This window comes from Chiloscyllium plagiosum, unplaced genomic scaffold (genome assembly GCF_037043375.1).
Source record: "Chiloscyllium plagiosum isolate Xiang-an unplaced genomic scaffold, Cpla_swu_hap1 HiC_scaffold_21, whole genome shotgun sequence".
NCBI lineage: Eukaryota > Metazoa > Chordata > Chondrichthyes > Orectolobiformes > Hemiscylliidae > Chiloscyllium > Chiloscyllium plagiosum.
Genome location: NW_028270159.1, coordinates 4753128 through 4894702, shown reverse-complemented (window position 1 = coordinate 4894702; position 141575 = coordinate 4753128). Strand labels below are relative to the sequence as shown.

Sequence of the window (141575 nt, the reverse complement as noted above, 5' to 3'; positions counted from 1 at the left end):
CACACACACACAGGCACTCCTACACACACACACAGGCACTCCTACACACACACTCACTCACACACACACAGGCACTCCTACACACTCACTCACACACACACAGGCACTCCTACACACTCACTCACACACACACAGGCACTCCTACACACACACACAGGCACTCCTACACACACACACAGGCACTCCTACACACACACACAGGCACTCCTACACACACACACAGGCACTCCTACACACACACACAGGCACTCCTACACACACACACAGGCACTCCTACACACACACACAGGCACTCCTACACACACACTCACTCACACACACACAGGCACTCCTACACACTCACTCACACACACACAGGCACTCCTACACACTCACTCACACACACACAGGCACTCCTACACACTCACTCACTCTCTCTCACACACAGGCACTCCTACACACACTCACTCACTCTCACACACAGGCACTCCTACACACACAGGCACTCCTACACACACACACAGGCACTCCTACACACACACACTCACAGGCACTCCTACACACTCACTCACACACACACAGGCACTCCTACACACTCACTCACACACACACAGGCACTCCTACACACACACACAGGCACTCCTACACACACACACAGGCACTCCTACACACACACACAGGCACTCCTACACACACACACAGGCACTCCTACACACACACACAGGCACTCCTACACACACACACAGGCACTCCTACACACACACTCACTCACACACACACAGGCACTCCTACACACTCACTCACACACACACAGGCACTCCTACACACTCACTCACACACACACAGGCACTCCTACACACTCACTCACACACACACAGGCACTCCTACACACTCACTCACTCTCTCTCACACACAGGCACTCCTACACACACTCACTCACTCTCACACACAGGCACTCCTACACACACAGGCACTCCTACACACACACACAGGCACTCCTACACACACACACTCACAGGCACTCCTACACACACTCACAGGCACTCCTACACACACACACACAGGCACTCCTACACACACACACACAGGCACTCCTACACACACACACACAGGCACTCCTACACACACACACACACAGGCACTCCTACACACACACACAGGCACTCCTACACACACACACACTCACTCTGACACACACAGGCACTCCTACACACACACACTCACTCACACACACAGGCACTCCTACACACACACTCACTCACACACACACAGGCACTCCTACACACACTCACTCACTCACACACACAGGCACTCCTATACACACACACACACTCACACACACAGGCACTCCTACACACTCACTCACACACACACAGGCACTCCTACACACTCACTCACTCTCTCTCTCACACACAGGCACTCCTACACACACAGGCACTCCTACACACACTCACTCACTCTCACACACAGGCACTCCTACACACACTCACTCACTCACACACACAGGCACTCCTACACACACAGGCACTCCTACACACACAGGCACTCACACACACACAGGCACTCACACACACACAGGCACTCTCTCTCTCACACACAGGCACTCCTACACACACAGGCACTCCTACACACACTCACTCACTCTCACACACAGGCACTCCTTCACACACAGGCACTCCTACACACACAGGCACTCCTACACACACTCACTCACACACACACACACAGGCACTCCTACACACACACACAGGCACTCCTACACACACACACAGGCACTCCTACACACACACTCACTCTCTCTCACACACAGGCACTCCTACACACTCACTCTCTCTCACACACAGGCACTCCTACACACTCACTCTCTCTCACACACACACAGGCACTCCTACACACACACACTCACTCACACACACACAGGCACTCCTACACACACACACACTCACTCACACACACACAGGCACTCCTACACACACACACTCACTCTCACACACAGGCACTCCTACACACTCACTCACTCACACACACACAGGCACTCCTACACACACACACACACAGGCACTCCTACACACACACACTGGCACTCCTACACACACACACTGGCACTCCTACACACACACACTCACTCACACACTCACAGGCACTCCTACACACACTCACAGGCACTCCTACACACACACACTGGCACTCCTACACACACACACAGGCACTCCTACACACACACACTGGCACTCCTACACACACACACTGGCACTCCTACACACACACACTGGCACTCCTACACACACACACTGGCACTCCTACACACACACACTGGCACTCCTACACACACACACTGGCACTCCTACACACACACACTCACTCACACACTCACAGGCACTCCTACACACACTCACAGGCACTCCTACACACACTCACAGGCACTCCTACACACTCACAGGCACTCCTACACACACACACACTCACTCTGACACACACAGGCACTCCTACACACACACACTCACACACACAGGCACTCCTACACACACTGGCACTCATACACACACTCACTCACACTCACAGGCACTCCTACACACACTCACAGGCACTCCTACACACACTCACAGGCACTCCTACACACACTCACAGGCACTCCTACACACACTCACAGGCACTCCTGCACACACTCACAGGCACTCCTGCACACACACACACTCACTCTGACACACACAGGCACTCCTACACACACTCACTCACACACACAGGCACTCCTACACACACTCACTCACACACACTGGCACTCCTACACACACTGGCACTCATACACACACTCACTCATACACACACTCACTCACACACACAGGCACTCCTACACACACTCACAGGCACTCCTACACACACTCACAGGCACTCCTACACACACTCACAGGCACTCCTACACACACTCACAGGCACTCCTACACACACTCACAGGCACTCCTGCACACACACACACTCACTCTGACACACACAGGCACTCCTACACACACTCACTCACACACACAGGCACTCCTACACACACTCACTCACACACACAGGCACTCCTACACACACTCACTCACACACACAGGCACTCCTACACACACTCACTCACACACACAGGCACTCCTACACACACTCACTCACACACACAGGCACTCCTACACACACTCACTCACACACACAGGCACTCCTACACACACTCACTCACACACACAGGCACTCCTACACACACTCACTCACACACACAGGCACTCCTACACACACTCACTCACACACACAGGCACTCCTACACACACTCACTCACACACACAGGCACTCCTACACACACTCACTCACACACACAGGCACTCCTACACACACTCACTCACACACACAGGCACTCCTACACACACTCACTCACAGGCACTCCTACACACACACACAGGCACTCCTACACACACACAGGCACTCCTACACACACACACTCACTCTCACACACAGGCACTCCTACACACACACTCACTCACACACACACAGGCACTCCTACACACTCACTCACTCTCTCTCACACACAGGCACTCCTACACACACTCACTCACTCTCACACACAGGCACTCCTACACACACTCACTCACTCTCACACACAGGCACTCCTACACACACTCACTCACTCTCACACACAGGCACTCCTACACACACTCACTCACTCTCACACACAGGCACTCCTACACACACTCACTCACTCTCACACACAGGCACTCCTACACACACTCACTCACTCTCACACACAGGCACTCCTACACACACTCACTCACTCTCACAAACAGGCACTCCTACACACACTCACTCACTCTCACACACAGGCACTCCTACACACACACACTCACTCTCACACACAGGCACTCCTACACACACAGGCACTCCTACACACTCACTCACTCTCACACACAGGCACTCCTACACACACTCACTCACACACACAGGCACTCCTACACACACTCACTCACACACACAGGCACTCCTACACACACTCACTCACACACACAGGCACTCCTACACACACTCACTCACACACACAGGCACTCCTACACACACTCACTCACACACACAGGCACTCCTACACACACTCACTCACACACACAGGCACTCCTACACACACTCACTCACACACACAGGCACTCCTACACACACTCACTCACACACACAGGCACTCCTACACACACTCACTCTCACACACAGGCACTCCTACACACACACTCACTCACACACACACAGGCACTCCTACACACTCACTCACTCTCTCTCACACACAGGCACTCCTACACACACTCACTCACTCTCACACACAGGCACTCCTACACACACTCACTCACTCTCACACACAGGCACTCCTACACACACTCACTCTCACACACAGGCACTCCTACACACACTCACTCACTCTCACACACAGGCACTCCTACACACACTCACTCACTCTCACACACAGGCACTCCTACACACACACACTCACTCTCACACACAGGCACTCCTACACACACAGGCACTCCTACACACTCACTCACTCTCACACACAGGCACTCCTACACACACTCACTCACACACACAGGCACTCCTACACACACAGGCACTCCTACACACACACTCACTCACACACACACAGGCACTCCTACACACAGGCACTCCTACACACACACACAGGCACTCCTACACACAGGCACTCCTACACACAGGCACTCCTACACACACGCACAGGCACTCCTACACACACACACAGGCACTCCTACACACACACACAGGCACTCCTACACACACACACAGGCACTCCAACACACACTCACTCCAACACACACACAGGCACTCCTACACACACACACAGGCACTCCTACACACACACACAGGCACTCCTACACACACACACAGGCACTCCTACACACACTCACTCACACACACACACACACACAGGCACTCCTACACACACTCACAGGCACTCCTACACACACTCACAGGCACTCCTACACACACTCACAGGCACTCCTACACACACTCACAGGCACTCCTACACACACTCACACTCACTCTGACACACACAGGCACTCCTACACACACACACACTCACTCTGACACACACAGGCACTCCTACACACACACACTCACTCACACACACAGGCACTCCTGCACACACTCACTCACACACACACTCACAGGCACTCCTACACGCACTCACACACACACTCACAGGCACTCACACACACAATCACAGGCACTCACACACACTCACAGGCACTCCTACACACACTCACAGGCACTCCTACACACACTCACAGGCACTCCTACACACACTCACAGGCACTCCTACACACACTCACAGGCACTCCTACACACACTCACACTCACTCTGACACACACAGGCACTCCTACACACACACACACTCACTCTGACACACACAGGCACTCCTACACACACACACTCACTCACACACACAGGCACTCCTGCACACACTCACTCACACACACAGGCACTCCTGCACACACTCACTCACACACACAGGCACTCCTGCACACACTCACTCACACACACAGGCACTCCTACACACACTCACACACTCACAGGCACTCCTACACACACTCACAGGCACTCCTACACACACTCACAGGCACTCCTACACACACACACAGGCACTCCTACACACACACACAGGCACTCCTACACACACACACAGGCACTCCTACACACACTCACACTCACTCTGACACACACAGGCACTCCTACACACACACACACTCACTCTGACACACACAGGCACTCCTACACACACACACTCACTCACACACACAGGCACTCCTGCACACACTCACTCACACACACACTCACAGGCACTCCTACACGCACTCACACACACACTCACAGGCACTCACACACACAATCACAGGCACTCACACACACTCACAGGCACTCCTACACACACTCACAGGCACTCCTACACACACTCACAGGCACTCCTACACACACTCACAGGCACTCCTACACACACTCACAGGCACTCCTACACACACTCACACTCACTCTGACACACACAGGCACTCCTACACACACACACACTCACTCTGACACACACAGGCACTCCTACACACACACACTCACTCACACACACAGGCACTCCTGCACACACTCACTCACACACACAGGCACTCCTGCACACACTCACTCACACACACAGGCACTCCTACACACACACACAGGCACTCCTACACACACTCACAGGCACTCCTACACACACTCACAGGCACTCCTACACACACTCACAGGCACTCCTACACACACTCACAGGCACTCCTACACACACTCACAGGCACTCCTACACACACACACAGGCACTCCTACACACACACACAGGCACTCCTACACACACACACAGGCACTCCTACACACACTCACAGGCACTCCTACACACACTCACAGGCACTCCTACACACACACACTCACTCACACACACACAGGCACTCCTACACACACTCACTCACACACACACAGGCACTCCTACACACACTCACTCACTCACACACACAGGCACTCCTACACACTCACTCACTCTCTCTCACACACAGGCACTCCTACACACACTCACTCACTCTCACACACAGGCACTCCTACACACACTCACTCACTCTCACACACAGGCACTCCTACACACACACTCACTCACTCTCACACACAGGCACTCCTACACACACTCACTCACTCTCACACACAGGCACTCCTACACACACTCACTCACTCTCACACACAGGCACTCCTACACACACTCACTCACTCTCACACACAGGCACTCCTACACACACTCACTCACTCTCACACACAGGCACTCCTACACACACTCACTCACTCTCACACACAGGCACTCCTACACACACAGGCACTCCTACACACACAGGCACTCCTACACACACAGGCACTCCTACACACACAGGCACTCCTACACACACACTCACTCACACACACACAGGCACTCCTACACACACTCACTCACACACACACTCACAGGCACTCCTACACACACACACAGGCACTCCTACACACAGGCACTCCTACACACAGGTACTCCTACACACTCACTCACTCTCTCTCACACACAGGCACTCCTACACACTCACTCACTCTCTCTCACACACAGGCACTCCTACACACTCACTCACTCTCTCTCACACACAGGCACTCCTACACACACTCACTCACTCTCACACACAGGCACTCCTACACACACTCACTCACTCTCACACACAGGCACTCCTACACACACTCACTCACACACACACTCACAGGCACTCCTACACACACACACAGGCACTCCTACACACAGGCACTCCTACACACAGGTACTCCTACACACTCTCACTCACTCTCACACACAGGCACTCCTACACACACTCACTCACACACACACTCACAGGCACTCCTACACACACACACAGGCACTCCTACACACAGGCACTCCTACACACAGGTACTCCTACACACACTCACTCACTCTCACACACAGGCACTCCTACACACACTCACTCACACACACACTCACAGGCACTCCTACACACACACACAGGCACTCCTACACACAGGCACTCCTACACACAGGTACTCCTACACACACTCACTCACTCACACACACAGGCACTCCTACACACTCACTCACTCTCTCTCACACACAGACACCCTTACACACACACCCCCTCACACACTCACTGGCACTCCAATACACACACACACACACACAGACACCCTTACACACACACACTGCTGTGCTGGCCTATAACCCGGTGGGGTGATGTTTATCTTTGTCCACTCCAGACCATCCCTGACATCGTCTCAAATGTTTTTTTGAAAATCCAAACCCGCTACATCTACTCGTTAACTTCCGATTGCGACTTCAAAGGACTCTAATACATTTTTTAAAACAATTTTCCTCTTATACAAGTTTGTTAACTCTGAGAGTTTGTGTTGCGTTGTTTCTAAATTAAAACCCATTGTGGTCTCCTTCCACTGAGACGTGGCACCCTCCAGTGCACTGCGCATGCGACACCAGCTTGTGACTGACCCCGCCCATTGAGGGCCGCGCCGTGTCACGTGGGTCCACAGTGGTTTCCGCCCATTGAGGTCGCGGCGCGCGCAGGCGCATTTCGGGACTGGGCTCTCGGTGACGATGTTGAGTGAGGAGAGCGGGGGCGCGGAGCCCGGGCCCGAGGATGGGCTTCGGCCCGCTCCCGCCTCCAGTACCGGGGAGCCCATGACCTGGTGGTACCGCTGGCTGTGCCGGATCGCGGGGGTGATCGGCGGAGTGTGTGAGTGCTCGGGGCCCGAGGGGAGGGGAACCGGCGTTATTACCGAGGCCCCGGGGGGCGGGAGGGAGGCCCCACGCCCCACGCCCCACGCCCCACGCCCCACGCCCCACGCCCCACGCCCCAGGCCCCACGCCCCACGCCCCACTCCCCCCTCGGGCCCAGCCCCCTTCCCCCCCCCCCCCCCCCAGTCTAACAGAGTCAGGCAGAGATTCCCCGGGGCCGGGCTTGGGCCTGGGGAGTGTCGGGGGTGCGGGGATGGGGGTGCGGGGATGGGGGTGGGGGTGCGGGGTGCGGGGTGGGGGTGCGGGGTGGGGGTGCGGGGTGCGGGGTGGGGGTGCGGGGATGGGGGTGCGGGGTGGGGGTGGGGGTGCGGGGATGGGGGTGGGGGTGCGGGGTGCGGGGTGGGGGTGCGGGGTGGGGGTGCGGGGTGCGGGGTGGGGGTGCGGGGATGGGGGTGCGGGGTGGGGGTGGGGGTGCGGGGATGGGGGTGCGGGGATGGGGGTGGGGGTGCGGGGTGCGGGGGTGGGGGTGGGGGGATGGGGGTGCGGGGATGGGGGTGGGGGTGGGGGTGCGGGGATGGGGGTGGGGGGATGGGGGTGGGGGTGCGGGGTGGGGGTGCGGGGATGGGGGTGGGGGTGCGGGGTGGGGGTGCGGGGATGGGGGTGCGGGGATGGGGGTGGGGGTGGGGGTGCGGGGATGGGGGTGGGGGTGCGGGGTGGGGGTGCGGGGATGGGGGGTGGGGGTGGGGGTGCGGGGATGGGGGTGGGGGTGCGGGGTGGGGGTGCGGGGATGGGGGTGGGGGTGCGGGGCGGGGATGGGGGTGGGGGTGGGGGTGGGGGCGGCCCAGCTCCGAGTGAGAGTCAGGCAGCAGCTCCTCACTCTCTGAGCGGCCCTGAACATCAGCGAGTGTCTCCCTCAGCAAACCGGATTGAGCTTGGATTAGGGAGGGAAGGGAGCTGGTGGGTGGGAGCTGAGAGATCCATCAGTGATTGAGAGGAGGAACAGGCCTGAGCATCTGCTTTCCTGTTTTTAAATGTCTGCGTCTTTACTGGTGAGCAGGGTTATTGTACAGGATGCTGAAGGTGGGACATGAGTGAGTGAGTAATCTGGTCCTGATGGCTCTTGTCTCCTGTCCACATGCTGCTAACTAGATATCCCAAGATTTATGGTGGGGAGAGACTGAGTAGTGGAATTACATTAGGTTGCTCCAGCCAAGAACTAGCACCCCAAATGATGAGTGGAATCGTCTCCTCCAAGGTGTAACCACCTAAGAGTGTTTACAAATTTTAGACGTCACTGAGGAATAGTGTTGCTCTGACATGATCTGTGTGTTTATTCTGTCGTACTTCACCTGACTTTCAGACTATCGAATGTCCCCAAGCTGCAGTTTTGAGCTGCTTCTACTAATAGTTTGGTGCTATCAATCAGAGTGAGATCCTAGATCAGGGGTTTAGCACTCCACTGTATTCTGAAATGCCCTTTCACAATGGTTTTCACTGTTTCCTGCTCTTTTGCTTTAATCCTGCAGAAATCAGAAAAGATGGAAGAGTCAATGGGTAGGTACCACTCTGGGCTCTGTACACACAGGAATCCCAGTCAAATGCAGGTTCCAATTATACTGAGATGTTATAGGGTAGAATTGTTTAATTCACTGCAAGAGGATGTGGCATTAGACCATAAGATGTAATAGCAGAGGTGTTCATTGCACCCATCTACACCAGAATATTGTGCTAATTGAAAGAACAGCAGTTTGATAAGTTAGTGGTTTGTTGGGTGGGTGTTATGGAAGTCATTGCTCTTTGCCGGCTATCCAAGTTTCTGATACTTGATATGTGGGATAATCTGCTTCCAGCTGGTTGTACATTTTTAACAAGGGTTGTTTGTATAATTCAGCAGGTTAATCTGATCTAAAGGCAGATGCAGTAAGATGAGACGTGTTATAATACCTTAGTCAAAATAAGCCTCCCGCTCTTCCTAACTTTCTCCAATTTTGTGACTTAATGCAGATTAAAGGTGTGGAGTGTTTTAATAAAAGATATTGTGTACACAGGTAATGATGATTTCTGAGCTAGGAGACTTGGGTTAAAGTCCCACCTGCTACAGAAGTGCGCAATAACATCTCTGAGCAGATTGGTTAGAAAATATCTGTTGAGTGTCCAGTATTGCCCTGAATTCCCAGCACAGAAGGAGAATAGTGAGGAAGAGGACCTTGCTGCAGCAGCAAATAGTGGATTGTATATTAACAATACATTTAAGGGGTTGCCTAAGAGGGAAAGGAATCGAAGGATAGAGTGACAGGGTGTGAGGTGGTTTGTGTGGTGCAGAAAGGCCAGCAGAAATGATCTTTTCCTAAATTGTAAATGTTGATCCATTGTTTCAGTTGAATTTTTCTGGGCAATGTTCGAGGATGCAGCTTAATTTGGAGTGTAGAGAGAAATTTCTGTGCCTTCTACCTCACTCCCTAGGTGTAGTGAATTATTCAAGAAGTAGAAACATTAATGCAGAATCCATAATGAGACGGAGGTATTGTGACTCGATCTCAGATGAGTATTGTTCAAACTGAAACTCTATATTCCAGGCCTGGAAGTGAAAGGAGTGGGGGAGACCAATGCAGAAAGGGTCTAACAGTGACCATGAAACTGTTGTCAATTGTTTGGAAAATTCATCAGGTTCACTGATGTCCTTTAGGGAGAGATCTCTGCCGTCCTTACCTCTTATCAACTACATTTGACACCAGACCCACAGCAGTGTGGTTGACTCTTAATTGCTGTTAGGGATGGACAATAAATGCTGGCCTAGCCAGTGACACCCATGTCCTGTGAATGACTTTTTTAAAAAGTGTAAGTGCTGAAAGTAGATTCCAAGGAGGCAGAAAGGAACATTGCCTGGACTGATGGGTATGTTGAGATGTCTGGTGTGTCACTGTTGCCAGTTCTGAAGTAATCGTTCTCTGTGTGGTTTTGCAGCATGTGCAGTCGCTGGCGTTTGGAACTGTGTAACCATCGATCCCCTCAACATTGCAGCCGGGGTCTGGATGGTGTAAGTAATTGAATAGAAGCTGTCGTGTGATTCTCAAAAACACGTTTTCAAGTTCTCCAGTTTCCAATGTTTGAGTCTGTCAGCTTTCCAATACCAACCTCATTTTAGTTAAAAATAATTTTAGATTAGTCCACTGGCTGAATCAGATTGGCTGCTGAGCATGAATGGAAACTTAAGGGTAATTAATTGAATCCTCTGAATTCCTGAACTTCCTTAAAACTCTCCTCCCCGTCACTGTAATTGTTTTTTCTCACTACAACTATTGGTCCGAGTAGCTTAGTCCACCCACTTTATCAACTGCATCCTGCTCAAGTTCTTTCCACCTCTTCCCACAGTGCCAAGCTTTAATCCTGAGCCACTACGTCCTGACTGAAACTCATTTAAAATAGATCTTTTCTTATCCATCTTTCTAAAGATTTGAAGGATCAATTCGAGCAGCAGTTTGATCTTGTATCCTTTCCCAGAGTTTACCTGGTTTAGTTGTTGAGCAGTGAGGTTAATGCCTGGATAATGCAGCAATGGGACATTATCCTGGACACTGACAGGGACCTTCTCTTTACCCCTCAGTTTCAGTGAATCTGGCAGCTGTTCCAACAAGGATCTGCTGTGAGTGTGACAGAGTGGGAAATTGCACTCAGTGACCTGATTCCCAGCTCAACATCTAGCTGCACCTTCAGCATCATAGAGGCACGGTCATAGAGATATGCAGCACAAAAACAGACCCTTCGGACCAACTCATCCATGCTGACCAGATACCCTAACCTAATCTAGTCCCACTTACCAGTACTTGGTCTGTAACCCTCCAAACCATTCCTGTTCATGTACCCATCTAGATGCCTTTTAAATGCTGCAATTGTACCAGCCCCACCACTTTCTCTGGCAGCTCATTTCATGCATGCACCCTCTGCGTGAAAAAAGTTGCCCATTAGATCCTTTTTCTATTTCTTCCCCCCTCACCCTAAACCTATGCCATCTAGTTCTGGACTCCCCCAGCTTGGGGAAAATACCTTTTCTATTTATTTTAGCCATGCCCCTCATGATTTTATAAACCTCAATTTGGTCACATCTCAGCCTTCGACACTCCAGGGAAAACAGCCCGAGCCTATTCAGCCTCCCCCTTTAACTGAAATCCTCCAACCCTGGCAACATCCTTGTAAACCTTTTCTGAAATGTTTTACAGCATCCTTCCTTTAGCAGAGAGACCAGAATTGCAGCAAATTCCAAAAGTGGCCTAACCATTGTCATGTTCATGCAAAGTGAATTATTCGAAACCACCTCAATTTTTGGAGCAGTAAATATTTTCTTCCTGACACCTGTACCCACAGTGCAGGCCTTAAGGCCCACCTGGTCTTTGTTGCTGCTTAAACACACGTGAGTTCCAACCCATCCTCCTCCATCTCACCCTGTCAGAATAACCTCTGCCTCTTTCTAATTTTCCTTTAGATGCTTTCTCATCAACTTGTTCAGAGTTGTTTTTACACACCCCTGGGGCAAGTGAGACCTGACAGAGAAAAACACTACCACAAGAGCCCTCTAATTTTGCCTCAGCTTTTAATTCCAGACTTTATTGAATTCAAATTACACCACCAGCTGTTCTGGGATTTGAGTCCGGGTCACCAGGACATTGCCACTTCACTGACACCTCTACTTCTAATTTTCCCTTAAACATCTTTGAGATATTTAATTCCCTGTAGGGTTTGTGTTCTCCCCACTAAGTCTAATATTGAGTTGTGACCTAAAGCAACCTGTTTTGGTGACCAGTTAGTGTGTTCTCCAACCTTTAATCGCTGTTTTTAATTTTCATATGCAGACTGAATGCATTTGTCCTTTTCCTCTGTGAAGCTCCGTTTTGCTGCCAGTTTATAGAGTTTGCGAATGCTGTGTCAGCGAGGGCTGATAAACTCCGATATTGGCAGAAAGCAGTCTTTTACTGCGGGTAAGCATGGAGTCTGTCTGGCACACATTGGTCACAGTGAGTGTTCAGTCCGTGATGTAACAGAACTGTAATGCCCCTGATTTTGGATGGGAGATATGTTGGTTGAGGACAGCAGCAGGTTTAATGCTGCTCCAGTGTTGACTGACCGATAATCACATGCCTCTCAAATAACTTTGTCAATTTGTTGTAACTTTCTTGTGACAGGTGCACATAATATCTGAGATATCTGTTTTCTCCACAGGATGGCAATTCTCCCAATATTCCTGAGATTTTCAATCACTACATTATTTGGGAATGCAATTGCTTTTGCATCAGGTGTACTTTATGGACTCGCATCACTTGGTAAAAAGTAAGTTTTCATGATATGTCAGTAGTGAACGATTTATTATTTGGTGCTTTTAAAGTTGGACAATTTGGCAGTGTTGGTTGTCACAGAATGTGTAATCCTTAACTGGCTGTGATTTACACGTGCTGAAAATCTGCCGAAAAGCCTGAGGGAGGAAGCCTCAGGTCAGGGTTAGGTACTGATAGGGTCATGTGGAAACTGCATGGATTCAGAGTTTAAACAAAAATGCTACCTTGAGTGGGGAGTAGGTAAAGGAGGAGACCAGGAACCCAGAACAAAGGAGATAATTGTATAATTTCCATTTGTTTATACGAGAGACTGCAGTGCCTTCAGTGCCTAGGATTAATTTTTCTGCAGGTTGTTTTTATTCTGTGACTATCCGTCACTCTCAATATTTCTTTGAAGAAATGGTCTTGTCTTCACCTGGGACTGTGCAGCTTTAGATAATTTTTTCAGTTTGTCGTAGTTTGTACAACTCTGTTTAAATCTGTTTGCTGTGATCGGCTTTTAAGGTTGTGGACTGTGGTGGCTCAAGAAAGCAGCTCACCATCACCACCTCGAGCAGTTGACAGGCAATAAACACCACTTAACCCTACCCGGAAATGAATAATAAAAACTCAGTCTGTTTAGCTCAGTTTTACAACTGTCAGTTGTAAAGCTGTCAGTACTCCCTTCATCAAAATGCTGTTTTGCTTTGTTTTACAAGCTTCTGCCTGTGTTTATGTTCTGAGATAGGACAGGATAGAGTTGGTTACAATGCCTTTCGGCTTTAATAACCTGCTTTTCGCTTTGGATGGGCCACCCAGGTATGGTGTCAGAGAGCGACTCGTTTTTCTGTACTGTAACATGATAATGCAAATCATTCTTGTTGGTAATTTATTTGGGGCCCTCATTGACTTTCCTCTGGTATAAGTTGTCGATGGAATTTATATTAAACCTTTAAAACTCTCTATTCCCAGCTGGAGGATTGAGTCACAATTCTGCCCACTGCAGTTTAAGGGTATTGGAATTTCAGGATTATGTAACTAGTTCTGGAGATGGAAGGGTTTTTCATTACTGGATGTGCATAAACTGAGGTAGCTGTACATGTCACAGCGAGGATTAAGGGGAGGTTTAACAGACATGTCCAGGATTAATAAGGGCTTTCTGGAGTAAATGAGAAATTGTTTCTGGGCAGAAGGATTGATAACTGGAGGGACACTGATTTATAATAATTGGCTAAAGAACCAGAGGTGATGTGGTTGGGCAGTTTTGAATGTTTTGATGTCGTGATCTGGGATGTGCTATCTGAAAGAATGGTGGACGCAGATTCAGTCAGAACTTTCCAAAGGGAGTTGCAGAAATACTGGAAAAGAGAGGTTTGCAGAGTTGTATGGAAAGAGTAGGGCAGAGTACAGTTAATTGAGTGGCTCTCAAAGAGCTAGCACAGACAAAATGGGCTGAACAGCCTGATTGGTGAAAACAACAAAGATCAAGGAAGGAGTTGCCTCAACAAGTGTCACATTTCTTATACCAATTGAATTAATAAACCATTGAAACTGTGGTCTTTATAAACTATGAGAAGCCAGTTGAGTGCTACATGTATCTCAATCCCTCAGTTTGCATGTTAAACTGGATTTGGAGTACTTGTTTTGGACATTTGCTAATGCTGCTCCCTCTATTTCCAAAGGGGCGATGCTGTTTCATACGCCAGGCTCCAGGACAGGAGAGCAGCTGACGAAAAACAGTCTGGAATGCTCCAGGGTGAGACAGCAGAACAATAAAAGGGACTGGGATCTGTACAACTGGGTTAGCAAACTGACGAAGCTTTCTCAATGTGGACATCTGTTTAATCTATGCACTGCAAAGAGGGGTGAGCTCCAGACTGGGTTCCCTCTTTGCTCAATATACAGTTGATTGTTCAATTGGACAGCAGCTGCCAACTCTCTTTAAATCTGGTGTTTTTGTACATTTGTCTTAACCAGGGTCTGTTTCTGTGCTGTATATCTCTATGACTCTATGTGTGTTATGTTTGGAGCTCTGATTAATTCCATTACTGACTAAATCGTCCCAATTTGGTGGATTTGTTTTTTAATATTGAGGGCGACAGATGCAATTGGAGCATACATGACTTGAACAGATTCTGGTCACAGTTGCTGGGAGCCTTGCACTGTCTGGAATATCTATTATATTACAGCATTGATGGGATTCAGGTCAGAGCTGCCATTGTACTGCTGCTATCTAAAGCACGTTTTTAAATAAGTACTGCTCTTTCCAGCTCTCTTAAATCAGGGATTGAGAAGGCAGTCATCAAAAATTGGTCATTACTCTCTCCCACCCTCCCCGGCCAACTCTTCCACTGGGGCCAGTTGTGCAATATTATCTTGCATGGGGAGGGGTGATGTAGTGGCATTGTCATTGAGCTAGACAACCAGATGCACAGGCTAATGATCTGAATCATGGTTCAAATCCACCATGATAGCTGGGGGGGTTTAAATGTGAATGAGTCTGTAATTGTAAGCTAATCTCAGTGACGATGACCATGACACTATCATTGATTGTGTCATAATCGTCTAATGCGTGGTTCATTAGCGTCCCTTCAGGGAAGGAAATCTGCTATCCTCACCTGGTCTGGCCTGCATGGGACTCCAGACTCGCAGCAAGGTGTTAACTCCTGACTGCCTTCTGAAAAGGTCCAGCAAGCCACTCAAATATGAGGCAGTTGGGGAGAAGCAGCAGATGCTGGATTTGCCAGTGATGCCCACATCCTCTGAAAGAGTAAATAAAAAGGTTTTGTTCAGGGACTGCTTTGTTTGTAACCTGTAGCTTCCTCGCTATGAACAGGAGAGGCTGAAGTTGTGTTTTGAGTCTGACTCTAATCTGGAGGGGATTTTAAACATTGGGAGATCAGTGGGAATGATGAAGGAAGAGTTGTGAAATTTTCCTGCAGAGAGTTGCAATCAAGAGTCTGACCCTACCTGCTGAGATAGGGACACCAAATGAATAATTCATCCTTTAACCTGTGCTGGATAATTTGCTCTAGTCCTTCTGAGTATGAGGCCAGCGTCCAGACCACAGAGAGGGTGGGTTTTATTCTGCCTCTTCCTGGATTAATTGTACAACTTGCCGTAGCTGCTCCCAATTCTGAAATTCATTGTGGTACCTGAAATTGTATATCGAAATGTTTTGTTTTTACAAGGTGCTAATGTAGAGAGAGGTGAATCCTTGCTGAATCTAATATGTGATCTGCGGCAGCCTGATGAGACATAATCTGGCTTTTCCAATCAAATACAAGTTTGATCTGTATTGAACTCCCAGAGCAAGTTAGGTATCTCTTCTGTGGGGTGGGCTCGCTGACATTTAGAAACTCCAGGAGATTTTCCTGCTGTTGCACCAGTTTGTTAGTTCTTTAAGCAAAGCACCTGGGATTTGTTTCAAAGGCTCTGTCTGCATACAGACTGCTGTCGTTGCACCACGTCCACCACAGGCCCCACAGCTTTGGCATGAACTAACTGAGGATTCCACCAGTTAATATAGATTTGTAATGAGATTTATGAAGTTAGCTTCCAGTCAGGATATAAGCAAGCATCCATATCTGATGTGGTTTGAGCAACATGTGGATTAATTTCCCTGAGAAGCTTGGTGATGGCCATTGGACACACTCGTAGCGAGTAAATGTAAAAGAGTGTACCTTGTGTAATTTGAAATTGAAAATGACTGGGTTCCAAGCAGTGTTCAACAGTTTATGCCTATGCTGTATTGGTACTCTCTAGAAACAGGATGAGTGGGTTAACTTTGTGGGGTGGTGGGGGCGGCAGGGGAGGTGGCGTGGGTTGCAAAATCATAAAGTCTCACGATGCAGGAGTAAGCATGTGGAAGAGGTCTTTTGGCTCAATCAGTGGAAAAAGGTTTTAATATTCAGTAACTGTGCAGACAGCACATTATTTATGTACAGTATGGACTGAGGCATTCAGCTTCAGTCTGTCGTATTGCTTCTGTACGTAAGGAAGTGGTTCTAAGATCCAGAATCAATGACCGTAGATTTGGGGGTAGGGAGATTCAAGGGGAAATATTTTCAGTAGAGGTGCCTGTCAGGAACTCAATGCTTCACGGGTAGTGAAGGCAGAAACTCTCCTAACGGTTAATACTGTAAATCACAAACAAAAATAGAAATTGCTTGAAAAACTCAGCAGGTCTGGCAGCATATGTGGAGAGAAATCAGGGTTAACGTTTTAGGTCAAGTGACCCTCCCTCAAAAGGGTTTGATTTACAGTTAAAATATAATTAGAAGTACCCTTGAAGTGCTTTAACCAACTGGGGCAATTCAACCACAACAGAATCAGGCTGGATGGATACCCTCTGCACAGTTGGCCAGGGAACCACTCAGCCCCCCAACAAAAAAATAGTGCAGTATGCGTGTGATTCATGCTCCCTGTCTCCTGTCACCTCCCTTTTCCTTCACCCCCACCCTCCAGTCTGATGTTGACCGTTTGTAGGTGAGAGTGTGGGCTCTAGCCCCTGGGAGTGAATACCAGAGCTCAGCAGTACTCTGTTTCTGCTGACTTCTCACCTGATTCTCTTAGAGGCACTGGAGTGAGGTAAAATCTGTTATTGGAACAAACTTGTAAACTCTGCCTGTCCTTTTGAAATGTTAATACTTTCTCCTGTCACTCTGTGACCTCAGGATCAAACAAGAGATCCCAATTTTGTAGACTTTGTATTGAAATTTCTTAAGAACTAATATCCTGATGTCCACTTCTGATGCGCAGTGCTGTCCACTTTTTGAAACATTCATACCTTTCCTGTAAAGTGAAGCTCCATATTGTGAATATTTGTTTAACTTGAGCCTTAGGTTTTATATGAACTCCTCATTACCTCTTGAATTTTATATTCTGTTTATTCACTGGCTGCTAGTCTTGTTTGTAGTGCCTCTGAATTTCAGCAAAACTGCGGATACCCCATAGCTGACCCCTCTGGCATGTGTGAATATTGACTGACGGTAGTTGCAATTGACATTCCTTGGTATGTGGTTTGTAATGTCCTGCCAATGCTCATGATGAACCTTCTTGTGAGAAGTGGACATTAGACTGAGGGAGTGGGATATTTCTGGTGCTTCCCACTGAGAGGCTGTGCTTTCAGGTATTCAGGACCATATTAGCCAAAAGTGGGGGCTCGAAAGAAACAGGATTGAGTCACATCTTGCTAAGTTATACTAGAACACTGCCTGTCTATTGTACTTCTCGCTTATGAGAAGATCAATCTTTGTGGATGGATTTTGAATTATTGATTATTTATAAAGGTTTAATGTCCTTAGCTAGTTATTGCTATTTAAATTAGACTTGTTATAATTCAGTGTGTACTTTATAAAGATGCTGCAACTTTCCAGCGAGTTTGAGAGTCTCTCATTTCTGAGCTGGAGTTGGGCTTGTATATGAGTGTGAATTGTTTTATTAAATGGGAGTGACAGTTGCAGTGTCTGCCTGTTGTACTGGGGTGTAGTGTTGAGTGTAGGAGTGGTAGGGCTTGTTAAAAATGGCTCTTAGTTAGAATACAGTCCAGAGATATTGGCATCATGAGACCAGTAGCTAAGTAACTGAAACATCATGCAGTGAAATTCCCCAATGCTACTGTCATTTCCACAGGAATTATGCTGGAAAACCTTGTGAATAAATGGGTTTGTTCCATATCGCTGGGAAAAATGGGAGCAGTTCTGGGATATTTCCCTGTTGTAGTTATACATTGTGGCCGCTATACAATGACTGAGAGGGAGTTGTATGAGAGAGCTTTCAAACTGTCTCTGTGGTGGGGCTGAGCTTGATTTTTGCACTTTATCCTCAATTATTTAAATGTCTGTTTCTGACAAATTTCTGACCATGTACTGTGAAATAAAAAGTTTTACTCTGTGTCTTGTCTTTTTGGAAGTGGGTTTCCTGTTATTGAAACGTAACTGGGTACAGCAGAGTTATAGTCACTTAGAGTAGATTTAATCCTAGTCTGTAACTCCCTCCCAGGTATCTGTTGTTCTATATATAAACCACCCCATAAGCCCTCATTTAGATTCCAGTCTGTAACTCACTCTTGGGTATCTGTTATTCTTTATATAGAACTTATGGTTTCATTCTGGTGAAGAATATTAAATGGACTCTTCATTGAGAACATGGAGTTTTTCTTCAGATATATTTAATTTTGCATCAGTAATTCATACTCCCATATAAACCAGGAATACCTGCAGAAGAGATTCTGTATGTATTTACAAACATAAATGTGTGCAGATTTAAAAGTGCATGTTTAGTTACAGTTAGTAAATACACTTATGAAGGCAACCTTTTAAACTCCCTCCCTATCAAAAGACTCCTATTCATCAGCAGCACCTTCGAGCTGTATATATACTAACTGTGGTTTGACTATACAAAGCCTTTGTCTAACTTCAGTAATTGTCACTGAGGAAAAAGAACTATTCAAACCAACACATCTGTTCCCTCCCGCATGTTTTGGATGTAGTTGTTGGTTGGTTCGCTGAGTTGGTTGATTTTTTTGCAAACATTTAGTCTCCCTTCTGGGTGACATCTTCAGTGTTGTGTAGCCTCTGAAAGAAGTGATTTTGGAATTGTCTCACTGGAGAATATGAACTGTTCTAGAGGCTTTTCTATAATATTACCCATGCTGGGAATGTTTGAAGACAGTGCAGAGAGGCCTTTACTCCAAATCTAACCATTTGCTGTTCCTGTCCGGGGTGTGTTTGATGGGGGCAGTGTAGAGGGAGCTTTAATCTGTATCTAACCCCATGCTGTCCCTGTGTTGGGAGTGTTTGATGGGGACAATGGAGGGACATAGAAATTGTATCTACATTTACCTGTGAGCCATCTGTGTAAATGTTAAATAAAATCATAGTCCAACAGGATTAGTCTATCCTTGTAGCTTCAGTGAACAATGAGGAGGATTAACGGTGGGACTTCAGTTTTTCAAAGTTTTTTTTTCCTTGTCAGTTGTTAACAACAACTCTGGGTGCTCTCGGGTTCTGGAACAAATCTTGAATTTGTTCCAAGGTCCTCTTCCTTGTTTCAGGAATGCAGAAAGCAGTAAATATTATTCCCAGGATGGATACTGCACAGAAGAACAAGAAGGGGACAGCAAGTCCAAAGGTATGCTGGAAAAGAAAAGACAAGGTTTCAAGTTCTGTCTTTGCTCCTGTTGTGATCAGCAGCTTTCGTACAAGCTGTACAATGTTTAACCCTTAAGAGTTTGATAAGCAGGATAAAAGAGTGAACATTAGAAGGAAAAACTTCCACAACTTCATTTACAGAAAAGAGAAGTAACTGCTGGACTGCAGGAAATAGTGCGAAGTGAGTAATGCTGGAGATTAGAGTGATGCTGGAAAAGCACAGCAGGCAGGTAGCGTCAGAGGAGTGGGAAAATAGATGTTTCGGGCAAAAGTCCTTCATCAGAAACCTACCTCCAGAACTCAACCTGAGCTACAAATCTTCTCAACTTGCTAAGACCTATTGGTACAATACGCTAAAACTGGCCCGAAAATGGGAAACGAATGCCAACCGAGTGTGCCACTTGCGAACAGCTGTACTTCCTGCATGAATGCCTAAGGAAGTAGGTGCTGCCTAAGGAAGTAGGTGCTACCTAAATGTCTTCAATATAAACCTCCCCTTAACACCCCACTGGCCATAAAAATAACAAAACAAAATGGCTGCAGAGTGCTTAGAGAAATGATTAATGATGCCCACAAAAGACTCCGTAAATATAATCAGGACATTTTGCACCAAACCTCTTTACTCACTCATGTCACAGACCATGAATGGGCAGACACAGTACAATAAGCCATAGATATGAAAAAACTAGACCTGCAAATAAAACTAGGCAAACTTACACAAAGTAACAGCACTGACAATACAGAAGCATGGATAAAAAACTTATCTGACCGACCGTTAACAGACACTGAAAAAGCCAACTTAGAGCGTTAAGTTACGACGTCCAGGATGAAGACAAGGAAGATTTCTTCACAGCATTAAAAACAACACCGAAAGACAACCAACTTACAGAAGAAACCCAGCAAACTATCAGACAGGTAGTTGCACCATTAAGCAGAAAAAGGAAGGGAGCACACTCAATTGTTATCCTACCTGCAGGTAAAGGATGCTTGACAGTCATTTTAACCCAAAGAGACTACATTGAAAAAGTGAAAGCACTACTTGCAGATACTAATATTTACCAACAAGTGGCGATAGACCTGACCCCACAACTAGAGAACAGAATCACAGCCCTACTCAAAAAACCTTCAGAAATCTGGAGAAATAAATAAGACAGACTTCCAGAAAATGGATCCAACACACCACGCTTCTACGGATTACCCAAACTTCACAAACCAGGAGCCCCCCTCAGACCCATAGTCTCACTACCTGGAACACCTACTTACAGACTGGCCAAGGAGCTACACCAAACACTAAAACACTTAGTCGAAGACTCACACTACTCCATCCAAGGATTCCTGAAGACCATCAAAGACACTAAGATAGAAGAGGGTGAAATAATGGTCACCTTTGATCTAACAGCCCTGTTCACATCACTTAACATTAACCTGGCCAAGAAAACACTGACTGCACTATTAGGAAACCCAAAGACACAATACCAAACTTCATCAGCAAGGACAGTATCGCCAGGCTAGTGGACCTATGCCTTACCACCCACCACCTTCAAATGCCCATGGGATCTCCGATATCAGGGTACATAGCAGAGGCAGTAATGCAGAGACTCGAATAGCTCTGCCAACCATCCAACCCAAACTTTGGGTCTGCAATGTAGATGTCACCTTTGGTGATGACAAACGAAACAAATTAGAGGAAACCTTCAAGACCATCAATAATACCCTTACTGGCATAAAATTCCCTAAAGAGGAGGAAAACAACAACAAACAGCCATTCCTAGGTGTCATAGTAGCGCAAACAGCCAATGGGGAACTTAAAACCAGCGTCTCCAGGAAATGAACTACAGAAGCAATCACCCCAAAATCATAAATGAAGCTGCATCAGAACGTTATTCCAAAGAGATGGAAATGTGTTGCTGGAGAAGCGCAGCAGGTCAGGCAGCATCTAGGGAACAGGAGAATCGATGTTTCGGGCATTAGCCCTTACTCCAAAGAGCCAACACACACTGCAGCACAGAGGAACACAGCAGAGCAGAAGGAAATCACCTATACCACGTATTCAAAAAGAACGGGTACCCAGTGAACATAGTCCACTGATTTCTCAGCAACAAGCCCAAACAAGCAGACAAAACATGTCCAGAAACCCTAGCCACTCAAGGACATCTCGGAAATGACTGCCAGACTACTCAGACCCCTTGGCATCATGCTCGCCCACAAACCCACCAAGACACTAAAATAGCAGCTAATGAACTTGAAAGACCCTATACAGACAACAAGCAAATCTAATGTCATTAACAAAATACCGTGCAAGGACTGTAACAAACACTACATTGGACAAATGGGCAGAAAACTAGCCACCAGGATACATGAACATCAACTAGCCACAAAACAACATGACCCTCTCTCACTAGTATCCTTACGTACAGATATACTTCGACTGGGACAACACATTCCATCCTAGGACAAGCCAAACAGGCACACATGGGAATTCCTAGAAGTATGGTATTCCAAGTGGAACTCTATTAACAAACACATTGACTTGGACCCGATTTACCACCCCTTGAGAAAAAGAACTGGAAATGACATCACCAACCCAAAGAAACCCGAACATGTAAGTTGAAAGCAGGAATCATCAGCAATGCTTCGTCTGGAGGCTCACTGAAGATGTTACCTAGTATGGTGACAAAACATCTGAAAATGAACCTTCCAGCTCAGTGAGCAAATCTACATCCAGATTGAATAGTCTCTTCCATCCCACATCCTACCACATTGGTCGGCTGGATTAGTTGGGACTGTGTTTGCTGGAATTCAAAAGAATGAAGAGGGATCTTCTAGAAACTTATAACATTCTAACAGGATTAGACAGGATAATCATAGGAAGGATGTTCCTGATGACTGGGAAATCTAGAACCAAAAGTCACAGTCTAAAGTATATGGGGTAGGTATTTAGGACTGAGAAGAGGAGAATGTCTTCCCCCGGAGAGTGGGGAGCGATTCTTTGTGATTCTCTACTGCAGAAAGTGTTTAAGGCCAAAACATTGAACATTTTCAGGAGGGAGTTAGTTCTCAGGGCTAAAGGATATGTAGAGAAAGTGGGAACAGGGAACTGATCATGTTGAATGGTGGAGTAGATTTGATGGGCTGACTGGCCTGCTTCTAGTTTCTATGAATATCATTTCACAAACAGTCATGTCATCTCCCAGGAGACACATCGAAAATGCAGGCTAATTCTGAGCAAGAAAATAAATCAGGCACTGAGGAAAAGTGTACGCAAAGATACTAAAAAAAAACCAACCTTCACTTTTAAGAAGAATTCTGTTAAGATGAAGGCTGTGACCCAACTGACAAACACACACAAGCCTGATGCGAATCCACGGACTTGGAGTGGAAGGATCTCCGACATCATCAGCCAGGTGATTGGTCCCCAGCCCAAGGCATAACCTGTATACACCGGTCAAAAGGGAAAAGTTCAACCACATGGAGGCAATTAACAAACCCAATGCTTAGGCAAAAGGCTCCATACTAAAGATAATAAATCCAAAATTAAAATGCAAGATAAGAGCTCAGATATTGGGGGTGACATATTAACAGATGAAATTGGCTGACGGAGGACTGCACGTTAGCAAGCTGTGGAGGGAAGGGCATGATTGGCAATTAAGTATCCCAGGATATAGATGCTTCAGGCTGGAAAGAGAGGGAGGTAAAAGGGGTGGAGGAGTTGCATAACTGGCCACAGAGGATATCACAGCTGTGCTGAAGGAGGGCCCTACGGAGGACTCCAGCAGTAAATCAAATGGGTAGCGCTCAGAAATAGGAAGGGTGTGGTAACAATGTTAGGGCTGTACTACAGGCCTCCCAACAGCACGTGAGAGATACTGGTCCAAAAAATGTAGGAGCAACAGGGTGGTTGTGATATGACATTTTAATTTTCCCAACATTAACTGGGACTCACTTAGTGTTAGAGGTCTCAATGGTGCAGAATTTGTGAGGAGTATCCGGGAGAGTTTTATGGAGCAGTACGTAAATAGTCCAACTCGGGAAGGGGCCATACTGGACCTGGTGTGGGGAAATGAGCTCAGCCAGGTGGTGGAAGTTTAAGTATGGGATTACTTTGGGAATAGTGATCACAATTCTGTAAGTTTTAGAATACTCGTGGACAAAGATGAGAGCAGTCATAGAATCCCTACAATGTGGAAACAGGCCCTTCAGCCCAACAAGTCCACCTAGACCCACTCTCCTACATCTACCCCTGACAAATCCATCTAACCTACATATCCTTGACCACTATGGGCAATTTAGTGTGACCAATTCACCTAACCTGCTCATCTTCAGACTGCGGGAGGAAACCAGAGCACCTAGAGGAAGCCCAGACACATGGAGAATGTGCAAACTCCACACAGACAGCTGTCTGAGGGTGGAATCGAACCTGGGTTCCTAGTGCTGTGAGGCAGTAGTGCTAACCACTGAGCCACCATGTTGCCTGAAAGGAAGAGTGCGGAAAGTTTCAGAGAACACCTTTGGGACACCCGGACCAACCAACCCAATCACCCCATGGCTCAACACTTCAACTCCCCCTCCCACTCCACCAAGGACATGCAGGTCCTTGGACTCCTCCATCGCCAGACCATAGCAACACGACGGCTGGAGGAAGAGCGCCTCATCTTCCGCCTAGGAACCCTCCAACCACAAGGGATGAACTATCGCATTTCCAATGCCCCTCCCCCAAGTCCCTCCTCCCTACCTTTTATCTTAGCCTGCTTGGCACACTTTCCTCATTCCTGAAGAAGGGCTCATGCCCGAAACGTCGATTCTCCTGCTCCTTGGATGCTGCCTGACCTGCTGCGCTTTTCCAGCAACATATTTTCAGCTCTGATCTCCAGCACCTGCAGTCCTCACTTTCTCCTAGAAGGTTAACTATAGCAAAATTCAGCAGGAGCTGGGGAATGTGGATTGGGAGCTGCTGTTTGAAAGTAAATCCACTTTTGACATGTGGGAGGCTTTTAAATGGCAAGATTAGGGATCCATGGATGACAGTGAAATTGTAAGACTAGCTAAGAGGAAAAAGGAAGCATACATTAAGTATAGGCGATTGAAAACAGACAAAGCTTTGGAAGAATATCCAGAAAGTAGGACCAATCTGAAACAAATTACAAGGGCTAAAAGGGGTCATGAAATATCATTAGCAAATAGGGTTAAGGAAAATCCCAAAGCCTCTTATTTATATATAAGGAGCAAGATTGTAACTAGGGAAAGGGTTGGCCCACTCAAGGACAAAGGAGGAAAGTTATGTGTGGAGTCCAAGAAAATAGGTGAGATTCTTGATAAGTACTTTGCAGTGGTATTCACTGAGGAGAGGGACATGGCGCATGTTGAGGTTAGGGATAGATGTTTGATTATTCTAGATCAAGTTGGCATAAGAAGGGAGTAAGTGTTGGGTATTCTAAAAGGCATTGAGGTGGACAACTCCCCAGGTCCAGATGGGATCTACCCCAGGTTACTGAGGGAAGCAAGAGAGGAAATAGCTGGGGTCTTAACAGATATTTTTCAGTACCCTTCAACATGGGTGAGGTCCCGGAGGACTGGAGAATAGCTAATATTGTCCCCTGTTTATGAAGGGCAGCAAGGATAATCCAGGTAATTATAGACCGGTGAGCCTGATGTCAGTGGGAGGGCAGCTGCTGGAGTAGATTCAGAGGGATAGGATCTATTTACATTTGGAAGAAAATGGGCTTATCAGTGATAGGCAACATGTTCTTGTGCAGGGAAGGTCATGTCTTACCAACTTAATAGACAACGTTGACTGATGAGGGAAGGGCTAAAGAAATCATATACATGGACTTCAGTAAGGCATTTGATAAGGTTTCCCATGGTAGGCTGATGGAGAAGGTGAAGTCACATGGGGTCCAGGGTGTACTAGCTAGATGGACAGTGAACTGGCTGGGCAACAGGAGACAGAGAGTATTAGTGGAAGGGAGTTTCTCAAAATTGAGAACTGTGACCAGTGGTGTTCCACAGGGATCAATGTTGGGACCACTGTTGTGTGTGATATACATAAATGATCTGGAAGAAGGTATAGGTGGTCTGATTAGCAAGTTTGCAAATGACACTAAGATTATTGGATTAGCAGATAGTGAAGGGGACTGTCAAATAATACAACAGAATATAGGTAGATTGGAGAGCTGGGCATAAAAATGGCAGATGGAGTTCAATCCAGGCAAATGCAAGGTGATGCACTTTGAAAGATCCCATTCAAGAACGACTATACAGTAAATGGAAACAACCTGGGGAAAATTGATGTACAGAGCGATCTGGGTGTTCAGGTCTATTGTACCCAGAAGGTGGCAACGCAATAGAGTGGTCACAAAGGCATACGGCATGCTTCCCTTCATTGGACAGGGTATTGAATTGGCGGGTCATGTTACAGCTATATAGGACTTTGGTTTGGCCACATACGGTGTATTGTGTACAGTTCTGGTCACCACATAACGTAAATGATGTGGATGCTTTGGACAGGGCATACAGGAGGTTCACCAGGATGTTGCCTGGTATGAAGGACGCTATCTATGAAGAGAGGTTGAGTAGATTAGGATTATTTTCATTAGAAAGATGGAGGTTGAGGGGGAGACATGATTGAGATCTACAAAATCATGAAAGAAATCATGTAGACAGGGTGGATAGCAAGAAGCTTTTTCCCAGAGTGGGGGGGACTCAATTACTAGGGGTCACAAGTTCAAGGTGAGGGGGAGAAGTGCATGGAAAGTTCTTTACTCAGAGAGTGGTGGGTGCCCGGAACCCGTTGCCGGGGAGCTGGTAGAGGTGGACACGATAGCGTCATTTAAGATGTATCTAGACAAATACATGAATAGCAGAGGGATACAGACACTTAGAAAATAGACAACTCGTTTAGGTATAGATTCTGGATCAGCACAGGCCTGGAGGGCCAAAGGGCCTATTCCTGTGTTGTAATTTTCTTTGTTCTAAATAGTTTACTGCAGGGATCAGTGTTGGGGTCCCAACTATTTATTAATAACTTGAATGAATGGCCATTCTACATTTGCTTGTGAAACCAAGCTAAGTAGGAAATTAAATTGTGTAGAGAATGTAAAGAGTCTAAAGGGAAATAAATAGGTTCAGGAATTGGCTGAAAATTTGCAAGATGGAATACAATGTGGAAACATTGGAAGTTGTTCACCTTGGCAGGAAGAATAAATAGAGCAATAGAGGGAGTCTACACAACTCGAAAGAGCAGAGGCACCAGTGTGTCCTGAGGTTTCATTTAAAAAAGCTAGTTACCCATTTGGCTGTTCAGCAAATATTTAGGAAAGCAAATGGAACGTTGATCCTTATTGAGCGAGAAATGGAGTATAAAACAGGGAATCCCTGGGATAACACTGCAGGCCTTGAGGACACTGCACCTGGAATATTCTCACTTAAGTGGGAAGAGTATACTTGCATTTGGTGCAAGTTGAGAAGGTTCCACTCTATCTGTCCCTATCAAACACTCCCAGGACAGGGTCAACACGGAGTTAGATACAGAGTAAAGCTCCCTCTACCGTCCTCCATCAAATACTTACAGTTGAACTTACCAAAAATGAAAACCATGACACTGATGAGGGGAATGATGGTTAACCAGTCTGTTGTTTTGTGTTGAAGTAAATGCTGAGCTGTTAGGTGGGCCGTATTTTCAAAGGAAGTATTGCTGCTGGTATGATTATATTTAAATTCATCTAGTTTGACATAGACTCCAAGACTCAATGTTGAGATGGACATGATGACACCTGGCAGGGGGAGGAGGAGGAGAGAGGTCAGTTTCTTTGGTGGTTTCACTATCAATGATGGGGATGTGGATTGGGCTAGCTATGGGCAGCTTGCTGGCTACATTTCTGGATTAATGTACCAAGGGATATCATCATGGTATCTGATTAACAAACTGAAATCAGGACCCTGATGTGATCAGGTTTTCATAAAACCCACTGGATCCTGTGTATCCTTCAGGAGAGGAAATGGCCTCCATGTGACTCCAGTCCCATTCCAATTACCCTCCGCAGTGACCATTCCATTTGTACCAAAGCCAATGGTTCAGGACAGTTAGCAATTGTCTTATCAAAAAATGCTCAAACATTGAGAGTTATTTCAAACAATAGAGTCCCAGCATTCACTGATTGTCAGAACAACCTCAGAGTCTTGTGGCTGTGTATTAACCACCTGGTCTTTTCATTAGGAGTTAGGCAGTTTTTGTGACTGATGTGTGGTGCAAATTGTTCAGAATATCAGGACAAACCCTCACCCAGATCTCGGAACAGCAGAATCACAGAGTCGGACAGACAGAGGATGACAGTGCTGTCTCCTGTCTCACTGTCAGACGATTGACAATGGGTCATTGCAGCTGAGCCTTGTCCTGTCTCAGAGTAACATCAGGATAGTGTTCAGGAACAGGAGTCCCAGCTGATTTCCCTTTGGCCTAACTCCAGAGAGGCAAAAAAATAATTTCAGTGCATGCCACCCCTCCCCCAGCAGCACCATGCTGTCCAAGTGGGATCCCTCGTTCCTATTCTCTGCTGGTTGCTGAGTTCCTGATGAACAACAGGCTATTGCATTTTGTTCAGTTGAAGCTCCTGCCTTACTCTACCTGAGACAAAGAGAAGTCTCCGTCTTCCAGCTTTGTCCATCAGCCAGGCAGCTACTGAGACAGAGAGCAATCGAATAACCCCCACAAGGACTGCATCTTGACAGCCTGCCTAATAAAAACAAACCTCCATTAGTACGTGAGGTGAGGGAGCGGGGGAGAGACAGAAGGGGGAGAGAGAAATGTGGGAAGAAGGGGGCAAGGAGATAGAGGGGAGAGAAAAATGGGGAGAGGTGGAGAGAGAGGAGCAGAGAAGAGAGGGGTTAGAGGCAGAGAGAGTGAGACTCGGTGGGAGAGAGAGAGAGACGTGCAGACAGAGAGGATGAGTGTAACAAAGAACAGAAGAGGCAGGGGAAGAGTGAGACAGTATGTCAGGTAGAGAGAGAGTAAGATACCAGAGAGTGAAAAGACAGAGATATCCTCTCATTCTAACTCCCAGGAATATCAAGAGATTACAGCAGAATTGGATAGATTCTTGATTAGGGGGTGTAAGGTCATTTGAGACAAGTGGGAATGTGGCTTTGAAGTTACAAAGAGCCAACTCTGGTTTATTGAATGATGGAGCAGGTTTGAGGGGCGGAATGGCGTTCTCTTGCTCCTAGTTCAGATGGTAGTATGATTTATCATTCCACTGCTCCCAGCTCAGTTGGTATCTTAGAGACAGAGGATGAAAGCCACGACATTCCTATTCTGGGATAGTACTGGCTGTAGGTTTGGATGTGACCAGGGAACTGGGACAATACTGGAGGCAGCAGTCCTCCCAGTGAGTCAGTGATGACAGTACTGTCAGGCACTTTCTGTATGACAGTGTGCAGGTTATATTACTGGGCTGGGAACCATGACTCGTGATTAAACATCCAGGGAAAGAACGAATTCCATCCTGGCCTGTTCCAGAATTTCAAAATTAAAAATTTGGAAAGTGGTAAAAGTCACCACAAAGCTGTCGGACCGTCATAAAAATCCACCTGGATGACAGCGTTCCCTGCAGAAAGGAAAGCTGCTGTCTTTAGCCAATCGGAGCTGGACGGTGAGAGCAGGCCTCAGCTTTAGTACAAAGGACAAGCTTAGATTGCACTTTTTAACACAACAAAACGCCCGAAAGACCTTTGTAGTCACTGGTGTAATATAAGAGAAAGGCCAGCCAAACTGTACTACAGGATCCCAAACAGTGCAGTGGCAATAACCAAGATAATCTGTTTTTATGATGTGGCAGAGGGTCAAATGGCCTGAACAGTGGGATTTATTTGTGCTCTGGGATGATTCCAATATTCTGATCAATGAGACAGGGTCTCATTGCATTATCTTTTCCCTACATTCAGGGGACATGGGGATCAGTGGCTGGGCCAGTATTTATTGCCCAATCCTACAGAAGATGGGGGTGAGCTGCCTTCTTGAACCCCTGCAGTCCACTTGCTGTGGGACAATTCACTTAGGGAGGGAATTCCAGGATTGTGACCCAGTGACACTGAAAGTCAGGATGGGGAGTGGCTTGGAGGGGAACTTGCAGGGGGTGATGTTCCCATGTATCGGCTGCCCTTGTCCTTCTAGATGGAATTGGACACGGGATTGAAAGGTACTGTCTAAGGATCTTTGGTGAATTTCGGCACTGCATCTTATAGATAGCACACACTGCTACTACTTAGAATTGGTGGTGGAGGGAGTGGGTGTTTGTGGATGTGGTGCCAATTAAATGGGTTGCTTTGTCCTGGGTGGTGTCAAGTTTCTTGAGTGTTGTTGGAGCTACACCCATCCAGACAAGTGGGGAGTATTCCCTCACACTCCTGACTTGTGCTTTAAGGATGGTAGACAGGTTTTGGGGAGTCAGGAGGTGAGTTTTTTTTCTGCTGCAGTATTCCTAGCCTCTGACATGCTCTTGTAGCCACTGTGTTTATGAGGTGCGTCCAGTTGAGTGTTTGGTCAATAGTAACCCCCAGGATGTTGATAGTGGGGGATCCAATGATGGTAACACCACTGACTGTCAAAGGGCACTGGTCAGATTGTTTCTTATTGGAGATGGTTATTGCTTGACATTTGTGTGGCATGAATGTTACTTGCCCTCTGTCAGCCCAAACCTGGATATAGTACAGATCTTGTTGCATTTGGACATGGGCTGCTTAGTATCTGAGGAGTGGTGAACATTTTAATCATCAGTGAACATCTCCAATTCTGACCTTATGATGGAGGGAGGGTTGTTGATGAAGCAGCTGAAGATGGTTGGGCCTAGGACACTACCCTGAGGAACTCCTGCAGAGATGTCCTGGAGCTAAGATGACTGACCTCCAACAACCAGAGCCATCTTCTATGTGTCAGGTATGACTCCAACCAGCAGAATGTTTGCCCCTTGAAACTCACTGATTCCAGTTTTGTTTGCAGTCTCACCTGAAAGGTGCCCATCGTTGGTTCATGGTGGTGCCTGGCATTACTTTCACAGTGGGCTTGAGCTGGGCAGTAGCCCTTGGTGCTGCCAGGAGGCTGAAATCTGAAAGATGCCTGGGTGTGGGATTTGGATGAGTGTTAGCTGTTTGGTTGCTACTTACCAGAATGACCGCGGTACTGTCAAAGATAATCTGCATGTTGACCAGTAACACTGTGATTCCACTGAACTGCTGGAAGACCCTCATGAAGACGGCAATTAGCATGGGTTTGTAGATGTGACGTTGACTTAATTCAGAACATGAAAACCGACTGACCTGAGTGGTGAATAGAGTTACATTCTCACTCTACAAACAAAAACCCTGCAATTCTAGAGTCATTTACAGCCAGTGCAGTATGTTCAAGTGCATTATCAAGGATCTTACAACAGAAAACTGGTTGAATCAGACACAATTATAATGGTTTTATGGAAGAGAAATCAAACTCAGCAAAGCTGAAATTCTTTGAGGATGCAACAAATGGAGTTGATGAGGGGGAGCTGGTGGATGTGGTTTATTTAGATTTTCAGAGGCTTTCTGATAAGCTCCCACGTAAGACATTAACATGCAAAATTAAAGCTAATGGAATCAAGGGTAGAGTATAGAGATGGACAGTCAATTAGTTAGGAGACAGGAAACAACAAATTGGAATAAATAGGTCTTTATTGAATGGCAGGCATTGACTAGAGGGATAGTGCAGATTTCAGTGCTTGGACCCCGGCTATTCATGATATATATTCATGATTTAGGTGACAGAACTAAATATAATGTCTACAAGTTTGCAGATGACACAAAGCTGGGTGGGAGGGTGAGCTGTGAGGAGGATGCAGCGATACGTGAGTATGTAAGTGAGTAAATATATGGCTGATATAGTATAATGTGGACCAATGTAAGGTTATCCACTTTGGTAGCAATAGCCGGAGGGCAGATTATTGCCTGTAAATTGAGAGAGGGGAATGTTCAACAGGATCTGGGTGTCCTCATACACCAGATGCTGAAAGTAAGTGAGCAGGCAGTAAAGAAGGCAAATGGTATGTTGACCTTCCCAGTGAGAGGATTTGAGGAAAGGAGCAGGGATGTCTTGCTGCAATTATACAGGCCTCTGGTGAGATCACACCTGGAGTATGGTGTGCAGTTTTGATTCTCTTATATGAGGAAGGATATAGAGGGAGTGCAGTGAGGCTTACCAGACTGACTCCTCAGATGACAACACTGATGTGTGAGGAGAGGTTGAATCAGTTTGGATTGTATTCACTGGAGTTTAGAAGGATGAGGGAGATCTCAGATAAATCTATAACGTTCCAACAGGAATAGGCAGGGTAAATGTAGAAAGGATGCTCCTGATTGTGAGAAAATCCAGACCAGGATCATAGTCTAAGGATAAGGATAAACCTTTTAGGACTGAGATGAGGAGAAATATCTTCAGCCAGGGCGTGGTGAGCTTGTGGAATTAACTCACACAGAAAGTGATTGTGGGGAGGGTAGCATTAGGGTATTGATCTCAATGATCAGCCATGATCAGACTGAATGGTGTGGAGACTTGAGGGGCCAAATGGCCTACTCCTGCACCTATTTTCTATGGTTCTAAGTTGCAAGTCTGGGCACTGGGCACTTCTATAATGATGGAAACACAACAGGTAAGGTAGGTAAGCAAAATCCCACAGACAGCATTTTATTTTAATGATGCAATATGGTCAGGAAAGTTGGTGAAAGGTCTCTGGCTCTGACAGCAGATGTGGCCCTCCCTCAGTACAGACCCCCCGGTGTCCACTCTCCCAGCACTGACCTTCCGACAGTGCGGTGCTCCCTCGGCACTGACCCTCCAACAGTGCCCATTCCCTCGGCACTGACCCTCCGACAGTGCGGTGCTCCCTCAGCACTGACCCTCCAACAGTGCCCATTCCCTCGGCACTGACCCTCCGACAGTGCGGTGCTCCCTCAGCACTGACCCTCCAACAGTGCCCATTCCCTCGGCACTGACCCTCCGACAGTGCCCACTCCCTCAGCACTGACCCTCCGACAGTGCGGTGCTCCCTCAGCACTGACCCTCCAACACTGCCTGCTCTCTCAACACTGATCCTCCAATAATGCAGCGCTCCCTCAGCACTGACCCTCTGACAGTGCCTGCTCCCTCAGCACTGACCCTCCGACAGTGCGGTACTCCCTCAGTAGGACGGGGCTCCCTCAGTAGGATTTGGCTCCCTTAGTAGGGTGGTATGATGTGAGTTTGGATGTTGGCTTCATGTCTCTGGAGTGGGACCTGACCACTGACCCTCTGTCCTGTGAATGCTCATTGGTTTAATGTGACAGGTATTCCCATCATTGGTTCAGGACTGGCCTGTGACCCCTGAGTGAGGGTGAGACTGACCTATCGCTGGGTGAGGGTAAACTGAGTGACAGAATCACATTTGAGCTCAGTACCAGAGGGCACCTGGTTACCGTGGAAACTGTCTCCTATGTGGACCCAATTCCTGAAAGTGGAAAGAGTCAGTGAAGCCTCCCAATGACATTTCAGTGCAAAGTGAAGATAAAACAACTTACATTGCTGCTGAGCGAAGTCTCGATCTCTGTATACTCATGTTGGTAATTGGCCTCAGGACCCCGAAGCCAGGCAAGTGCCTCCATTGCTTCACTGGAGTAGTGTTTGGAGATTAAATAGCGAGGAGATTCCGGCATGAAGCACATGACAATGATCATGAGGGTGGGGATAAAGGCACCAACAATAGCCAGCCATCGCCAGGAGAGGACCAGGGCTGATGGACAATAACAATTCCATGTTAAATTGACTCTTTAATCACCAACGGCTTCCCCCAGTAATCCCCACAAACTCAACCAACTCCGCCCCTCCCTCCCCGTTCCCCCCAATAATCCCCACAAACTCAACCAACTCCACCCCTCCCTCCCCGTTCCCCCCAATAATCTCCACAAACTCAACCAACTCCGCCCCTCCCTCCCTATTCCCCCCAATAATCCCCACAAACTCAACCAACCCCACCCCTCCCTCCCCATTCCCCCCAATAATCCCCACAAACTCAACCAACTCCACCCCCTCCCTATTCCCCCCAATAATCCCCACAAACTCAACCAACCCCACCCCTCCCTCCCCGTTCCCCCCAATAATCCCCACAAACTCAACCAACCCCACCCCTCCATCCCTATTCCCCCCAATAATCCCCACAAACTCAACTAACCCCACCCCTCCCTCCCCGTTCCCCCAATAATCCCCACAAACTTAACCAACCCCACCTCTCCCTCCCCGTTCCCCCCAATAATCCCCACAAACTCAACCAACCCCACCCCTCCCTCCCTATTCCCCCCAATAATCCCCACAAACTCAACCAACCCCACCCCTCCCTCCCCGTTCCCCCAATAATCCCCACAAACTCAACCAAACCCACCCCTCCCTCCCCGTTCCCCCAATAATCCCCACAAACTCAACCAAACCCACCCCTCCCTCCCCGTTCCCCCCAATAATCCCCACAAACTCTACCAACTTGGACCATCAAATCCCTCCCTCCTTATTCCCTCCAATTAGCCCCTTTCCCATTCACTCAGATTGTGCTGTTTGTGACAGTGAGCATCATGTTGCTGTGGTAACATTATCATTTACAAGCATGTTTAAGCCTGGAGCTAGTCCCAAAGAGATTCCAGTGCTCCCCATCCCAGGGTTGACCAGGAATCTTGCCGTCACGCATTGGAAAGGGATGGAACGATTTCACATTGATCCCCGACCTCTTTGGTCATTTGATGATGACCAGTGGTGATGATATTGAGTAGTGGGGGCAGACTCAAAAGGCCGAAGGAGCAGGAGTAGGCCATATAGTCCAACGTTTATGGACAGGCCGAGTTAATAGTCAGTCCTGGAGTAGGCCTCTGAGCGGAGCTCTTGCATTGGAGCAGGGAATGATCCCACTGAGTACAAACATTCCCCTCATTGCCAGTGGACAGAATCCCTCTGCAGCAAGCAGCGTTCCCAATCTGTGGAATTCCTCACCCAATGCATACAGCAGGAGTGTTCCAAGTACAAGCATGATCTGGGGTCCAACTCCCATTCTCCCCCTCAGCTTGGGCACGGAGATCTCCGCAATGTATATCTGCAACACAAGAACAAAATCCTTCAGTACCTGCTGCACAATCACTGGCTCCTGTATCTGAGCAAACCCAGGGCTGATGGTTAGACCTACTGCTCGGATGGACAACAGAGCACACAGGGAGATCACACACATACCCTCACAACTTTCAACTTCCTCAGACTGAGAATTCTGGGGGTTCCCTGTGGTGACATAACACACAAAGTGGAATGAAAATTTCAGTCTATCCCTTTCTCAGCACTGACCCTCCGACAGTGCGGCACTCCCTTAGCGCTGACCCTCCGACAGTGTGGCACTCCCTCAGTGCTGACCCTCCGACAGTGCGGCACTCCCTTAGCGCTGACCCTCCGACAGTGTGGCACTCCCTCAGTGCTGACCCTCCGACAGTGCGGCACTCCCTTAGCGCTGACCCTCCGACAGTGCGGCACTCCCTCAGCACTGACCCTTCGACAGTGCGACACTCCCTCGGCACTGACCCTCTGACAGTGCGACACTCCCTCAGCACTGACCCTCTGACAGTGCGGTGCTCCCTCAGCGCTGACCCTCCGACAGTGCGGCACTCCCTCAGCACTGACCCTTCGACAGTGCGACACTCCCTCAGCACTGACCCTCCGACAGTGCCCACTCCCTCAGCACTGACCCTTCGACAGTGCGACACTCCCTCAGCACTGACCCTCCAACAGTGCGGTGCTCCCTCAGCACTGACCCTCCCACAGGGCGGCACTCCCTCAGCACTGACCCTCCGACAGTGCGGCGCTCCCTCAGCACTGACCCTCTGACAGTGCGGTGCTCCCTCAGCACTGATCCTCCAACAGTGCGGCACTCCCTCAGCACTGACCCCCTGACAGTGCAGCACTCCCTCAGCACTGACCCTCCGCCAGTGCGGCACTCCCTTAGCACTGACCCTCTGACAGTGCGGCACTCCCTCAGCACTGACCCTCCAACAGTGCGGCACTCCCTCAGCACTGACCCTCCGACAGTGCGGCATTCCCTCGGCACTGACCCTGACAGTGCAGCACTCCCTCGGCACTGACCCTCTGACAGTGCGGTGCTCCCTCAGCACTGACCCTCCAACAGTGCGGCACTCCCTCAGCACTGACCCTCCTACAGTGCGGCACTCCCTCAGCACTGACCCTCCCACAGGGCGGCACTCCCTCAGCACTGACCCTCTGACAGTGCAGCACTCCCTCGGCACTGACCCTCTGACAGTGCGGTGCTCCCTCAGCACTGACCCTCCCACAGTTCGGCACTCCCTCAGCACTGACCCTCCAACAGTGCGGCACTCCCTTAGCACTGACCCTCCTACAGTGCGGCACTCCCTCAGCACTGACCCTCCGACAGTGCGGCACTCCCTTAGCACTGACCCTCCGACGGTGCGGCACTCCCTCAGCACTGACCCTCCAACAGTGCGGTGCTCCCTCAGCACTGACCCTCCCACAGGGCAGCACTCCCTCAGCACTGACCCTTCGACAGTGCGACACTCCCTTAGCACTGACACTCCGACAGTGCGGCACTCCCTCAGCACTGACCCTCCGACAGTGCGGCGCTCCCTCAGCACTGACCCTCTGACAGTGCGGTGCTCCCTCAGCACTGATCCTCCAACAGTGCGGCACTCCCTCAGCACTGACCCCCTGACAGTGCAGCACTCCCTCAGCACTGACCCTCCGCCAGTGCGGCACTCCCTTAGCACTGACCCTCTGACAGTGCGGCACTCCCTCAGCACTGACCCTCCAACAGTGCGGCACTCCCTCAGCACTGACCCTCCGACAGTGCGGCATTCCCTCGGCACTGACCCTGACAGTGCAGCACTCCCTCAGCACTGACCCTCTGACAGTGCGGTGCTCCCTCAGCACTGACCCTCCAACAGTGCGGCACTCCCTCAGCACTGACCCTCCTACAGTGCGGCACTCCCTCAGCACTGACCCTCCCACAGGGCGGCACTCCCTCAGCACTGACCCTCTGACAGTGCAGCACTCCCTCGGCACTGACCCTCTGACAGTGCGGTGCTCCCTCAGCACTGACCCTCCCACAGTTCGGCACTCCCTCAGCACTGACCCTCCGACAGTGCGGCACTCCCTTAGCACTGACCCTCCGACGGTGCGGCACTCCCTCAGCACTGACCCTCCAACAGTGCGGTGCTCCCTCAGCACTGACCCTCCCACAGGGCAGCACTCCCTCAGCACTGACCCTTCGACAGTGCGACACTCCCTCAGCACTGACCCTCTGAGAGTGCAGCACTCCCTCGGCACTGACCCTCTGACAGTGCGGTGCTCCCTCAGCACTGACCTCCCACAGTTCGGCACTCCCTCAGCACTGACCCTCCAACAGTGCGGCACTCCCTTAGCACTGACCCTCCTACAGTGCGGCACTCCCTCAGCACTGACCCTCCGACAGTGCGGCACTCCCTTAGCACTGACCCTCCGACAGTGCGGCACTCCCTCAGCACTGACCCTCCAACTGTGCGGTGCTCCCTCAGCACTGACCCTCCCACAGGGCGGCACTCCCTCAGCACTGACCCTCTGACAGTGCGGCATTCCCTCGGCACTGACCCTCTGACAGTGCAGCACTCCCTCGGCACTGACCCTCTGACAGTGCGGTGCTCCCTCAGCACTGACCCTCCAACAGTGCGGCACTCCCTTAGCACTGACCCTCCTACAGTGCGGCACTCCCTCAGCACTGACCCTCCGACAGTGTGGCACTCCCTCAGTGCTGACCCTCCGACAGTGCGGCACTCCCTTAGCGCTGACCCTCCGACAGTGTGGCACTCCCTCAGTGCTGACCCTCCGACAGAGCGGCGCTCCCTCAGCATTGACCCTCCCACAGTGCGGTGCTCCCGTCAGCTCTGCCTCTCCCATAATGTGGCACTGCAAGTGTCAGGCAGATTTAATGCTTCACTCCTTGCTCCCATGAGTGGATTCCGATGGGGTCAGTCTGATTCTTCAAATGTTCCTGATAAAGATCACACTTTGATCCTGCTCCTCCAATGCTCCATCGCATCTTTCATCTCTGTATATTCTTGATGTTTATTTCTTGAGCTCGCTGTACAGTGCAGGGATCCAAGAGCACCCTCCAACCCCACAACCACTTCCACCTCAAGTGTCAATGGCAGTTGGTACATGGCAACACCATCCCCTGCAAATTCCCCTCCAAGTCACTCACCATCCTGACTTGGAAATATATCACCGTTCCTTCACTGTCGCTTGGTCAAAATCCTGGAATTCCCTCCTTTCAGGCATTGTGGGTCTACCTACAGCACACAGACTGCAGTGGTTCAAAAAACATTTCCAACACAACCTTTCTTGTGGTGACTGCATTAGCCTGGTATTTTCAGCACCTGAACAGGCCATTCAGCCCACTGGGTCCATGGTGGGTGGGTTTATGGTACTTAGCCTCAGTGTCACTTTGCTCTGATATTTTCTGCTCCTCACTCTTGGTAATGTGAGGATTCATTCAGTGGTCACGGAGAGCTCCCCCCCCACCATGATGTGGGAAAAAGGTCCCACACACCCCCATATCACCCCACCCCTAATGCCATTCCCTCTCTTCCCCCGCCCCCATGCCCCCAGCCAGCAGTGTGCTATCTCAGTAACTGCCACTCAGTGTCTCAATGCCTGATTTTCTGTTCACATCTTACCGGAACTGTGCCTGACAGCATTCCCCCTGCGATCCCAGTCAATGCCCGACCCAGGTCCAACATCCACACTGCCTGGGCACTGCCCATGATGGCAAATCCCAAAACAGAGGGCACGCTGGACAGCATGATGGTCAGCTTCCGCCCGAGGAGATCATTGAGGAGCATGGTGGTGAGGCCTCCAAACACAACACCCAAGGTGAAGACAGACTGTAAGAGTAGAGAGAAACACACACAGGAATACATTAATAGTGTAACCACTACATCTTATTATTTATCTGTAGTTATGGTCAGGGACTGAATTGGGAAAAGTACTGTTTTATGAACCAAGGAAAAGCAGAGCTGAGGTTACTGTGGGCCAATTGGAGCCAGGGGTCTGTACACAGGGAGATTCCGCCAGCAGCAAGTCACTGATTGGTTGTGGAATGATGACCAGCTTTTTTCCTCTGTTCCGTCATGTGGCTCCACCCCAGAGGGCAGTTCAGAGTCAATGGGGCTTGGGCTGCTTTCCCTGGAGCATCGGAGGCTGAGGGGTGACCTTATCCAGGTTTATAAAATCATGAGGGGCATGGATAGGGTAAATAGACAAGGTATTTTCCCTGGAGTCCATAACTAGAGGGCATAGGTTTAGGGTAAGCGGGGAAAGATATAAAAGGGACCTAAGGTGTAATTTTTTCATGCAGAGGGTGGTACATGTATGGAACAAACTCCCAGTGGAAGTGATAGAGTCTGGTACAATTACAACATTTAAAAGACATTTGGAGAGGTACATAAATAGGAAAGGTTTAGAGGGACATGGGCCAAAAGCAGGCAAATGGGACTAGTTCAGTTTTGGGAAAGTTGGTCAGCATGGAGGAGTTGGGTTGAAGGGCCTGTTGCCATGCTGTATGACTGTAACAGGTCTGAAGTCACATGTAGGCCCGTTCAGGTAAGGTTGGCAGGTTCCCTTCAGGACATTGGCAAAGCAAATGGGTTTTTATGGCAATCAACAATGGTTACATAACTAATTTTAATTCATTCTAATTTCACCATCTGCCTTAACAGGATTTGAACCCACCTCCCTGGAACATTAACTCAGGGTTCAGGATCACTCTGCTACTGACAATATCACTACGCCACTGTCACTCCTACTTGCCAATGTAGATGTGATTGGCTTGAAGCTTCTGGATGTGAGCAATTTAGCCAGAAGCGTTTGGACCTCCAAAAGGGGACGTGCTGTGCTTTTCACTGCAGTGAAAAACAACCACATAATGTCTGAAGGAGGTCTGTTTTTCCCCTCACCAGTTGTTGGAAGCCTATGCGTTTAACCAGTAAGTCAGAGATTGTATAAGTTGTGAACCAGTCAACCAGTCTTCCTGGAGAAGGAAGCTCAAGGAGCAGCAAGTCCTGGACAAACCAAAACAAGCATCTCAGAGCTCCCCCTGTGGTCAGGGGGGATTGAAGTGCCTTCCCAGTCTTTCCCACCAGCCATAGCACCCACTGAGAGAGAGAGAGAGTGCCTGTGTGTGCATGTGCGTGTGTTTTTTAACCACGTTATTCTTAGGTTGGCACATTTTTTTACTTGATTCTGGGAGTGTGTGTGTATCTGAACTTGTATCTGTGTGTGTGCTAGCAGGGGGTGAGAAACAGTAAAGCTGCCTCTACAATGTTCCCCATCAAACACTCCCAGGACAAGAACAGCATGGGGTTAAATAAAGAGTAAAGCTTCCTCTACACAGCCCATTCTAACAAATAACAATTCTCTTCTGAAAACATGAGTTGTTTCCTTTAATTACCTCAAAAAAGGAGGCCTTGTAGTCATCCAGTCGAAGCAGTGGGTCGGGAGACTGCTGCAGTTCTGGGATCACAGGAGAGGTGTAGACGAGAGCATAGCCAAAGCTCAGATTTCCCAAGATTGCAGTGAAGACTGCCAGGTACAACCAACGGTTCTGGAATCTCCTGGAAGGTGAAGGCTATTATCATGTCGACTTCACACAGATAGGCCATTCAAGCCAATGAGTACGTATTAGCATTTCTGATCCACCCCAATCACCTCCCACTCCCTCTTCATATCCCCATCCCCATCGCTATACACTGCTTTTGCTGTCTACTTTGTGCATTGATCTAGCTTCCTCTTTAAATACATCAGTGCGATTCACCTCAACTGCTTCCTTGGAGAGTGAGTCCCACATTCTTCTGATCCCCTGGAAAAAGGTTTTCCTGAATTTCCAAAGGGATATATGAGGATTATTTTAAGTTCTTACCAAATGGGCTGTGTCTTGTTCACATGTAGCCCTAGTCCTCATATGGTTTGGTCTCACAATGATATAGTTAACTTTATGAAATTTGCATTGTCTTTTAGTGCTTGTAATATTAGGTTGGTTTATCGGGGAGTAATAATTTTAATCATTTAAATTATCAATACAGTTCCTTTTCCAGTCTATAGCTTTGCCTGTTACCTGCTGAACTTGTTTGTCTCGTTATTTTTAACTACGCTTAGGTTGGCACAATTTTAACTTGATTCTGCATTCGATTGAGTGGCTGTCTCAATGTAATCTCATGGTATGTATCAGAACTGGAGCTCATGAATCCCAGGGGGAGATTTCCCTGTGCTGTTGGAATGAATTTCAACTAAACTTGTCAGGGAAATTGCAAACTCTAGAGGGAATCCAGATCAAAAGAAACAAAAGCTTTTTATGGGAAGTAACAAAGTTGAGAATGAAAGTGAAAATCCGCAAATCATTTGCAGAATTTGCAGAACAGTGTTAAAAAGGCAAAATTAAAAACTTGCCATTGGAGTTTACAAGGCCAAGAGCTGAATATTAAAGGATATTTGACGTTTAGGAATGACAGATAAAAGGAGAGAGACCTGGATAAACACTGATTATAAGGAATGGGATCAGTTATAGTTAGACAGGACCTCGAATCAAAAGAAGAGGGTGTAGAATCTGTTTGGATGCAGCTAAGAAACAGCAAGAGGCAGCAAACATTGTGAGGAGTGAAACAGCCATGACAGTGTAGCACACTGTATACATTCAGATATGAAAGATGGAAGTAACAAGGGGAATACAGTATTCATGGGGGACTTTAATCTACAGAAAGGCAGGTACATCTAATGGGTACCAATCTTGTGAATGTCAAATTCCTGAAATGTGTTTAACAGCATTTCCTCAAGAAATATGTCGACAAACTAAGACATGGGCTAATATTATGCAATGAGAAAGGGCTACTAAAAATCTTGTTGTAAAAGACCCTTTAGGGAATAGTGATCATAAAGTGATCATAATGTTGAAAAAGGATGTAGGCTCAGTATGAAACTGAGCGTTTCCATTGAAACAAATGTAATTTTGAAACCATGAGGAGAAAGTTGGTTATAGTGGATTGGAAAGTTACATTAACACGTTTGACTATAGATAGACATTGGCAAATATTTAAGCAATAAATGCTTGGTTTTAAAAAGGTATACATTTTTAAGGGTAAAATGGAGAGTGCTTTGACTATCAATTACAGTTAAAGACAGTATTAGGTCAAAGGACTAGGCTGCTAAAAACGAGCTGGAAACCTGTGGATTAGAAGAATTTTAGAATTCAGCACTGGGGGACCAATAAATTGATAAATTCTTCCAACCGACATGTACCACTTCTATTGATTGAAGTAGAGGTTAAGTTGACAATTCCACATTTATTCCATGTTTCTATATATCATGTGTTTAATATATTAGCAGGGCCATATGGATAGGGTAAATAGGCAAAGTCTTTTCCCTGGGATCGGGGAGTCCAGAACTAGAGGGCATAGGTTTAGGTTGAAAGGGGAAAGATATAAAAGAGACCTAAGGGGCAACTTTTTCACACAGAGAGTGGTATGTGTATGGAATGAGCTGCCAGAGGAAGTGGTGTACAATTGCAACATTTAAGAGGTATTTGGATGGATATATGAATAGGAAGGGTTTGGAGGGATATGGGCCGGGTGCTGGCAGGTGGGACTCGATTGGGTTGGGTTGGACTGAAGGGTCTGTTTCCATGCTGTACATCTCTATGACTCTATGACATCTTATATAACATCACGTGGGGAATACCTTAATGTCACCTTGTATCACCCTGTATCATATATGCCAAATATATGCACTATCACCCTATATAAATCGTTTCTCTCACTTATATCCCCCTATATCACTCATATCTATTGCCTGTACACGGTATCATTATGTATCATTTTCAAGTGTGAACAAAGAACAGAAAAAAAGACTTGTTGTTTTGCACAGTCTCAGGGCTTTCCAAAGTGAATTACATTCAATGGGGTTCATTCAGACGTGTAGTCACTGTCACCGTGAAGGTAACACAACGCACCAGGCATGCACAGGAAGATCCCACAAAAGCAGGCGACGGTGACCGGATGCTGTTTTGTGCTGGGACAGACCTGTTTCTCCTCAGGCAATGTTGCCTGACCACTTCAACATTTCCAACATTTTCTGATTTTATTTCAGACTTTGGTGAGGACTCCTCACCAAGTGAAAGCGGCTAGATAAAGGCACCGCATCAAGGAAAAACAAGGCTGGATTGCCACATGCTAAGGCATAACAACTTACTGAAGAAAAATTAGAGGGAGTAAGAAAATTATGATGTTAGCCAACTTAAAATGGGAGAATTGTACAAACTACTGAAGAGAGGCTGTAAACAGTGGCGTTTATATTGCAAAATTTTACTTTTTTTGTGAAATAACTTTTTTTTCTTCAAGATGCACTGCTTTATTCCAAATAAAAGTTCCTGTTACTGGATCCAAGAGGAGCTTTTTATTTCTTACCCCATTTCAGTCGGCTGAAGAATCCTTTGGAAGGTCCTGTACTGGCAACGAGAGTCCATCCTGAAACGAGTATGTGACTCTGCCTGAATAATATCCCGTTTTTATTCTGTCGGGCCGTGCCTTTGACTTCCTCTTCAAAGGGTTCCACGGTCCTGCAGAAATGACTCACTTTAACCCGCGTTCATTTAGCCGGCTGCATGAAATAGTTGCAAAGATCTGATCAGATTCCCTGATGGTTCACTCGGACCAATGTCTTGATTCAATGTCAGAGATACTGAAATCCTCCAATCCGCCAGTGCAATCTGCGGAAAATCTGTTGCTATGAGGTCAAGATTTTACAGAGAAGCGCCAGTTTATTAACGGATGGAATCCGGGATGTGAATATTGCACAGAAAGTCCATTTGGTCTCTTGTGTCTGTGATGCTGCACAGGTCCAGTCCCCTGGATATTTTTAACTGAAAAGAGGAGCGTACTTAAAAAAACACTAGACAAACAACAGGGTTCAAAATCACACAACACCAGATTATAGTCCAACAGGTTTATTTGGAAGCACTAACTTTCAGAGCGCTGCTCCTTCACCAGGTCGCCACGACCACCTGACTAAGGGGCAGCGCTCTGAAAGCCAGTGCTTCCAATTAAACCTGTTGGACTATAACCTGGTGTTGTGTGATTTTTAACTTTGTCCACCCCAGGCCAACACCTGCGTCTCCAAATCAAGTTCAGCAGGTAACAGGCAAAACTGGACTGGAAAAGGAAGTGTATTGATAATTAAAATGATTTTAAAAAAATTATTTCAAAAATATACTTTATTCATAAAATACTTTAATGGTCTGTACAACTGGACATGCCATACATATGTAAACATTCCATTTGTTTGCATACCGAAACAGAGTAATCATTCTAGTAACTATAGGCCGGTGAGTCTCACTTCTGTTGTGGGCAAAGTCTTAGAGAGAATTGTAAGGGATAGGATTTATGTACATCTAGATAGGAATAATGTGATCAAGGATAGTCAGCATGGTTTTGTGAAGGGCAAGTCGTGCCTCACAAACCTTATTGAATTCTTTGAAAAGGTGACGAAGGAGGTTGATGAGGGGAAAGCGGTAGATGTGGTATATATGGATTTTAGTAAGGCGTTTGATAAGGTTCCCCATGGTAGGCTACTGCAGAAAATACGGAGATATGGCATTGAGGGTGAGTTGGAGGTTTGGATTAGGAATTGGCTGGATGGAAGAAGACAGAGGGTAGTAGTTGATGGCAAAGTTTCTTCATGGAGTGCCGTCACTAGCGGTGTTCCGCAAGGATCTGTTTTGGGACCATTGCTGTTTGTCATTTTTATAAATGACCTGGAAGAGGGGTTAGAAGGTTGGGTGAGCAAGTTTGCGGATGACACGAAAGTCGGAGGAGTTGTTGACAGTGAGGAAGCATGTGGCAGGTTACAGCAGGATATAGAGAAGCTGCAGAGCTGGGCAGAAAGGTGGCAGATGGAATTCAATGTAGCTAAGTGCGAGGTGATTCACTTTGGGAAGAATAACAAAAAGATGGGGTACTGGGCTAATGGTCGGATACTTGGTAGTGTGGATGAGCAGAGGGATCTTGGTGTCCATGTACACAGATCTCTGAAAGTTGCCACCCAGGTAAATAGTGCGGTGAGGAAGGCATATGGCGTACTGGCTTTTATTGGTAGAGGAATTGAGTTCCGGAGTCCTGAGGTCATGATGCAGTTGTATAAGACTCTGGTACGGCCGCATCTGGAATATTGTGTGCAGTTTTGGTCGCCATACTATAGGAAGGATGTGGAGGCATTGGAACGGGTGCAGAGGAGGTTTACCAGGATGTTGCCTGGTATGGAAGGAAAATCGTATGAGGAAAGACTGAGGCACTTGGGGCTGTTTTCACTAGAGAAAAGAAGGTTTAGGGGTGACTTGATTGAGGTGTACAAGATGATTAGGGGGTTAGATAGGGTCGACAGTATGAACCTTTTCCCGCGTATTGAGTCGGGTATTACAAGGGGGCATAGCTTTAAATTAAGGGGGGGTAGATATAGGACTGAAGTTAGGGGTAGGTTCTTCACTCAGCGAGTCGTTAGTTCATGGAATGCCCTGCCAGTAACAGTGGTGGACTCTCCCTCTTTATGGGCATTTAAGAGGGCATTGGATAGGTATATGGAGGATAGTGGGTTAGTGTAGTTTAGGTGGGCTTGGATCGGCGCAACATCGAGGGCCCAAGGGCCTGTACTGCGCTGTATTCTTCTATGTTCTATATGTTCTATTCCTATTTACAGGTCTGTACGATTACATCTTTAGCTGAGGCATCAGCAGGGCCCAAATGACTGCGTGGGCCCCCTGTTTTCGATCCAGAAGAACTTTTTTTTTAATTTCAAAAATATACTTTATTCATAAATACTTTGATCTATACAATTGGACATGCCATACATATGTACACATTCCATTTCTTTGCGTGTCAAAACAGGGTAATCATTCCTATTCACAGGTTGGTGCGATTACATTGAGCTCAGACGCCAGCGGAGCCCAAATGACTGCATGGGCTCCCTGTTCTTCTTTAGGCAGGCAGATGTTACACGGTGGTCTTTCCCCACCGTGCCTTGGCGGCAGCTGCCCCAAGCTTCAGCGCATCCCTCAACACGTAGTCCTGGACCTTGGAATGTGCCAGTCTGCAACACTCAGTCGGGATCAACTCCTTCAGCTGGAAGATCAACTGGTTTCGGACCGTCCAGAGAGCGTCCTTCACTGAGTTGATGATCTTCCAGGCACAGTTGATGTTCGTCTCGGTGTGTGTCCCGGGGAACAGGCCGTAGAGCACGGAGTCCCGCGTCACAGCGCTGCTCGGGACGAACCTCGACAAACACCACTGCATTCCTCTCCAGACTTCCTCTGCATAGGCACATTCCAGAAGGAGGTGTGTGACAGTCTCGTCCTCCCCGCAGCCGCTTCGAGGGCAGCGTGCGGTGCGGCTGAGTGTCCGAGCGTGTATAAAGGATCTCACAGGCAGAGCCCTTCTCACCACCAGCCAAGCCATGTCTTGGTGCTTGTTGGAAAGTTCTGGCGATGAGGCATTCTGCCAAATGGCTTTGACAGTCTGCTCAGGGAACCGCTCGATAGGATCCGCCCTCTCCTTTTCCCGAAGAGTCTCAAGGACACTGCGTGCTGACCACTTCCTGATGGACTTGTGGTCAAAGGTATTTTTCTTCATAAACTTCTCCACGAAGGACAGGTGATACGGAACGGTCCAACTACTCGGAGCGTTCCGCGGCAGCGAGGCCAGGCCCATCCTTCGCAACACCGGGGACAGGTAGAACCTCAGTACATAGTGACACTTGGTGTTTGTGTACCGGGGATCCACGCACAGCTTGATGCAGCCACACACAAAGGTGGCCATCAGGGTGAGGGTGGCATTGGGTGTGTTTTTTCCCCCATTGCACCGGTCTTTGTACGTTATGTCTCTTCGGACCCGGTCCATCATTGATCTCCACATGAAGTGGAAGATGGCCCGGGTGACTGCGGCGGCACAGGTTCTGGGGATAGGCCAGACCTGTGCCACGTATAACAGCAATGACAGTGCCTCACACCTGATGACCAGGTTTTTACCCGCGATGGAGAGCGACCGTTGCTCCCATCCGCCCAGTTTCTGCCTCACTTTGCTGATACGCTCCTCCCAAGACTTGGCGCACGCCCCAGCCCCCCCGAACCAAATACCCAGCACCTTCAGATGGTCAGTCCTGACGGTGAAGGGGATCGAGGATTGGTCGGCTCAGTTCCCGAAGAGCATGGCCTCACTTTTGCCTCGGTTTACCTTGGCCCCCGAGGCCCGTTCGAACTGGTCACATATGCACATGAGTCTGCGCACGGACAGCGGATCCGAGCAGAAAACGGCGACGTCATCCATGTACAGGGAGGCCTTAACCTGCAGGCCCCCCCTGCTAGGAATAGTCACCCCTCTCAGGCTCGCATCCTTCCTGATGGACTCGGCAAATGGCTCTATGCAGCACACAAACAAGGCAGGAGAGAGAGGGCAGCCCTGCCTGACTCCAGATCTGACTGGGAAGCTATCTGATTCTCACCCGTTGATTGAGACTGCACTGACAATGTTGGTGTAGAGCAGTCTGATCCAATTGCAGATTCCCTCCCCAAAGCCCATTTTGGAGAGAACATCTCTCATATACCTGTGTGATATCCTGTCAAAGGCTTTCTCCTGATCCAGGCTGATCAGGCAGGTGAACACCCCCCTGTCCTGCACGTAGGCGATCGTTTCCCTGAGGAGTGCGAGACTCTCAGCGATCTTCCTGCCCGGTACAGCACAGGTTTGGTCAGGGTGAATCACCGACCCCAGAGCAGACCTGACCCGGTTGGCGATTACCTTTGACAGAATTTTGTAATCCGCATTCAACAGTGAGATTGGTCTCCAATTTTTGAGTTCCTCCCTCTCTCCCTTCCGCTTGTAGATGAGGGTGATGATGCCTTTCCTCATGGATTCACTCATGGTACCTGCCCGAAGCATACTGACATACACCTCCAGCAGGTCCTGGCCAATCAAGTCCCACAGAGCGGAATAGATCTCGACCGGTAAGCCGTCGCTTCCGAGAGTTTTATTCTTTTCGAAGGACTCGAGGGCCTTGGTCAGCTCATCCAGAGATAGCGGCAGGTCCAGCCTCTCGCGTGTTCTGTCGTCTAAGACCTCCGTGATAGAGGACAGGAACGACTGGGAGGCCGCGCTGTCGGTCGGCTTCGAGTCATACAGACTGGCATAGAAGGATTTGCTGATCCTCATGACGTCAGCCTGAGATGACGTTAGCGAGCCATCTTCTTCCTTCAGGCTGCTGAGCACGGAGCTCTCTTTGTGCACCTTCTGGAAGAAGAAACGTGAGCACGCCTCGTCCTGTTCCACCGAGCGGACCCTGGACCGGAAGATTATCTTGGAGGCCTCCGAAGCAAAGAGCGAGGCTTGCTGGCCCTTCACCTCCTTGAGGTCCTCCGTGACATCGACCCCCAACGTCTGCAGCAGGAGCAGGTTCTGCATACTTTCCTGGAGCTGGGACAGTTTTCCCCACCTCTCTCTCACCTCCTGAACACCTTTGAGGATGAAGAACCTCTTGATGTTCCCTTTTACTGTTTCCCACCAGTCCACTGGGGACTCAAAGAGGGGCTTCACGGTTCTCCAACCTGCGTAGTCCCTCTTGAGCTCCTCAATGTTTCCCTGGGGTCAACAGGGAAGCTTGGTGTTCAGCTTCCACATTCCCTTACCAGCCCGCTGCTCGTCCTGTAGGTGACAGTCGGCCAGCAGGAGGCAGTGGTCAGAGAAGGACACCGGCTTGATGTCGGTGGATCTGACCGAGAGCATTCGGGACACAAACTGGTAATCTATCCTTGAGCGGATAAACCCGTCTGCCCGTGATTAAAATGATTAAAATTATTAATCCCCAATAAACCAAATGCTGGAGATCACAGCGGATCAGGCAGCAGCCATGGAGAGAGACTGTGAGCGAGCTAACATTTAGAGTGTAAGTGACTGATGAAGAGTCAGTCTCTCTCCATGGCTGCTGCCTGACCCGCTGTGATCTCCAGCATTTGGTTGTTTTCAGGACAGATTCCAGCATCTGCAGGCGTTTACTCCTGGAATATCTTATATTCATTCACAAGATGTGGGCATCACTGGCTGGCCCAACATTTATTACCCATCCCTAATTTCCCAGAGGGCAGTTGGGAGCCAACCACATTGCTGTCACATGTAGGTCAGACCAGGTAAGGATGGCAGATTTCCTTCCCTTAAGGATATTAATGAACCCAATGGGTTTTATCGACAATAGATTCATAGTTGTCATTAGTCTCTCAATTCCAGGTTTTTATTTTATTTATGATTTCAAATTTCACCATCTGTCCATGGTGCAATTCAAACCCAGATCCCCAGACTGGCTGTCTGGATAATACCACCATCCTCCCCCATGAGGTTACAGAGGTAAATCACCAGGACAGTATCTGGTTGGCAAAGACCAGTTGGACCGAAGGGTCTGTTTCCATGCTGTACAGCTCTAGGATTTGATGACAGATACACAAACTGTACAATTATTAGGTGATGTGATTGAGCTGTTTGAGATGATTAAGGAGTCATATAGGATCAATAGAGAGATGTTACACAGCATTGACCTTTAGGGAGGGTACTGCCTGTCACTGGCCACTCGGGTGTTTCCTTTCTTCCTGAATATAAATAAAGATTTACACAGGGATGCTGGGGAAGGATAAAAGAAAGAGAAAAGGAAAACAGGAGTTTTCAGACAGCCTGGTCACTCTGAGAGCTGGCTCTGAGGGAGCTGCATCCAAATAAAAGGGGATTTGATGATGGGATACTGGCCTCTGGGGAGTTATTTTCAGTTCAAACCACATACATGTACGTTGTGATCCGGAGCTATGAATGGTAATTAGTGGACTGTCCAATTTTTGTTTTCCACCACGTTGCTGATCAGGATTTTTCTGAGAATTCTCTGGGAGGCTAGGGAGGCAATGGTGGAGCTTTTGGCCTTGATCTTTGAGTTGTCATTGTCTACAGGTTGAGTACCAGAGAACTGGAGGATTGAAAATGTTGTGCCCTTGTTCAAGAAGGGCAGTAGGGATGACCCAGGTAATTATAGACCAGTGAACCTTACGTCTGCTGTAGGAAAGGTTTTGAAAGGATTATAAAAGATAGGATTTATAATCATCTAGCAAGCAACAATTTGATTGGAAATAGTCATGGCCAGGTCGTGTCTCACAAACCTTATTGAGTTTTTGAGAAGGTGACCAAGCATGTAGATGAGGGTAGGGCAGTTGACGTGGTAAAGCCTTTGATAAGGTTCCACATGGTAGGCTATTGGAGAAAATGCGGAGGCATGGGATTGAGGGTGACTTAGCTGTTTGGATTAGAAACTGGCTTTCTGCAAGAAGACAGTGAGTGGTGGTTGATGGAAAATATTCAGCTTGGAGTCTAGTTACTAGTGGTGTGCCACAAGGATCTGTTTTGGGACCACTGCTGTTTGTCATTTTTATAAATGACTTAGACGCAGGCATAGGTGGATGGGTTAGTAAATTTGCAGATGACACTAAAGTCGGTGGAGTGGTGGACAGTTTGGAAGAATGTTACAGGTTGCAGGGGGACTTGGATAAACTGCAGAATTGGGCTGAGAGGTGGGAAATGGAATTCAATGCAGCTAAGTGTGAGGTGATGCACTTTGGGAAGAATAACAGGAAGGCAGAGTATTGGGTCAATGGAAAGATTCTTGGTAGCGTGGATGTGCAGAGAGATCTTGGAGTCCATGTACATAGATCCCTGAAAGTTGCCACCCAGGTTGATAGTGCTGTTAAGAAGGCATACGGTGTGTTAGGTTTCATTCGTAGAGGGATTGAGTTCTAGAGCCGTGATGTCATGCTGCAATTAAACAGTGGCTCAGTGGTTAGCACTGCTGCCTCACAGCACCAGGGTCCCAGGTTCAATTCTAGCCTCGGGCAACTGTCTGTGTGGAGTTTGCACATTCTCCCCGTGTCTGCGTGGGTTTCCTCCGGATGCTCTGGTTTCCTCCCACAGTCCAAAGATGTGCAGGTCAGGTGAATTGGCCATGCTAAATTGCCCATAGTGTTAGGTGCATTAGTCAGAGGGTAATGGATCAGGATGGGTTACTCTTCGGAGGGTCGGTGTGGACTGGCTGGGCCGAAGGGTCTGTTTCTACACTGTAGGGAGTCTAATCTAAACAAAACGCTAATGCGGCCACACTTGGAATATTGTGGACAGTTCTGGTCACCATATTTCGGGAAGGATGTGGAAGCATTGGAAAAGGTGCAGAGGAGATTTTCCAGGATGTTGCCTGGTCAGGAGCGAAGGTCTTATGAGGAAAGGCTGAGAGACTTGGGTCTGTTCTCATTGGAGAGAAGAAGACTAAGAGGGGATTTAATAGAGACATACAAGATGATCAGAGGATTAGATAGGGTAGACAGTGAAAGTCCTAGGATGATGACATCTGCTTCTACGAGGGGGCATAGCTGCAAATTGAGGGGTGATAGATTTCAGACAGATGTCAGAGGCAGGTTCTTTACGCAGAGAGTGGTAAGGGCGTGGAATACCCTGTCTGCCAATGTAGTTAACTCAGCCACATTAGGGAGATTTAAACAATCCTTGGATAAGCACATGGATGATATTGGGATAGCGTAGGCGGATAGGCTTAGATTAGTTCACAAGTCGGCGCAACATTGAGGGCCGAAGGGCCTGTTCAGCGCTGTATTGTTATGTTCCAAACTGGGTCTTTTAAACCAGGATGATGTCAGGAAATGCTTTCTCACACTAAGGTTGGTGGACAGACAGTGGAGAGTGGGGGCAGGTGGGGTGCAAAGCTGAGACTTTCTCACTCCCAAAATGAAGCTGCTGATGTTGCTGGTCAGTCAAAAGATACAACCTGAGATTTCAAAGTTATTCAACAGGTCTGGCAGCCTCTGTGCAGAGAGAACAGAGTTAAAGTTTCAGGTCTGTGATCTGTCTCCAGAACTGGGACAAGTTGGAAATGAAGTAGGTTTAGAGAAAGTAGAGGAGAGCGAGTGGAGTGGTGGGAGCAGGAGACCAGTGTGACAGAGTGAAAGGGAAGATGCCAGGAGAGAATCAGTGATAAAAGATTTAATGATGCAAAGACCAAAGGGAGAGGGAATGGGTAAGTAAAAATTCAGACTTGTCTCTCGAGGAGGTGTGAATGGGAGGATCCTGAATCACTTGCTCTATGAAAACAAAATCAATTAGAGACTTGACAGAATGAAAAAAAACACAAACCAACAAACAAACACAAAGCAAAATGGGGGCTGAGGTGAGGATCTAAAATTGCTGAGCTCAGTGTTGGCTCTGGAGGCTGTGAAGTGCTGAGTCAGACGGTGAGCTGCTGCTGTCATCTTGAGCTTGTGTTGGAAGGCTGCTGCAGGCCAAGGACAGAGAGGGCAGTGAGGGAAGCAAGGGGAAGAAGAACAAGGATAAGCTCAGGGTAATGCTGGTGGACGGACAAAGACCTTCCATAAACCCAATGGAGAGGACAGCACACTGTCAGTACGAACGCAGTGTTACAAACTGAAACAGGTCAGGCAAAGGTGGCATCTCCTGGGCTTGGATGGAAAGGTACCGTGGGGGGTGATTGAGGATTGCTCCAGGGCAGCACAGAAATAATAGCCCCTTTGGAATGTTAATAGGGGAGGGGGTTGGTGTGTTTGATGGTGGCATCATACTGGAGTGGGGTGTGGTCTGATGGACCACAGGCTGGTCAGAGGCGGTGAGGACAAGGGGAACTCTATCGTCGTTCTGGGAGGCAGAGGAAGGGCGGAGAGCGGGCGTGTGTGAAATGGCTCAGACAGACTAGAGGATCCTGTCCACCTCACTCAATAGGAGCAATGGGGGGGGGGGAGTCCTCAGCTGAAGATAAAGGATGACAAATCGGAGGTGCTGGTGTGGACAGTTATATTGTCTGGGCAAGTGCTATGGGGGCAGGGAAATCGGAGAGAATGGAGTCGAGTCCCTGCAGGAAATGGGGCATCTGCAAGAGCAGGCAGGAGGCTCAGGGAGTCTGTCAGCTTGGAGTGAAACTGGATCAATTGTAATATCCCAACCATGGAGACAGAGAAGCTGAAGATGGGAAGAGTTGGAGATTGAACGTATGAAGGGGAGGAAAGACTAGACAATGATGGTTGAATTGATTAATTTTACAGTTCAGGCCGTGAGCAGGAGGGAATATTGATACAGTCATCACTGTCCTGGAGAAAGAGATGAGGCTGAGAATAAGAAATAAGATTGGAACAGCAACAGCCTGACATAGTCATACTCAGGGAATCTTACCTCAGAGACACCACCATCACCATCCCTGGATAGGTCCTGCCTCACATGCAGCAAAGGTGATGGCTCAGTGGGATACAGTCCAGAAGGTGTTGCCCTGCAAGTACTCAATGTTGACTCTGGACCCATAAAATCTCTTGGGTTCAAGTCAAATCTTCTGCTGATTACCATGAAGCATCCTTCCTCAGCCGATGAATCAGTATTCCTCCACGTTGAGGAGGAAGCACTGAGGCTGGCAAGGGCACAGAACATACTCTGGGTGGGGGATTTCAATGTCCAGCACCAAGATTGGTTCAGCAGCAGCAACACTACTGATCGAGCTGGTCAGGTCCTAAAGGAAATAGCTGCCAGATTGGGTCTGCAGCAGGTGGTGAGGGAACCAACAAGAGGGAAATTCATACTTGACCTCATGCTTACCAATCTGCCAGCTGCAGATGGATCTGTCTATGACAGCATCAGTAAGAGCGGCCACCGCCCAGTCCTTGAGGAAACGAAATCCCACCTTCACATTGAGAATACCCTTCATCATGTTGTGTGGCGCCATCACCGTGCTAAATGGGACAGACTTCAAACAGATCTAGCAACTCAAGACTGGACATCCATGAGGTACTGTGGACCATCAACTGCAGCAGAACTGTACTTCAGCACAATCTGTAACCTCATGGCCCGGCATATTCTGAAGATGGACCGGGGTGGACAAAGTCAGAAGTCACACGACACCAGGTTATAGTCCAACAGGTTTATTTGAAATCACAAGCTTTCAGAGCTTGGCTCCTTTGTCAAGTGAAGTGGAAGGAAGCACAGAGACAGAGTTTATAGGCAGAGACCGATTCAGTGCCTGTGCGCTTCCTCCATTTCACCTGATGAAGGGGCCATGCTCTAAAAGTTTGTGATTTCAAATAAACCTGTTGGATTATAACCTGGTGTGATGTGACTTGACTTTGTCCACCCTGGTCCAACACTGGCATCACAACATCACATTCAAATGCATCAAGATCTGGACAGTATCCAGGCTTGGACTGGCAAGTGGCAAGTAACATTCGTGGCAACCAAATGCCAGGAAATGACCATTTCCAATTAGAGACAATCTAACTACTGCCCCTTGACTGTCAATGGTGTTACCATCACTGAATCCCCCACCATTAACATCCTGGGGAATTACCATTTACCAGAAACTCAACTGGACTCACCACATAAACAGGGAGAAAGTGAGGACAGTAGATCAGAGTTGAAGAGTGTGGCGCTGGCAAAGCACAGCCGGTCAGGCAGCCTCCAAGGAGCAGGAGAGTCGACATTTCGGGCATAAACCCTTCATTCTTCGACTCACCACATAAATACAGTGGCTACAAAAGCAGGTCAGAGGCTCAGAATACTGTGGTGAATAACTCACCTCCTGACTCCTCAAAACCTGTCGACTGTCTACAATGCACACGTCAGGAGTGTGATGGAATACTCCCCACTTGTCTGGGCGATAGTGGAGCGAGGTTACTGTGGCCGATGATTTGTTTGCAATTGGGTTCTGTGAGGCCCAGACTTGTTTGCCGTCTACAGTAATGACTTGGAACTAAATGTAGGGAGTTTGATCAAGAAATTTGCAGATGGCATGGGAATCTGAAAGTGGTAATTAGTGGAGGGCAGGGCAGAGCAGTGACGAAATAGAATTCAACCCAGACAAATTCGAGGTAATACACTTGGGGAGGGTTAACAAGGTGAGGGGTTACACTGTGAATGTTAGGAGCCAGGAAAGTGCTGAAGCTCAGAGGGAGCATACCCACAGATCCCTAAAGGTACAGGGCAGGTAGATAACATGGTTAAGAAGACACACAAGATGTTTAAATAAAACAAAGAATTGCGGATGCTGAAGATCTGAAATAAAAATAGAAATTGCTGGTGAAACTCAGCAGATCTGGCAGCATCTACGGGGAGATTTAGAGTTCATGTTTCAGGTCCAGGCACTCTTCATGTTCTGAAGAAAGGTTACTGGACTCAAAACATTAACTTGGCTTTTTCCTCTTAAGTGCTGCCAGACCTGCTGAGTTTCACCATCAATATCTGTCTTTATTTCATATGGGCCTTTTTTAGCTGAGGTGTAGAACACAAGAACAAGGAGAGCTATATTGGAACTGTACGCAACACTGGCTAGGACATAAAGGAGGAATGTGTGCAGTTCTAAAAGGACAGAATGTTGTGGAGGAGATTTACCAGAACACTATCTGGGGCTGGAGGGTCTGAGCTCTGAGGAAAGATCAGATAGACTGGGAGTGTTTTCCTTGGAGCAGTGAAGGTTGAGAGGGACCTGATAGAGGGGGATACAAATCTGAGGGGGATGGATAGGGTAGATAGGAAGGCAGTTTTCCATTAGTGGAGGAATCAATAACCAGGGGCACAGATTTAAGGTTGGAGGTCAAAGGCTAAGAAGTGAACTGAAAAGAAATGTTTTCACTCAGAGGATGTTGGGAATCTGGAACTCTCTGCCTGAATGGATAGTTGAATAAGAAACTCTGGAATTTCGATATTCACTTGCATTGCCATAGCCTTCAGGCCTCTGAACCAAAGGTTGGAAAATGGGTTTTGCATTGTCAGATCTTTGCACAGACATGATGGGCCAATTGCCTTCTTTTGTGCTGTAAATGTTTTAGAGTGTGTGAGTCTATAAGTACAGCTCAAACAATGTGCACCAAGCTCGGCACCATTCACGCTGGATCAAATTCCTGGAACTCTGTCCCGAACAACACAATCAATTCATCTACAACACATGGACTGCAGCAGTTCAAGAAGGCAGCTAACCACCACCACCTTCTCAAGGGCAACTAGGGACGGGGTAATTAATGTTGGCTCCTCCAGGGACTTCCACATCCTGTAAAAGAATTTTAAAAAGCCTGGTCATTGGCTGATGGTTTGCTGCTGGTAATTTGTCCTGAGCCAATCACTTGGGAACTGGTGCTTTGCCATTTCCTTTCCAGCCTTTTGGGGAGGCAGAGGGCTGGCCAGAGGTCAATCTCAGCGCAGTGCGAATCAAATCCACCACATTGGCATTTCTGTGAACTGCTCAATGGCTATCCTGCTAATATGCCCCCATACATCAACAAAGAGACCGAAGGGACAACTTTTTCACACAGAGGGTGGTGCATGTATGGAATGAGCTGCCAGAGGATGTGGTGGAGGCTGGTACAATTGCAACATTTAAAAGACATTTGGATGGGTATATGAATAGGAAGGGTTTGGAGGGATATGGGCCGTGTGGGACTAGATTGGGTTGGGATATCTGGTCAGCGTGGATGAGTTGGACCGAAGGGTCTGTTTCCATGCTGGACATCTCTATGACTCTATAATAGTGCTTGAAATTATAAGATGACAAATTACTGAAAAGTAGTGTATTGTGAAATGTTGGGATATTTAAAGAATTTGTGCAACTTTGAGTTGTGCAAATGATTTCTCGGCAAGCTTAGGGCTGATCGCTGACTTTGCAACTCTTGGAATGAGTGAATGGAACCGCAAAAGAATATCAAATTCAACTCAAACAGCCTTTCCCTGATGCTCAGAAATAGTCAGGTGAGGAAATGGGAAATTCTGGAAATTTGAAGAATTCAAAGAAAGGGAAGCCCCCAGTTTTCAATGATCTGACCACAGCTATTTATATTAAACCAAGGTCAATCCATTGCAGGATGGTATAGAGGTCCTCAGCCTACATTTGCTGAGGTTTCAAATATTGCTGGGAAACTCAGTTATAAGAGGATGTAACAGATTGAAAAGTGCTCTACTCAGCACCAAACAGACAGTATGAATGCAGAAGCTGGGGTGCAATCAGCAACATGGAAAACTATCATGAATAAAACAGAAGGTGGGAGATTCGGAAAGATTAGGCTGTAGAGGAACCGGGTTTCAGAAATCACACAAATATAATATTTAATCAGAGCATGCAGTGAACATGGTTATGTAGAACGACATGTTACTATAACTAGTTTGCAGCAATCTGGACAGAAGACCAGGTCCGGTTCCATGACGGACCACCAGGTCACCTTCCTGAAGCAAATCCATGTTGCTGGGGAGAGAGAGAGAGCAAAGGACCTTTACAAAACTGATTTGTTGGACAAGGGGATTGACTCATGGGAGTCTTACCCCAGTGAGAGTCAGTGTGTGTGGGAGCTGTACCCCAGTGAGAGTCAGTGTGTGTGGGACTGTACCCCAGTGAGAGTCAGTGTGTGTGGGACTGTACCCCAGTGAGAGTCAGTGTGTGTGGGAGCTGTACCCCAGTGAGTGTCAGTGTGTGTGGGAGCTGTACCCCAGTGAGAGTCAGTGTGTGGGGGACTGTACCCCAGTGAGAGTCAGTGTGTGTGGGAGCTGTACCCCAGTGAGAGTCAGTGTGTGGGGGACTGTACCCCAGTGAGAGTCAGTGTGTGTGGGAGCTGTACCCCAGTGAGAGTCAGTGTGTGTGGGAGCTGTACCCAAGTGAGTGTCAGTGTGTGTGGGACTGTACCCCGGTGAGAGTCAGTGTGTGGGGGACTGTACCCCAGTGAGAGTCAGTGTGTGTGGGAGCTGTACCCCAGTGAGAGTCAGTGTGTGTGGGAGCTGTACCCCAGTGAGAGTCAGTGTGTGTGGGAGCTGTACCCCAGTGAGAGTCAGTGTGTGTGGGAGCTGTACCCCAGTGAGTGTCAGTGTGTGTGGGACTGTACCCCGGTGAGAGTCAGTGTGTGTGGGAGCTGTACCCCAGTGAGAGTCAGTGTGTGTGGGAGTGTACCCCAGTGAGAGTCAGTGTGTGTGGGAGTGTACCCCAGTGAGAGTCAGTGTGTGTGGGAGCTGTATCCCAGTGAGAGTCAGTGTGTGTGGGAGTGTACCCCAGTGAGGGTCAGTGTGTGTGGGACTGTACCCCAGTGAGTGTCAGTGTGTGTGGGAGCTGTACCCCAGTGAGTGTCAGTGTGTGTGGGACTGTACCCCAGTGAGAGTCAGTGTGTGTGGGACTGTACCCCAGTGAGTGTCAGTGTGTGTGGGACTGTACCCCAGTGAGAGTCAGTGTGTGTGGGAGCTGTACCCCAGTGAGCATCTTTCAGAGCCTCCCATTGGCGACTTCCGGTCTGGAATGTATCGGTTTGTTGCCCGGTAACGGTCTTGTTGCAGTTTCTCGCCATGTCTCTGTGCGGAGTGAAGGAACCAACCGTGAAATACCTGAAAACCAGCCCAGAGCCTGAAGGCACGGCCCCGGGCCGGACCAGCCAGTATTACCGGGTGAAACCTGGCGTTCCCGAGAGATTCGAGCATCCGAGCTGTTTCCAGGGATACGGGTACGGGCTTGGGATTTCACACCGGGAAGGGGCCCGGAACGTGAATCAGAGCGTGTCAGTGTTTACAGGGGTGTCCCCGGGGGGAGTGTGTCAGTGTTTACAGGGGTGTCCCCGGGGGGAGTGTGTCAGTATTACAGGGGGTCCCCGGGGGGGGGGGGGGAGTGTGTCAGTATTTACAGGGGGTCCCCGGGGGGGGGGGGGAGTGTGTCAGTATTTACAGGGGGGTCCCCGGGGGGAGTGTGTCAGTGTTTACAGGGGTGTCCCCGGGGGGAGTGTGTCAGTGTTTACAGGGGGTCCCCGGGGGGAGTGTGTCAGTATTTACAGGGGGGTCCCCGGGGGGAGTGTGTCAGTGTTTACAGGGGGGTCCCCGGGGGGAGTGTGTCAGTATTTACAGGGGATTCCCCGGGGGGAGTGTGTCAGTGTTTACAGGGGGTCCCCGGGGGGAGTGTGTCAGTGTTTACAGGGGGGTCCCCGGGGGGAGTGTGTCAGTGTTTACAGGGGGGTCCCCGGGGTGAGTGTGTCAGTGTTTACAGGGGTGTCCCCGGGGGGAGTGTGTCAGTATTTACAGGGGGGTCCCCGGGGGGAGTGTGTCAGTGTTTACAGGGGTGTCCCTGGGGGGAGTGTGTCAGTATTTACAGGGAGGTCCCTGGGGGAGTGTGTCAGTATTTACAGGGGGGTCCCCGGGGGGAGTGTGTCAGTGTTTACAGGGGGGTCCCTGGGGGGAGTGTGTCAGTATTTACAGGGGGGTCCCTGGGGGAGTGTGTCAGTATTTACAGGGGGGTCCCCGGGGGGAGTGTGTCAGTATTTACAGGGGGTCCCCGGGGGGAGTGTGTCAGTATTTACAGGGGGGTCCCCGGGGGGAGTGTGTCAGTGTTTACAGGGGATTCCCCGGGGGGAGTGTGTCAGTGTTTACAGGGGATTCCCCGGGGGAGTGTGTCAGTATTTACAGGGGGGTCCCTTGGGGGAGTGTGTCAGTATTTACAGGGGGGTCCCCGGGGGGAGTGTGTCAGTATTTACAGGGGGGTCCCCGGGGGAAGTGTGTCAGTATTTACAGGGGGGTCCCCGGGGGGAGTGTGTCAGTATTTACAGGGGGGTCCCCGGGGGGAGCGCGTCAGTATTTACAGGGGAGTCCCTGGGGGGAGTGTGTCAGTATTTACAGGGGAGTCCCTGGGGGGAGTGTGTCAGTATTTACAGGGGAGTCCCTGGGGGGAGTGTGTCAGTATTTACAGGGGAGTCCCTGGGGGGAGTGTGTCAGTATTTACAGGGGTGTCCCTGGGGGGAGTGTGTCAGTATTTACAGGGGTGTCCCTGGGGGAGAGTGTGTCAGTATTTACAGGGGGATCCCCGGGGGGAGTGTGTCAGTATTTACAGGGGGGTCCCTGGGGGGAGTGTGTCAGTATTTACAGGGGAGTCCCTGGGGGGAGTGTGTCAGTATTTACAGGGGTGTCCCTGGGGGGAGTGTGTCAGTATTTACAGGGGTGTCCCTGGGGGAGTGTGTCAGTGTTTACAGGGGGACCCCGGGGGGAGTGTGTCAGTATTTACAGGGGGACCCCGGGGGGAGTGTGTCAGTGTTTACAGGGGGACCCCGGGGGGAGTGTGTCAGTGTTTACAGGGGGGTCCCAGGGGGGGATTGTGTCAGTGTTTACAGGGGGGTCCCTGGGGGGAGTGTGTCAGTATTTACAGGGGGGTCCCTGGGGGGAGTGTGTCAGTATTTACAGGGAGTCCCCGGGGGGAGTGTGTCAGTATTTACAGGGGATTCCCCGGGGGGAGTGTGTCAGTGTTTACAGGGGGACCCTGGGGGGAGTGTGTCAGTGTTTACAGGAGGGTCCCCGGGGGGAGTGTGTCAGTGTTTACAGGGGGGTCCCCGGGGGGAGTGTGTCAGTATTTACAGGGGGGTCCCCGGGGGAGAGTGTGTCAGTAATTACAGGGGGGTCCCTGGGGGGAGTGTGTCAGTATTTACAGGGGGATCCCTGGGGGCAGTGTGTCAGTATTTACAGGGGGGTCCCTGGGGGGAGTGTGTCAGTATTTACAGGGTGTTCCCCGGGGGGAGTGTGTCAGTATTTACAGGGGGGTCCCCGGGGGCAGTGTGTCAGTATTTACAGGGGTCCCCGGAGGGAGTGTGTCAGTATTTACAGGGGGGTCCCCGGGAGGAGTGTGTCAGTGTTTACAGGTGGGTCCCGGGGGGAGTGTGTCAGTATTTACAGGGGGGTCCCCGGGGGAGAGTGTGTCAATATTTACAGGGAGGTCCCCGGGGGGAGTGTGTCAGTATTTACAGGGGTCCCCGGGAGGAGTGTGTCAGTATTTGCAGGGGGGTCCCGGGGGGGAGTGTGTCAGTATTTACAGGGGGGTCCCCGGGGGGAGTGTGTCAGTATTTACAGTGGGGTCCCTGGGGGAGTGTGTCCGTATTTACAGGGGGGTCCCTGGGGGGAGTGTGTCAGTATTTACAGGGGTGTCCCCGGGGGGAGTGTGTCAGTATTTACAGGGGGGTCTCCGGGGGGAGTGTGTCAGTATTTACAGGGAGGTCCCCGGGGGGAGTGTGTCAGTATTTACAGGGGGGTCCCTGGGGGGAGTGTGTCAGTATTTACAGGGGTGTCCCCGGGGGGAGTGTGTCAGTATTTACAGGGGGGTCTCCGGGGGGAGTGTGTCAGTATTTACAGGGGGGGTCCCCGGGGGGAGTGTGTCAGTATTTACAGGGGGGTCCCCGGGGGGAGTGTGTCAGTATTGACAGGGGGCCCCTGGGGGGAGTGTGTCAGTATTTACAGGGGTGTCCCCGGGGGGAGTGTGTCAGTATTTACAGGGGGGTCCCTGGGGGGAGTGTGTCAGTATTTACAGGGGTGTCCCCGGGGGGAGTGTGTCAGTATTTACAGGGGGGTCTCCGGGGGGAGTGTGTCAGTATTACAGGGGGGTCTCCGGGGAGAGTGTGTCAGTATTTACAGGGGTGTCCCCGGGGGGAGTGTGTCAGTATTTACAGGGGGGTCCCTGGGGGGAGTGTGTCAGTATTTACAGGGGGGTCCCCGGGGGGAGTGTGTCAGTATTTACAGGAGGGTCTCCGGGGGGAGTGTGTCAGTATTTACAGGGGTGTCCCCGGGGGGAGTGTGTCAGTATTTACAGGGGGGTCCCTGTGGGGAGTGTGTCAGTATTTACAGGGGGGTCCCCGGGGGGAGTGTGTCAGTATTTACAGGGGTGTCCCCGGGGGGAGTGTATCAGTATTTACAGGAGGGTCCCCGGGGGGAGTGTGTCAGTATTTACAGGGGGGTCCCCGGGGGGAGTGTGTCAGTATTTACAGGGGTCCCCGGGGGGAGTGTGTCAGTATTTACAGGGGGGTCCCCGGGGGGAGTGTGTCAGTATTTACAGGGGGGTCTCCGGGGGGAGTGTGTCAGTGTTTACAGGTGGGTCCCGGGGGGAGTGTGTCAGTATTTACAGGGGGGTCTCCGGGGGGAGTGTGTCAGTGTTTACAGGTGGGTCCCGGGGGGAGTGTGTCAGTATTTACAGGGGGGTCTCCGGGGGGAGTGTGTCAGTGTTTACAGGTGGGTCCCGGGGGGAGTGTGTCAACATTTGCAGGGGGGGGGTCCCTGAGGGGGAGTGTGTCAGTATTTACAGGGGAGTCCCGGGGGGGGGGGGGGGGGGGAGTGTGTGTCAGTATTTGCAGGGGGGTCCCGAGGGGAAGTGTGTCAGTATTTACAGGGGGGTCCCTGGGGGGAGTGTGTCAGTATTTACAGGGTGGTCCCCGGGGGAGAGTGTGTCAGTATTTACAGGGGGGTCCCCGGGGGGAGTGTGTCAGTATTTACAGGTGGGTCCCCGGGGGGAGTGTGTCAGTATTTACAGGGTGGTCCCCGGGGGAGAGTGTGTCAGTATTTACGGGGGGGTGCCCGGGGGTAGTGTGTCAGTATTTACAGGGGGGTCCCCGGGGGAGAGTGTGTCAATATTTACAGGGAGGTCCCCGGGGGGAGTGTGTCAGTATTTACAGGGATGTCCCCGGGAGGAGTGTGTCAGTATTTGCAGGGGGGTCCCAGGGGGAGTGTGTCAGTATTTGCAGGGGGGTCCCCGGGGGGAGTGTGTCAGTATTTACAGGGGGGTCCCTGGGGGAGTGTGTCCGTATTTACAGGGGGGTCCCTGGGGGGAGTGTGTCAGCATTTACAGGGGTGTCCCTGGGGGGAGTGTGTCAGTATTTACAGGGAGGTCCCCGGGGGGAGTGTGTCAGTATTTACAGGGGGGTCCCTGGGGGGAGTGTGTCAGTATTTACAGGGGTGTCCCTGGGGGGAGTGTGTCAGTATTTACAGGGGGGTCTCCGGGGGGAGTGTGTCAGTATTTACAGGGGGGTCTCCGGGGGGAGTGTGTCAGTATTTACAGGGGGGGTCCCCGGGGGGGAGTGTGTCAGTATTTACAGGGGTGTCCCCGGGGGGAGTGTGTCAGTATTTACAGGGGGGTCCCTGGGGGGAGTGTGTCAGTATTTACAGGGGTGTCCCCGGGGGGAGTGTGTCAGTATTTACAGGGGGGTCTCCGGGGGGAGTGTGTCAGTATTTACAGAGGGGTCTCCGGGGAGAGTGTGTCAGTATTTACAGGGGTGTCCCCGGGGGGAGTGTGTCAGTATTTACAGGGGTGTCCCCGGGGGGAGTGTGTCAGTATTTACAGCGGGGTCCCCGGGGGGAGTGTGTCAGTATTTACAGCGGGGTCCCCGAGGGGAGTGTGTCAGTATTTACAGGGGGGTCCCCGGGGGGAGTGTGTCAGTATTTACAGGGGGGTCCCCGGGGGGAGTGTGTCAGTATTTACAGGGGGGTCCCTGGGGGGAGTGTGTCAGTATTTACAGGGGTGTCCCCGGGGGGAGTGTGTCAGTATTTACAGGGGGGTCCCTGGGGGGAGTGTGTGAGTATTTACAGGGGTGTCCCCGGGGGGAGTGTGTCAGTATTTACAGGGGGGTCTCCGGGGGGAGTGTGTCAGTATTTACAGGGGGGGTCCCCGGGGGGAGTGTGTCAGTATTTACAGGGGTGTCCCCGGGGGGAGTGTGTCAGTATTTACAGGGGGGTCTCCGGGGGGAGTGTGTCAGTATTTACAGGGGGGTCTCCGGGGAGAGTGTGTCAGTATTTACAGGGGTGTCCCCGGGGGGAGTGTGTCAGTATTTACAGCGGGGTCCCCGGGGGGAGTGTGTCAGTATTTACAGGGGGGTCCCCGGGGGGAGTGTGTCAGTATTTACAGGGGGGTCCCCGGGGGGAGTGTGTCAGTATTGACAGGGGGGTCCCTGGGGGGAGTGTGTCAGTATTTACAGGGGGGTCCCCGGGGGGAGTGTGTCAGTATTTACAGGGGGGTCCCTGGGGGGAGTGTGTCAGTATTTACAGGGGTGTCCCCGGGGGGAGTGTGTCAGTATTTACAGGGGGGTCCCTGGGGGGAGTGTGTCAGTATTTACAGGGGGGTCTCCGGGGGGAGTGTGTCAGTATTTACAGGAGGGTCTCCGGGGGGAGTGTGTCAGTATTTACAGGGGTGTCCCCGGGGGGAGTGTGTCAGTATTTACAGGGGGGTCCCTGTGGGGAGTGTGTCAGTATTTACAGGGGGGTCCCCGGGGGGAGTGTGTCAGTATTTACAGGGGGGTCCCCGGGGGGAGTGTGTCAGTATTTACAGGGGGGTCCCCGGGGGGAGTGTGTCAGTATTTACAGGGGGGTCCCCGGGGGGAGTGTGTCAGTATTTACAGGAGTCCCCGGGAGGAGTGTGTCAGTATCTGCAGGGGGGTCCCTGGGGGGAGAGTGTGTCAGTGTTAACAGGGGGGTCACTGGGGGGAAGAGTGTCAGTATTTACAGGGGGGATCCTGGGGAGAGTGTGTCAGTATTTCTAGGGGGGTCCCCGGGGGGAGTGTGTCAGTATTTACAGGGGGGTCCCTGCGAGGCGTTTGTCAGTATTTACAGGGGGATCCCTGGGGGGAGTGTCTCAGTATTTGCAGGGGTGGTCCCCGGGAGGAGTGTGTCAGTATTTACAGGGGGGTTCCCGGGGGAGAGTGTCAGTATTTACAGGGGGGTGCCTGGGGGGAGTGTGTCAGTATTTACAGGGGGGTTCCCGGGGGAGAGTGTCAGTATTTACAGGGGGGTCCCTGGGGGGAGTGTGTCAGTATTTACAGGGGGGTCCCCGGGGGGAGTGTGTCAGTATTTACAGGGTGGTCCCCGGGGGGAGTGTGTCAGTATTTACAGGGGGGTCCCCGGGGGGGGGGGGGGGGGGGAGTGTGTCAGTATTTACAGGGGGGTCCCCGGGGGGATTGTGTCAGTGTTTACAGGTGGGTCACGGTGGGGGGGGGAGTGTGTCAGCATTTGCAGGGGGGGTCCCTGAGGGGGAGCGTGACAGTATTTACAGGGGGGGTCCCCGGGGGGAGTGTGTCAGTGTTTACAGGGGGGTCCGCGGGGGGATTGTGTCAGTATTTACAGGTGGGTCCCGGGGGGAGTGTGTCAACATTTGCAGGGGGGGATCCCTGAGGGGGAGTGTGTCAGTATTTACAGGGGAGTCCCCGGGGGGGGGAGTGTGTCAGTATTTACAGGGGGGTCCGCGGGGGGATTGTGTCAGTATTTACAGGTGGGTCCCAGGGGGGGGGGAGTGTGTCAGCATTTGCAGGGGGGGGGGTCCCTGAGGGGGAGTGTGTCAGTATTTACAGGGGAGTCCCCGGGCGGGGGGGAAGTGTGTCAGTATTTGCAGGGGGGTCCCCGGGGCGAGTGTGTCAGTATTTACAGGGGGGTCCCCGGGGGGAGTGTGTCAGTATTTACAGGGGGGGGTCCCCGGGGGCAGTGTGTCAGTATTTACAGGGGGGTCCCCGGGGGGAGTGGGTCAGTATTTACAGGGGGGTCCCCGGGGGGCAGTGTGTCAGTATTTACAGGGGGGTCCCCGGGGGGAGTGGGTCAGTATTTACAGGGGGGGGTCCCCGGGGGCAGTGTGTCAGTATTTACAGGGGGGTCCCCGGGGGGAGTGTGTCAGTATTTACAGGGGGGTGCCCGGGGGGAGTGTGTCAGTATTTACAGGGGGGTCCCCGGGGGAATGTGTGTCAGTATTTACAGGGGGGTCCCCGGGGGGCAGTGTGTCAGTATTTACAGGGGGGTCCCCGGGGGGCAGTGTGTCAGTATTTACAGGGGGGCCCTGGGTGGAGTGTGTCAGTATTTGCAGGGGCGTCCCTGGGTGGAGTGTGTCAGTATTTACAGGGGGGTCCCCGGGGGGAGTGTGTCAGTATTTACAGGGGGGTCCCCGGGGGAGAGTGTGTCAGTATTTACGGGGGGGTGCCCGGGGGTAGTGTGTCAGTATTTACAGGGGGGTCCCCGGGGGAGAGTGTGTCAATATTTACAGGGAGGTCCCCGGGAGGAGTGTGTCAGTATTTGCAGGGGGGGTCCCCGGGGGGAGTGTGTCAGTATTTACAGGGGGGTCCCCGGGGGGAGTGTGTCAGTATTTACAGGGGGGTCCCCGGGGGAGATTGTCAGTATTTACAGGAGGGTCCCCGGGGGGAGAGTGTCAGTATTTACAGGGGGGTCCCTGGGGGAGTGTGTCCGTATTTACAGGGGGGTCCCTGGGGCAGTGTGTCCGTATTTACAGGGGGGTCCCTGGGGGGAGTGTGTCAGTATTTACAGGGGGGTCCCTGCGGTGAATGTGTCAGTATTTACAGGGGGGTCCCTGCGAGGAGTTTGTCAGTATTTACAGGGGGATCCCTGGGGGGAGTGTGTCAGTATTTACAGGGGGGGTCCGCGGGGGGATTGTGTCAGTATTTACAGGGGGGGTCCCTGGGGGCAGTGTGTCAGTATTTACAGGGGGTTCCCGGGGGGGGGGTGTCTCAGTATTTACAGGGGGGTCCCCGGGGGGAGTGTGTCAGTATTTACAGGGGGGTCCCCGGGGGGAGTGTGTCAGTATTTACAGGGGGGTCCCTGCGAGGGGTTTGTCAGTATTTACAGGGGGATCTCTGGGGGGAGTGTGTCAGTATTTACAGGGGGGGTCCCTGGGGGCAGTGTGTCAGTATTTACAGGGGGTTCCCGGGGGGTGGGGGGTGTCTCAGTATGTACAGGGGGGTCCCCGGGAGGAGTGTGTCAGTATTTACAGGGGGGTCCCCAGGGGGAGAGTGTCAGTATTTACAGGGGGGTCCCCGGGGGGAGTGTGTCAGTATTTACAGGGGGGTCCCCGGGGGGAGTGTGTCAGTATTTACAGGGGGGTCCCCGGGGGAGAGTGTGTCAGTATTTACAGGGGGGTCCCCGGGGGAGAGTGTGTCAGTATTTACAGGGGGGTCCCCGGGGGGAGTGTGTCAGTATTTACAGGGGGGTCCCCGGGGGGAGTGTGTCAGTATTTACAGGGGGTCCCCGGGGGGAGTGTGTCAGTATTTACAGGAGGGTCCCTGGGGGGAGAGTGTCAGTATTTACAGGGGGGATCCTGGGAGAGTGTGTCAGTATTTCTAGGGGGGTCCCCGGGGGGAGTGTGTCAGTATTTACAGGGGGTCCCCGGGGGGAGTGTGTCAGTATTTACAGGAGGGTCCCTGGGGGGAGAGTGTCAGTATTTACAGGGGGGATCCTGGGGAGAGTGTGTCAGTATTTACAGGGGGGTCCCCGGGGGGAGTGTGTCAGTATTTACAGGGGGGTTCCCGGGAGGAGTGTGTCAGTATTTACAGGGGAGTCCGCGGGGGGATTGTGTCAGTATTTACAGGTGGGTCCCGGGGAGTGTGTCAGTATTTACAGGGGGGTCCCTGAGGGGGAGTGTGTCAGTATTTACAGGGGGGTCCGCGGGGGGATTGTGTCAGTATTTACAGGTGGGTCCCCGGGGGGAGTGTGTCAGTATTTACAGGGGGGTCCCCGGGGGGAGTGTGTCAGTATTTACAGGGGGGTCCCCGGGGGAGAGTGTGTCAGTATTTACAGGGGTGGTCCCCGGGGGGAGTGTGTCTGTATTTACAGGGGTGTCCCCGGGGTGGGGGGGGAGTGTGTCAGCATTTGCAGAGGGGGGCCCTGAGGGGAGTGTGTCAGTATTTACAGGGGGGTCCCCGGGGTGTGGGGGGGAATGTGTCAGTATTTGTAGGGGGGTCCCCGGGGGTGGGGTGGAGTGTGTCAACATTTGCAGGGTGGGGTCCCTGAGGGGGAGTGTGTCAGTATTTACAGGGGAGTCCCCGGGGGGGGGGGGGGGGGGGGAGTGTGTCAGTATTTGCAGGGGGGTCCCCGGGGGAAGTGTGTCAGTATTTACAGGGGGGTCCTCGGGGCGAGTGTGTCAGTATTTACAGGGGGGTCCCCGGGGGTAGTGTGTCAGTATTTACAGGGGGGGGTCCCCGGGGGGAGTGTGTCAGTATTCCCAGGGGGGGTCTCCGGGGAGAGTGTGTTAGTATTTACAGCGGGGTCCCCGGGGGGAGTGTTTTAAAAAATTCTCAAGGTCAGGTTCGTAGGAGAGTAGTCTGACACAGAACAAACGACCAAGAGGCGAGTCTGCTAGAATATGGGCATTTTATTCCCCGCATCGTCGCCACAACCAGGTCCAAACAACGGGTCTGGCTTATACTCACTCTACATGTTACCAAAACTGGGAGCCGTCAGTTCTCGTAGAGCGGTTGCCAACAACCCACGCTCGGCGGTTAAACGTAACCCCGGAGCAGACTCACCGAACTGGAGACTTTTCCAGCTGATATACTCCCTTCCAGATATAAACATTCATGTGAACAGCAGAGCAAGGCTAAAAAACACATTCCATTCTGGTTACATACAGATAAGAAGATTCACACGGGACTAAGCAACACCTCCATTCCGGTTAGATTCACACATGTATTGGGACATAATTTTTAACCGTTTCACCACATTCCACTGCTTGGAATTTTACACCACAGGGAGTGTGTCAGTATTTACAGGGAGGTCCCCGGGGGGAGTGTGTCAGTATTTACAGGGGGGTCCCCGGGGGAGAGTGTGTCAATATTTACAGGGGTGGTCCCCGGGGGGAGTGTGTCTGTATTTACAGGGGGGTCCCCGGGGGGGGGAGTGTGTCAGCATTTGCAGAGGGGGGCCCTGAGGGGAGTGTGTCAGTATTTACAGGGGGGTCCCCGGGGGGTGGGGGGGAATGTGTCAGTATTTGCAGGGGGGTCCCCGGGGGGAGTGGGTCAGTATTTACAGGGGGGTCCCTGGGGGGCAGTGTGTCAGTATTTACAGGGGTTTCCCGGGGGGAGTGTGTCAGTATTTACAGGGGGGTTCCCGGGGGGAGTGTGTCAGTATTTACAGGGGGGTCCCCGGGGGCAGTGTGTCACTATTTACAGGGGCGTCCCTGAGGGGGACTGTGTCAGTATTTACAGGGGGGTCCCCGGGGGGAGTGTGTCAGTATTTACAGGGGGGTCCCTGAGGGGGACTGTGTCAGTATTTACAGGGGGGTCCCCGGGGGAGAGTGTCAGTATTTACAGTGGGGTCCCTGGGGGAGTGTGTCCGTATTTACAGGGGGGTCCCCAGGAGGAGTGTGTCAGTATTTACAGGGGGGTCCCTGGGGCAGTGTGTCCGTATTTACAGGGGGGTCCCTGGGGCAGTGTGTCCGTATTTACAGGGGGGTCCCTGGGGGTAGTGTGTCAGTATTTACAGGGGGGTCCCTGGGGGGAGTGTGTCAGTATTTACAGGGGGGTCCCTGGGGGCAGTGTGTCAGTATTTACAGGGGGGTCCCCGGGGGGAGTGTGTCAGTATTTACAGGGGGGTCCCTGCGAGGAGTTTGTCAGTATTTACAGGGGGATCCCTGGGGGGAGTGTGTCAGTATTTACAGGGGGGGTCCCTGGGGGCAGTGTGTCAGTATTTACAGGGGGTTCCCGGGGGGGGGGGGGTGTCTCAGTATGTACAGGGGGGTCCCCGGGAGGAGTGTGTCAGTATTTACAGGGGGGTCCCCAGGGGGAGAGTGTCAGTATTTACGGGGGGGTCCCCGGGGGGAGTGTGTCAGTATTTACAGGGTGGTCCCCGGGGGGAGTGTGTCAGGATTTACAGGGGGGTCCCCGGGGGAGAGTGTGTCAGTATTTGCAGGGGGGTCCCCGGGGGGAGTGTGTCAGTATTTACAGGGGGTCCCCGGGGGGAGTGTGTCAGTATTTACACGGGGGGTCCGCGGGGGGATTGTGTCAGTATTTACAGGTGGGTCCCGGGGGGAGTGTGTCAACATTTGCAGGGGGGGGGTCCCTGAGGGGGAGTGTGTCAGTATTTACAGGGGGATCCTGGGGAGAGTGTGTCAGTATTTACAGGGGGGGTCCGCGGGGGGATTGTGTCAGTATTTACAGGTGGGTCCCGGGGGGAGTGTGTCAACATTTGCAGGGGGGGGGTCCCTGAGGGGGAGTGTGTCAGTATTTACAGGGGAGTCCCCGGGGGGGGGGGGGGGGGGGGGGGAGTGTGTCAGTATTTACAGGGGGGTCCTCGGGGCGAGTGTGTCAGTATTTACAGGGGGGTCCCCGGGGGGAGTGTGTCAGTATTTACAGGGGGGGGTCCCCGGGGGGAGTGTGTCAGTATTCCCAGGGGGGTCTCCGGGGAGAGTGTGTCAGCATTTGCAGAGGGGGGCCCTGAGGGGAGTGTGTCAGTATTTACAGGGGGGTCCCCGGGGGGTGGGGGGGAATGTGTCAGTATTTACAGGGGGGTCCCTGGGGGGCAGTGTGTCAGTATTTACAGGGGGGTCCCCGGGGGGAGTGTGTCAGTATTTACAGGGGTGTTCCCGGGGGGAGTGTGTCAGTATTTACAGGGGGGTTCCCGGGGGAGAGTGTGTCAGTATTTACGGGGGGGTCCCTGAGGGGAGTGTGTCAGTATTTACAGGGGGGTCCCCGGGGGAGAGTGTGTCAGTATTTACAGGGGGGTCCCCGGGGGAGAGTGTGTCAGTATTTACAGGGGGGTCCCCGGGGGCAGTGTATCAGTATTTACAGCGGGGTCCCTGAGGGGGACTGTGTCAGTATTTACAGGGGGGTCCCCGGGGGGAGTGTGTCAGTATTTACAGGGGGGTCCCCGGGGGAGAGTGTGTCAGTATTTACGGGGGGGTGCCCGGGGGTGTGTGTCAGTATTTACAGGGGGGTCCCCGGGGGAGAGTGTGTCAGTATTTACAGGGGGGTCCCCGGGGGCAGTGTGTCAGTATTTACAGGGGGGTCCCCGGGGGCAGTGTGTCAGTATTTACAGGGGGGTCCCTGAGGGGAGTGTGTCAGTAATTACAGGGGTGTCCCCGGGGGGAGTGTGTCAGTATTTACAGGGGGATCCCCGGGGGAGAGTGTGTCAGTATTTACGGGGGGGTGCCCGGGGGTAGTGTGTCAGTATTTACAGGGGGGTCCCCGGGGGTAGTGTGTCAGTATTTATAGGGAGGTCCCTGGGGGGAGTGTGTCAGTATTTACAGGGGGGTCCCTGGGGGCAGTGTGTCAGTATTTACAGGGGGGTCCCTGCGGTGAGTGTGTCAGTATTTACAGGGAGGTCCCCGGGGGGAGTGTGTCAGTATTTACAGGGGGTCCCCGGGAGGAGTGTGTCAGTATTTACAGGGAGGTCCCCGGGGGGAGTGTGTCAGTATTTACAGGGGGGTACCCGGGGGGAGTGTGTCAGTATTTACAGGGGGGTCCCCGGGGGAGATTGTCAGTATTTACAGGAGGGTCCCCGGGGGGAGAGTGTCAGTATTTACAGTGGGGTCCCTGGGGGAGTGTGTCCGTATTTACAGGGGGGTCCCCAGGATGAGTGTGTCAGTATTTACAGGGGGGTCCCTGGGCGGAGTGTGTCAGTGTTTACAGGGGGGTCCCTGGGGGCAGTGTGTCAGTATTTACAGGGGGATCCCTGGGGGGAGTGTGTCAGTATTTACAGGGGGGTCCCCGGGGGGAGTGTGTCAGTATTTACAGGGGGGTCCCCGGGGGGAGTGTGTCAGTATTTACAGGGTGGTCCCTGGGGGGAGTGTTTCAGTATTTACAGGGTGGTCCCCGGGGGGAGTGTGTCAGTATTTACAGGGGGGTCTCCGGGGGGACTGTGTCAGTATTTACAGGAGGGTCCCTGGGGGGGGGGGGGAGTGTGTCAGTATTTACAGGGGGGTCCCCGGGGGGATTGTGTCAGTATTTACAGGTGGGTCCCGGGGGGGGGAGTGTGTCAGCATTTGCTGGGGGGGTCCCTGAGGGGGAGCGTGTCAGTATTTACAGGGGGGGTCCCCGGGGGGAGTGTGTCAGTAGTTACAGGGGGGTCTGCGGGGGATTTGTGTCAGTATTTACAGGGGGGGGGGTCCCTGAGGGGGAGTGTGTCAGTATTTACAGGGGAGTCCCCGGGGGGGGGGGAGTGTGTCAGTATTTACAGGGGGGTCCCCGGGGGGATTGTGTCAGTATTTACAGGTGGGTCCCAGGGGGGGGGAGTGTGTCAGCATTTGCAGGGGGGGGGTCCCTGAGGGAGAGTGTGTCAGTATTTACAGGGGAGTCCCCGGCGGGGGGGGGGGGGGAGTGTGTCAGTATTTGCAGGGGGGTCCCCGGGGGAAGTGTGTCAGTATTTACAGGGGGGTCCCCGGGGGGAGTGTGTCAGTATTTACAGGGGGGGGTCCCCGGGGGGAGTGTGTCAGTATTTACAGGGAGGGTCCCCGGGGGGAGTGTGTCAGTATTTACAGGGGGGGGTCCCCGGGGGGAGTGTGTCAGTATTTACAGGGAGGGTCCCCGGGGGGAGTGTGTCAGTATTTACAGGGGGGTGCCCGGGGGGAGTGTGTCAGTATTTACAGGGAGGGTCCCCGGGGGGAGTGTGTCAGTATTTACAGGGGGGTCCCCGGGGGGAGTGTGTCAGTATTTACAGGGGGGTCCCTGAGGGGGACTGTGTCAGTATTTACAGGGGAGTCCCCGGGGGGGGGGGGGGAGTGTGTCAGTATTTACAGGGGGGTCCCCGGGGGCAGTGTGTCAGTATTTACAGGGGGGTCCCCGGGGGCAGTGTGTCAGTATTTACAGGGGGGTCCCTGAGGGGAGTGTGTCAGTAATTACAGGGGTGTCCCCGGGGGGAGTGTGTCAGTATTTACAGGGGGATCCCCGGGGGAGAGTGTGTCAGTATTTACGGGGGGGTGCCCGGGGGTAGTGTGTCAGTATTTACAGGGGGGTCCCCGGGGGTAGTGTGTCAGTATTTATAGGGAGGTCCCTGGGGGGAGTGTGTCAGTATTTACAGGGGGGTCCCTGGGGGCAGTGTGTCAGTATTTACAGGGGGGTCCCTGCGGTGAGTGTGTCAGTATTTACAGGGAGGTCCCCGGGGGGAGTGTGTCAGTATTTACAGGGGGTCCCCGGGAGGAGTGTGTCAGTATTTACAGGGAGGTCCCCGGGGGGAGTGTGTCAGTATTTACAGGGGGGTACCCGGGGGGAGTGTGTCAGTATTTACAGGGGGGTCCCCGGGGGAGATTGTCAGTATTTACAGGAGGGTCCCCGGGGGGAGAGTGTCAGTATTTACAGTGGGGTCCCTGGGGGAGTGTGTCCGTATTTACAGGGGGGTCCCCAGGATGAGTGTGTCAGTATTTACAGGGGGGTCCCTGGGCGGAGTGTGTCAGTGTTTACAGGGGGGTCCCTGGGGGCAGTGTGTCAGTATTTACAGGGGGATCCCTGGGGGGAGTGTGTCAGTATTTACAGGGGGGTCCCCGGGGGGAGTGTGTCAGTATTTACAGGGGGGTCCCCGGGGGGAGTGTGTCAGTATTTACAGGGTGGTCCCTGGGGGGAGTGTTTCAGTATTTACAGGGTGGTCCCCGGGGGGAGTGTGTCAGTATTTACAGGGGGGTCTCCGGGGGGACTGTGTCAGTATTTACAGGAGGGTCCCTGGGGGGGGGGGGGAGTGTGTCAGTATTTACAGGGGGGTCCCCGGGGGGATTGTGTCAGTATTTACAGGTGGGTCCCGGGGGGGGGAGTGTGTCAGCATTTGCTGGGGGGGTCCCTGAGGGGGAGCGTGTCAGTATTTACAGGGGGGGTCCCCGGGGGGAGTGTGTCAGTAGTTACAGGGGGGTCTGCGGGGGATTTGTGTCAGTATTTACAGGGGGGGGGGTCCCTGAGGGGGAGTGTGTCAGTATTTACAGGGGAGTCCCCGGGGGGGGGGGAGTGTGTCAGTATTTACAGGGGGGTCCCCGGGGGGATTGTGTCAGTATTTACAGGTGGGTCCCGGGGGGGGGAGTGTGTCAGCATTTGCAGGGGGGGGGTCCCTGAGGGAGAGTGTGTCAGTATTTACAGGGGAGTCCCCGGCGGGGGGGGGGGGGGAGTGTGTCAGTATTTGCAGGGGGGTCCCCGGGGGAAGTGTGTCAGTATTTACAGGGGGGTCCCCGGGGGGAGTGTGTCAGTATTTACAGGGGGGGGTCCCCGGGGGGAGTGTGTCAGTATTTACAGGGAGGGTCCCCGGGGGGAGTGTGTCAGTATTTACAGGGGGGGGTCCCCGGGGGGAGTGTGTCAGTATTTACAGGGAGGGTCCCCGGGGGGAGTGTGTCAGTATTTACAGGGGGGTGCCCGGGGGGAGTGTGTCAGTATTTACAGGGAGGGTCCCCGGGGGGAGTGTGTCAGTATTTACAGGGGGGTCCCCGGGGGGAGTGTGTCAGTATTTACAGGGGGGTCCCTGAGGGGGACTGTGTCAGTATTTACAGGGGGGTCCCCAGGGCGAGTGTGTCAGTATTTACAGGGGGGTCCCCGGGGGAGTGTGTGTCAGTATTTACAGGGGGGTGCCCGGGGGGAGTGTGTCAGTATTTACAGGGGGGGCCCCGGGGGAGAGTGTGTCAATATTTACAGGAGGGTCCCCGGGGGTAGTGTGTCAGTATTTGCAAGGGGGTCCCCGGGGGGGGGGTGGGGGCTGGAGTGTGTCAGTATTTACAGGGGGGTCCCCGGGGGGAGTGTGTCAGTATTTGCAAGGGGGTCCCCGGGGGGGGGTGGGGGCTGGAGTGTGTCAGTATTTGCAGGGGCGTCCCTGGGGGGAGTGTGTCAGTATTTACAGGGGGGTCCCTGAGGGGGACTGTGTCAGTATTTACAGGGGGGTCCCCGGGGGGAGTGTGTCAGTATTTACAGGAGGGTCCCCGGGGGAGAGTGTGTCAGTATTTACGGGGGGGTGCCCGGGGGTAGTGTGTCAGTATTTACAGGGGGCTCCCCGGGGGAGAGTGTGTCAATATTTACAGGGAGGTCCCCGGGAGGAGTGTGTCAGTATTTACAGGGGGGTCCCCGGGGGAGATTGTCAGTATTTACAGGGGGGTCCCCGGGGGGAGAGTGTCAGTATTTACAGGGGGGTCCCTGGGGGAGTGTGTCCGTATTTACAGGGGGGTCCCCAGGAGGAGTGTGTCAGTATTTACAGGGGGGTCCCTGGGGCAGTGTGTCCGTATTTACAGGGGGGTCCCTGGGGGCAGTGTGTCAGTATTTACAGGGGGGTCCCCGGGGGAGAGTGTGTCAGTATTTACAGGGGGGTCCCTGCGGTGAGTGTGTCAGTATTTAGAGGGGGGTCCCCGGGGGAGAGTGTGTCAGTATTTACAGGGAGGTCCCCGGGGGGAGTGTGTCAGTATTTACAGGGGGGTCCCTGGGGGCAGTGTGTCAGTATTTACAGGAGGGTCCCCGGGGGGAGTGTGTCAGTATTTACAGGGGGGTCCCTGCGGTGAGTGTGTCAGTATTTACAGGGGGGTCCCTGCGAGGCGTTTGTCAGTATTTACAGGGGGATCCCTGGGGGGAGTGTGTCAGTATTTACAGGGGGGTCCCCGGGGGGAGTGTGTCAGTATTTACAGGGTGGTCCCTGGGGGGAGTGTGTCAGTATTTACAGGGGGGTCCCCGTGGGGAGTGTTTCAGTATTTACAGGGTGGTCCCCGGGGGGAGTGTGTCAGTATTTACAGGGGGGTCTCCGGGGGGACTGTGTCAGTATTTACAGGAGGGTCCCTGGGGGGGGGGGGGAGTGTGTCAGTATTTACAGGGGGGTCCCCGGGGGGATTGTGTCAGTATTTACAGGTGGGTCCCGGGGGGGGGAGTGTGTCAGCATTTGCTGGGGGGGTCCCTGAGGGGGAGCGTGTCAGTATTTACAGGGGGGGTCCCCGGGGGGAGTGTGTCAGTAGTTACAGGGGGGTCTGCGGGGGAATTGTGTCAGTATTTACAGGGGGGGGGGTCCCTGAGGGGGAGTGTGTCAGTATTTACAGGGGAGTCCCCGGGGGGGGGGGAGTGTGTCAGTATTTACAGGGGGGTCCCCGGGGGGATTGTGTCAGTATTTACAGGTGGGTCCCAGGGGGGGGGAGTGTGTCAGCATTTGCAGGGGGGGGGTCCCTGAGGGAGAGTGTGTCAGTATTTACAGGGGAGTCCCCGGCGGGGGGGGGGGGGGAGTGTGTCAGTATTTGCAGGGGGGGTCCCCGGGGGGAGTGTGTCAGTATTTACAGGGGGGTGCCCGGGGGGAGTGTGTCAGTAGTTACAGGGGGGTCTGCGGGGGAATTGTGTCAGTATTTACAGGGGGGGGGGTCCCTGAGGGGGAGTGTGTCAGTATTTACAGGGGAGTCCCCGGGGGGGGGGGAGTGTGTCAGTATTTACAGGGGGGTCCCCGGGGGAAGTGTGTCAGTATTTACAGGGGGGTCCCCGGGGCGAGTGTGTCAGTATTTACAGGGGGGGGTCCCCGGGGGGAGTGTGTCAGTATTTGCAGGGAAGGTCCCCGGGGGGAGTGTGTCAGTATTTACAGGGAGGGTGCCCGGGGGGAGTGTGTCAGTATTTACAGGGAGGGTCCCCGGGGGGAGTGTGTCAGTATTTACAGGGGGGGGTCCCCGGGGGGAGTGTGTCAGTATTTACAGGGAGGGTCCCCGGGGGGAGTGTGTCAGTATTTACAGGGGGGTCCCCAGGGGAGTGTGTGTCAGTATTTACAGGGGGGTGCCCGGGGGGAGTGTGTCAGTATTTACAGGGGGGGCCCCGGGGGAGAGTGTGTCAATATTTACAGGAGGGTCCCCGGGGGTAGTGTGTCAGTATTTGCAAGGGGGTCCCCGGGGGGGGGGGTGGGGGCTGGAGTGTGTCAGTATTTACAGGGGGGTCCCCGGGGGGAGTGTGTCAGTATTTGCAAGGGGGTCCCCGGGGGGGGGTGGGGGCTGGAGTGTGTCAGTATTTGCAGGGGCGTCCCTGGGGGGAGTGTGTCAGTATTTACAGGGGGGTCCCTGAGGGGGACTGTGTCAGTATTTACAGGGGGGTCCCCGGGGGGAGTGTGTCAGTATTTACAGGAGGGTCCCCGGGGGAGAGTGTGTCAGTATTTACGGGGGGGTGCCCGGGGGTAGTGTGTCAGTATTTACAGGGGGCTCCCCGGGGGAGAGTGTGTCAATATTTACAGGGAGGTCCCCGGGAGGAGTGTGTCAGTATTTACAGGGGGGTCCCCGGGGGAGATTGTCAGTATTTACAGGAGGGTCCCCGGGGGGAGAGTGTCAGTATTTACAGGGGGGTCCCTGGGGGAGTGTGTCCGTATTTACAGGGGGGTCCCCAGGAGGAGTGTGTCAGTATTTACAGGGGGGTCCCTGGGGCAGTGTGTCCGTATTTACAGGGGGGTCCCTGGGGGCAGTGTGTCAGTATTTACAGGGGGGTCCCTGGGGGGAGTGTGTCAGTATTTACAGGGGGGTCCCCAGGAGGAGTGTGTCAGTATTTACAGGGGGGTCCCTGGGGGAGTGTGTCCGTATTTACAGGGGGGTCCCCAGGAGGAGTGTGTCAGTATTTACAGGGGGGTCCCCAGGAGGAGTGTGTCAGTATTTACAGGGGGGTCCCTGGGGCAGTGTGTCCGTATTTACAGGGGGGTCCCTGGGGGCAGTGTGTCAGTATTTACAGGGGGGTCCCTGCGGTGAGTGTGTCAGTATTTACAGGGGGGTCCCTGCGAGGAGTTTGTCAGTATTTACAGGGGGATCCCTGGGGGGAGTGTGTCAGTATTTACAGGGGGGGTCCGCGGGGGGATTGTGTCAGTATTTACAGGGGGGTCCCCGGGGGAGATTGTCAGTATTTACAGGAGGGTCCCCGGGGGGAGAGTGTCAGTATTTACAGGGGGGTCCCTGGGGGAGTGTGTCCGTATTTACAGGGGGGTCCCCAGGAGGAGTGTGTCAGTATTTACAGGGGGGTCCCTGGGGCAGTGTGTCCGTATTTACAGGGGGGTCCCTGGGGGCAGTGTGTCAGTATTTACAGGGGGGTCCCCGGGGGAGAGTGTGTCAGTATTTACAGGGGGGTCCCTGCGGTGAGTGTGTCAGTATTTACAGGGGGGTCCCTGAGGGGGACTGTGTCAGTATTTACAGGGGGGTCCCCGGGGTAGAGTGTGTCAGTATTTACGGGGGGGTGCCCGGGGGTAGTGTCTGTATTTACAGGGGGGTCCCCGGGGGAGAGTGTGTCAGTATTTACAGGGGGGTCCCCGGGGGGAGTGTGTCAGTATTTACAGGGAGGTCCCCGGGGGGCAGTGTGTCAGTATTTACAGGGGGGTCCCCGGGGGCAGTGTGTCAGTATTTACAGGGGGGTCCCCGGGGGCAGTGTGTCAGTATTTACAGGGGGGTCCCTGAGGGGAGTGTGTCAGTATTTACAGGGGTGTCCCCGGGGGGAGTGTGTCAGTATTTACAGGGGGGTCCCCGGGGGAGAGTGTGTCAGTATTTACGGGGGGGTGCCCGGGGGTAGTGTGTCAGTATTTACAGGGTGGTCCCCGGGGGTAGTGTGTCAGTATTTACAGGGAGGTCCCCGGGGGGAGTGTGTCAGTATTTACAGGGGGGTCCCTGGGGGTAGTGTGTCAGTATTTACAGGGGGATCCCTGGGGGGAGTGTGTCAGTATTTACAGGGGGGTCCCCGGGGGGAGTGTGTCAGTATTTACAGGGGGTCCCCGGGGGGAGTGTGTCAGTATTTACAGGGGGGTCCCCGGGGGGAGTGTGTCAGTATTTACAGGGGGGTCCCCGGGGGAGATTGTCAGTATTTACAGGAGGGTCCCCGGGGGGAGAGTGTCAGTATTTACAGGGGGGTCCCTGAGGGGGACTGTGTCAGTATTTACAGGGGGGTCCCCGGGGGGAGTGTGTCAGTATTTACAGGAGGGTCCCCGGGGGAGAGTGTGTCAGTATTTACGGGGGGGTGCCCGGGCGTAGTGTGTCAGTATTTACAGGGGGCTCCCCGGGGGGAGTGTGTCAGTATTTACAGGGTGGTCCCCGGGGGGAGTGTGTCAGTATTTACAGGGGGGTCCCTGGGGGGAGAGTGTCAGTATTTACAGGGGGGATCCTGGGGAGAGTGTGTCAGTATTTACAGGGGGGTCCCTGGGGGGAAGAGTGTCAGTATTTACAGGGGGGATCCTGGGGAGAGTGTGTCAGTATTTCTAGGGGGGTCCCCGGGGGGAGTGTGTCAGTATTTACAGGGGATCCCCGGGGGGAGTGTGTCAGTATTTACAGGAGGGTCCCTGGGGGGAGAGTGTCAGTATTTACAGGGGGGATCCTGGGGAGAGTGTGTCAGTATTTACAGGGGGGTCCCCGGGGGGAGTGTGTCAGTATTTACAGGGGGGTCCCCGGGAGGAGTGTGTCAGTATTTACAGGGGGGTCCGCGGGGGGGATTGTGTCAGTATTTACAGGTGGGTCCCGGGGAGTGTGTCAGTATTTACAGGGGGGTCCCTGAGGGGGAGTGTGTCAGTATTTACAGGGGGGGTCCGCGGGGGGATTGTGTCAGTATTTACAGGTGGGTCCCCGGGGGGAGTGTGTCAGTATTTACAGGGGGGTCCCCGGGGGGAGTGTGTCAGTATTTACAGGGGGGTCCCCGGGGGAGAGTGTGTCAGTATTTACAGGTGTGGTCCCCGGGGGGAGTGTGTCAGTATTTACAGGGGGGTCCCTGCGAGGAGTTTGTCAGTATTTACAGGGGGATCCCTGGGGGGAGTGTGTCAGTATTTACAGGGGGGGTCCCTGGGGGCAGTGTGTCAGTATTTACAGGGGGTTCCCGGGGGGGGGGGGTGTCTCAGTATGTACAGGGGGGTCCCCGGGAGGAGTGTGTCAGTATTTACAAGGGGGTCCCCAGGGGGAGAGTGTCAGTATTTACGGGGGGGTCCCCGGGGGGAGTGTGTCAGTATTTACAGGGGGGTCCCCGGGGGGAGTGTGTCAGTATTTACAGGGGGGTCCGTGGGGGGGATTGTGTCAGTATTTACAGGTGGGTCCCGGGGAGTGTGTCAGTATTTACAGGGGGGTCCCCGGGGAGAGTGTGTCAGTATTTACAGGGGGATCCTGGGGAGAGTGTGTCAGTATTTACAGGGGGGGTCCGCGGGGGGATTGTGTCAGTATTTACAGGTGGGTCCCGGGGGGAGTGTGTCAACATTTGCAGGGGGGGGGGTCCCTGAGGGGGAGTGTGTCAGTATTTACAGGGGAGTCCCCGGGGGGGGGGGAGTGTGTCAGTATTTGCAGGGGGGTCCCCGGGGGAAGTGTGTCAGTATTTACAGGGGGGTCCTCGGGGCGAGTGTGTCAGTATTTACAGGGGGGTCCCCAGGGGGAGGGTGTCAGTATTTACAGGGGGGGGTCCCCGGGGGGAGTGTGTCAGTATTCCCAGGGGGGTCTCCGGGGAGAGTGTGTCAGCATTTGCAGAGGGGGGCCCTGAGGGGAGTGTGTCAGTATTTACAGGGGGGTCCCCGGGGGGTGGGGGTTAATGTGTCAGTATTTACAGGGGTGTCCCCGGGGGGAGTGTGTCAGTATTTACAGGGTGGTCCCCGGGGGGAGTGTGTCAGTATTTACAGGGGGGTCTCCAGGGGGACTGTGTCAGTATTTACAGGGGGGTCCCCGGGGGGAGTGTGTCAGTATTTACAGGTGGGTCCCGGGGGGGGGGAGTGTGTCAGCATTTGCAGGGGGGGTCCCTGAGGGGGAGCGTGTCAGTATTTACAGGGGGGTCCCCGGGGGGAGTGTGTCAGTAGTTACAGGGGGGTCCGCGGGGGAATTGTGTCAGTATTTACAGGTGGGTCCCGGGGGGAGTGTGTCAACATTTGCAGGGGGGGGGTCCCTGAGGGGGAGTGTGTCAGTATTTACAGGGGAGTCCCCAGGGGGGGGGGGAGTGTGTCAGTATTTACAGGGGGGTCCCCGGGGGGATTGTGTCAGTATTTACAGGTGGGTCCCAGGGGGGGGGAGTGTGTCAGCATTTGCAGGGGGGGGGTCCCTGAGGGAGAGTGTGTCAGTATTTACAGGGGAGTCCCCGGGGGGGGGGGGGGAGTGTGTCAGTATTTGCAGGGGGGTCCCCGGGGGAAGTGTGTCAGTATTTACAGGGGGGTCCCCGGGGCGAGTGTGTCAGTATTTACAGGGGGGTCCCCGGGGGGAGTGTGTCAGTATTTACAGTGGGGGGTCCCCGGGGGGAGTGTGTCAGTATTTACAGGGAGGGTCCCCGGGGGGAGTGTGTCAGTATTTACAGGGGGGTCCCCGGGGCGAGTGTGTCAGTATTTACAGGGGGGTCCCTGAGGGGGACTGTGTCAGTATTTACAGGGGGGTCCCCAGGGCGAGTGTGTCAGTATTTACAGGGGGGTCCCCGGGGGAGTGTGTGTCAGTATTTACAGGGGGGTCCCCGGGGGAGAGTGTGTCAATATTTACAGGAGGGTCCCCGGGGGTAGTGTGTCAGTATTTGCAAGGGGGTCCCCGGGGGGGGGGTGGGGGCTGGAGTGTGTCAGTATTTACAGGGGGGTCCCCGGGGGGAGTGTGTCAGTATTTGCAAGGGGGTCCCCGGGGGGGGGTGGGGGCTGCAGTGTGTCAGTATTTGCAGGGGCGTCCCTGGGGGGAGTGTGTCAGTATTTACAGGGGGGTCCCTGAGGGGGACTGTGTCAGTATTTACAGGGGGGTCCCCGGGGGGAGTGTGTCAGTATTTACAGGAGGGTCCCCGGGGGAGAGTGTGTCAGTATTTACGGGGGGGTGCCCGGGGGTAGTGTGTCAGTATTTACAGGGGGCTCCCCGGGGGAGAGTGTGTCAATATTTACAGGGAGGACCCCGGGAGGAGTGTGTCAGTATTTACAGGGGGGTCCCCGGGGGAGATTGTCAGTATTTACAGGAGGGTCCCCGGGGGGAGAGTGTCAGTATTTACAGGGGGTTCCCGGGGGGGGGGGGGTGTCTCAGTATTTACAGGGAGGTCCCCGGGGGGAGTGTGTCAGTATTTACAGGGGGGTCCCCGGGGGGAGTGTGTCAGTATTTACAGGGGGGTCCCCGGGGGAGATTGTCAGTATTTACAGGAGGGTCCCCGGGGGGAGAGTGTCAGTATTTACAGTGGGGTCCCTGGGGGAGTGTGTCCGTATTTACAGGGGGGTCCCCAGGAGGAGTGTGTCAGTATTTACAGGGGGGTCCCTGGGGCAGTGTGTCCGTATTTACAGGGGGGTCCCTGGGGGCAGTGTGTCAGTATTTACAGGGGGGTCCCTGGGGGGAGTGTGTCAGTATTTACAGGGGGGTCCCTGCGGTGAGTGTGTCAGTATTTACAGGGGGGGTCCGCGGTGGGATTGTGTCAGTATTTACAGGGGGGTCCCCGGGGGAAGAGTGTCAGTATTTACAGGGGGGTCCCCGGGGGAGATTGTCAGTATTTACAGGAGGGTCCCCGGGGGGTGAGTGTCAGTATATACAGGGGGGTCCCTGGGGGAGTGTGTCCGTATTTACAGGGGGGTCCCCAGGAGGAGTGTGTCAGTATTTACAGGGGGGTCCCTGGGGCAGTGTGTCCGTATTTACAGGGGGGTCCCTGGGGGCAGTGTGTCAGTATTTACAGGGGGGTCCCCGGGGGGAGTGTGTCAGTATTTACAGGGGGATCCCTGGGGGGAGTGTGTCAGTATTTACAGGGGGGGTCCGCGGGGGGATTGTGTCAGTATTTACAGGGGGGGTCCCTGGGGGCAGTGTGTCAGTATTTACAGGGGGTTCCCGGGGGGGGGGGGGGTGTCTCAGTATTTACAGGGAGGTCCCCGGGGGGAGTGTGTCAGTATTTACAGGGGGGTCCCCGGGGGGAGTGTGTCAGTATTTACAGGGGGGTCCCCGGGGGAGATTGTCAGTATTTACAGGAGGGTCCCCGGGGGGAGAGTGTCAGTATTTACAGTGGGGTCCCTGGGGGAGTGTGTCCGTATTTACAGGGGGGTCCCCAGGAGGAGTGTGTCAGTATTTACAGGGGTGTCCCTGGGGCAGTGTGTCCGTATTTACAGGGGGGTCCCTGGGGGTAGTGTGTCAGTATTTACAGGGGGGTCTCTGGGGGGAGTGTGTCAGTATTTACAGGGGGGTCCCTGGGGGCAGTGTGTCAGTATTTACAGGGGGGTCCCCGGGGGGAGTGTGTCAGTATTTACAGGGGGGTCCCTGCGAGGAGTTTGTCAGTATTTACAGGGGGATCCCTGGGGGGAGTGTGTCAGTATTTACAGGGGGGGTCCCTGGGGGCAGTGTGTCAGTATTTACAGGGGGTTCCCGGTGGGGGGGGGGGGGGGGGGGGGATGTCTCAGTATGTACAGGGGGGTCCCCGGGAGGAGTGTGTCAGTATTTACAGGGGGGTCCCCAGGGGGAGAGTGTCAGTATTTACGGGGGGGTCCCCGGGGGGAGTGTGTCAGTATTTACAGGGGTTCCCCGGGGGGAGTGTGTCAGTATTTACAGGGGGGTCCCCGGGGGAGAGTGTGTCAGTATTTACAGGGGGGTCCCCGGGGGGAGTGTGTCAGTATTTACAGGGGGTCCCCGGGGGGAGTGTGTCAGTATTTACAGGAGGGTCCCTGGGGGGAGAGTGTCAGTATTTACAGGGGGGATCCTGGGTAGAGTGTGTCAGTATTTACAGGGGGGTCCCTGGGGGGAAGAGTGTCAGTATTTACAGGGGGGATCCTGGGGAGAGTGTGTCAGTATTTCTAGGGGGGTCCCCGGGGGGAGTGTGTCAGTATTTACAGGGGGTCCCCGGGGGGAGTGTGTCAGTATTTACAGGAGGGTCCCTGGGGGGAGAGTGTCAGTATTTACAGGGGGGATCCTGGGGAGAGTGTGTCAGTATTTACAGGGGGGTCCCCGGGGGGAGTGTGTCAGTATTTACAGGGGGGTCCCCGGGAGGAGTGTGTCAGTATTTACAGGGGGGTCCGCGGGGGGGATTGTGTCAGTATTTACAGGTGGGTCCCGGGGGGAGTGTGTCAGTATTTACAGGGGGGGTCCGCGGGGGGATTGTGTCAGTATTTACAGGGGGGATCCTGGGGAGAGTGTGTCAGTATTTACAGGGGGGTCCCCGGGGGGAGTGTGTCAGTATTTACAGGGGGGTCCCCGGGGGAGAGTGTGTCAGTATTTACAGGGGTGGTCCCCGGGGGGAGTGTGTCAGTATTTACAGGGGGGTCCCTGCGAGGAGTTTGTCAGTATTTACAGGGGGGTCCCTGCGAGGAGTTTGTCAGTATTTACAGGGGGGTCCCTGGGGGCAGTGTGTCAGTATTTACAGGGGGTTCCCGGGGGGGGGGGGGGTGTCTCAGTATGTACAGGGGGGTCCCCGGGAGGAGTGTGTCAGTATTTACAAGGGGGTCCCCAGGGGGAGAGTGTCAGTATTTACGGGGGGGTCCCCGGGGGGAGTGTGTCAGTATTTACAGGGGGGTCCCCGGGGGGAGTGTGTCAGGATTTACAGGGGGGTCCCCGGGGGAGAGTGTGTTAGTATTTACAGGGGGGTCCCCGGGGGGAGTGTGTCAGTATTTACAGGGGGTCCCCGGGGGGAGTGTGTCAGTATTTACAGGAGGGTTCCTGGGGGGAGAGTGTCAGTATTTACAGGGGGGATCCTGGGGAGAGTGTGTCAGTATTTACAGTGGGGTCCCTGGGGGAGTGTGTCCGTATTTACAGGGGGGTCCCCAGGAGGAGTGTGTCAGTATTTACAGGGGGGTCCCTGGGGCAGTGTGTCCGTATTTACAGGGGGGTCCCTGGGGGTAGTGTGTCAGTATTTACAGGGGGGTCCCTGGGGGGAGTGTGTCAGTATTTACAGGGGGGTCCCTGGGGGCAGTGTGTCAGTATTTACAGGGGGGTCCCCGGGGGGAGTGTGTCAGTATTTACGGGGGGGTCCCCGGGGGGAGTGTGTCAGTATTTACAGGGGGGTCCCTGCGAGGAGTTTGTCAGTATTTACAGGGGGATCCCTGGGGGGAGTGTGTCAGTATTTACAGGGGGGGTCCCTGGGGGCAGTGTGTCAGTATTTACAGGGGGTTCCCGGTGGGGGGGGGGGGGGGGGGGTGTCTCAGTATGTACAGGGGGGTCCCCGGGAGGAGTGTGTCAGTATTTACAGGGGGGTCCCCAGGGGGAGAGTGTCAGTATTTACGGGGGGGTCCCCGGGGGGAGTGTGTCAGTATTTACAGGGGTTCCCCGGGGGGAGTGTGTCAGTATTTACAGGGGGGTCCCCGGGGGAGAGTGTGTCAGTATTTGCAGGGGGGTCCCCGGGGGGAGTGTGTCAGTATTTACAGGGGGTCCCCGGGGGGAGTGTGTCAGTATTTACAGGAGGGTCCCTGGGGGGAGAGTGTCAGTATTTACAGGGGGGATCCTGGGGAGAGTGTGTCAGTATTTACAGGGGGGTCCCTGGGGGGAAGAGTGTCAGTATTTACAGGGGGGATCCTGGGGAGAGTGTGTCAGTATTTACAGGGGGGTCCCCGGGGGGAGTGTGTCAGTATTTACAGGGGGGTCCCCGGGGGAGATTGTCAGTATTTACAGGAGGGTCCCCGGGGGGAGAGTGTCAGTATTTACAGTGGGGTCCCTGGGGGAGTGTGTCCGTATTTACAGGGGGTTCCCCAGAAGGAGTGTGTCAGTATTTACAGGGGGGTCCCTGGGGCAGTGTGTCCGTATTTACAGGGGGGTCCCTGGGGGTAGTGTGTCAGTATTTACAGGGGGGTCCCTGGGGGGAGTGTGTCAGTATTTACAGGGGGGTCCCTGGGGGCAGTGTGTCAGTATTTACAGGGGGGTCCCCGGGGGGAGTGTGTCAGTATTTACGGGGGGGTCCCCGGGGGGAGTGTGTCAGTATTTACAGGGGGGTCCCTGCGAGGAGTTTGTCAGTATTTACAGGGGGATCCCTGGGGGGAGTGTGTCAGTATTTACAGGGGGGGTCCCTGGGGGCAGTGTGTCAGTATTTACAGGGGGTTCCCGGTGGGGGGGGGGGGGGGGGGTGTCTCAGTATGTACAGGGGGGTCCCCGGGAGGAGTGTGTCAGTATTTACAGGGGGGTCCCCAGGGGGAGACTGTCAGTATTTACGGGGGGGTCCCCGGGGGGAGTGTGTCAGTATTTACAGGGGTTCCCCGGGGGGAGTGTGTCAGTATTTACAGGGGGGTCCCCGGGGGAGAGTGTGTCAGTATTTGCAGGGGGGTCCCCGGGGGGAGTGTGTCAGTATTTACAGGGGGTCCCCGGGGGGAGTGTGTCAGTATTTACAGGAGGGTCCCTGGGGGGAGAGTGTCAGTATTTACAGGGGGGTCCCTGGGGGGAAGAGTGTCAGTATTTACAGGGGGGATCCTGGGGAGAGTGTGTCAGTATTTCTAGGGGGGTCCCCGGGGGGAGTGTGTCAGTATTTACAGGGGATCCCCGGGGGGAGTGTGTCAGTATTTACAGGAGGGTCCCTGGGGGGAGAGTGTCAGTATTTACAGGGGGGATCCTGGGGAGAGTGTGTCAGTATTTACAGGGGGGTCCCCGGGGGGAGTGTGTCAGTATTTACAGGGGGGTCCCCGGGAGGAGTGTGTCAGTATTTACAGGGGGGTCCGCGGGGGGGATTGTGTCAGTATTTACAGGTGTGGTCCCCGGGGGGAGTGTGTCAGTATTTACAGGGGGGTCCCTGCGAGGAGTTTGTCAGTATTTACAGGGGGATCCCTGGGGGGAGTGTGTCAGTATTTACAGGGGGGGTCCCTGGGGGCAGTGTGTCAGTATTTACAGGGGGTTCCCGGGGGGGGGGGGTGTCTCAGTATGTACAGGGGGGTCCCCGGGAGGAGTGTGTCAGTATTTACAAGGGGGTCCCCAGGGGGAGAGTGTCAGTATTTACGGGGGGGTCCCCGGGGGGAGTGTGTCAGTATTTACAGGGGGGTCCCCGGGGGGAGTGTGTCAGTATTTACAGGGGGGTCCGTGGGGGGGATTGTGTCAGTATTTACAGGTGGGTCCCGGGGAGTGTGTCAGTATTTACAGGGGGGTCCCCGGGGAGAGTGTGTCAGTATTTACAGGGGGATCCTGGGGAGAGTGTGTCAGTATTTACAGGGGGGGTCCGCGGGGGGATTGTGTCAGTATTTACAGGTGGGTCCCGGGGGGAGTGTGTCAACATTTGCAGGGGGGGGGGTCCCTGAGGGGGAGTGTGTCAGTATTTACAGGGGAGTCCCCGGGGGGGGGGGAGTGTGTCAGTATTTGCAGGGGGGTCCCCGGGGGAAGTGTGTCAGTATTTACAGGGGGGTCCTCGGGGCGAGTGTGTCAGTATTTACAGGGGGGTCCCCAGGGGGAGGGTGTCAGTATTTACAGGGGGGGGTCCCCGGGGGGAGTGTGTCAGTATTCCCAGGGGGGTCTCCGGGGAGAGTGTGTCAGCATTTGCAGAGGGGGGCCCTGAGGGGAGTGTGTCAGTATTTACAGGGGGGTCCCCGGGGGGTGGGGGTTAATGTGTCAGTATTTACAGGGGTGTCCCCGGGGGGAGTGTGTCAGTATTTACAGGGTGGTCCCCGGGGGGAGTGTGTCAGTATTTACAGGGGGGTCTCCAGGGGGACTGTGTCAGTATTTACAGGGGGTCTCCGGGGGGACTGTGTCAGTATTTACAGGAGGGTCTCCGGGGGGGGGGGGAGTGTGTCAGTATTTACAGGGGGGTCCCCGGGGGGATTGTGTCAGTATTTACAGGTGGGTCCCGGGGGGGGGAGTGTGTCAGCATTTGCAGGGGGGGTCCCTGAGGGGGAGCGTGTCAGTATTTACAGGGGGGTCCCCGGGGGGAGTGTGTCAGTAGTTACAGGGGGGTCCGCGGGGGAATTGTGTCAGTATTTACAGGTGGGTCCCGGGGGGAGTGTGTCAACATTTGCAGGGGGGGGGTCCCTGAGGGGGAGTGTGTCAGTATTTACAGGGGAGTCCCCAGGGGGGGGGGGGAGTGTGTCAGTATTTACAGGGGGGTCCCCGGGGGGATTGTGTCAGTATTTACAGGTGGGTCCCAGGGGGGGGGAGTGTGTCAGCATTTGCAGGGGGGGGGTCCCTGAGGGAGAGTGTGTCAGTATTTACAGGGGAGTCCCCGGGGGGGGGGGGGGGGGGGGGAGTGTGTCAGTATTTGCAGGGGGGTCCCCGGGGGAAGTGTGTCAGTATTTACAGGGGGGTCCCCGGGGCGAGTGTGTCAGTATTTACAGGGGGGTCCCCGGGGGGAGTGTGTCAGTATTTACAGTGGGGGGTCCCCGGGGGGAGTGTGTCAGTATTTACAGGGAGGGTCCCCGGGGGGAGTGTGTCAGTATTTACAGGGGGGTCCCCGGGGCGAGTGTGTCAGTATTTACAGGGGGGTCCCTGAGGGGGACTGTGTCAGTATTTACAGGGGGGTCCCCAGGGCGAGTGTGTCAGTATTTACAGGGGGGTCCCCGGGGGAGTGTGTGTCAGTATTTACAGGGGGGTCCCCGGGGGAGAGTGTGTCAATATTTACAGGAGGGTCCCCGGGGGTAGTGTGTCAGTATTTGCAAGGGGGTCCCCGGGGGGGGGGTGGGGGCTGGAGTGTGTCAGTATTTACAGGGGGGTCCCCGGGGGGAGTGTGTCAGTATTTGCAAGGGGGTCCCCGGGGGGGGGGTGGGGGCTGGAGTGTGTCAGTATTTGCAGGGGCGTCCCTGGGGGGAGTGTGTCAGTATTTACAGGGGGGTCCCTGAGGGGGACTGTGTCAGTATTTACAGGGGGGTCCCCGGGGGGAGTGTGTCAGTATTTACAGGAGGGTCCCCGGGGGAGAGTGTGTCAGTATTTACGGGGGGGTGCCCGGGGGTAGTGTGTCAGTATTTACAGGGGGCTCCCCGGGGGAGAGTGTGTCAATATTTACAGGGAGGACCCCGGGAGGAGTGTGTCAGTATTTACAGGGGGGTCCCCGGGGGAGATTGTCAGTATTTACAGGAGGGTCCCCGGGGGGAGAGTGTCAGTATTTACAGGGGGTTCCCGGGGGGGGGGGGGTGTCTCAGTATTTACAGGGAGGTCCCCGGGGGGAGTGTGTCAGTATTTACAGGGGGGTCCCCGGGGGGAGTGTGTCAGTATTTACAGGGGGGTCCCCGGGGGAGATTGTCAGTATTTACAGGAGGGTCCCCGGGGGGAGAGTGTCAGTATTTACAGTGGGGTCCCTGGGGGAGTGTGTCCGTATTTACAGGGGGGTCCCCAGGAGGAGTGTGTCAGTATTTACAGGGGGGTCCCTGGGGCAGTGTGTCCGTATTTACAGGGGGGTCCCTGGGGGCAGTGTGTCAGTATTTACAGGGGGGTCCCTGGGGGGAGTGTGTCAGTATTTACAGGGGGGTCCCTGCGGTGAGTGTGTCAGTATTTACAGGGGGGGTCCGCGGTGGGATTGTGTCAGTATTTACAGGGGGGTCCCCGGGGGAAGAGTGTCAGTATTTACAGGGGGGTCCCCGGGGGAGATTGTCAGTATTTACAGGAGGGTCCCCGGGGGGAGAGTGTCAGTATTTACAGGGGGGTCCCTGGGGGAGTGTGTCCGTATTTACAGGGGGGTCCCCAGGAGGAGTGTGTCAGTATTTACAGGGGGGTCCCTGGGGCAGTGTGTCCGTATTTACAGGGGGGTCCCTGGGGGCAGTGTGTCAGTATTTACAGGGGGGTCCCCGGGGGGAGTGTGTCAGTATTTACAGGGGGATCCCTGGGGGGAGTGTGTCAGTATTTACAGGGGGGGTCCGCGGGGGGATTGTGTCAGTATTTACAGGGGGGGTCCCTGGGGGCAGTGTGTCAGTATTTACAGGGGGTTCCCGGGGGGGGGGGGGGGTGTCTCAGTATTTACAGGGAGGTCCCCGGGGGGAGTGTGTCAGTATTTACAGGGGGGTCCCCGGGGGGAGTGTGTCAGTATTTACAGGGGGGTCCCCGGGGGAGATTGTCAGTATTTACAGGAGGGTCCCCGGGGGGAGAGTGTCAGTATTTACAGTGGGGTCCCTGGGGGAGTGTGTCCGTATTTACAGGGGGGTCCCCAGGAGGAGTGTGTCAGTATTTACAGGGGTGTCCCTGGGGCAGTGTGTCCGTATTTACAGGGGGGTCCCTGGGGGTAGTGTGTCAGTATTTACAGGGGGGTCTCTGGGGGGAGTGTGTCAGTATTTACAGGGGGGTCCCTGGGGGCAGTGTGTCAGTATTTACAGGGGGGTCCCCGGGGGGAGTGTGTCAGTATTTACAGGGGGGTCCCTGCGAGGAGTTTGTCAGTATTTACAGGGGGATCCCTGGGGGGAGTGTGTCAGTATTTACAGGGGGGGTCCCTGGGGGCAGTGTGTCAGTATTTACAGGGGGTTCCCGGTGGGGGGGGGGGGGGGATGTCTCAGTATGTACAGGGGGGTCCCCGGGAGGAGTGTGTCAGTATTTACAGGGGGGTCCCCGGGGGGAGTGTGTCAGTATTTACAGGGGTTCCCCGGGGGGAGTGTGTCAGTATTTACAGGGGGGTCCCCGGGGGAGAGTGTGTCAGTATTTACAGGGGGGTCCCCGGGGGGAGTGTGTCAGTATTTACAGGGGGTCCCCGGGGGGAGTGTGTCAGTATTTACAGGAGGGTCCCTGGGGGGAGAGTGTCAGTATTTACAGGGGGGATCCTGGGTAGAGTGTGTCAGTATTTACAGGGGGGTCCCTGGGGGGAAGAGTGTCAGTATTTACAGGGGGGATCCTGGGGAGAGTGTGTCAGTATTTCTAGGGGGGTCCCCGGGGGGAGTGTGTCAGTATTTACAGGGGGTCCCCGGGGGGAGTGTGTCAGTATTTACAGGAGGGTCCCTGGGGGGAGAGTGTCAGTATTTACAGGGGGGATCCTGGGGAGAGTGTGTCAGTATTTACAGGGGGGTCCCCGGGGGGAGTGTGTCAGTATTTACAGGGGGGTCCCCGGGAGGAGTGTGTCAGTATTTACAGGGGGGTCCGCGGGGGGGATTGTGTCAGTATTTACAGGTGGGTCCCGGGGGGAGTGTGTCAGTATTTACAGGGGGGGTCCGCGGGGGGATTGTGTCAGTATTTACAGGGGGGATCCTGGGGAGAGTGTGTCAGTATTTACAGGGGGGTCCCCGGGGGGAGTGTGTCAGTATTTACAGGGGGGTCCCCGGGGGAGAGTGTGTCAGTATTTACAGGGGTGGTCCCCGGGGGGAGTGTGTCAGTATTTACAGGGGGGTCCCTGCGAGGAGTTTGTCAGTATTTACAGGGGGGTCCCTGCGAGGAGTTTGTCAGTATTTACAGGGGGGTCCCTGGGGGCAGTGTGTCAGTATTTACAGGGGGTTCCCGGGGGGGGGGGGGGTGTCTCAGTATGTACAGGGGGGTCCCCGGGAGGAGTGTGTCAGTATTTACAAGGGGGTCCCCAGGGGGAGAGTGTCAGTATTTACGGGGGGGTCCCCGGGGGGAGTGTGTCAGTATTTACAGGGGGGTCCCCGGGGGGAGTGTGTCAGGATTTACAGGGGGGTCCCCGGGGGAGAGTGTGTTAGTATTTACAGGGGGGTCCCCGGGGGGAGTGTGTCAGTATTTACAGGGGGTCCCCGGGGGGAGTGTGTCAGTATTTACAGGAGGGTTCCTGGGGGGAGAGTGTCAGTATTTACAGGGGGGATCCTGGGGAGAGTGTGTCAGTATTTACAGGGGGGATCCTGGGGAGAGTGTGTCAGTATTTACAGGGGGGTCCCCGGGGAGAGTGTGTCAGTATTTACAGGGGGGTCCCCGGGGGGAGTGTGTCAGTATTTACAGGGGGGTCCGTGGGGGGGATTGTGTCAGTATTTACAGGTGGGTCCCGGGGAGTGTGTCAGCATTTGCAGGGGGTCCCCGGGGAGAGTGTGTCAGTATTTACAGGGGGATCCTGGGGAGAGTGTGTCAGTATTTACAGGGGGGTCCCCGGGGAGAGTGTGTCAGTATTTACAGGGGGGGTCCGCGGGGGGATTGTGTCAGTATTTACAGGTGGGTCCCGGGGGGAGTGTGTCAACATTTGCAGGGGGGGGGGTCCCTGAGGGGGAGTGTGTCAGTATTTACAGCGGAGTCCCCGGGGGGGGGGGAGTGTGTCAGTATTTGCAGGGGGGTCCCCGGGGGAAGTGTGTCAGTATTTACAGGGGGGTCCTCGGGGCGAGTGTGTCAGTATTTACAGGGGGGTCCCCAGGGGGAGTGTGTCAGTATTTACAGGGGGGGGTCCCCGGGGGGAGTGTGTCAGTATTCCCAGGGGGGTCTCCGGGGAGAGTGTGTCAGCATTTGCAGAGGGGGGCCCTGAGGGGAGTGTGTCAGTATTTACAGGGGGGTCCCCGGGGGGTGGGGGGGAATGTGTCAGTATTTACAGGGGGGTCCCTGGGGGGCAGTGTGTCAGTATTTACAGGGGGGTCCCCGGGGGGAGTGTGTCAGTATTTACAGGGGGGTCCCCAGGGGGTGGGGGGGAATGTGTCAGTATTTACAGGGGGGTCCCTGGGGGGCAGTGTGACAGTATTTACAGGGGGGTCCCCGGGGGAGCGAGTGTCAGTATTTACAGGGGGGTCCCCGGGGGAGAGTGTGTCAGTATTTACAAGGGGGTCCCCGGGGGGAGTGTGTCAGTATTTACAGGGGGGATCCTGGGGGCAGTGTGTCAGTATTTACAGGGGGGTCCCCGGGGAGAGAGTGTCAGTATTTACAGGGGGGTCCCCGGGGGGAGTGTGTCAGTATTTACAGGGGGGTCCCCGGGGGGAGTGTGTCAGTATTTACAGGGAGGTCCCCGGGAGGAGTGTGTCAGTATTTACAGGGGGGTCCCCGGGGGCAGTGTGTCAGTATTTACAGGGGGATCCCTGGGGGGAGTGTGTCAGTATTTACAGGGGGGTCCCTGGGGGGAGTGTGTCAGTATTTACAGGGAGGTCCCCGGGAGGAGTGTGTCAGTATTTACAGGGGGGGTCCCTGGGGGCAGTGTGTCAGTATTTACAGGGAGGTCCCCGGGAGGAGTGTGTCAGTATTTACAGCGGGGTCCCCGGGGGGAGTGTGTCAGTATTTACAGGGGGGTCCCCGGGGGGAGTGTGTCAGTATTTACAGGGGGGTCCCCGGGGGAGATTGTCAGTATTTACAGGAGGGTCCCCGGGGGGAGTGTGTCCGTATTTACAGGGGGGTCCCCAGGATGAGTGTGTCAGTATTTACAGGGGGGTCCCTGGGGGGAGTGTGTCAGTATTTACAGGGGGGTCCCTGGGGGGAGTGTGTCAGTATTTACCGGGGGGTCCCTGGGGGGAGTGTGTCAGTATTTACAGGGGGATCCCTGGGGGCAGTGTGTCAGTATTTGCAGGGTGGTCCCCGGGGGGATTGTGTCAGTATTTACAGGGGGGGTCCCTGGGGGGAGTGTGTCAGTATTTACAGGGGGTTCCCGGGGGGGGCGGTGTCTCAGTATTTACAGGGGGGTCCCCGGGGGGAGTGTGTCAGTATTTACAGGGGGGTCCCCAGGGGGAGAGTGTCACTATTTACGGGGGGGTCCCCGGGGGGAGTGTGACAGTATTTACAGGGGGGTCCCCGGGGGGAGTGTGTCAGTATTTACAGGGGGGTCCCCAGGGGGAGAGTGTCAGTATTTACAGGGGGGTCCCCGGGGGGAGTGTGTCAGTATTTACAGGGGGGTCCCCAGGGGGAGAGTGTCAGTATTTACGGGGGGGTCCCCGGGGGAGAGTGTGTCAGTATTTACGGGGGGGTGCCCGGGGGGAGTGTGTCAGTATTTACCGGGGGGTGCCCGGGGGGCAGTGTGTCAGTATTTACAGGAAGGTCCCCGGGGGAGAGTGTGTCAGTATTTACGGGGGGGTGCCCGGGGGGAGTGTGTCAGTATTTACGGGGGGGTGCCCGGGGGGCAGTGTGTCAGTATTTACAGGAAGGTCCCCGGGGGAGAGTGTGTCAGTATTTACGGGGGGGTGCCCGGGGGTAGTGTGTCAGTATTTACAGGGGGGGTCCCTGGGGGAGAGTGTGTCCGTATTTACAGTGGGGTCCCCGGGGGAGAGTGTGTCAATATTTACAGGGGGGTCCCCGGGGGGAGTGTGTCAGTATTTACAGGGGGGGTGCCCGGGGGGAGTGTGTCAGTATTTACAGGGGGGTCCCCGGGGGAGAGTGTGTCAATATTTACAGGGGGGTCCCCGAGCCGAGTGTGTCAGTATTTACAGGGGGGTCCCTGAGGGGGACTGTGTCAGTATTTACAGGGGTGTCCCTTGGGGGAGTGTGTCAGTATTTAGAGGGGGGTCCCCGGGGGGAGTGTGTCAGTATTTACAGGAGGGTCCCCGGGGGGAGTGTGTCAGTATTTACAGGGGGTCCCCGGGGGGAGTGTGTCAGTATTTACAGGGGGGTCCCTGGGGGGAGAGTGTCAGTATTTACAGGGGGGATCCTGGGGAGAGTGTGTCAGTATTTCGGGGGGGTCCCCGGGGGGAATGTGTCAGTATTTACAGGGGGTCCCCGGGGGGAGTGTGTCAGTATTTACAGGGGGGGTCCCCAGGGGTGTGTGTCAGTATTTACAGGTGGTCCCCCGAGGGGGAGTGTGTCACTATTTAAGGGGGGGTCCCCAGGGAGAGTGTGTCAATATTTACTGGAGGGTCCCGGGGGGGAGTGTGTCAGTATTTACAGGGGGGTCCCCGGGGGGAGTGTGTCAGTATTTACAGCGGGGTCCCCGGGAGGAGTGTGTCAGTATTTACAGGGGGGTCCGCGGGGGGATTGTGTCAGTATTTACAGGTGGGTCCCGGGGGGATTGTGTCAGTATTTACAGGGGGGTCCGCGGGGGGATTGTGTCAGTATTTACAGGTGGGTCCCGGGGAGTGTGTCAGCATTTGCAGGGGGGGTCCCTGAGGGGGAGTGTGTCAGTATTTACAGGGGGGGTCCGCGGGGGGATTGTGTCAGTATTTACAGGGGGGTCCCCAGGGGGAGTGTGTCAGTATTTACAGCGGGTTCCCGGGGGGAGTGTGTCAGTATTTACAGGGAGGTCTCCGGGAGGAGTGTGTCAGTATTTACAGGGGGGGTCCCTGGGGGCAGTGTGTCAGTATTTACAGGGGGTTCCCGGGGGTCTCAGTATTTACAGGGGGGTCCCCGGGGGGAGTGTGTCAGTATTTACAGGGGGGTCCCCAGGGGGAGAGTGTCAGTATTTACGGGGGGGTCCCCGGGGGGAGTGTGTCAGTATTTACAAGGGGGTCCCTGGGGGGAGTGTGTCAGTATTTCCTGGGGTGTCCCTTGGGGGAGTGTGTCAGTATTTAGAGGGGGGTCCCCGGGGGGAGTATGTCAGTATTTACAGGGGGGTCCCTGGGGGGAGTGTGTCAGTATTTACGGGGTGTCCCCGGGGGGAGTGTGTCAGTATTTACAGGGGGGTCCCCGGGGGGAGTGTGTCAGTATTTACAGGGGGGTCCCCGGGGGAGAGTGTGTCAGTATTTACAGGGGGGTCCCCGGGGGGTGTGTGTCAGTATTTCTAGGGGGGTCCCCGGGGGGAGTGTGTCAGTATTTACAGGGGGTCCCCGGGGGGAGTGTGTCAGTATTTACAGGAGGGTCCCTGGGGGGAGGGTGTCAGTATTTACAGGGGGGATCCTGGGGAGAGTGTGTCAGTATTTACAGGGGGGTCCCTGGGGGGAAGAGTGTCAGTATTTACAGGGGGTCCCCGGGGGGAGTGTGTCAGTATTTACAGGGGGGGTCCCCAGGGTAAGTGTCTCAGTATTTACGGGGGGTCCCCGCGGGGAGTGTGTCAGTATTTACAGGGGGGGTCACCCGGGAGAGTGTGTCAGTATTTACAGGGGGTCCCCGAGGGGGGTGTGTGTCACTATTTAAAGGGGGGTCCCAGGGAGGGTGTGTCAGTATTTACACGGGGGTGCCCAGGGGGAAGTGTGTCAGTATTTACAGGCGGGGGTCCCCCGGGGGGGGAGTGTGTCAGTATTTACGGGGGTGGGGTCCCCGGGGGGAGTGTGTCAGTATTTACAAGGGGGTCGCCGGGGGTGTGTGTCAGTATTTACAGGGGGTGCCCCTAGGGGGAGTGTGTCACTATTTAAGGGGGGGTCCCCAGGGAGAGTGTGTCAATATTTACTGGAGGGTCCCGGGGGGGATGTGTCAGTATTTACAGGAGGGTCCCTGGGGGAGTGTGTCAGTATTTACAGGAGGGTCCCCAGGGGGAGTGTGTCAGTATTTACAGGAGGGTCGCTTGGGGGAGTGTGTCAGTATTTAGAGGGGGGTCCCCGGGGGGAGTATGTCAGTATTTACAGGGGGGTCCCTGGGGGGAGTGTGTCAGTATTTACGGGGTGTCCCCGGGGGGAGTGTGTCAGTATTTACAGGGGGGTCCCTGGGGAGAGTGTGTCAGTATTTACAGGGAGGTCCCCGGGAGGAGTGTGTCAGTATTTACAGGGGGGTCCCCGGGGGGAGTGTGTCAGTATTTACAGGGGGTCCCCGGGGGGAGTGTGTCAGTATTTACAGGGGGTCCCCGGGGGGAGTGTGTCAGTATTTACAGGAGGGTCCCTGGGGGGAGAGTGTCAGTATTTACAGGGGGGATCCTGGGAGAGTGTGTCAGTATTTACAGGGGGGTTCCTGGGGGGTGTGTGTCAGTATTTACAGGGGGGTCCCTGGGAGGAGTCTGTCAGTAATTACAGGGGTCTCCCTGGGGGGAGTGTGTCAGTATTTACAGGGAGGTCCCCGGGGGTGAGTGTGTCAGTATTTACAGGGGGGTCCGTGGGGGCAGTGTGTCAGTGTTAACAGGGGGGTCACTGGGGGGAGTGTGTCAGTATTTACAGGGGGGTCCCTGGGGGCAGTGTGTCAGTGTTAACAGGGGGGTCACTGGGGGGAGTGTGTCAGTATTTACAGGGGGAGAGTGTCAGTATTTACAGGGGGAGAGTGTCAGTATTTACAAGGGGAGGTCCCCAGTGGGAGAGTGTTAGTATTTACCGGGGGGTCCCCGGGGGGAGTGTGTCACTATTTAAAGGGGGGTCCCCAGGGAGGGTGTGTCAGTATTTACATGGGGTTCCCCAGGGTAAGTGTCTCAGTATTTACGGGGGGTCCCCGCGGGGAGTGTGTCAGTATTTACAGGGGGGTCACCCGGGAGAGTGTGTCAGTATTTACAGTGGGTCCCCGAGGGGGGGTGTGTCACTATTTAAAGGGGGGTCCCAGGGAGGGTGTGTTAGTATTTACAGGGGGGGTGCCCAGGGGGAAGTGTGTCAGTATTTACAGGCGGGGGTCCCCCGGGGGAAGAGTGTCAGTATTTACAGGGGGGATCCTGGGGAGAGTGTGTCAGTATTTCTAGGGGGGTCCCCGGGGGGAGTGTGTCAGTATTTACAGGGGGTCCCCGGGGGGAGTGTGTCAGTATTTACAGGGGGGGTCCCAGGGTAAGTGTCTCAGTATTTACGGGGGGTCCCCGCGGGGAGTGTGTCAGTATTTACAGGGGGGGTCACCCGGGAGAGTGTGTCAGTATTTACAGGGGGTCCCCGAGGAGGAGTGTGTCACTATTTAAAGGGGGGTCCCAGGGAGGGTGTGTCAGTATTTACAGGGGGGTGCCCAGGGGGAAGTGTGTCAGTATTTACAGGCGGGGGTCCCCCGGGGGGGGAGTGTGTCAGTATTTACGGGGGTGGGGTCCCCGGGGGGTGTGTGTCAGTATTTACAAGGGGGTAGCCGGGGGTGTGTGTCAGTATTTATAGGGGTCCCCCGAGGGGGAGTGTGTTACTATTTAAGAGGGGGTCCCCAGGGAGAGAGTGTCAATATTTATTGGAGGGTCCCGGGGGGGATGTGTCAGTATTTACAGGAGGGTCCATGGGGGAGTGTGTCAGTATTTACGGGGGGGTCCCCGGGGGGAGTGTGTCAGTATTTACGGGGGGGTCCCCGGGGGGAGTGTGTCAGTATTTACAGGAGGGTCCCCGGGGGGAGTGTGTCAGTATTTACAGGAGGGTCACTGTGGGAGTGTGTCAGTATTTACAGGAGGGTCGTTTGGGGGAGTGTGTCAGTATTTAGAGGGGTGTCCCCGGCTGGGGAGTGTGTCAGTATTTACGAGAGGGGGGGTCCCTGGGGGGAGAATGTTAGTATTTACAGGGGGTTCCGGGGTGGGGACAGTGCTGGAATTTACAGAGGGTCCCGGGGGGAACAGTGTTATTATTTACAGGGCGTCCCTGGAGGGAGTGTGTCAGTATTTACAGGAGAGTCCCTGGGGAGATTGTGTCAGTATTTACAGGAGGGTCTCTGGGGGGGTGTGTGTCAGTATTTACAGGGGGGTCCCAGGGGGAGTGTGTGAGTATTTACAGTGGGGTCCCTGGGGGGGGATATGTCAGTATTTACAGGAGGATCCCTGGGGGGGACTGTGTCAGTATTTACAGGAGGGTCCCAGGGGAGAGTGTGTCAGTATTTACAGGGAGGTGCCTGGGGTGGGGGGGGGTTGTCAGTATTTACAGGATGTCGCGGGGGTAGATTGTATCAGTATTTACAGGGGGGTCCCGGGAAGAGTGTGTCAGTATTTACAGTGGGATCCCCAGCGGGAGTGTGTCAGTATTTACAGGGGGGTTGTGGGGGTGGAGTGTGTCAGTATTTACAGAGGGGTCCCCGGGGGGAGTGTGTCAGTATTTACAGGGGGTCACCTAAGAAGTGTGTCAGTGTTTACAGGGGGGTCCCCGGGGGAGAGGGTGGTGGGTGGGGGAGTGTGTCAGTATTTACAGGGGGGTCTCTGGGGAGAGTGTGTCAGTATTTACAGGAGGGTCGCTGGGGGGGAGTGTGTCACTATTTAAAGGGGGGTCCCCAGGGAGGGTGTGTCAGTATTTACAGGGGGGGTCCCCAGGGTAAGTGTCTCAATATTTACGGGGGGCGCCCCGGTGGGGGGGAGTGTGCCAGTATTTACAGGGGGTCCCCGGGGGAAGAGTGTGTCAGTATTTACAGGGGGGTCCCGGGGGGGGAGTGAGTCACTTTATAGAGGGAATCCCTGGGGGTGAATGTGTCAGTATTTACAGGGATCGCTGGGATGAGGTGAGTGTATCAGTTTTTACACAAATCTATAACTTGTGTGTGTACCAATTTATGTGACAATTTATCTAATTTATGGGACCAATGTCAAATGGAAAGTGTACAGTTCAGGATAAACATTTAAGGACACCTACATAAAGACGTATTTGCTTTAAAGTGAGTGTAATATTGAAGCATCAAAATTACACTGGGACTTTGAAGGTTTGATTTTATGTTTGAACTTTTTAATTTTAATTACATAGATCCAACTTGTCCTTGAATTTCTGAGATTATTTGATTTTAAAGAATGTAATTAACAGGGTAAAGGGGAATCAGGAAATGTAGTAATGTGGATTTCCAATATCCATGGATTGGGATCAATCGGTCAAAGAAGGGTCCTGGAGTTTGGGTAATGTGTTCATGTGGACAGAAGATTGGTTAATGAACAGGAACCAGAGATTAGGGATGAATAGAGCATATACAAGTGACAGGATGTTCTCATTGGACTGCTGCAAGGACTGGCACTCCAATTGTTTACAATTAATATCAATGACTTTGATGAAAAGGCAGAGTGATGTATCTGAGTTTGAGGATTATACAAAGCTAGGTGCGGAGACCACAGTATCTGCAAAGAGCTATCGAATGGAGAGTAAAGTCAGGAAGTGTGAGGTTATTGTTTGAGAACACGAATAGAAAAGCAGAATATGTTTGAAAGGGATGAAACTTCTTCATGTTGATGTTCGGAGCGAGTTAGCATGGAGGTAGAACATGGCATTAGGAAGGCCAATGGCATGTGCCCTTTATTTGCAATGCAAGAATGCAGAAAGCATTTTACAGTACCACAGAGTGTTGGTGGGACCATCCCAACAATGTGCAATTTCCATATTGAAGAAAGGCTAATCCTGCATTGGGAGCTGTTACAGTAAAGGTTCAGGAAATTAGTCACTGGGATAAAGGGCTCTCCTCCGATCAGTGAATTGGGCCTGTACTCGCTGGTGTTCAGCTCAATGTGAGGTGACCTCATTGAAACATTGAAGATGATGAGGGGCTTGACAGGGTCGACACTGAGAGGAGGGGGGTTTCTTCTTGGGTGGGACCATAGAACAAGGGGCACAGTCTCAGGATAAGGGGGGATCACTGAGGGCTGGGATATGGAGACATTTCTTCACTCAGAGAGTTGTGAATCTTTGGAACCCTCCAGAAGGTGTTTCCTGAGTGAATTTACAGTTGGGATAGACAGATAACTTGTCTCCCAGGAAATAAAGAGATATGGTGAAATGGAGTATCAGCACAAGGGGCCAATTGGTCTACTCTTAGATTTTTAGTAAAAGACAAAAGGGCACTGATTTCTCACCCAGTGAGTACATGTGGTGTGGAAGGCACTGCCTGGAAATGTGGTTCAATGGTTCAACTGAGCCATTCAAGAGAGAATTTGGAAAGAAACAATGTGCAGAGAAATGGCACAAAATCAGATTGCTCTTTGGAGGGCCAGTACAGACATAATAGGCAAGTTTCCTTCTGCATTATAAAAATGCTGTGATTCTTTCTGATCTAGATCAGAAGTCACATGACACCAGGTTATAGTCCAATAGGTTTATTTGAAATCACAAGCTTTTGAAGTGCTGCTCCTTCATCAGGTAAAGTGACGGGAAACACACAGGCACAGAATTTGTTGGCAGAGAGATCAAAAGATTGTACAAATGGTGTGAGTGGAGTGTGACAGGCTGAATAATAAGTCTTTGCGGGTGATCAAAAGTGTCAGGCGGCGAGAGTAAAGTGTCACCAGCTGAATAGCAAGTGAAGGGATGACCTATAATCCGATTAATTGAGGGTCAGAGATAATTACAAAAAATAATGGTGGTGCTGGAGACAAATCAAATGGCTGGAATAACATGATAGGTATCAGAGTCACATGCTGAGGGTCCAACCAAAGTAACAAGTAATCCAAAACTGCACAAACTAATTAAGGTGGAGAGATCATAACAAATTATCAAGGTGATGGTGTCAAAACAGGACAGTAAGGAAGATTTTACAAGTAGAGAACAGTGTGGTGGGGTTACATGTAGCGCGTCATGAACCCAAGATCATGATTGAAGCCATCTTCATGGATATGGAACTTGGCTAGTAGTTTCTGCTTGGCAATTCTGTGTTGTTGTGTATCTCGAAGGCTGCCTTGGGGGATGCTTACCCAAAGATCAGAGGCTGCATGCCCTTTACCACTGGAGTGTTCTCCGTCTGAGGAGGAACATTTCTGTCTGGCCATTCATCCATTGCTGTAGAGTCTGCATAGTCTCACCAAATATACCAGGCCTTGGGGCATCCTTGCCTGTAGCATATGAGGTAAAGAATATTGGCCGAGTCACATGAGTATCTGCCATGTATGTGGTGGGTGGTGTTCCCAGGTGTAGTATCAGTGTTGATGATCTCACATGTCTTGCAGAGGTCCCGTGGCAGGGCTGTTTTATATGGTAAATGTTGTTCTCTTGAAGGCTGGGTAGCTTGCTGTGAACAATGGACTGTTTAAGGTTTAGCGATTGTTTAAAGGTGAGAAGTGGAGGTGTAGGGATGATGTTGACAAGATATTGGTGACGTGTTGAAGGCTGTGAAGAACATGGCATACTGAACGACAAGGGGCACTCTATCAGTCATATCCTGTGTCTGTCTTCTGAGGAGGTCAAAGTTAGAAAGCACACTACACCAGATTATAGTCCAACAGGTTTATTTAGAGTCTCTAGCTTTCAAAGTGCTGCTTCTTCATCAGGTAGATGAAGGAGCAGCGCTTCAAAAGCTAGAGCCTTTAAATAAACCTGTTGGACTATAAACTTGTGTTGTGTGATTTTTAACTTTGACACCTCAGTCTAACACCGGCTCCTCCAAATGCTGAGGAGGTCATTGCAGTTTTTCACTGTGGCATATTGGAACTGCCAATTGATGGGTTGAGCATCATATCCCATTCTTATGAGGGCATCCTTCAAAATCTTTTGGTGTCTATTGCATTCCTCCTAGTCTGAGCAGATCCTGTGTATGCGTCAGGCTTGTCCACAGACCCTCAGCCTGTGACTCTGATATGTCATGTTATTTCAGACATTTGATTTGTCTCCAGAATCATTTTATTTTTGTAATTATCTGTCTCAATTAATCATACTATAGGTCATCCCTTCACTTGTTATTCATGTGTTGACACTTTACTCTTGCTGTCTGACACTTTTGATCACCTGCAGAGACTTGTCATTTCAGCGGGTGGACACTCCACTCACACCATTTGTTCAACCTTTACATCTCTCTGCCTATAAATTCTGTGCCTGTGTGCTTCACTTCACCTGACAAAGGAGCAGCGCTCTGAAAGCTCGTGATTTCAAATAGAGAACAGCTTTGGGGAGTATTTTGTTTGGATAATCAAATGTTCGGATAACTGATCTGCTGGCCGCACCCACGGGGAGCGAGTGTGAGACCAGGTTGCAGCTCCCCTGGTGATTGGCCAGTGGTGTCACATGTTCCTGTTGCTAGAGGAACGCTGTTGTCCCAGATCCAGCTTCTCTCACTCTCTTATTTCAGCTTTAATTTAATATGTAGCTATTATGCTATGACACAGGATCTTTGTTTCAAATAGAGTATCACACTTCAAGTGATACAGGATGGAGCAGAAGATTTTTAAGCTCTCAGGTCTCAGGTTTTGTCATTGTTACAGTTTACCCAAACACCAGGACCTTGAGATCTTGTTTGGATAATCCGAAATTTGGATAATCGAGGTTCGAATAACCAAGGTTGCTCTGTAAACCTGTTGGATAATAACAGGTCCACCCCAGTCCAACACCGACACCTCCACATCTGTCTGGTTTAGTTAGGGCATTAAAGGGAATTATAGTACCTGATAAGATTTGCAAAGATAAGCTAATTCCTCTGGGTTGGGGAGGGGGGACACGGAGTGACTCGAGAACAAGGTTTGTGGGGTGGGTGGGTCTAGTGCAGAACCTGAACATTGGGGCCTGGGGCTGTTCAGGGTTAGCATCGAGTGGTAATTTCTCACAAAAGGGAACGGAAATTGGAACTCTTCACCTTCCCCCAAAACTCAAAACAAAAACCAAGTGATTGAACTGTGTCTGAGTGAGCATGAATCCTGAGTGTTTGCAGCAAACCACTATCAGGAGAAAAAAATCAAACCAGAGATTCATACATTGTTGTTCAACAACAATTTTCAAGATCCTGGAGATTAAAACATCTGTCAACCTTCAACAATAGAATGAAAGAATAGGAAGAGAGGCTGAATGGCCTCCTCCAGGACACAGGGCAAACACGAGGACTGCAGGTGCTGGAGGTTAGAGTCAAGATTAGAGTGGTGCTGGAAAAGTACAGCAGGTCAGGCAGCATCCGGGGAGCAGGAAAATCCTCCAGGACACAGTTTGATCAACAGCCAGCGTGAGAAACATGGGAGCTCCAATCACATGGTTAGGATTGCACATGTACTGGATGCATGCAGTTGGCAAACAATGGGAACGTGATTGGCTGATTGGCATTGCTCAGTGGTAGCCCAAGAGACAGTGGTTAGAGAACTACATGTGTTTGATATCTGATCTTCACCACAATTACCTTTCATTGACTGACAATTGACAGATCTCAGCCAACAAACCCGCTCTACAGAACGACGAACCAGACTTACGGCAACCAGCAGCCAACTGTTCATGAAATGCCGGTAAGAAATGTCACTTCCTGAAATCAGCTGGTTTCAGTCATTTCAGAGAAATGTAAAACCCAATGGAGTGGAATAGACTATTTATAGTTTCTGTCCAGTTTAACACATTCAACATAAGTGGGAGCTGTAACCCCAGTGAGGGTCAGTGTGTGTGGGACTGTACACTAGTGAGAGTCAGTGTGTGTGGGAGCCGTACCCCAGTGAGAGTCAGTGTGTGTGGGACTGTACCCCAGTGAGAGTCAGTGTGTGTGGGACTGTATCCCAGTGAGAGTCAGTGTATGTGGGAGCTGTGCCCCAGTGAGAGTCAGCGTGTGTGGGACTGTACCCCAGTGAGAGTCAGTGTGTGTGGGAGCTGTACCCCAGTGAGTGTCAGTGTGTGTGGGAGCTGTACCCCAGTGAGAGTCAGTGTATGTGGGACTGTACCCCAGTGAGAGTCAGTGTGTGTGGGAGCTGTACCCCAGTGAGAGTCAGTGTGTGTGGGAGCTGTACCCTAGTGAGAGTCAGTGTGTGTGGGAGCCGTACCCCAGTGAGAGTCAGTGTGTGTGGGACTGTACCCCAGTGAGAATCAGTGTGTGTGGGACTGTACCCCAGTGAGAATCAGTGTGTGTGGGACTGTACCCCAGTGAGAGTCAGTATGTGTGGGAGCTGTACCCCAGTGAGAGTCAGTGTGTGTGGGAGCTGTACCCCAGTGAGAGTCAGTGTGTGTGGGAGCTGTACCCCAGTGAGAGTCAGTGTGTGTGGGAGCTGTACCCCAGTGAGAGTCAGTGTGTGTGGGAGCTGTACCCCAGTGAGAGTCAGTGTGTGTGGGAGCTGTACCCCAGTGAGAGTCAGTGTGTGTGGGAGCTGTACCCCAGGGAGAGTCAGTGTGTGTGGGAGCCGTACCCCAGTGAGAGTCAGTGTATGTGGGACTGTACCCCAGTGAGAATCAGTGTGTGTGGGAGCCGTACCCCAGTGAGAGTCAGTGTGTGTGGGACTGGACCCCAGTGAGAGTCAGTATGTGTGGGAGCCGTACCCCAGTGAGAATCAGTCTGTGAGGGAGCCGTATCCCAGTGAGGGTCAGTATGTGTGGGAGCCGTACCCCAGTGAGAGTCAGTGTGTGTGGGAGCTGTACCCCAGTGAGAGTCAGTGTGTGTAGGAGCTGTACCCCAGTGAGAGTCAGTGTGTGTGGGAGCCGTACCCCAGTGAGAGTCAGTGTGTGTGGGAGCCGTACCACAGTGAGAGTCAGTGTGTGTGGGACTGGACCCCAGTGAGAGTCAGTGTGTGTGGGAGCCGTACCCCAGTGAGAGTCAGTGTGTGTGGGACTGTACCCCAGTGAGAGTCAGTGTGTGTGGGAGCCGTACCCCAGTGAGAGTCAGTGTGTGTGGGACTGTACCCCAGTGAGAGTCAGTGTGTGTGGGTCTGTACTCCAGGGAGAGTCAGTGTGTGTGGGACTGTACCCCAGTGAGAGTCAGTGTATGTGGGAGCCGTACCCCAGTGAGAGTCAGTGTATGTGGGAGCTGTACCCCAGTGAGAGTCAGTGTGTGTGGGTCTGTACTCCAGTGAGAGTCAGTGTGTGTGGGACTGTACCCCAGTGAGAGTCAGTGTATGTGGGAGCCGTACCCCAGGGAGAGTCAGTGTGTGTTGAATCTATTCCTTCCTTGGAGTAAGTCATTTTAAGAGATTTTAAAGTGAGTCTCCAGCACACATTTGTTTATTTTGTGAGGGTGGGGAAGATTGGGTTGAGGGTGGGTATGGGGGGACTGGGTTGAGGGTGTGGGAGGAGAGTGGGTTGAGGGTGAGGATGGGTTGAGGGTGTGGGAGTAGAGTGAGTTGTGGGTGGGGATGGGTTGAGGGTGTGGGAGGAGAGTGGGTTGAGGGTGGGGATGGGTTGAGGGTGTGGGAGGAGAGTGGGTTGAGGATGGGGATGGGTTGAGGGTGTGGGCGGAGAGTGGGTTGAGGGTGGGGACTGGGTTGAGGGTGTGGGAGGAGAGTGGGTTGAGGGTGGGGACTGGGTTGAGGGTGTGGGAGGAGAGTGGGTTGAGTATAGGAGATTTGTAGCAGATTGCAGTGGGTGTAATTTGCCCCCATCCTCATCGTTGCTGACCACTTGTCTTTCCAGACCAGTTACTTTACAGTATCTCAGAAACTTTCTGAACATTTAAGTAAATGTGGGATGTACAAGGACCACGGATTTAATGTGGGCACGGAGAAATCGCTGGTCACTGGACCAGAAAACCTGATCACATTCCAGGATCGGCTGAACTTTCATCGCTCCTATTTCTCTGCCGGTCCTTCCTACACAGATTAGGCAAGGCCCTGTGTCCACGCAAACTCCAAACTCAAACATATTGCTGCAGTGTCCAAAACACTGCCAACCCTCTGTGGAACATGTCATTCATTGTATTAAAAAGATTTATTCAAATACAAACTCAAAACTATTTGTCTTTTGATTTAAAACAAAATCACATTGTTTCAACCGTTACAACTGGTGTTCAATCAGAGATAGAAATTCAAATCACAGAGATTAAGTTCCTAATTTAGACACAGTCAGTACTGACAGAGTGCCGCACTGTCTGAGGGTCAGTGCTGAGGGAGTGCCACACTGTTAGAGGGTCAGTGCTGAGGGAGTGCCGCACTGTCAGCGGGTCAGTGCTGAGGGAGTGCCACACTGTCAGAGGGTCAGCGCTGAGGGAGTGCCACGCTTTCAGAGGGTCAGCGCTGAGGGAGTGCCACGCTTTCAGAGGGTCAGCGCTGAGGGAGTGCCACACTGTCAGAGGGTCAGCGTTTAGGGAGTGCCGCACTGTCGGAGGGTCAGTGCTGAGGGAGTGGGCACTCTCACAGGGTCAGTGCTGAGGGAGTGCCGCACTGTCTGAGGGTCAGTGCTGAGGGAGTGCCGGACTGTCGGAGGATCAGTGCTGAGGGAGTGCCGCACTGTCAGAGGGTCAGTGCTGAGGGAGTGCCACACTGTCAGAGGGTCAGTGCTGAGGGAGTGCCACACTGTCAGAGGGTCAGTGCTGAGGGAGTGCCACGCTTTCAGAGGGTCAGCGCTGAGGGAGTGCCACACTGTCAGAGGGTCAGCGTTTAGGGAGTGCCGCACTGTCGGAGGGTCAGTGCTGAGGGAGTGGGCACTCTCACAGGGTCAGTGCTGAGGGAGTGCCGCACTGTCTGAGGGTCAGTGCTGAGGGAGTGCCGCACTGTCGGAGGGTCAGTGCTGAGGGAGCGCCGGACTGTCGGAGGATCAGTGCTGAGGGAGTGCTGCACTGTCGGAGGGTCAGTGCTGAGGGAGTGCTGCACTGTCATTGGATCAGTGCTGAGGGAATACCACAGTCATATGGTCAGTGCTGAGGGAATACCACACTGTCATATGGTCAGTGCTGAGGGAGTGCCACACTGTCAGAGGGTCAGTGCTGAGGGAGTGCCGCACTGTCGGAGGGTCAGTGCTGAGGGAGTGCTGCACTGTCTGAAGGTCAGTGCTGAGGGAGTGCCGCACTGTCGGAGGGTCAGTGCTGAGGGAGTGCCGCACTGTCTGAAGGTCAGTGCTGAGGGAGTGTTGCACTGTCGGAGGGTCAGTGCTGAGGGAGTGTCATGCTGTCGGACAGTCAGTGCTGAGGCAGTGCCGCACTGTCGGAGGATCAGTGCTGAGGGAGTGTCATGCTGTCGGACAGTCAGTGCTGAGGCAGTGCCGCACTGTCGGAGGATCAGTGCTGAGGAAGTGCGGCACTGTCATTGGATCAGTGCTGAGGGAGTACCACAGTCATATGGTCAGTGCTGAGGGAGTGCCACACTGTCATATGGTCAGTGCTGAGGGAGTGCCACACAGTCATAGGGTCAGTGCTGAGAGAGTGCCACACTGTCGGAGGGTCATTGCTGACGGAGTGCTGCGCTGTCAGAGGGTAAGTGCTGAGGGAATGCTGTACTGTTGGAGGGTCATTGCTGAGAGAGTGTTTCTCAGTTAAAGACATCATATATTTTAGATAAAACATTAATCCAAGAACTGATTTTTTTTTGTGTTTTTCTATTTGTGTTCCGATCCCAATTGTTTCCCTCATTGCGAATGTCCATTGACCTGTTACTAGTGTTTCTGGGGACTCACTGCTGGAGTGTTACAGTTACTGGCTATCATTCCCTTCCGGCAGTTTCTCAAAATAATGAGTGAGCATACTATAGACTGTTCCATGTGTAGGATGACAATATCTGAATACTTTTGAAAGTGCTGGAATGTTGCTGAATGCAAGATATTAAACCAGTCTGTGGTGAGTGTTGGAAAGCAGGGCTGTGCTGGCCAGAGATGAACCTTACGTAATTCCAGTCTCACAAGCTGAAGCTGTGATCACTCTCAATGGATTGAGCAATGTGCACCCATTGCTAAAGAGCTACAGGAATGTTGGCAAGCTTAAATATAATTACCAGAAATCAAACACAGTAAGATGAAGCATTTCCAGTTTCAGACTCCAGACTGTAGAATGCTGATGCTAAAGCTGGCTCCTGGCTTTTAAAAAATAAATGCTTCTGTTTTCTCCCCCTCTTGTACATTTGTGAACCGTATTCTTCTCCTTTATTAGGTCAGGTTAGATTTTATCAAACCTGTTTGGTCTCTTGTTACTCCTACTCAGAGATCCTTTATAACATTTTCAATGCACATATCCAACCTCCATAAGTTTCCTGTTGGCATTTTGCAGAAAAAGACCAAAGTTCACCAGAAGTTTTGGCAATTGGGCACCATCACATATTTATCATTGTGCTTCTATGCCTTACTTGCTTATGTCTTCAGTAACACAGCGATTGGCATAAAATGTATCTTCAAGCTCCCATGGTCAAAGCGAAACTTTCCTTCACACAGCCTTTGCAGCTGTTTACTATTTCACAGTTGACATTTTTCTGATTTGGAGACGCTGGTGTTGTCAACCACCTGATGAAGGAGCAGTGCTCCAAAAGCTAGTGCTTCTAATTAAACCTGTTGGACTATAACCTGGTGTTGTGTGATTTTTGACATTTTTCTGAACTGTTCTAAAGTGTGCATTCCCTCAGACCTTATTCTGAATATCGTGAGGAGTCTCGCTGATACATGTTTACATTTCTTGGCCAGGGTGTACAATGCAATTAAAATTTCAATTGCAAAATTTTAATGAGCCCAGTATTTTAACAAAGGGATTGAACACCTTGTCCCCTGGGCCTTTCATTCAAACATTTGCCCTTTTGTGCCTGTTATTGTTTTATAATTCGTTTGCAGGATGAAGGCATTGCTGGCTGGGCCAGCATTTATTGCCCATCTTTGGTTGTTTAGAGGACAGTTAAGAGTCAGCCATGTTGCTGTCACATGTAGGCCAGACCAGATGAACCAGATGGGTTTTTCCAACAATAACAATGGTTTTCACGGTCATCATCAGACCTTGAAATCTAGATTTCTATTGCATTCCACTTCCACTGTCTGTCATGGGTCCCTCAGACATGTCCTGGGCCTCTGGATTCTCAGTCCAGTAATAATACCCCTAGACCATTACCCATAGCAACATCTTTGGCAACGCATATATTTATGGAATATGAGAATGGGAATTAGACATTACTGATTGCAAAGGATTTATCAGTGATTACTTGGAGCTGAGCAGTTAAAAGACTAAAGGAGACTACAAAGTTTGTGAGAAGAACTCCATCAACAAACACATTGACCTGGACCCAATATACCGGCCACTACAGCGGACAGCTGAAACTGACAACCGGAAGCGGCAGGGACAGGCCACTATAAATGCCGGAGGAAACACCACAGAAGCGCTTCACAGGATGTCACCTAGACAGGGGACGAAACGTTTGCAACAAAAACTTCCAGCTCGGCGAACAGAACCACAACAAGGAGACTACAGTCTATTTACTGAGTAAAATAAGTGAATTTGGAAAGTAGTGCCTACAGAAGTTTACAGAGGAGGCAAATGTGGAGTTTTATTGCTTTAGTTGTTGAGCAAACAGACCTGAAAAAACCCTAATGGGTCTATGCTGCCATAGCCTATCAACAGCCTCTTGCCGACCATCATGAGACTTGACAGGGTAAATGTAGTTCCCCATGAGAGAGTCTAGGTCCAGAGGGCATAGTCTCAGAATAAAGCAGCACCAATTTAAGACTGAGATGAGGAGCAATTCTGCTCTCAGTGGGTTAAGCATCTTTGGAACTCCTTGCCACAGAGAGCTGTGGGGACAGAATCTGTGTATATTTAAAGCAAGGATCGATGGATTCTTGAATCAGTGAATCAAGTGTTACAGGGAAAAGGCAGGAAAATGAATGAAAGCAACATCAGATCAGCCACAATTCTATTGAATGGCACAACAGTTTTGAGGGGATGAATGGCCTACTCCTGTTCCTAGAAACTGTAGACAGTTGTGAGAGAAGTTTAGTCGAAGGTTGAATTATTGTCTCAGCTTGTCTGAGTCAGAGCTTAGAGCTAAACGCAGCATTGTCTATATTTCTCTCAGTGAAACAATTTAGGGGATTACAAACTGATAAAAATGTCAAATACCAGGACTCTGGTTTTTTAGCTGAACTTAAAATTGGGTCTGCATGTTCCCATCATTCAGTGACTGAAAATAAAGTGAACTATTTGACAAGAAACTAAAAGAACCACGATAAAGTCACCTCATTCTTACTATCTCGTCAGACTTCATGGTTGACAGCGGTTTCCTTTGTCGTTTCTGTGTAAGAATGTGTGTATGTTTGGAATCAGGGCAGGCCTATCATTTCATTCACATAGCTTAGTCAAGAAGCAGCTTTCCACTTGTTTAACAAAGTGGTCTGTTTGTAATAAATGCGTTATTTTTGGGTTTATTGAAATGACCAGTGAAAACATCTTGCTTTCGTTAACAATAACAACCAGAAAGAAAACTGACCATTTTTGATGCTTAAGGCATTTTCAGTACAGCTTGCAGACATAGAGCTTCACTTCCCAAACCCTCCTCCTGCCAGTGGGAACAGCAGGAAAGGGATCGATCCTCTTCTCTCATTCGTTTAGACCACGGCCAATCTGTGTCTCAGCTCCAAAGTATTGTCTGACTTTCTCACATATCACAAATCACTTCATCGCTCAGATTCTGTAGTCACATCAACAAGTCAATCAATTCAAGTTTAGAAATTTCAGTAGCCCTCCAGCATTCACAGCCTTTGTGAGGAAGAGAGTTTCAGATTTTCCTGAAACTAATTGACAAATGTTTCCTCACATCAATAGCCTGGCTTTAGTTTAAAGGTCTGGACTGGAGAACAACAGCAATATTTCTTTGAGTCTGTTCTAGCTAAACCAGCATCAAATTTTAAAACACTTGGAAAAAATATTCATTAAAAAGACATTTGCCCCACAGTCTCAAATTCACTTTCTCTTAAAGTCCAAGGTTAGGGACTTGGATTTGAAAATGCCCAATACAAGTTTGTCTACATTTTTTTTGAACAGCACGAAAGGATGGCTGTTCACTTGTGGCATCTTGCAACGGTGAAAAAATGACATTGTAGCTCCCTCTTGTGTACTGTTAAGCAGGGCTGATGCCTAGGTAGAAATGTCAGATACCAGTCTCCCAGTGCAGAACTGATATGAGTGCCATGCTGTCAGACGGTCAGTCTCTGCTGAGGGAGAGCTGCATTGAAGGGTGGTACTGAAGATGCACTGTAGTCTTACAGAGTCAATGCTGTGGAAGTGCAGCATTGTCAGAGAGTCAGTGTTGAAACATTGCAACATTATCAGAGGGTCAGTACGGAGGGAGCTTTACACTATTGCAGGGTCAGTGGTACACTAGGAGAGGTGGAGTCTTTTGGATGAGATGAGGAAGAAACCCTTCATCCATTCCTGCTCCTCGGATGCTGCCTGACCTGCTGTGCCTTTACAGCACCACTCTGATTTCCAGCATCTGCAGTCCTCACTTTTGCCTAGGATTTCTTCAGCCAGAGGGTGGTGAATCTGTGGAACCGATTGCTACAGAGGGCTGTGGAGGCCAAATCAATTAGTGCCTTTTAGACAGAGATAGGCTCTCGATTGGTAAGGGGATCAAAAGTTACTGGGGAAGGCAGGAGAGCAGGACTAAGAAACTTATCAACCAAATTTGAATGGCAGAGCAGACTTGAAAGGCCGAATGGCCTCTCTCTGCTCCTAGCCCCATATCTTCTGACATCCCAGGTCTCTCTCTGATAGTTCTAAACGACCCCAAACTCCTTGTCAATGTTTATGCCTTAACCAATAGCTTAAATCATATGATTTGGCAATTATTTTTATTCATTTTAAAAATGTGCTGCTGGGCTTTATTGCTGATGTTCCATTGCCCTTAATGGGTAATTTTGGAACTTTCCCTTCAATCAATGCAGGAAGCAACTGATTTGCCATTTTATTGAGCTATCAATCATACCCTGGGACTGGAGTTACATATAGACTGGGTCAGGCTGGCAGGTGGCTACCTGTGAAAGGACTTCAGTGGGATTTTTATGATAATTCAGTATCATTCTCACAAGCATATACATTAGGAACAGTAGGCCACTTGGCCCATCTAGTCTTCTTCCCCATTCAACAACAACATGGCTGATGAGAATACAGTTTCAAATCCATTCTCCTGTCAACCCCCAATGACCTTTGACCCTTTCATTAGCAAGGAATCCACCTACCTCAGTCTTGAAAATACTCAAAGATGCCATCACTCCCATGGGGAATGATCCTCACAGCAGGAAATTCTCACTTGTCTTTAACGGGAGACACCTTGATGTTAATCTGTGTCCCTGTCTCACTCAGGACACTATACTTTCAATATCCATTTTTAAGTCCCCTCAGGATCTTATCGGTCTTAATAAGTTCACTTCTTGTTCTTCTAATCTACAATACTGTAGTTTCAGACCCAATCTATCCAACCTTTCCTCATTACCTATCTCCTCCATCACACACATCATCAATACAGTCCTCTCGAGTTGGTCTCAACAATGCTCTAAACAACACCAGTAAAAACTTCCTACATATTTCCCCCATTCCTCTTGCAATAAATGACAACACTCCATTTTGTCTTCCTAATCACTTGCTGTTCCTCCATATTAACTTTGTGATTTGTGGACCAGGGAACCAGGCTCCCCTATACTCAAAATTGTGCAACCCATCTCTATTTAAATAGTCATTATCACTTCTTCCTGCAAATGTGGACACATTCACATTTTCCCACATTATATTCCATCTGTGATTTTTTTACATACTCACATCTTTATCTGTTTGCAGCCTCATATGACCTTCTCACAACTTCATTTCCTACTTACCTTTGTCTCTTTGGGAAATTAAGTAACTATACCTTCCACCCCTTCGTCCAGGTTTACTGATGCCAGATTTATATTTCCAGGCCTTTTCAAAACTGAACTAAAATTCTCAAGCTGCCCTTATTTGCTAGATTCCAAGGTTCACACTGCCCAGAAACAGGACATTCCTGTGGAATTGGCAGCGGACCGTTTAGAACATGATGTGATGCTTTATTGTGTGATTTTTTTTAAAAACACCAAGTCAGAAGGTCAGATTTTTTGCTCTTATTTGGAAAGGCGGGTAACGTTGGAAGAAAGAATCTGTTAAAGGCTTTTAAGAGATTAAGAGGTGGATTTTACGACTTAATAGCAATTGTTGCTGCTCATCGTCTAGCAACAGCCTCTGGCCTGAAGTGTTGCTTTTTTCTGACGGTGGCACCTTTGTTACATCTTCGACTGGGTTGCATAAATTAAACCCACTCAAAACTCTCAATCATCAACATTGCAATACCACTCCAACAACTGACAGAAAAACAAACAGACAAACGTGTCAGATTTAAGTTTACTAACAAATTCAAGCCTTACAGAATGCGACTTAGTATGTACAATTCCTGTTACCGTGTAAAACTAAAACTTCCTGTTGTTTTAAAAAAATGTTCTGCTTATCTGACAAGGTCAGGCCATGTCATTTAATACTGTTCTGGTTTACAATGAGGTTGGTTAGTGCTACACGGTTCATTTTAATGTCCATCTATTTCTAGAACTTACTACTTGCCTTGCATTCTCTCATTTGAATAGTTCACCTCCAAGAGAGACCCTCTTTCACCTTTACCCCTTGTCTATATTAGACAGACCCCTCCCATTCATACAACACATGCTCAGTCAACGAGAGAAATTGATGTCGAACTAGATTGCAAGCTAAAAAATACTTTTCAAAAACAAAGTTGAAAATGTGTGGTGGATGGCTGAATGGGGGTCTCCCAGTCCCAGGAGAAGCAGAGATGGGTCGACGGGTTCATTTCACCACTTCCTGCCACCTCACTCACACAACCATATATGGAGACAACAGGCTTCATCAGATACTGGTGGGTCAGTCTAGTTTGGGCACTGCACACCTGTAAGATGCCATTTCCTTTAAATTTTCCACAATTTCTGTCAAACACATCTAGTATAGATCGGGTCAGGCAGTGTGTGAAGTTTCATTGTTGTGGTGTCTGATTATTCCAGTGTATCTGAAGTCCTGAGCTGACCCATCATGAAGGGAGGAGATACAGTTAGGACTGGACAGTGTGCTGTTCATTTCCTGACCAGCCTCAGTCTGCTGTTACTCCCCTCCCCACCCACACTATCCTCAAACGGGATCAGTGCTCCCTGAGCTGTGTCCGTTCACCTGTGGTTGGGTGGTGGCATTGCTCAGAGCCACTCTGCCATTAGACTCTCCTGCAACCGTTGACGCAGACCCGGCCATCTCCGTCACCATCTCTTCTTCGGGTGTGACCACCCCCTCCTCCTCCTCTTCCTCTTCCTCCTCCTCCTCCCCTCTCCGGTAAGCTTCACAAAGTGGGAGGTCAGCACCATCCCACAGGCTGTAGCTTGGCCAGGAAAAAAAATGGTATTAAGAAAGAAGGGGAAAGGATGCAAGAACAAGTCAAGAGTACAACAAAACATCAAGGCTGTTAGTGACAAAGAAAGATGTGCTGGCATTTTTATGGTGCCTTTAATAAAATGCTTCACAGCCAATGAGTGCACAGCAAGATCCCACAATGAGCAACGTGATAATGACCAGATCAGCAGTCTAAGTGATAACAGTTAATGGCTAACTATCATCCCAGGAACACTGGAGAGATTGCTTGAGTTCCACTTCTCTGTAAAACCTTTAGATTTTTTACACCAACCTTACAGGTCAGATGTGGCCTCAACTTAATTGCTCTAGTCCATGTGGACCCTCTGACAGCACGGCCCTCCCTTAGCACTCACCCTCCACTGTCTTGCCCTTTCTCCATAACCCTCAATTCCCTAAATGATCAAAAATCTATCTTAGAGTTAAATATCCACAAGTAATCTGTCCCTACAGCTCTCTGTGGTAAGGAGTTCCACAGACACACAACCATCAGAGAAAAAAATTCCTCCTCATCTCAATCTTAAATTGATGTCCCTTTATTCTGAGACCGTACCCTCTGGTCCAGACTCGCCCATGAAGGGAAACATCCTTTTAGCATTGACCCTGGATAACCCCCTAAGAAACCTATTTGTTTCAATGAGAACAACGCTCATTCTTCTAAACTCCAGTCAGTAGAGTCTCAATCTGTTCAACCATTGTTTTTAAGGTACTCTCTCTCTGTTAGTGAGTTTTGAGAAGATTTGTAGCTCAGGTTGAGGTTCTGGATGTAGGTTTGCTCATTGAGCTGAAAGGTTCATTTTCAGACATTTCTTCACCATACTAAGTAACATCTTCAGTGAGCCTCCGAACGAAGCACTGGTGGTGTAGCCCACTTTCTAGTTATATGTAGGAGCTTCTGTGGGTTGGTGATGTCATTTCCTGTGAACATTTCCTATGGTGATGTCATTTCTTGTTCTTTTGATAAGAGTTCCAGTTGGGACAACTCCTAGGACAAGCCAAACAGAGACATGCACGAGAATTCCTAGAAGCATGGCATTCCAACTGGAACTCTACCAACAAACACATTGACTTGGCTCCCATTTACCACCCCCTGAGAAAAAGAAGAAATGACATCACCATAGGAAATGTTGTCACCACAGGAAATTACATCACTAACCCAAGGAAACTCAAACATATAACTAGAAAGCAGGCTATACCACCAGTGCTTCATTTGGAATCAGACTGAAGATGTTACCTAGTATGGTGATGAAACATCTGAAAACGAATCTTCCAGCTTAGCGAGAAAACCTACATCCAGATTCTCTCTCATCCAAGTGAATTGTCTCTGCCCCCTCCAATGAAATGACATCTTTTCTTAAATAAGGGACCAGAACTGCTGACAGTACTCCAGATGTGGTCTTCCCAGAGCCTTGTACAGTTGTAGTGAGACTTCCCTACTCTTATACTCCAACCCCCAACATTCCATGATCCTTCCTGATTACCTGCTGCCCGTGTGTTCGCTTGCTGTGTTTTGTGCACAATTCCCTGCCCCAAATCCCTGTGTGTTGCAGCTTTCTACAGTTTTTCCCCATTTAAATAATAACTTGTTCTTTTGTCTCCCAAAATAAACAACTTCACATCTGCCCGAATTAATCTCCATTTGTCAACATTTTGCCCAATTACTTGTCAATATATCTCTGTCAACAGTTTGTAATATTCTTGTAATTCACTTGCCCCCCTTCTTAAAAAAAAAACTTGTTTGCAAACTTGGCTACAGTAGATTCCCATCCTTCCCAAAGTCATTAATATATATTGTAAACAGCTGTAGCCCCAGCACTGATCCCTGTGGAATCCACTAGTCACAGGTTGCCAACCTGAAGATCCCCTTATTCCCACTCACTTCTTCCTGCCCATGAGCCAATTCCCTATCCATACCAATATACTACCCAGAACACCACAGACTCAATAAAAGCCTTATCAAATGCCACCTGGAAATCCAAGTATTTATTATTGGATCCCCTTTACCTATCCTGTATTGTTACCTCTCAAAACAACTAATAAGTAATGCCTCTATTCAAATACTCACACTTGGGTTTTCAAATCTCTCCATGGTCTCACTCAAACTCATCCCAAATACCCCATATAGACCCAGAACCCCTCCAATAATTCTCAAGTCCTCAGTTCAATCAGCTGGGCTTTCAGACACTCAGTTCTAGAATTCTCTGCATGAACTGCTCTGTACCTCCTGCTCCTACATGTCACTCCTGAAATTTCTCTCTTTGACTGGGCTTTTTATGAACAGTCGTAATATTGCTGTGAAAGACCAGGAGATGTAGAAGCATGTAGCTCACTGTCAAACTTGATTTGGAACAATCCTGCAAAACACCTTTGGCTGTTTTATTACATAAAAGGCACAATATAAATGCAATTTGTTGTTGAATGTGGATTTGCTTTAGAAAATGAGCCATACAACAATACAGGCCATATGAAAATTCCCAGTACAGGTACAGCATTGCTTCATATGATTCCCTAAGTTCCCTATACACTGCACTGAAATACTCTCAGCACAAGGCCAGCACAGGGTTAGATACAGAGTAAAACTCCCTCTATTCTTTTCAACAGAAAGTAAAGCTCCCTCCACACTGTCCCTATCAAACACTCCCAGGATAAGGACAGTTTGTGGTTAGATAAAGAGTAATGCTCCCTATTGACTGTCCCTGACAGGACAGGGACAGCACAGCATTATATACAGCTCCCTCTACTCTTAACAGTAAGTTAAGCTCTCTCTAAATTGTCCCCAAACACTCCCATATCAGGGACAATAGCGTTAGATATAGAATAAAGTTCCCTCTACTCTTTTAATCTAAAAATAAAGCTTCCTCGACACTGTCCCCAAACACTCCCAGGGTAGGTACAGTGGTGATAACTAAGAGGGATCACACATCTGACTGACAACCACCAGAAATTGGTCAGTATTTGTAACCCTAACCCTGAAATCAACAAGTGTCAATACTCATGACCCTCTTCCTCTCCCCAGTAACGACCCCCCAACCCAGCACAGCCGGAGGACAGGAGCTGACCTGCTCAGCTTGGTTACACACCAGGCAGTGTTTTCACTGACTGAAATCTTCCAAGGATTTGGTCTGTGATTAAAAGGATATTTTAATTTAATTGATAAATGGCTAGTGTTTGAAAGGCAGCAGAAGCAAATAGCAGGTGCAAAGCTGAGGAAATGCCAATGAGTTGATGTGAAACAGAAAGACAGAGATTGGTGATTATATGTTTTGACTTTTATTTAGGAAGTATTTAAAATGCTGACTCGTTAAAGTGAGAGACTGGAATGTTTAATCGAATGAAGGATACGGTTTTTAAATTTATATATAAATCTTAAAGCAAAAATAAACATAAAATACAGATATAAAAACAAATTTCATCTTGAAAATGTTGGGAACAGTGAACAAGGCACAATGACAATTATTAAATGAAACACTCACTATTGCAAGGCTCAATAAGTAAAAACAGATCGCAGTTTTAGTCCACACTCAATCATTGTAGCTCTGGGTGGGAGATTGAGTGACAACACCTTTTTAGATTAAAGCATGCATTTAACAGAAATGGATTCAATTACACATGAAGGAGGAGGTCATATTGATTTGAAATGGCTCATTTGGCTGAAAGGGGTTAGAGGTGTGGGATGGATACAGTTTGGGATTCTCTGAGGATGATGCATCAGAGAAAGTCAGTGGCAGTTCTGCATTCTCACCTCTCCATGTCAATGTGCGTGTTTCTGTCATAACTATTTGACTGTGTGGTATCACAGCAAAACCCAACCTGATTGTTGCTAAATTGTGGACATGCGTGCACGTGGGAGGATTCACTAAAACTGGAGCAGCACGATGGCTCAGTGGTTAGCACTGCTGCTTCACAGCGCCAGGGACCTGGGTTCGATTCCCACCTCGGGTGACTGTGCAAACTCCACGCAGACATTCCCCCCAGTGTCTGCGTGGGTTTCTTCTGGGTGCTCCAGTTTCCTCCCACAATCCAAAGGTCTGCAGGTTACGTGATTTGGTTATGTTAAATTGTCCACAGTCAGGGTTAAATATAGGGTGGGGGAATGGGTCTGGGTGGGTTGCTCTTCAGAGCATCAGGACTTGTTGGGCCAAATGGCTTGTTTCCACACTGTAGGGAATCTAATCTAATCTAAAAGCTGATCAGGAATGGGAGCTCTGGCTGGGCTCCTCTCCTCCTATCCCATTTCCCTCACTAGCTCAGGCACACGGCGTAGCTTTTAGTTTTTGATGCAGCCATAGTGGAACCCGTGAACCCAACTCAGGTTGGAGACGGAACCTGGCCTCTCCATAATCTGGTGGTTGCAAACTGATCCTGAACCCAGTGGCCCAGAACAGAGGCTTCAGCAGAGGCCCACAGTTACTCTTTGATTCCCAATGATGAAGCAAAGTTACTCACTGAACAGCTGGGACTGTGATAAGATCTTAAACTGTACAGAATGATATTACAAGCTACATACGGACAATTGCAGAAATGTACAGTCAACATACTAAAGGGGAATATTATGAAATGTACATATAACACAACAGCTTATTACAGGATGTGTGGAGAATATCCTGGCATGTACAGTTAATTGATATATTTATGAAAGGTAACACTGAAACATTACATGATGTGTATATAAACAAGGAACGGGTAGGCCATTCAGCCCTTCAAGCCTGTGCAGCCATTAAGCTCATGGTTGATCTGATTTTAACCTCGACTCTGCATCCCTCCTGATTATCTTTCATTCCCTTGATAATCCAGAATCTACTCTGTCTTAAAGATTCTGCATTCGTTGCCCTTCAGGGAATTCCAAATATTCTCAATCTCAGAAAAAAAAGTTTCCTCCGCTGTTTTAAATGGGCAACTCCTTGTCTTTAAGCTCTCAGCTCACTTCTAGATTCTCCCACAAGAGGAAACATCCTTTCCACATCTACCCAGTCAAGTCCCCTCAGGATCTTATAAAATCCAAATAAGTCACCTTTGACTCTTCCAAACTCTAAGGGATACAGGCTGAGCCTATCTAATTTTTTCTTGGAAGGCAAGCTGCTCATTCCAGGCATAAGCCTAGCAAAGATTAGAGTGGTGCTGGAAAGGCACAGCAGGTCAGGCAGCATCTGACGAGCAGGAAAATCGACGTTTCAGGCAGGAGCCCTTCATCAGGAAATACCTAGAAAGCCTAGTAAACCTTAACTCTGAAATGCTTCCAACACATTTACATCAGTTCTTAAGGGCAGTGACCATTACCACACACAATACTCCTGATATTGTCTAACCTTTGTCCTGACAACTGAAGCATAAGCTCCCTACTCTTGTTTTCAGTTCCCCTCGCTGTATTTGATTAGCTTTCCAGATTACTTGCTGTGCCTGCACACTAACCTGCTGTGATTCTGCACTTGGACACCCACATCCCTCTGCATCTTGTGACTCTGTAACCTTTCTTAGATGATATGTTCCATTTTATTATTTCTACCAAAATGTATAATCTCACACTTTCCCATATTGCACTCTATCTGCCAGATCTTTACCCACTCACTTAACCTATTTATATCCCCTTGTAGGCTCCTTATCTCCTCTTCACAACTCACTTTCCTATCTTTGCATCGTCAGTAAATTTAACTACCAAACCTTCCGTCTCTTCATCCAAATCGTTTATATAAACGAAAGAGGCCAGTCAGTCAAGCTTCAACCTTCCTTTCCATTTTATTACCGTCCACAACATGAGCTTCTATTTTCTGGAACAGTCTTTGATGTGGCACCTTATCAAATGCTTTCAGTAAACCTAAGCACAACATATCCATTGGTTTCACTTTACCCACTGTATAGGTTAATTGTTAAAGAATTCCATTAATTAAACATGATTTTCCTTTGACCCACCCTGTGTGTGAAAAACCTCCCTCACACTTCTCTTTTAAACTTCCTGCCCTGCACCTTGACCTTTACCCCCTAGTAATTCACCCCTCCACCGTGGAGTGTCATGTGGTGACCAGAATTGTACACAATTTCCAAGCATGGCCTACTTGGAAATTGTGTACAATTCTAAAGTTAGGCCGTAAGACTTTAAGACATAGGAGCAGAAATTAGGCCATTCAGCCCATTGAGTCTGTTCCACCGTGAATCATGGCTGACAAATTTCTCAACCCCATTTGTCTGCTTTCTCCCCATAGCCCTTGATACTCAAGAATCTATCTATCTCAGTCTTTACTATAATCAATGACTTGGTTTCCACAGCCTTCTGTGGCAGTGAATTCCATAGATTCACCACTCTCTGGCTGAAGAATTTCCTCCTTATCTCCATTCTATATCTTGCTGTATCCTCTGACAATTCTCCTCACTACCTGACCATCAATCTGTGAGACATCTGTAAACTTACTAATTAGACCAGCTACATTTTCCTCCAAATCATTTCTGTTGACTACTAGCAGCAGAGGCCCCAGCACTGATCCTTGTGGAACACCACCAGTCACAACCCTCCACTGTGATAAGAATCCTTCCATCACTACCCTCTGTCTCCTATGACTAAGCCATCTTACTTCACGATCCCTGTATTAATATGTGGTAGTCAGAAGGAGTTGGATCATTACAAATAATGAGATACTTGGCAGTGAGAAGGGAAGGAAGGGATTCTGAATTAGCCAATTCTGGGCCATCCTCCAGCCTCAAAGAACTATAGCGCAGAGACTCAATGCATATTGGAGAAAATGTTGATGGTTGTTGAAGTGATTATCATATAAATAATAACACAGTCAGTCACAATACATCATTTAACTGATTATCCTCATGTGAAGGAACTGTGCATCATTAAGGCCAGTGTTATATTACTTCAAACAAATCAAAAAATGTTTCCTTGTCAAATCTGACACAGAAGATTAGACTTGAGAAGTTTAAAGTCTGATAAACAGGGTGCTTGTACATTCGTAATGTGCATGAATATCACGTTGTAGAAAAGCTAATATAAAATTTGAGATAAATAGAATCTCTTTACTAAATTGGGTAATGATTCTTTACAATAAAATTCCAGTTTATGGAGTAAAAATTCTCAGATTCTTCCTGCAGTAAAAGCTGAGCAGACACTATCGCCCAATTATAAACGCCTTATTTGGTTCAACATTAAAGGAGCACCTTTATAGTCCCTGATACACACAAGATGGCAGTAAGGGCAAATTCCAACAGGAGATGCTGCAGCACAGGGGGCTGCTTCACAAATTGCACTTAAGGATGTTTTAGTGAAATATGTAGTGCCTGGGAATGTTTCATGTTTTGCTAATTGGTGAGCATTATTGTGCAGATTGCATTTAAAAAAAAACAATTGCTTTGAGACATTTTTGGATGTTAGGGTTTGACCTCTGAGGAATGAATTAAATCAACGGCAATAAACACATGGTGGGGAGACTCCATCGGTTCCCCTAAATGATTTACTGTCAGGAATCGGGAATTTGTTCTGTAAAGAAGGGAAGAGGTGCAAATAAATGGAACCACCATCTGCCCAGCCCCACCCTTCCCAACACCTGATGTAATATTTGGGTTCTGGTAGATCAGGATCGATCTCAACAGAAGATGAGCTGGAAACAGTATTTATTAAACAGCCTCAACTCGAACCCAAAGTCAACCCATGTCACAATGAAAAGAGAAAGACTCGCATTTCTAATGAGTAAAAAGAAGCAGCTTAAAAACAGAGGTACAGCCTCACCTACCCAAAGCAGTATATATCATGGAATTGAAGAGTATTATAGTGTGGGATTAGAATTGTTATTGTTTGAGGAGGTTAGTGAGAGATTAGGAGTGTGTTACAGTGTAAGTGAATGAGGCTGGCTCACATTGTGGTTATGTCAGTGGTAAAAGGCACTCTGTTGTGCTTGCTCAGGGAACATTCTGGAGGCTGTGCCGAGGACAGTTGTGTGTTATTTGTACCTGGAGGAGTAATATTCTTCTTCCAGCTCATACAGATCGACTGCAATCTCGTCTCTCAAGGTAATCAATTTCTTGTCACATTCTTCCTGCAGATTTCGTAGTTGTTGCTTCCGCTGATTAATGGCTTCATTCACCGAGGGAAAGTCATTCAGGATCAAGAATTGTTTCAGGTCTGACACCAGCTTCATCAAAGACTCACCAGCTCGCACCTAACACCAGGGCAGCAGATAAACATGAGCCAAAATCATGGACTGTGCCATGAGAGAAGGTGTGATAAAGATTACTACACAAAATAAACAGCATATAATGTACAGAGTAACATATTACCACAAACATGATGGGAACCTGGAGGTAATGGAGTGCCACAGGGATTACACTGCTTATGCAATGTTTTATAGCAATAACTTGGGTGGAGGGTGATCATCTGTGTGGAGTTACCTCCGGGTGCTCCGGTTTCCTCCCACAGTCCAAAACTGTGCAGACTAGGTGGATTAGCCATGGGAAATGCAGGATTACAGGAATAGATAAGGCCGGGGCTGGGTGGGATGCTCTTTGGAGGGTCGGTGTGAACTCGATGGGCCAAATGGCTTCTTTCTACACTGTAGGGATTCTATGAATATGATAGCTATGTTTGCTGATGTTACCAAAGTAGGCAGGAAAGTAAATTGTAAAGAGGTCATAGAGTCTGCAAAGGGATATAAATACGTTCGGAGATCGGGCAAAATTTTACAGGAATTTGGAAAATGCAAATTTCTGCTTTATATGACAGCATAGAAAGCAGTTACCATTTAAATGGAGAGAGATTGTGGAACGCTGGAACATTAATCAAACACAGTCGTTACGCAGGTACAGAAAGTGATTAGGAAGACAAATAGAATATTGAGGTTTATTTCAAGATAAGTGAAATATAAATATTGGGATGTTTATTGCAGCTTACAGGTACAAATCTGGAGTCCTGTGTATTGTTGTGGTCTCTATTTGAAAGGAAAACTGCATTAGAAGATCAGAGAAGATTCACTCCACTCATCACAGAACTACCACAGTGCAGAATGAGGACACTCGTCCACTATGTTTGTGTAAACTCTACAACTCAGTATTTGACTTGGTTCCAGTTTTGTGCTTTCTCTCCAGATCCTTGCTCAATCTAATTCCAACTTGAAAGCATCGATTGATCTTGTCTCCAAAACACTCCCAAGCAGTGCATTCCAGATCCTAAACACATGCTGTGTGGAAAATATTTTCCTTATGCCACTTTTACTTCTTTTGTTAACGGCTTTAAAACTCTGCCCTTTTGTTCTTGATCCTTTCACAAATGGTCCTTTCTCCCTTTTTAATCTGTCAAAAATCAATCAGAGCTCAACTCAGCCTTCTTCAAGGAAAACACTCCTAACCTCCCCAAACTAAATTAAAGAACTGCAGACATTTGAGATCTGAATCAAAAGCAGAAACTCAGCCGGAATCACAATATCTGTAAGAGAAAGCAGTTAATTGCATGGTGTTCTGATGAAGAGTCACTGGACTTGCAAAGTTAACTCTTTTTTTTTTCCCCCCACAGATGCTGCCAGACCTGCTGAATTTCTCCAGCAATTTCTAACTTCTTCAATCTCTTCATAATCAAAATTTCTCTTTGGTGGGCCTACCTGCAGTTTCTCCATTATCCTCCCAATGTTCCGAAGGTGCAGCACCCAGAACAGAAACAATACTCCAGCTTAGGCTGAATGAATGTCTTATACAAGTTTAACAGGACCTCAGTGCTCCAGTATTCTATGCTGCTGTTAATGAAAACGAGGTGACTGTATGCTTTATTAACTGCTCTCTCAACCTGTCCTGTTAACTTTCGCTTTTTTATGCACACGTAAACCCAGTTCTCACCTCCTTCATAATTGTACACTGCTTTCCCCCCCCCTCTCTCTCTCCCCATTAGCTTCCTATCAGAATGTATCACCTAATATTTTTCTGCATTGAACATCATCTATCACTGACCATTCCCTTCCAGGTCAGACTATGTTCTTTTGAGATTCTACTGTCTTCCTCAAACAACCAGCCAATTCCCTTTTGAATGCCTTGATCAGACCTGTCCCTATCACACTCAGGCAGTACATTTCAAACTGTAATTACTCACTGCACGAAAACATTTTCCTTCATAACATTTATGCTTCCTTTGTCAATTACTTATTACTTTCTGTTTCCTGCCACTCAGCCAATGTTGTATTGATGTTACTACTGCCCCTTTTACTCCATGAGCCCTAACTGTGTTCACGTGAGGTACTGCTTCAAACACCTTCTGAAAGTCCACATACACCACATCCACAGCATTACCTTCAACCACCCTCTGTCACTTCATCAAAAATCATTAGTGAGTTAGTTCAACTTTGTTTTCCCTTCAGAAATCAAATCTCCTTTTGTCTATGTGATTATTCATATCTCCCAAGTTATTGTTTCTAGAAGTTTCCCAAATTGAACTGACTGGTCTGTAGCTGCTTGGCTTATCTTGACACTATTTTTTTTCCTGAGTTTGTAATGTTTTCAATTCTCCAGTTCCACGTTACTATCGCCAAGATGAAGGAAGATTGAAAAATCGTTGGTGGCTCTGCAATGTCCATTCTCATTTCCCGCAATAAAATTGGTTGTATCTCACCGGGTCCTGATACATAGAACAGTACAACATAGCACAGGCCCTTGTTATTGTACCAGCATTTCAGCCTACTCTAAGGTCAAACTAACCTATCTTCCATGTGTCTATCCAAGAGTCACTTAAATGTCCCTAATTAATCCGACTCTACCACCACCACCACCAGTGCATTCCACACACCCACCACCCTCTGTGTAAAGAATCTCCCTTTGGCATCTCCCCTAAACCCTCCTCCAATCACCTTAAAATTATCTTATTAACTTTTATCAGCAATCTATCACCTCCTTATCAAATTTAAGCCTTTCTAGTGACTAAATTTCCTTCACTTTCATAATGTCCTGGGTTGCATCTCCTTCTTCCATAAAGATAAAATATGAATTTAATACCTCAGCCATGCCCTTGACTCAATGTAAAATTTACCACCTGACTACTTCTGTGCATAGTAAAGACTTTGGGATTGCCTCGATATTAACTGCCTCTCTCATTTGATGCTCACTATCCATCTGAGCCTTCTACATTCAGCCTGGTCCTCATCTGTATTTTCTATATGACATGTCACAAGCACACTTTTCCTTTTTAATCTTAAGTTTTATTCCTTTTGTCATCCAGGAAGCTTTGGATTTGAAAGAATAAGTGTTGACTGTAACCACCTACTTTGTGGCCCATTGTTCAGCTACCGTTTTTCCTGTCCAACATTTGACAACTTTATTTGACCTAGACACCCTGAAGAGGATGAAGTAATAGTGTCCTTTTACGTAACAGCCCTGTTCACATCCAAATACATCAACCTGACCCAAAAAAACCCTGATCACACTACTGGAAGAACTAAAGACACAAACACTAGACAGTGCCAACTTCATCAGCAAAATTATCATCAAGCTAATGGACCTGTGCCTTACCACCCACTTCATATTCATTAACAAGACCTATAAACAAATCAACGGAACACCCACAGGATCACCAATATCAGGACTCCTAACAAAAGCAGTAATGCAGAGACTGGAAAAAACAGCTCTACCAACTATCCAACCCAAACTTTAGGTCCACCACGTGGATGACACCTTTGTCTTCATCAAATGAAACAAATTAGAGGAAATTTACAACACCATCAATAATATCCTCACTGGCATAAAATTCACTAAAGGGGAGGAGAACAACGGCCATTCCTAGAGTCACAGTAGAGCGAACAATCAATGGGAAACATCAAACCTACTCCTGATGAAAGGCTTTTGCCCAAAATGTCGATTCTCCTACTCCTCAGATGGTTCCTGACCTGATGTGCTTTTTCAACACCACACCCTCAACTCCAAACTTGTATCTACAGGAAAGCACCACACACGGACCAAATACTGAACTACAGAAGCAGTCATTTCCCCAACACTCAATTATTTCAATGAGCCACCACACGCTGCAGGATCGAGGAACTACAGACAGCAGAAGAGAAATACCTATACCGTGTATTCAAGAAGAATGGGTACCCAACACATTCCACCCCGACCTTAAATTCACCAGGACCATCTCTGACACCTCCCTCCCCTTCCTGGACCTCTCCATCTCCATTAATGACGACCAACTTGGCACTGGCATTTTTTTCTTTACAAACCCACCGTCTCCCACAGCTGCCTGAATTACATGTCTTCCCACCCTACCTCCTGCAAAAATGCCATCCCGTATTCCCAATTTCTCCGCTGTAACTGCTCCCAGGAGGACCAGGTCCCCCACAGAACACACCAGATGGCCTCCTTCTTTAGAGACAGCAATTTCCCTTCACACGTGATTAAAGATGCCCTCCAATGCATCACATCCACATCCTGCACCTCTGCCCTCAAATCCCACCCCTCCAACCGTAACAAGGACAGAACCCCCAGGTGCTCACCTTCCACCCTACCAACCTTCGCATAAACCACATCATCCGCCGACATTTCCGCCACCTCCAAACAGACCCCACCACCAGGGATATATTTCCCTCCCCACCCCTCTCTGCCTTCCACAAAGACCGTTCCCTCCGTGACTACCTGGTCAGGTCCACGCCCCCTACAACCCACCCTCCCATCCTGGCACCTTCCCCTGCCACCGCAGGAATTACAAAACCTGCGCCCACACCACCTCCCTCACCTCCATCCAAGGCCCTAAAGGAGCCTTCCACATCCATCAAAGTTTTACCTGCACATCCACCAATGATCATTTATTGTATCCGTTGCTCCCGATGCGGTCTCCTCTACATTGGGGAGACTGGACACCTCCTAGCAGAGCGCTTTAGGGAACATCTCCGGGACACCCGCACCAATCAACCCCACCGCCCTGTGGCCCAACATTTTAACTCCCCCTCCCACTCAGCCGAGGACATGGAGGTCCTGGGCCTCCTCCACCGCCACTCCCTCATCACCAGATGCCTGGAGGAGGAACACCTCATCTTCAGCGAAACACTTCAACCCCAGGGTAACAATGTGGACTTCAACAGTTTCCTCATTTCCCCTTCCCCCATCTCACCCCAACCTTCCAACTCAGCACCGCCCTCATGACCTGTCCTACCTATTTTCCTTTCCACCTATCCACTCCACCCTCCTCTCTGACCTATCATCTCCATCCCCACCCCCATTCACCTATTGTACTTTATGCTATTTTCTCCCCACCCCCACTCCTCTCTCATTTATCTCTCCACTCTGCAGGCACCCTGCCTCTATTCCTGATGAAGGGCTTTTGGCTGAAACGTCGATTTTCCTACTCCTCGGATGCTGCCTGACCTGTTGTGCTTTTCCAGCACCACTCTAATCTAGACTCTGGTTTCCAGCATCTGCAGTCCTTGTTTTTACCCAATACACCCTCTGCCGATTCCTCAGCAACAAACCCAAACAAGCATACGCACCCAGAAACCCTAGCCACTTTACTCTACATCAAAGACTTGTCTGAAATGACTTCCAGACTACTCAAACCTCTTGGCATCATGGTAGCCTACCAACACACTAAAACAGTAGCTAATGAACTTGAAAGACCCTGTACAGACAACAAGCAAAACTAATGTAATTTACAAAATACCTTGCAAGGACTGTAACAAACACTACATTAGACAAACAGGCAGAAAACTAGCCATCAGAATACACTAACATCAACTAGCCACAAAACGACATGATCCTCTCTCGCTAGTATCCTTATACATAGATGAGGAAGGACACCACTTGGGACTGGGACAACACATCCATTCTAGGACAAGCCAAACAGAGACACACACGAGAATTCCTAGAAGCATGGCATTCCAATCAGAACCCTACCAACAAACACATCAATTTGGACCCCGTTTACTATTGTTAAGGTGTTGTAGGTGTGTACTGTACTTTTAAGAGAGATTGGAAGCTGGCATGGACTTAGAGAGGCACAAAGTGTGCTGAAAGAATTTAAAATGTAACATTTGACTGTGAAACCAATGGTGCAGATGAGGTGCCATGATATAACAACAAAATCAAATTAAGTATTTTGACAACATCAAACCAGCGAAATAATCCGATGTTTTGGGGCATAAAGCCTGGCATTTTGAATAGTTAGGGGGAGAATTGCCAAGAAAACCAATAAGTATAGATGCTAGCAGAACAGCTCTCTGACAGGTACCTGCCTGTATGAAAGACCGGTGAAGCAGAATCCTGAAGAAAAGATGACAGAGGCAATCTACGGAGGAAGATACAAACAGAAGATTTGACAGCTGGCTGATTTTGAAATTAGAATTTTTTTTGTCAATCTTAATTGGGGTTTTTAAAATCGGACCAGTGTTGTAGAGTGGAGAAGTATAAGATAGGTCTAAGAGAAAGGAGTTGTAAATAGTTGTTGGTTTTAATATTCTCTATTGGACTTAAAGAATAAAGTTGTTAATTTTTACTTTAAATAATGATCTCTGGGATAGTTCTTTACCTCTCAAAACTTAACCAATTATGGCGCGAGGTGAGCTTCTCTGTGTGTTGGGTTTAAATTAGACAGGTTTACCCATGTCATAATAACTAACTTCTGAGAAAAAGAACCAGAAACGACATCACCCACCCAAAGAAACCTAAACACAAGTAGAAAGCAGGACATATCGCCAATGCTTCACCAGAAGCTGAATGATAATGTGACCTATTATGGTGACAAAATGTCTGAAAACAAACCTTCCAGCTCAGTGAACAAACTTACACCCAATACCTTGAAAATGTCTTTCTCCCAATTAAATATTCTGACTCTAAATAGTTCATTATCAGTGTCCATGATCACCCTAAACTTTGTAACCAGCATTCTCTCTAACTTTATGGCTGGCTGGGCCAGGAGACCTATTTGTGACTTTCAGAATTGCATGTCAATGCCACAATCAGTATGCTGACTGATTGTCATGCGTGGAATATCACAGCAACTGCTCATGTACATAGCTTAGAGGGAACCCTGCTAATGACACAGTGTCCCGTTCCTAAAAATCAGGTCTATTACAACTTCCTTTCTCATTGAACTGGAAATACACCACTGGAGTGAATTTTTCCAAACACACTCCAAGAATCCTTGCCTTTCTTTGCCCTTTATAATATTATCCTCGTCTGTACTCTGACAATTACAGCTCTCCATAACAACTCTTCAAAAATTTCACTACAATTTCCTTGCAAATCTATTCCATTAGATGGAAAGACTATATCTTTGTATTTCTGTATAGTCAGTCAATCAGCATGGAAATAGACCCTTTAGTCTAGTTCCATCTGCATCAACTAGACATCCCAATCTGACCAAGTCCCATTTACCAGCATTTGGCCCATATCTCTCCAAACCCTTCCTATTTGGGTAACCCATCCAGGTGCCTTTCAAATGTGGGAATTGTACCAGCCTTCACCGCTTCCTCTGCCAACTCATTCCATACACACACCACCCCCTACATGGAGAAGTTGCCCCTTAGGTCTCTTTTAAATCTTTCCCCTTTCACTTTAAACCTCTAGTTTTGAACTCCCTCACTCTGATTATTCATGCTATCCTTGCCCCCAAGATTTTATAAAGTTCTATAAGGTTGCCCGTCAGCCTCCAAACCTCCAAGGGAAAAAAGCCCCAGCCTAATCAGCCTCCCCCTGTAGCTCAAACCCTCCTGTTCCAGCAACATCCTTGTAAATCTTTTTCATACTCTCTCAACATCCTTCCTACAAGGCAAACAGAATGGAATGCAGTATTGTAAAAGTGGCCTCACCAACGTCCTATATAGCCGCAACAAGACCTCCCAACTCCTATACTCGATGCTCTGACCAATTGAAAGCAAGCATACCAAACACCTTCTTCACCACCCTGTCTATCTGTGACTCCACTGTCAAGGAATTATTCACCTGCACTCCAAGGTCTCTTTGTTCCACAACATTCCCCAGGGCCCTACCATTAACTGTATAAGTCCTACCCTGATTCGCCTTATCAAAACATAACATCTCACACATTTACCTAAATTAAACTTCATCTGCCACTCCTCAGCCTATTGGCCCATCTGATCAAGATCCTGCTGTACTCTGAGATAATCTTCTTTGCTGTCCATTACACCACCTATTTTGGTGTCATCTGCACATTTACTAACCATACCTCCTATATTCACATGCAAATCATTTATATAAATGAGAAATAACTTGTGACTATGGACAGAAATGGATTCACACACACTAGCCTGTCACCCCTTTGAGTCACCAATCACTAATGTTCTTGAAAACTTTTTTATATGTCCTATACATCAGAGCCACCAGTGGTACCAGTGACTTGGCTCTGGCTAACCTGGTCACCCATTCAAATCTCCCTGCAGGTTAAGTTGTAGGATGACCAATTCATAAACCTGCTATTGACATCACTGTCAGCCTCATGGACAGACTGCAGAGACTCCAAGCTGCTGTACAAGTTCCAAAACTTGGACCTTGAGCTGCTGCAGCTGGCAATACTTTCTGCACAGATAGTTAGTCATAACATGAGAAGCATCATGGAGTTCCCACAAAGCTCACAAGATTCAAAATCATTTTATGTATTCACTAAAATCCTAGTTATCTCTGACAAAGCTTATTAATGCTAATAAACCTCATCAATATTACTTAAGCATAATCTTAAACAATAAACCACTATCAGTAAGTGATATGGATAATGATAAATGCTATGACACAATACTCCTTCCTGATAAATACATGATAAAACTTACCAGCTGCTCACTTGCTTTTAATAGTTTTAATATTTTCATAACTTCTGGTTATTTACACACAGTTACTAAGCAACAATACTCACCAGACATTCACTTACCTGCTTCCCTTTGGTGTCACACCTCTGTTTTCTCTTCAAATGTCATCTCTGTTTGAGTCCTAGATGCAGAGGCTCCTGTATCTCCTCAAGCAATTCCAGCCACTCCAAACTGTTGGTAATACCATACCGATACCTCCACCAGAGTCTGTGCCAATTGGGACCCATATCCCAGTCAGAGTGTGTGCATATTGAATGTGCATGTATGCACGTATGAACGAGTGAACAAGCGAATGAATGAGTTATCTGTAATCCAGCCAGAGTCTGTGCATGTGGAATCCCTACCCCAGCCAGAGTCTGTGCATGTGGAATCCCTACCCCAGCCAGAGTCTGTGCATGTGGAATCCCTACCCCAGCCAGAGTCTGTGCATGTGGAATCCCTACCCCAGCCAGAGTCTGTGCATGTGGAATCCCTACCCCAGCCAGAGTCTGTGCATGTGGAATCCCTACCCCAGCCAGAGTCTGTGCATGTGGAATCCCTACCCCAGCCAGAGTCTGTGCATGTGGAATCCCTACCCCAGCCAGAGTCTGTGCATGTGGAATCCCTACCCCAGCCAGAGTCTGTGCATGTGGAATCCCTACCCCAGCCAGAGTCTGTGCATGTGGAATCCCTACCCCAGCCAGAGTCTGTGCATGTGGAATCCCTACCCCAGCCAGAGTCTGTGCATGTGGAATCCCTACCCCAGCCAGAGTCTGTGCATGTGGAATCCCTACCCCAGCCAGAGTCTGTGCATGTGGAATCCCTACCCCAGCCAGAGTCTGTGCATGTGGAATCCCTACCCCAGCCAGAGTCTGTGCATGTGGAATCCCTACCCCAGCCAGAGTCTGTGCATGTGGAATCCCTACCCCAGCCAGAGTCTGTGCATGTGGAATCCCTACCCCAGCCAGAGTCTGTGCATGTGGAATCCCTACCCCAGCCAGAGTCTGTGCATGTGGAATCCCTACCCCAGCCAGAGTCTGTGCATGTGGAATCCCTACCCCAGCCAGAGTCTGTGCATGTGGAATCCCTACCCCAGCCAGAGTCTGTGCATGTGGAATCCCTACCCCAGCCAGAGTCTGTGCATGTGGAATCCCTACCCCAGCCAGAGTCTGTGCATGTGGAATCCCTACCCCAGCCAGAGTCTGTGCATGTGGAATCCCTACCCCAGCCAGAGTCTGTGCATGTGGAATCCCTACCCCAGCCAGAGTCTGTGCATGTGGAATCCCTACCCCAGCCAGAGTCTGTGCATGTGGAATCCCTACCCCAGCCAGAGTCTGTGCATGTGGAATCCCTACCCCAGCCAGAGTCTGTGCATGTGGAATCCCTACCCCAGCCAGAGTCTGTGCATGTGGAATCCCTACCCCAGCCAGAGTCTGTGCATGTGGAATGCAAACTCCAGGGACAGTCAGTATGTGAGTGAGACCTGTACCCCAGCCAGAGTTTACATGTATGAAACAGAACACAGCAAGGTAGCTTGATTAAAAAAAAGCCACACAGAGACAGAACGGCATGCATTTGATCCATGCAATACTTACAATGTTTGCTGCTCTCACATGCATCTCATAGTGATCTTGTTCACACTGTGTCGCCCGGGATACCTGCGTCTCATCTTCAACCTGTGATGAAAGGTTCAGCTTACGGTGAACACTTATCACCAGTGTCTTAGGAACATTATATTAAGCCTCTGACCATTGCTTCAGAAGTGGGCGGCACGGTGGCACAGTGGTTAGCACTGCTGCCTCACAGCGCCAGAGACCCGGGTTCAATTCCCGCCTCAGGCGACTGACTGTGTGGAGTTTGCACGTTCTCCCCGTGTCTGCGTGGGTTTCCTCCGGGTGCTCCGGTTTCCTCCCACAGTCCAAAGATGTGCAGGTCAGGTGAATTGGCCATGCTAAATTGCCCGTAGCCTTAGGTAAGGGGTACATGTAAGGTATGGGTGGGTTGCGCTTCGGTGGGGCGGTGTGGACTTGTTGGGCCGAAGGGCCTGTTTCCACACTGTAAGTAATCTAATCTAATCATTGCCTTAATACACAGTTCCAAGCTGGGTGCTGGACTCCCAGTTTGATCATTGTGTGGATTATGGAACTAAGCGGAGTAAGTACAGCAATAGCAAAGGCCATTCATCTCTTAAAAATCTGATACCCTATTCAATCAGATGAGGAGTGATTGGCATCTCAAACAGGGCAAGGGACTAATAAACTGCAGAGGAATCCAGGGTTTAATGTAACAAGGCTTCAATTCCTGATTGTCACAAGGAGAACAGAAGAAATTAAAATGATAAGACATTTGAATATTTGCTGTGGTCCCAATAATTTGAGACCTGTGTGTGTAAGACTTAAAACATTGTTCTATCCAAAGCTCAGGACTCACTCAGAGAAACACTTTTCTCTGGGAAAGGATGGGACGTACAGGTTGAAATGTTTAAGCTAATTAATGTGGAGGTTTGAGATATTAGATCTAAATGGCTGCAGGGAATCTGGATTGGGAACTAAATATCCAAGGGATATACACCTTATCAAAAAGGGTAGAATTGAGGAACCGCAAAGGTAAAGAGAGCCCATAATGGGAGTTTGTACAGGCCTCCAAACTGTAGTTAGGATGTGGGACAAAAGATACACCAGGAAATAGAAAAGGTGTGTAAGAAAGGCAAGGTTACAGTGATCATGGGGGATTTCAATATGCTGGTGGACTGGGAAAATCAGGTTGGACGGGATTGGAGGCAGGCTTGAGGGCAGGGTGGGAGGGGGTGGGCAGGGTTGAGCAGACCGGGGGGTGGTGCTGGACGGGGGGAGGAGGAGTATTTCACGCAGTGCTGCTACTGCCTAGTCTCCTGAACGGGGAGCAGACTTCACAGATCAGAGGAAATCAATTAACCGAATAATCAATTATCCAAATGAAATAGTGCCCGCCCATCTCGTTCGGATAATCAAGGTTCCTCTGTAAAGCGGCGAAGGGCAATGGAAGCCAGGGGATTGGGATGCTTACACAGACCAACCGAGGACAACTGAAACAGAAATAAAGGAGGGAGAAGATTAAATATGAGGGCAAGCTAAGAAAAAAGATTGCAAGAGTTCCTTTAGATACACAAAGGTACAAGAGAGGCAAAAGTTGACAGTCAGCTGCTGGAAAATGTCACTGTAGGAGTAGTAACGGCGAACAAGAAATGGGGGAGGACCTGAACCAATACTTGGTGTCAGTCTTCATGGGGGAAAACATGAGTAATATCCCAAACATTCAAGAGAGTTGGAGGGCAGAGGTGAGTTTGGTCGCCTTCATCAAGGAGAAGGTGCTTGAGAAACAGAAAGGTCTGAAAGTGGATAAATCACCTGGACCAGATGGACTACACCCCAGAGTTCTGAAGGACATAGCTGAAGAGATAGTGAGGGCTTTAGTAGTGATCTTTCAGGAATCACTGGAGTCAGGGAGGGTTCCAGAGGACTGGAAAATTGCTAATGTAGTCCCCCTGTTTAAGAAAGGAGTGAGACAAAAGACAGAAAATTATAGACCGATTATTCTGACCACGGTCATTGGTAAGAGTTTGGAGTTCATTGTGAAGGATGAGGTTTCTGAATATTTGAAAGTGCATGGTAAAATAGAGCCAAGTCAGCATGGTTTCATCAAGGGGAGATCATGCCTGACAAGTCTGTAGGAATTCTTTGAGGAGGTAATGAGTAGGTTAGGCCAAGGAGAGCCAACGGATGTTATCTACTTGGACTTCTAGAAGGCCTTTGACAAGGTGCTGCACAGGAGGTGGCTGAGTAAGTTAAGAGCCCATGGTGTTAGGGGCAAGGTGCTAGCATGGATAGAAGTCTGGCCGTCTGGCAGAATGCGGTGAGTGGGATAAAAGAGTCCTTTTCAGGAAGGCAGCCACAAGTGGTGTTCCTCAAGGGTCGGCATTGGGACCACAACTTTTCACTTTATACATTATTGATCTAGATGAAGGAAATGAGGCATTCTGGCTAAGGTTGCAGATGATACAAAGATAGGTGGAAGGAAGTAGGAGGCTGCAGAAGGTTTTAGACAGGTTAGGAGAGTGGGTAAAGAAGTGGCAGATGGAATATAACATGGGCAAAGTGTGAGGTCATGCACTTTGGTAGGAAGAATAGGGGCACAGACTATTTTCTAACTATTTTCTGAAGTGCATAGGGTCTTAGTCCGGGATTCTCTGTAGGTTAACTTGCAGGTTGAGTCAGTAGTTAGGAAGGCAAATACAAGGTTGGCCTCTATTTTGAGACAACTGAAATATAAAAGCAGGGATGTACTTCTGAGGCTTTATAAAGTTCTGGTCAGACTACCTTTAGAGCATTGTGGCAATTTTGGGCTCTGTATCTCAGAAAGGATGTACTGGCCCTGGAGCGGGTCCACAGGAGGTTCACAGGAATGAAAGGCTTAGCCATGAGGAATGCTTGAGGACTCTGGGTTTATATTTGATGGGTTTAGAATAATCGGGGGGATCCAATTTAATCTTACAGAATACTGAAAGGTCTGGATAGACTGGACATTGGGAATATGTTTCCATTAGCAGGAGCGACTAGGACCCAAGAGCACAGCCTTGGTGTAAAAGGGAAGACCTTTTAGAACAGAGATGAGGAAAAACTTCTTCAGCCAGAGAGTAGGGAATCTATTGAGTTCACAGCCACAGAAGGCTGTGGGGGTCAGGTCATTGAGTATATTTAAGACAGAGCTAGATAGGTTCTTGATTGTTAAGGGGATCAAAGATTACTGGGAGATGGTGGAAGAATGTAGTTAAGAAACTTACCAGTCATGATTAAATGGCGGAGTGGACTCAATGGGCCAAATCCTCTAATTTCTCCTCCTATGTCTTATGGTCTATTATCCCGCGGAAAGACAAGGTTAGAAGTGAGCCTGTTTTAAGGGTTTGGAATGACAGAAGTTTACAATGGGGCTAAATGGTCAGAGATTGGTCTGAAAGGTCAGGGAAATGGAAGGGGAAGCAAATTTTTAAAATAATCACAAAAAATTAGTTTTATAGATAGTGCCAGTCTGATATTCTGAGCCAATGTCAAATGCTCAGAGCCAATGCAGACAATAGGCTAAGTGATCTCTTCCTGCATCACAACAATGCTGTGATTCTGTGTTGCACTCTCAGTCACAACTGTTGTTGAAACAAATCTCTGTATTCACTTCAAAGGAAATTGCAGAAAGAGAAACATTAAAAAAAACGTGTATAGGGGGTGGGTGGGAAAGTTGGGGATGAGCTAATGGGCTGAATGGCCTGCTTCTGTACTAGATATTCTATACTTAGAATGTCACCGAAATACAAAGATTTTTGATTTAGTACTTAACACTACTCGGCATGAGAAATTTGATCTTCTCAAGGTAAACTGTAGGACATTAAGAGCATTTGCTCAGACCAGTGCTGCAAGCCTGACTGGCCCATCTTGATACTACTTACCCGAGCACTTTTAACAATTTCTGTGAAGTTATCCAGAATAGATTTGATGTCGTCTTTCAGTCTCTTGTTGTAGGACTGGAGCAGAAGCTCTTTACTCTGAGGTAGTGTTCGTTGCTGTGACATCCTGCATTGATATATAAAAATTCACAAAGCAATGTTATCACAATTTTCTCAAAATCTTCTGTCGTCATTTGAAATATTTCCTAAGTGCAGGTGCACAAATGTAGGTCGCCTGCTAGTACCGGAACTAAACTGCCAAGGTTCAAGGCCTGGGTCTCAGGTGCTGACAAGGAGAACATTAAGAACACATGACTAACAGAAAACTGTTTAGCTCTTCAAGCTTGCTCTTTCATGCAATAAGATCATGGCATCAAACCCCATATCCTTCCTGGACATCCCATAAACTTCGACTTGCTTTGTAGATCAAAAATCACTAAGACAAAGCTTCAGGTGAAATCGCTGACCACTGATTGATGGGGAGATAATCAATGTTTCCTCTAAAGTGTGTGGCCAAGCAGACACTGCTAGGATCCATAAATTGGTAGAGAAATTAGAGGGAATGTAGGAGAGAACTTAAATACTAAATGATCCTCGGAAGAAAGGTTCTCATCTCTATCTTAAATGAGAGGTCATTCATTTTGAATCGTGCCCCTTTGTTCTAAATTCCCTGAAGGCAAACATACTCTCAGCATCCACTTAGTCAAGTCACTTTACCATGTTATTTCTGAAAAATTGAAGAGTCACCAAACTTGAAACATTAACCTTGTTTTCTCTCCATGGATGCTGCCAAACCTGCTAAGTTTCTCTAACAATTTCTGTTTTTGTTTACATAACTCCACTATTGTAACGAACCCACTTGTAAATCTTCCCCAACACACAGACACAGTAAAGTTGCCATAATCCCAGAGGACCATAGGGTTGCTCTCTCATTAGAAAGAATGAAATCACAGTGAGTTTAACATGAGGGTCACCACACCTCAGCAGGGGAATGAGTTTGAGAAGGACAGTCTTTCATTGTAATCCCAGCCAATGCAGGAATTGAACCCGTGCTGTTGATGTCACTCTGCATTGCAAACCAGCCATTCAGCCAAGTGAGCTGCAGACAGAAAAAAACTTGGTATCATGGGTACAAGGAAATCTGGGAAGGTAGTTCAATGATCACTGTTTACAGGCCAAATAAACTGATACTGCTTGCCAGGATTCGCTGTTTACCCATAAATCCTGCTCTAAACACTTTCGACTTTCTAGCAGGAGGCACTGAGCAACTCATTCACAATTTGCAAAGTCTCTTAGCTGCTGGTTAAAGGCAACAGCCAATCACATAGCTGTTGGTAGGAAGAAGGCTTTGTCATTGACAAGTGGTCATCTCACCATTGACAAGTGGTCATCTCACCATTGACCAGCAACTTGGTGCTGGCAGAATCTCACTGTGTTCACACCCCCTGATGCCAGCCCATCTGTAGTACTTCCATTTTTGCATGAACACAGCAGTATCATCAGAGTTTACAATGAGGAGGAGGAGTAAACTACTGCAGATGCTGACAAAGAGTTATCTAGACTTGAAATGTTAGCTTGTTTTCTCTCCATGGATGCAGTCTGACCCGCTATGATCTCCAGCGTTTGTTATTTCCTGTACAATGAGGAGTACTGGGATCTGCTTTCAAACATTGCAGAAATGTCATCAATCGGTGGAGTTTAAAAACAGACTGTTTCTCATTTCATTCCAAATCAAAAGTACAAAAAATAAAAAAGTTAGTCTCGAAATATCCTGAGAGTAGGGACTGTGATTTACAGTCAACATCATACTCTCAGTGCTGAGGGAGCGCCGCACTGTCGCAGGGTCAGCACTGAAGGAGTGCTGCACTGTCAGAGGGTCAGTGCTGAGGGAGCGCCGCACTGTCGGAGGGTCAGCACTGAGGGAGTGCCGCACTGTCAGAGGGTCAGTGCTGAGGGAGTGCCACACTGTCGAAGGGTCAGTGCTGAGGGAGTGCCGCACTGTCAGAGGGTCAGTGCTGAGGGAGTGCCGCACTGTCAGAGGGTCAGTGCTGAGGGAGCGCCGCACTGTCGGAGGGTCAGTGCTGAGGGAGTGAGCACTGTCAGAGGGTCAGTGCTGAGGGAGTGAGCACTGTCGGAGGGTCAGTGCTGAGGGAGTGCCGCACTGTCGGAGGGTCAGCGCTGAGGGAGTGGGCACTGTCGAAGGGTCAGTGCTGAGGGAGTGGGCACTGTCGGAGGGTCAGCGCTGAGGGTGTGCCGCACTGTCGGAGGGTCAGTGCTGAGGGAGTGAGCACTGTCAGAGGGTCAGTGCTGAGGGAGTGAGCACTGTCGGAGGGTCAGTGCTGAGGGAGTGCTGCACTGTCGGAGGGTCAGTGCTGAGGGAGTGGGCACTGTCGGAGGGTCAGTGCTGAGGGAGTGGGCACTGTCGGAGGGTGAGTGCTGAGGGAGTGCCGCACTGTCGGAGGGTCAGTGCTGAGGGAGTGGGCACTGTCGGAGGGTCAGTGCTGAGGGAGTGGGCACTGTCAGAGGGTCAGTGCTGAGGGAGCGCCGCACTGTCGGAGGGTCAGTGCTGAGGGAGTGAGCACTGTCAGAGGGTCAGTGCTGAGGGAGTGAGCACTGTCGGAGGGTCAGTGCTGAGGGAGTGCCGCACTGTCGGAGGGTCAGCGCTGAGGGAGTGGGCACTGTCGAAGGGTCAGTGCTGAGGGAGTGCCGCACTGTCGGAGGGTCAGTGCTGAGGGAGTGGGCACTGTCGGAGGGTCAGTGCTGAGGGAGTGAGCACTGTCGGAGGGTCAGTGCTGAGGGAGTGCCGCACTGTCGGAGGGTCAGTGCTGAGGGAGTGCCGCACTGTCGGAGGGTCAGTGCTGAGGGAGTGCCGCACTGTCGGAGGGTCAGTGCTGAGGGAGTGCCGCACTGTCGGAGGGTCAGTGCTGAGGGAGTGGGCACTGTCGGGGGGTCAGTGCTGAGGGAGTGGGCACTCTCTGAGGGTCAGTGCTGAGGGAGTGGGCACTGTCGGAGGGTCAGCGCTGAGGGAGTGCGCACTGTCGGAGGGTCAGTGCTGAGGGAGTGGGCACTGTCGGAGGATCAGTGCTGAGGGAGTGCCGCACTGTCGGAGGGTCAGTGCTGAGGGAGTGTCGCACTGTCAGAGGGTCAGTGCTGAGGGAGTGCCGCACTGTCGGAGACCCCGCAATGTTTGGAAGAAGCGGCATGAGCGGTTTTGTTTGCTTATTATTATTCTCACCTCAGGCGCTAAACAAATGAAAAATCCGAATCAACTCAAGTCCATCACAGGCCGCGGTTCGAAAGATAGTCGCCGGAAGTCCGCCTCCCGATGCCGCTGATTGGACGTCAGGCCGTACACGTGATATAATCTTGGTAATCGGTGTGGCTGAGTTGGATATCAATCACCAACCATCTAACTAATAGAGCATGCGTTGTCGGCCACGTGACCGTCCTCCGCCACCTTGGTGAGGGCAATGTCACCTCCAGTGAGGTCACATCGAATTGGAAGGTGCATGTGACTGTGACATAAAGGCAGTGGCAATTCATTGTTAAAAACCTGTTATTGTGATTCTCTGTTCAGGACCAACAGAGCTGGTAGCCCCAGCAATTGATCAATTCTTTCCTCATCAACATGTTCAGAGAAGGCTCAATGGTCAGCAATACTGCGACACACGGGTTCGATTCCACCCGTGTGGAGTTTGCACATTCTCCCCGTATCTGCGTGGGTTTCCTCCGGGTGCTCCGGTTTCCTCCCACAGTCCAAAGATGTGTAGATCGCGTGAACTGGCCATGCTAAATTGCCCGTAGTGTTAGGTGCATTAGTGAGAGAATGGATCTGGATGGGTTACTCTTCAGAGGGTTGGTGTGGACTGGTTGGGCCGAAGGGCCTGTTTCCACACTGTAGAGGAATCTCATAACTTTATGACTGGACTCAAGTCTGTCCCTCCTGGCTGAGAGGCAACTGCACTACCACTGCCCCACAAGAAGCCTTCACAACTACTTGCTGTTGAAGGTCTCCAAATCTCTTACAGTTGGAGTAAATAACTTGCATCAAGAGGCCATCAAATTAAAAACCACCAAAATAAGAAATTATAGAACCACAATGGATTGCATTGCCATTGCAGCATAGACAGAGGCCATTTGACTCATCAGGTTCACGGACGGCAAATCAGCCAATATCTTTTTTCCCTGCTGGAATCTCAGTTCCATATTTATTCACTTGGAATCCCCAACGATTTCCTTTTCAAATCACTGGCATTCTCTAGCTGTGACCTTTTTAAAGCTTATGAATGAGTCAAGATCCATCAGAAGGCATTAAGTATTGTGTTACATGGAACAAAAAAAGACTACAAGTATCGATTCAAGTGCCTTTTAGAAACTCGAATGTTCCAAAGTTGGTTAGACCCTACTGGAGTATGTTAGTACATTTTGCTGGGCAGGGGATTAGGATGGATTCCACTATTTTGGCCAGCACAGACATTACATCCTACACTCCCATAAACCATTCTTCTCCTTGGGGAAAAAAGGGTCTAAAAGTGGTAGATTAGATTAGATTACTTACAGTGTAGAAACAAGCCCTTCGGCCCAACAAGTCCACACCGACCCACCGAAGCGCAACCCACCCATACCCCTACATTTACCCCTTTAACCTAACACT

The 141575-nt window shown here is 50.6% G+C and overlaps 4 protein-coding genes across 8 annotated transcripts; 2 read left to right on the top strand and 2 right to left on the bottom strand.

The window, feature by feature from the left end:
• The first annotated feature begins 8145 nt into the window (after nt 1-8145).
• Nucleotides 8146-19498, top strand: cacfd1 (calcium channel flower domain containing 1). The gene is made up of 5 exons (XM_087998153.1): nt 8146-8295; nt 11262-11334; nt 13145-13270; nt 13512-13619; nt 15286-19498. The coding sequence occupies exons 1-5, from the start codon at nt 8157-8159 to the stop codon at nt 15377-15379; spliced, it is 540 nt and encodes a 179-aa protein (XP_087854279.1). The 5' UTR covers nt 8146-8156; the 3' UTR covers nt 15380-19498.
• A 255-nt stretch (nt 19499-19753) lies between these two features.
• On the bottom strand, nt 19754-44378 carry slc2a6 (solute carrier family 2 member 6). 2 transcript variants are annotated; one of them, XM_043720655.2, is made up of 10 exons: nt 44287-44378; nt 41283-41445; nt 39511-39717; nt 35780-35879; nt 34327-34538; nt 31912-32064; nt 29378-29486; nt 28335-28526; nt 24044-24189; nt 19754-20742 (listed from the first exon to the last, which is right to left on the bottom strand). In XM_043720655.2, exons 1-10 carry the CDS (start codon nt 44343-44345, stop codon nt 20578-20580), a joined length of 1506 nt encoding a protein of 501 aa, XP_043576590.2. In that variant the 5' UTR covers nt 44346-44378; the 3' UTR covers nt 19754-20577. The 2 variants fall into 2 exon arrangements, with proteins under 2 accessions (XP_043576590.2, XP_087854276.1); XM_087998150.1 differs by lacking the exon at nt 28335-28526.
• A 14753-nt stretch (nt 44379-59131) lies between these two features.
• pierce1 (piercer of microtubule wall 1) lies at nt 59132-106272 on the top strand. Its single transcript, XM_087998154.1, has 3 exons — nt 59132-59408; nt 103793-103871; nt 105970-106272. The coding sequence occupies exons 1-3, from the start codon at nt 59254-59256 to the stop codon at nt 106156-106158; spliced, it is 423 nt and encodes a 140-aa protein (XP_087854280.1). The 5' UTR covers nt 59132-59253; the 3' UTR covers nt 106159-106272.
• A 4373-nt stretch (nt 106273-110645) lies between these two features.
• Nucleotides 110646-140241, bottom strand: med22 (mediator complex subunit 22). Of its 4 annotated transcripts, XM_043720659.2 has the most exons (7): nt 140157-140241; nt 136925-137048; nt 133044-133124; nt 128880-128936; nt 122645-122853; nt 114473-114674; nt 110646-110924 (listed from the first exon to the last, which is right to left on the bottom strand). In XM_043720659.2, the coding sequence occupies exons 2-7, from the start codon at nt 137045-137047 to the stop codon at nt 110892-110894; spliced, it is 705 nt and encodes a 234-aa protein (XP_043576594.1). In that variant the 5' UTR covers nt 137048; nt 140157-140241; the 3' UTR covers nt 110646-110891. The 4 variants fall into 4 exon arrangements, with proteins under 4 accessions (XP_043576594.1, XP_043576593.1, XP_043576595.1 ...); XM_043720658.2 differs by lacking the exon at nt 110646-110924 and having other exon boundaries at nt 113633-114674; XM_043720660.2 differs by lacking the exon at nt 110646-110924 and having other exon boundaries at nt 113633-114668.
• Between the last annotated feature and the right edge of the window lie 1334 nt (nt 140242-141575).

What these genes read in the sequence shown, in the direction of transcription:
- cacfd1 (XM_087998153.1), top strand. Translation starts at nt 8,157, where the DNA reads ATGTTGAGTGAGGAGAGCGGGGGCGCGGAGCCCGGGCCCGAGGATGGG. An exon ending in GCAGCCGGGGTCTGGATGGT is followed by an intron (nt 11,335 to 13,144) that starts GTAAGTAATTGA and finishes TTTCATATGCAG; the next exon opens with ACTGAATGCATTTGTCCTTT. An exon ending in AAAGCAGTCTTTTACTGCGG is followed by an intron (nt 13,271 to 13,511) that starts GTAAGCATGGAG and finishes TTTTCTCCACAG; the next exon opens with GATGGCAATTCTCCCAATAT.
- slc2a6 (XM_043720655.2), bottom strand. Translation starts at nt 44,345, where the DNA reads ATGGACTCTCGTTGCCAGTACAGGACCTTCCAAAGGATTCTTCAGCCG. An exon ending in CTTCAGCCGACTGAAATGGG is followed by an intron (nt 41,446 to 44,286) that starts GTAAGAAATAAA and finishes TTCACCTTCCAG; the next exon opens with GAGATTCCAGAACCGTTGGT. An exon ending in AATTCTTCTTAAAAGTGAAG is followed by an intron (nt 20,743 to 24,043) that starts GTTGGTTTTTTT and finishes TTTCTTTTCCAG; the next exon opens with CATACCTTTGGACTTGCTGT.
- pierce1 (XM_087998154.1), top strand. Translation starts at nt 59,254, where the DNA reads ATGTCTCTGTGCGGAGTGAAGGAACCAACCGTGAAATACCTGAAAACC. An exon ending in AGCTGTTTCCAGGGATACGG is followed by an intron (nt 59,409 to 103,792) that starts GTACGGGCTTGG and finishes GACAATTGACAG; the next exon opens with ATCTCAGCCAACAAACCCGC. An exon ending in CAACTGTTCATGAAATGCCG is followed by an intron (nt 103,872 to 105,969) that starts GTAAGAAATGTC and finishes TTGTCTTTCCAG; the next exon opens with ACCAGTTACTTTACAGTATC.
- med22 (XM_043720658.2), bottom strand. Translation starts at nt 137,047, where the DNA reads ATGTCACAGCAACGAACACTACCTCAGAGTAAAGAGCTTCTGCTCCAG. An exon ending in AAATTGTTAAAAGTGCTCGG is followed by an intron (nt 133,125 to 136,924) that starts GTAAGTAGTATC and finishes CTTTCATCACAG; the next exon opens with GTTGAAGATGAGACGCAGGT. An exon ending in GAAGAATATTACTCCTCCAG is followed by an intron (nt 114,675 to 122,644) that starts GTACAAATAACA and finishes TTCCTGGCCAAG; the next exon opens with CTACAGCCTGTGGGATGGTG.